Source organism: Miniopterus natalensis, chromosome 7 (genome assembly GCF_054644295.1).
Source record: "Miniopterus natalensis isolate mMinNat1 chromosome 7, mMinNat1.hap1, whole genome shotgun sequence".
In the NCBI taxonomy this organism is placed as follows: domain Eukaryota; kingdom Metazoa; phylum Chordata; class Mammalia; order Chiroptera; family Miniopteridae; genus Miniopterus; species Miniopterus natalensis.
The window spans coordinates 44,515,423-44,624,887 of record NC_142087.1 but is presented as its reverse complement, the minus strand read 5'-3'; the positions used below and the strand labels follow the sequence as shown (position 1 = coordinate 44,624,887).

General features: G+C 42.9%; 3 protein-coding genes across 5 annotated transcripts; 2 read left to right on the top strand and 1 right to left on the bottom strand.

The window, feature by feature from the left end:
- Positions 1 to 5,512: 5,512 nt before the first annotated feature.
- ANKRD29 (ankyrin repeat domain 29) lies at positions 5,513 to 35,559 on the top strand (the record flags this gene model as incomplete). Its single annotated transcript, XM_087819000.1, has 9 exons — positions 5,513 to 5,656; positions 9,819 to 9,917; positions 12,361 to 12,459; positions 15,308 to 15,406; positions 18,203 to 18,301; positions 24,506 to 24,604; positions 26,074 to 26,169; positions 27,784 to 27,882; positions 33,020 to 35,559. Coding segments are annotated over 9 exons (939 nt in total), but the record flags the coding sequence as incomplete, so codon positions are not given.
- A 16,125-nt stretch (positions 35,560 to 51,684) lies between these two features.
- On the top strand, positions 51,685 to 91,398 carry NPC1 (NPC intracellular cholesterol transporter 1). The gene is made up of 26 exons (XM_016211523.2): positions 51,685 to 51,821; positions 54,176 to 54,179; positions 55,892 to 56,014; positions 56,963 to 57,069; positions 59,510 to 59,685; positions 63,419 to 63,586; positions 64,161 to 64,410; positions 65,548 to 65,624; positions 66,201 to 66,571; positions 67,662 to 67,888; positions 70,329 to 70,429; positions 72,849 to 72,951; positions 75,838 to 76,027; positions 76,705 to 76,887; positions 77,638 to 77,752; positions 79,416 to 79,543; positions 79,641 to 79,781; positions 80,796 to 80,885; positions 81,318 to 81,508; positions 81,841 to 81,956; positions 82,766 to 82,895; positions 84,171 to 84,371; positions 85,350 to 85,581; positions 86,311 to 86,424; positions 87,392 to 87,554; positions 88,209 to 91,398. Exons 1-26 carry the CDS (start codon positions 51,694 to 51,696, stop codon positions 88,289 to 88,291), a joined length of 3,912 nt encoding a protein of 1,303 aa, XP_016067009.2. The 5' UTR covers positions 51,685 to 51,693; the 3' UTR covers positions 88,292 to 91,398.
- On the bottom strand, positions 88,718 to 108,298 carry RMC1 (regulator of MON1-CCZ1). Of its 3 annotated transcripts, none has more exons than XM_087818997.1 (20): positions 108,182 to 108,298; positions 107,464 to 107,540; positions 105,071 to 105,155; positions 104,192 to 104,248; positions 103,179 to 103,265; positions 100,017 to 100,157; positions 99,612 to 99,715; positions 98,290 to 98,379; positions 98,092 to 98,197; positions 97,234 to 97,345; positions 94,719 to 94,763; positions 94,436 to 94,489; positions 93,159 to 93,287; positions 92,539 to 92,645; positions 90,922 to 91,041; positions 90,514 to 90,591; positions 90,072 to 90,176; positions 89,911 to 89,979; positions 89,607 to 89,832; positions 88,718 to 88,877 (listed from the first exon to the last, which is right to left on the bottom strand). In XM_087818997.1, exons 1-20 carry the CDS (start codon positions 108,281 to 108,283, stop codon positions 88,798 to 88,800), a joined length of 1,974 nt encoding a protein of 657 aa, XP_087675123.1. In that variant the 5' UTR covers positions 108,284 to 108,298; the 3' UTR covers positions 88,718 to 88,797. The 3 variants fall into 3 exon arrangements, with proteins under 3 accessions (XP_087675123.1, XP_016067012.1, XP_087675124.1); XM_016211526.2 differs by lacking the exon at positions 108,182 to 108,298 and adding an exon at positions 107,709 to 107,726; XM_087818998.1 differs by lacking the exon at positions 88,718 to 88,877 and having other exon boundaries at positions 89,748 to 89,832; positions 89,911 to 89,999.
- Positions 108,299 to 109,465: the final 1,167 nt, after the last annotated feature.

The window sequence follows — 109,465 nt, the reverse complement described above, 5'->3', positions numbered from 1 at the left end:
GATAAATCACAGTTTCACCCCTGCTTGGTGACTCAGAGTCACCAAGTGCAGGGCTATTTGCCTCTGAGCCACATGGACCCTCTGCATCTATTATTTATCCTTTCTCCATTGTGCTGTCAGCAGGCACTTTTTCCTGCTATCAGTTTGCCTCTGGTAAACCTCCCCTTTCACCATTGGCAACTCCTAATTTGATCTGGTTGGGAAAACAGACACATGTTCTTCAGAATTATCCTTAAAGTAAAAACAGACACAGAATTCAGGCCTGTGCCTTTTTGTGGAATAAAGTTCATGGAGTTCAGTACATTTACTGCCTTTATAACAGCTGTTTCACCTACTCAGGACTTACTCTTCAGGGCTGAGGTTGCCAAAAATTGAACACAGGGGGGTTAGATGGACACAGTGAGGGAGGTTACCTTAATAGAGGTGACATCACTGGATAAAGAACAACACCCAGGTCTTTCTTGAGCATCTCAATACCATGTTTCATCTTGGTGATAGAAACTGCTCGTGCCTTGCCCAAAAGTACAGGAACTTGTATATTTCATCTTTGTTCCGAAAGTATGTAAATTATCTCATAATCAGCTCCAGTTCACCCATCAGCTAAATTATTTGGATGAACCACAGGAAAATAAATGAACAAAAGCCCTTATGTTTTTTAACAGCTTTATTGACATACAGATCACATACATATAATTCAGCCACTTAAAGCATTCATTTCAGTTTTAGTATACACACAGAGTTGCGCCACCATCGGCACAGTCAATTTTAGAATATTTTAATCACCCCAAAAAGAAGTCACATACCCATTAGCAGTCACTCTCTATTCCCCCAGAATCCCCAGCTTTAGATTCTGCTAATCTGCTTTCTATCTCTATAGATTTGCCTATTCTGGTCATAATATGTTTTCAACAGACTTTAAACATGGTCTTGAGTTCTGAGTTTGGAAATGCTGGTGTTATATAAATCCTACCTCTAAGGCAGAATGCCTGGGGCAAATCACTTTTTTCTCTTCAGTTTCCTATCACAGAAGTGTAACAATACTGATAATACAGGGTTTAGGCTTCTCTAAAGTTTATTAAACATTCTGAAATTTTCAAGTGCTTAGCGCAAAGTGGGACAATGGATTAGAATAGCCAGTAATACATCAAATACATCCTTCTGAACACAGCTTCTCCATCCTTCATTGTATCTTCATTTGAAGTGGCCTCTAACATCAAAGAATACATTATCGAACAAAGCTCATGTTCTCTTGATTGACTTAAAAGATACAACTGAAATCCACATTATTCTAAACCGTTTTTAAAACCAATAATAGTTTAAATCTCTACCCAATCTTGGCTTTTAATTGGAATTCCAGTTCTGTACAAATAACAATTTCCTGTCTATGTTTCCTCTTCCCTTCCTTCCTGTCCTTAATTTTGGTAGTGTGCTAATGAAGAGTGTAGGAGCCAAAATTCTGGCAGTAAATGGGGGGGGGGGGGGGAATATGACACAAGGGGAAGCTTATCTTCAGTTTTTCTCACAGGGTAATAAGATAGAAGACCTCGGACTCTGGACCCAAACAGACGTGGGTTAGAGTCCTGGCTCTGTTACTTCCCAACTGTATGACGTTGAGTAATTCACTTCTGGGCCTCAGTTTCCTCACCTTAAATGAGAGTAATGAGAGCACTTACCTGATGGGGTTATTCTGGGAATTAGATGCATCAGAGCAGTGAAAGTGCTGAGCACACAGGTTGACACACAGCAAGGCCTCCACGTTGGCTGTCATTGCTGTTCCTCGTAACATGGCAACAGCAAGCCTGAGAGGGGCTTACTGGCCGTGTAGAGATGAGAAAAATAAAAAAAGTTTGAGTAGTCATAGCGCAGCTGGTAAAGTGCTTTACAATTTGTGTGAAGCATTTCACATGCATCGTCTCCTTTAAAGACCAAAGGGCTTGCCCCGGTCCACTCCACAGCATTGATGATTTTGTGCATATTGTACCCGAGGAGGTTTGGAGTTGCCCAGGAATCGTAGTGTGTGCAGACCCCAAAGAGAAGGAAGGTCAGGGCCTTTGCACCTTGGCAGAAGAGGAGCTTGGAACAAGGAAAGGAAGGAGGCCGCTGGCCCGTGCTGCCTGTTCCTTGCTGTCTACAGGAGGAGAATTCCACAGGACGCGGAACCGTGTGGTGGCTAAAGGCAGCCGCAAGCACCAGCCCGCCCGCGGCTGACGTCTGCCGTGTCATTTCCCGCTTTCCTCATCTGTACATTGGGACGGTGACAGTACCCGCTTCACCGAGCTACGATGAGGCTCGAATGAGCTAGGATATGCAGACAGCGTTCCGAGTGGTACAGAACAGGCACTTAGTATTAGCGCAAGACTCCTGTCCTGCAATAATGTGTCAGCCCCAGTGTGATAGGAGAACTTACCCATTTCTTTGCTAGACTTTTCCACCTAGATGCCCCATAGGCACTAGAAACAGCATGTTCAAAGCTGAACTTACCATTTCCCGCCAGACCTGTCCCTTATGTGTTATTCCTGACTTTCATGAATGGCACCACATCACCCAGGCACTCGAACCAGAAACCTGGGAGTCAAGCCAGGCTCCTTTTACCTGCTCCCCTGCACATATAATCGCAGACCAAGACTAGTCAGTGTAGCTCCTTAAGATTCCTTCTGTCTCATCCTGCCATTCCACTGTTGTTGCCTCATCTCGGGCCCTTATCGTCTCCTGCCCTGTTTATGCAGCAGTCTCCTTACCCTTGTGGACACTGATCTCATCTGACTCCAGTCCTCAGTCCATTCTCCCTGAGGCTGCCACAGGGACCTTCCTGCAATGCAAAACAGATGCTCTCCCCCCCACCTTAAAACCCTTCCTCAGCTCCCCCTTGCCCACCAGGATAAAGTGCAAACTCTGTTAGCATGGCACAGCAGATCCTTCAGGATGTGCCCCTGGAGACCCTCTGTCCTCTGTCCCCTCACACCCTTCATTCCAGCCCTTCCCCGGTAGAGATGGTTCTCAGATACCATGGGGAGCCTCCACATCTTTGCCTCACCACCCTGTCTGCCTGGGACATTTGTCACCCAGGCCCCTTGCTCATAATTCAAAACTCTTTCCAAGAATTCCTTCTCTTTGGATTGACCATTCTCTGCTCTCACCACAAGTATCTGCATCCCTGCTCCTGCACCTATAATAACTGATGCCTCTTGGCATGACTTCTTTTCCTACTGGGCCAGAAAGCCATTTGTGAGCAGAGATCAGGTGACTCTTACCTCTAGTCCTAGCCCCTGGCCAGTGCCAGTGTCCGTAGCACATGCTAGTGCCCAAGTAAATTAGTCTGACAAGTATTTCAACTAGCTGTGAGGGCTGTGCATTTAGAGTTAGATTTCATGTGTGTTTACTATCAAAGTGCATTTATGTGTGTTGTCTCATTTAATCCTCCGACAACACATGAATGAGGTACTACTATTATTATTCCCATTATACTGGGCAGAGAAAAGTTAAATAACCTGCCCAAGGTGACAGAGCTGGGAAGTAGCAGGGCCAGGACTTGAACTCCACTCTTTCTTACCCCAAATTGACTACTCTGTCATGCCTCCATCTCCCAGTAAACCAACCCCTTGAGGAAAAATGAAATATTTACAGCTTTTCACAAAGCTTGCTTTCTAGAATATTGTGGGAAACTGGGATGTGTAGCCTGAGCAGGAGAGGAATCCCGGGGGCCACCCTAAAGGCAGGAGAGGCTCCTGGCTGGAGAGCTCTCAGTGAGAATAGAAGATTGTGGTTTGCTGATGGTTTTTGAAAGGTATTTAGGTTTAATGTGAAACAACAAAATCACTGAAAGCGATTTACAATTTATTACTCTCAAGTCTTCATGTTTCAAGAAAAGCCAGTGGATCTGTTCCATAGCACATTTTAAATTCTCTTCCTAACTTACCCTCCCAAACTTCTTTTTGGCCTTGTGCAATCTCTATATTAAAAGGGCATTGTTTCGTGATTTATTATACAAGTCAAACCTGCCTTGCTATTGCTTCACCCAGTTAATAACAACTATAATGTTAGACCCAGCCTTATGCAAAAGCCACAAATGCTGGGTGTGAACACCGTCATTGCAGTTTGGCTGAAATCTCATGGGACGGTAAAATTTACACCTTCAAGGAAAGCAAATTGTTCACCTGGAATTTAAGGTGATTTTTTCCCCTCCTAATTGAGCCAGGAAACTATTCAAAGTATGTTTGTAATCTGCTTATCACTCCCCACTTTGCCTGCTCTCATCCAAGAATGCACAAGAGCCCTTAGTTGGCTGTGTGTGGAAGGTTCTGGAATGAAGTACTCACACATCACTCGCTGTCACTGTGGTTTCATTTACACGGCTCCATGGAGTGACTTAAATTGTTAGTGTTTTCTCTTTAACTTGGTGTAGATAAGTTAGGAATTGTATTTAATATCTTATACTTAAAAGGCATTGCATAAAAGGCCCTTGGGGTCAGGTAGGTGTTTTAAGCCCACCCAAAAGAGTCTTTTTGTTAAATAATTTGAATACTAGAAAATTTTCCAAGACCAGTGAAATTCTTTATTTAGTACCAATACTCTGAATTTAATTTTGCCTGTTGATTCTAACTTTGTAAAGAAAAGGGGAGAGAAGGAAGGAAACTAGGGTTTGTAAGCATTTATGATGTGTTGGGCCCCGCAGTTAACCTACATCATTTAATCCTTAACTTAAACTACAGGGCAGGTAATGTGATGTCCTTCCAAGCGGGAGGAAACGGAGTCCATAGTGCAGGGCTGGGCTTGAGACCCAGAGCTGTGTGGCTCCAAGCCTGTCCTCTGCCTCCACCAGGACTGTACTCTCCAAATCCAAATCTCTCATTCTGGAGAACTGTTTTCCAGCTCTGCTCCTTCCATAGGTCTTGTTCCAACATTAACTTTGCAACTTTAAAATAACCTAGCATGAAGGATCCATATGAGGACACGTAACAGCGTTTTCTGCCCAGAGTTCTTGGTTCTCAACTGGAACCTCTGGCAGGTTCCAGCTGAAGCAAAGAAAATTAGGTGGAGAGAAAGGCCTTTATCCAGACAGCTGAAATTGGGTAGAAACTGTTGAGGGCATGGAAAAGGTGCTGGTAAACTCCTTTGGGAGGTCAGAGCTAGGAGTGGTTTTTCTCTGCTTAGAGGTGAGGAGAAATTTGGAACAATTCAGGGAGGAAATAGCATTTAAACAGAGCCTTGGCCTTGAAGGATGGGGGGAAACTCATTTCAGGCAAAAAGGAAACTGTGAACAAAGACACAGAGGCAGGAAAGTGAGTACATTGGTGGGAAATAGGGTATTAATAGTGCTCTATTAGCAACAACTTACTCTTCATAAACAGCACTGGGGCTCAGGTATCCACTACAAAACAGCGCATTTCCTGACCAAGTATATTACAGTTAGCTATTGGTGGAGAAGCAACCTGCAAATGATACGACACATCTGGAAATTCTGCCTTTTGCGCGGCATATATTTGCGTAGAAGTGGTCATGTTAACCGGTGTTGATTTTGAGATCCAGTTTCATTTTGCTTCTGCAGAAGGAAACTCCGCTTGCCAACGCTGCCTTCTGGGCCGCGAGGAGAGGAAACCTGGCGCTGCTGAGGCTGCTGCTGAACAGCGGGCGGGTGGATGTGGACTGCAGGGACAGTGTACGGAGGCCCTCGGGTATTCGCATGCCAAGAGCACGCCATGCCCCCCTTGGCATGAGCGCACGTCCCGAACGCGTTTCCCCGCGGCGCTCACCTACTCTTTCATGAGTTCGCTTGCTCTGTCCTTCGCAAAAAGCCCAAGGTCCCCTGCTGAGCTTTAAAATGTCCTGGGGAGACAATTACACGCATAAAACAGAAGGAGGCCACAGCAGGGAAAGAGATGCTTCACCAGGGATCAGAATCGGCAGATTCCAAGAAGAGATGGGTATTTAGTCAGAGAATTCAAACCAGCTGCTTCCATGAAAAGGTGGAGATAACTTAGAACAGTCGGGGGCTGCCGTGGAGGTGAGAGTTAGGATTTTTTTCTACAAGGCTGAGAGAATTGAGAAATGGGAGCCTGCCCCCCCAGCCCCTCATTCTCTCATTACCTTTGCAAACATCAATACACTAATTGTCAGTTAAGGGGAACTAAAAAGAGACACTGCTGCCCACTGGCAGGCGTCGCTAAGACTAAGCCCCTCCCTCCGCAGCTAGAGGTAATGATCTCTCTGTCCTCAGCAGGACTTCCCCACGTCTCTGGGGACAAGAAGGACCTCAAATGAGAGAGAGAGAACACAGAGATGTTTTGATTTTAGGATTTAAATAAAAATGTTTTTCAGAGGAGCCTTATTGTTTTTCTGAAAACAGGATGTGCTGTTTCCAGCTTTTATTGCACAAATTTGGTAATTGAGCTCAGCCACCAGCCGGAGGGAGATATCAGCATGTGCTCCAGTTCACCCCCCGGGGGCATCAGTACTGGGTATCTTGGGTTTGCACCTCCAGATCCACCCACACCCTTCTCCAGCTTCCCCTGTGTCCCAGGGTCTGAACTGTGTGCCCTGTCCCAGTGGAGTCACTTCCCTCTGGCCTCCAGTTGGGTTTGGCCAATGGGAGCATTGGCAGGAATCAGAGGTTGGAAGGATGGGGATGTTGGGGAACCCAGTGCCCCCTCCCCGACTGCTCTGTCTGGCAGTAGCACCCTGGGAGCCACTACCTTCCCCTCCTGCCTTCAGCCTGGGCTGGGGGTGGCGCCCCCTGTTACTAGCTCCCAGTGCTACACTGCTCCTTATAGTGTCCCTACACCCAGGCACGGCTTCATAAATAGCCTCTTTGTTAAACTTTCTCCCAATTATCCCAGTTTGAATGTACTGCCTGTTCCTCTCTAGGACCCAGACTGACAATGGGGTCTTGGGCATCTGTGTCCTGGCCGCCCTGGGAGATCTTGGGTCTTCGTGAGCAGTAGAGCCACACCGGGCAAAACTGGAGCAGGGACACTGGTTTTTATTGTGGCCTCATCTACTCACTCGTTGAGGACCACTTTTCCCCTTTTTCTTAAAGCCACTCCTTTTCAGACACCCCTAAAACTTTCTCCTGACTTTCAGCTTCCCAGGGTCGCCTCATAGCGCCACACATGTCCTATCCCCCAGACAGCTCCCCTCTCAGCTTCTTCAGTGCCCTTTCCCCATCCGAGGTCACCTCCTACCATCTCCTTTTTCCAGAGAGCCCACACTCCATCTCTTTCTGTCTGCTGGTGACCCAGCTATTTTGATTAAAAATGCTTCTATGAATAGATGCTAATATGTTTTTAGGTTACTCCCTGTTTAAAATAAGAAGTCATTTCATCAGGAGTTTTCAGGAGAGATGATTCTTTAACCCAAAGGAGCAAGCCTAAATGATGGTAATTTCAGGCGCTCTTTTATTCTGAAAGAGTTTCTAAGATTAGTGGCGACTGAGGGGCAGGGAGATGCTAGGGAAGGTGCAGGCCTTTGTTCCCTCCAGATTTCCCTGCGTGGGTTTCTGCCTCCTCCACATGTCACCTGAACATGGAGTCTGGGTGCCAGGATGGTTTCTTCTTATAGTGAGTGATCTCTAGGCTAGTATTGCCCTTGCCAATGGGGCCGGTCCTCAGGGTCACCTAGGACACCTGTGAGAGCCCATCAAATGCAAGGAGAGGCCCCAGGCCTTTGCTGGGAACTGCTCCTAACCTCAAGTATGACCACGTTCAAACTTCTCCAATAAACAGCTTTGTAAAGAACAAATATACGTTATCTCTGGGCCACCTGCAACAGGCAGCACTTTGGTTTGCTAACATTGATTCATCTTCAGTTTCTAGATTAATGCTGTCTTTAATGATGGTTACAGTTTTTGCTTTGCTCATCTCTCTGACACTTTTACCACAAAGATGTGCAGTGGTGAGGTTATTTTAGTCTTCTTAGACATATGAATGTGTATATGTCACCACCTTGTTGGTTGTGGTCTACACTACATTTATATCCACTATGTACTCTGTTCAGAATCCGTCTGTTTGAAAGATACATTTTAACATCAGGTAATGAAATGAAGTAACCTTAATCATTAGAGAATTAAAAGCAATCAAGCCAATAGGTTTTGAATAGAAAGTATTTCTGTGTAGCTTAAGTCATCAACAGATACGACTTCTTTATTTTCCCTTCTTCTCAACCTCTGACTTTTTCTCAATTGACAATCATGTAGAATTGAAATACAGTTTATAAAAAAAGCATTTTTGTTATTTGTTTCATTCATTTCTCCCCCCCCCCTTTAATACAGATGAGCCTAACATTTTTTATTTTCTTTTTTAAATATCCAAATTAAGTGCTCTCTGCTGCCTCTGGATCATGATTTTTATTTTGACGCCAGTGTGGCCCATGATAAAAACATTTTCTTGCCTCTCATGTAAAGAATATAGTCATAGCTTGTCTGTTTAGACTGGCTTTAAATCAAGGTTTCTTCTATCCACAATCTAAATAAAAATTGCTTGCATTCAAGAGGAAGTTAGTAATACCAAGCTTGCCACTCCAATCTTGGAAAATATGGAGGAAGGAGTTCAACTGAATAATGGATGGTACAGCCTACATGAAGGTCTTGCATTGAAATACCAAGTAGAGTCACATGGAGTACAGAAAGTATCGTAGAGCACTTCTATGAAGTCATTAGCTTTTCTTGACTACCTATACCTTCTACTTATAGCAAACAAGACTTCTAAAAGTAGCATTGTCATTCACAGAAGTCAACAAAAGCCAGATGATAACATTTACTGAACTGTCATAATATTTTAATATCTAACATTTGCTGAATTAATATCTAACATTAATATGATAAGCCTGTTGCCTAAATTATCTTTTTCCCATTTAGTTTAATCAGGCAGATACTTAAATTATTCCTCATTTTACAGATAAGGAAAATAAGCCTTTGAAATGTTAGATAACCCACCCAAGGTCATACTGTCAGGGACTACTGAACTCTACTGCCTTCCTATAAAATCCCACAGATGTAAATACCACGACACTCCTAAGAGTCACTTATCCCCCATCCTAGAGAGCCTTCCTCATGTGCAGAATTGCACATCTCTTATCACCCACTCCTGGAAGGCAGGTTGCTGAGTATGCAGAGGTGGTGGTTCAGATTACAATTTCAACCCTGGGAAAAACTATGAATTAACTACAAACATTCACTTGAATTGGAGGGTCTGTATCAGATACACCTCAAGTCCTTGAATCTGAAAGCTGAAAGAGACCTCGGTGATCACCTTGTCCAACCTCATATTAAAGATGAGATAAATGAGCCCCAGGAATTGGAAGCAACTTGTCTCAGTTACACTGTTGGCTAATGACAAAGGTCGACGTGGACCCAAGGGCTCCTGACTTGCTTCTGTAGTCTCTTATTTCATCACAGTGCCTTTCATCTCTACCTGAATCAGTTTGAAGATAAAGACTTCTAAACCCAGAAAGCCATTTAACCCATTTTTTGCATCAATAGCAGTATTTTGGCTCAAGAATCATTTAATATGAACCATAAAATGAGACCATTACATGACTGCTGCTTTAAAATGCAGTAACCATGGTTCTCTTGGACTGCATTCTGAAGGTAATGGAAGAAGTCAATTTTTAAATTGAAAATTCCAGCCTCAGCAATTGTAACTTTGCTTCTCCCCCCCCCCCCCATCTAGTCTGCATTATAAGATCATTCATAAAACACTTCTATCACTGCGGGAAATTTTGTGCGTGGATGTGCCCTGGGTGGAGCTGACATCTCTGCAGCCTCTTCTCCAGGACCCCCTCTGACATGCGATGGCCTAACCGCTCACCTGTCTCTCCCCCCCCAGTATGGCACCACGCTCCTCATGGTCGCCTCCTATGCCGGTCACATAGACTGTGTGAAGGAGCTCGTTCTCCAAGGAGCAGACATCAATCTCCAGAGAGAGGTAGGTCAGACGTTGCACTTGATTAAGAATGACCCAGGTGGCCGAGGCTTGAAGCTTTCACAATGGTGAATTGTTAAGAAGGGCAAGAGTAGTCATTGCTTTTCTCCTATAAGACACTAAAGCCTAGACTGCAGACTTTATTGTGCCTAAATCAAGGCCCAGGAACTGACCATTGGTTGTGCTTCAGTTGAACATATCTTCTTAGGCACGTGTTTTCCCTTCTTCCCTGGGATGATGTGTTATAGAATTCGTAGAATTTTCATAGAGATCATTGTATTTTTAGAAGGATTATATCACCAACCTGTTCTTAATGAGGCTCACTTGCTAGACTATCTCTACTATCCCTACCAAACCATGTTTTCAAAGAACTTCTCTGACTGGCTATGTATTAAATCTCTCCTCCCAAAATCCATGTGGTGAGCATTGGACTAAAATGTGAGCCTGTTCCCATACTTCATTCAGAGGCATTCTTGGGAGTTCCATCTGACCAGAGGATCCATTCTTGGTCCCATGGAGAGGAACAATGGGAGGCTAGGACATTTTAACATACTTTGGGATGCAGGTCTAAGAAGGGTTCATATATTTCCAAAAACAATATAGGGCCTGGGAAATTAACCTTCATGGAGACACATGTGTAGGTCAGTCCACACTGACTCAGACCGGAGATGGGCATTTTGGAGCAAGCTCCAAACCAGACTGGGGCACTTGGTTTTCCTTGATCCACTCTTAGCCGGAGGCCTGCCCTACAGTTGTTTCAGAAAGGACGATTCATTAACCAAACTTTCATCATGCAGAACAGCTCGTCTTACAAGCTGGACTGCCACCCTGTGTGGAGCCAATTAAGGGCTGGATGTTCCATGGGGCATCTAGAAGTCTCATCTGCACTCTGGGCATCACCATGGCCTTGGACCATGGGAGAGTGACACTTAATGGATGGAATCTGGAGTCTGGTTCTCTGTTGTCTGGACTAGCAAGCCTGGTCTGTTGAGAGGAGCAGTACTCAGAGACTACAGCAAATCCAACCAGCCTTCTTACAGATAATTCTGAGAATTTCCATAACACTGGATCATTGTTTTAGGTCATTTTCATTCCAGCTGCTAACTTTTTTCTTGGAAGAAAATGTTTGGACCCATTTAGAATTATAGTTTAAAATTACCCTATTCTTTTTTATTTTTCCTCTTGCTTTCCAGTCTTTATTTTAACTTTAAAGAAAAGACAGATTTTTCACTAATAAAAACAATGTGATTCAGCTCTGCTTACTCAAAAACTTTATCCTTAAAGGCAAGTTCAAATGCACAAAAATATCTTCAGGTCACCTGAGAAAGCTGAGAGAAGAAACATTTGTTTGATTTCTAGCCAATATATGGTTTTTATTGTTTTATATTTGTCTGTTTGGTTCTATTTGCTCAGCTAATGTTCTTGAAGAGGTAAACTATTGTACATTGAACACAGTGGAGCTTGAAGACTTCCCAGAGTGTGCCCCATCTGGAGGTAGCATGTGTGGCTTAAATGATGATATTATGTAAGTTCCTGGTGGTCCCCTGAGGCCATGGAACTCTGGGGCAATAGACCTGCTAAGCCAAAGAGAGGCCCCAAGCTTACCTTGCATGTTTTGGAATCTGAACGGGAGTGTTTAGTGGTGCTGTGGAACTTACTCATATAAGCAGACTTCTACCTTGGTTCATGTGTACTCCATTCTGCAATATCAGAGTATTTGTTTCCTGAAAAAGTACCTGCCACTGTTTTCTTAGGTTGGCCATCCAGACACACAGAGCTTGTGGGAGAGACAAACTAGGAGCTAATGGTCCTGGAAGACTGTTGCTCTAGAGAACAGCAATATTGTCTGAGTACAACTCTCAGGTACAGAAGCTGCACATGAAGTTTTCATGAGGCCCTGGGTTTTGGGAGTAAAGCCCATGCATTTCAGACCTTTATTCACATTCCAGACTGAAGTCTAGCTCCTGCTGTCTACAGAGTGCTGTGTTCCCATGCACGATGATTGATAGTATGTACATTCCAAAATTGCCTCAAACTGCTGTAAATATGATTTTGTAATTAATGTATCAAAAAACAAATCCTCTCTTTTAACGAAGAAACAACACCTATAAATGAATGTTGTCATTGGATTTAGGGCCCCCCCAGATAAGCACCTCCTCTCAAAATCCTTAACTTACATCTTTTTCCATGTAAGTAATATTCACAAGTTTCAGGAATTAGAACGAAGACATATCTTTTGGAAATCCACCGTTCCACTGCACCAAGAATAAAGTTATCCTTTTATTTTGTCACTCCTCTGGTCAAAAAATATAATCTGTTCCAATATAGCCCCTTCCTAGGCTAGAAGTTTCATATGCAAGGATATTGCTTTATTTTGCTTGCAGATGTATAAATCAAATGTAATGTAGCCAAATATCTTTTAAAACCAGCCTCTGTTCTCTCCCAGTCAGGCACAACTGCCCTGTTCTTCGCTGCCCAGCAAGGTCATAACGACGTCGTGAGATTTCTCTTTGAATTTGGAGCATCCACTGAATTTAGAACCAAAGTAAGAGAACTTTCTTGATTTCATACTTATTGAAGAATTTCAGCAATCTTGAGTATTCATTTCTTTTCATCTATAGTACAAATCTGCACTTCCTTTTTTACAAGACTCAAGCTTAGGAAGGTAGGTTTCCGTCACAAGGTGCCTTGTAATGGTTCAGGGGTCATCCTAGGGATTCAATTTAAAACATGACAATTTTTACTCTGGGCTCACAATTGGAGAATTTTATGAAGAATCACATAGATTCTTTTTTGCACTTGTAGCTTTCTACTCTAGGACACTAAATTCTGTTACCGGGATGGATACAGTAGCAGGTACTTTAAACTTTCCCTGTTTTCATGTGCTTTTTACTGCTTCAAGGTTAATCCCAGTGCTATGATAGGAAATGTTGAAGTATTAAGCTGATCCTAGTGAATCTCAGAGATTCTAAGGAGGGTGATTTGGCAGGTTGTTTACCTTCTGAGATACCCTCACTGAAATACATAATATATGATTACAGTTTATGTATTTGGGCAAGAGGAGCCATTGATTCTTCATATTGGACATGTTTGATAAGAAAGCTGAGACTGCAGCAAGATCAACTTGGTGTTCCCAAAATGTTTTAAGTGATAATGTGTTGTAGTAGGAGGATTTGAACTGCCATAATTTTTTTGTAATTGTCAACTTATTTCTGGCCTAATCATAGTAAAAAAAATCCTGAAAATCTGCCCCAGTTGGAAATTTTTAGGTTTTCTTAATTCATTGCATTTGATATTTCAATATCAAGGGAGTTTCCACTGGGTTTTTTTCTTATTAAAATGATAACTATTGCATATCAGTTTTCTGAATATCAGGTTTCTGTCTTTTCTGAAACCTGCTGTTGGACTATGTCCCTGCCTCCGAACGTGCTGAATATAATATACAAAATATATGTGTGTATATATTTTATATTAATTATCATTTTATTTTTCACCGAAAAAATGATACAACTTAAAACAGAGAGTAAAGTTTTACAAACCTAAATCTCAACTCTTTGAACTATGTCAAAATGATCATGTGTAGCCACATGGTTGCTTCAGTCTTCTTGGTTAGCAAATATGCTGGCTTAAAGCCTTTGTACATGAGCCAGTTTGTGTTGTCCCCGGAATTCCAGGGGGAGCCATTCCACAGGTTTCCATTAGGTCAACTGCAGGTGTCCAAGAGCTTCCCATGGGAAAAAGAGTGTTGGAAGGCTTTGAGTTTTAATACTATCCTGTCGTCAAAACTGACTTGTGTCAACAATTGTACTCATTGTTATTAAATCTATATCCCCAAAAATGTGTTTTAAAAATAGAAGTTATCGGCTCTTGTATGACAACCATCACATTTAATCTGTTCTCTAAACTCTTTAGGCAAAGAGCTGAGAAAATCAACAGAACAAAACTTGGAAACATGAGTGTTTCTATCTGCTATTAAGCAATTTTTTGATTCTCACCCAGCCCTCCAATACCCCACCACCACTACCACCTCAGCCTTTCAGTCTCTCTCCTCCATTTCTCACCCTTCAAAATTCAGCTCTCCCCCACCACACAGCCCATCCCTTGCTGAAGCCTTACTCAGCCACAAGTGTCCCCCAGGATCTCACCTGCCTGTGAGCGCAGGAGCTCTTGTAGCAGCGTCTGTCCAAGTGAGACCCACCTGCCACCTGCTCACCACAGTTCCCTGACATGACTGGACAAAAGGCCTATTTCTGGGCCTCACCCCAGACCTACTGAATCTGAGGACATTTTGAATAAACACTCTATGTCCAAATTTAGCAACCATACTATCTCATATTTATGATTTGTATTTTAGAACTAGGTTACATGTTCTTGCATTATTTATAATTAGCTCAAATGTCCACATGCCAATTCACAGAGCCAAACAAACAACAGCCCTAGATGGGAAGAGAGAATGCATTAGCTCTAGCACCTGAGAAAAACCATTAAGGGTTTCAGCTGACCACAAACTCAGTGAGTCAGTAGTGTGATGTGGTTGACATAAAAGCTAATTCTAATTTAGGCTGCAGAAATAAAAGGAGAGTAGATAGAACAGAGGAATGTCCCACTCCAGACCACATCCACTTTACAGCTCTGTTTAGTTCTGGGGCTCACATTTTAAAAGAGACCTGGACAGACTGGCACACGTTCAAAGGAAAATACTAAGTAGAATGGTGAGAGGCACATGGAATATGCTGTAATTATCCAATTTTTAAGGGATGCAGATCTTGTTTCATGAAGGCAATGGCCCCAGAGGGTTACCCTATAAAAGTACCTTAATCTCAGAGGCCTGCAACTGGGTGGAACCACAAGAAGACGCCAGTGTTTGTCAAGAGGGTCTCTGGCCAGAAGCCAAGGAGACTATTCTGTTAATTCCAAGACAGATCTGATTTGTACAGACTTTCTGTTTTTCGTTTCCTTTATTGAGAGGCAAATAGATGAGCCTGCATTTGACGTGGGAAATTTTTATTTATTTTTGTTTTTCAATTACAGCTGACATACAATATTATATTAGTTTCAGGTATACAGCATAGTGATCAGACCTTTGTATAACTTACAAAGTGATCACTCTGATAAGTCTAGTAGACATGGGACATTTCTAAATTAATCATAATATTTTAGTCAAACAACTGAAATAAATCTCAGGCAAATCATCCAAGTGTACATGATGAAGTCCTTAACACGAGCTCTGTCAGGGTTATAAAGAAAACGTAAAAGGGACAAAAGAGGAAATGTGAGTTTGTTATTATCTATGGAAATTTCTTTTCCAAAGTTCTCGCGGAATGAGGAGCATGTGTTTGGCATGATTTGTGCCTGCACTGTTTCTAAAGTGTTTACACTTTGCACGCCCGTAGGATGGAGGCACTGCCCTGTTGGCCGCCAGCCAGTACGGGCACATGAAGGTGGTGGATACCTTGCTGAAGCATGGAGCCAACATCCACGACCAGCTTTATGTGAGTGTTTCAAGGGAACCCTGCTCATTCCCTCATCACACACACCATTGCAGTCTCAATTTGGCTTCCAAAAATATTTTAATGAACAGTAAGACCTTAATCTGAGACATCAAGGGGAAAAAATAGTTAACCATATCGCCTTTTTCTATGTAGAAACCACACAATCTTATTTATCCATCTTAGTTTTGCCGTTTTAAATCTCTTACACATGCAGTATTTCCTGTACCTACGCAATTAGGATCTTCAAAAGTCATGTGATGCATATTCATTCATAACATGACAAGCCCAGCATATGGACTTGCTAAAAACCAAAATAAGTTCTGTTGTGGGTTTATCTGGGAGGAGGAGCACACAAAAGGAGAAATCATATTATTTGGAAGAGAAGTGAGGTTAGGTGAAGACCTGTGAAGTACATGTACTTTGAAAGGCATCCACGGCTAGTGTGGGACTGTTTGCAGCTAATTGGCAATTAGCACATTACCCAAGCACTCTTTTAATTCATTGTCATTGTAATTCCAAAGGATTTATGGCAAATGTGATTTTAGTTTTATAGGAAAAAAGAAAATACGGGGAGATGATGTGACTTAAGTATGATAGTGAGGCGTGGAAGAACTCCTGTTCCCAATCATCTAGGAGCCACATTTTAGGCTCTCCTACCTGTAGACAGTTAGCCCTTACGCCTAGGGCACTATATACTTAAACAGGCATGTAATGAGATGTGTAGGTGTGAACTTTTCCATTTGAACACCCTTTCTAGCCATTACACGGTTAACTGACAAATGACAGACCTCTTTGAAGTATGTGGCAAGTAGCTTTACCCTTTGTACTTCAAAATCCATAATACTTTGAGCCCAAGCATTCCCCGTTGAACGGCTGAACTACTTGAAAATGATCTAAAGGAGTCATTCTCAGCTCTGCTGCCCATTAGAATCACCTCCAGAGTTGTAAAAAATACCACTTCCCAGGCCCACCCCAGACCAACTAAGCTGGAGTCTCTGAGGGCACAGCTTGATTTGAGCAACAGGTGGTTCTGACCTGTGGCCAAGTCTAAGAAACACAGGTCTACAGCTACTTCTTTGGCTGTGTATAGGAGCAGCATATCTGAGAGTGTGTGTGAGTAAATGTATGTGTAGGCTGATTAGGAAGAGCCCAAGTCTTTGGAAAAAGAGAATGAGTTGTGATTTTCATAGCACCCCAAATTGATGGTGGGTATAGAATTTGTACTGTTAGATAATAATCTTCCATAAGGTTCATCAGGGTGGCACATAATTGTAGAAATGCTGAGTTTGGGAAGAGCCCATTTCCACAGTAAATTCATCTCTGTTATAAGGTGACTCACGAAGTTCATGCAGCGGAACTTGCATTTTCTGTTAAGACTTTTACCCTTACCCAAACAGTCCAGTGTAAATCTTTTCACAAAAGACAATTGAAATATGGGAAATCCCTGTCATTGATCCCTGAAACTTCTAGGAACAGAAGTTTGTAATGAACAGTAAAAAATCCAATGCATAGATATCCATTTTAGAAACTCCCTAAGAGTTATGAGCTGCTAAGGGCCTGGAAGACTTCCTGTGGCAACACAGTAAGGAGCAGCTGAAATTTTCATTCCCATATCAAACACCTGCTTAAAAATCTGTACAGGCTAATTAATTTTTTAATGATTACCTTGAGGGGAGTCTGGCAGCTCACTGACTCCTACTGGAAATCCGGCACCCTCCACTTGGTTGGACTTGCAGGGAAAAGTGCTTTGTATTTTAACCTGTGGTTGATGTTCCTATGGGAGGGTGGTAATTAGCTGGGTTTGCTGGGTGTTTTCCACTAGGATGTGCTCCGGTTTTCCACTTTGGTCTAAAAGTAATGAAGCTCACCGTGTTCTGTCTGTGTGAAGTGAGCAGCTAGGGAGGATGCATACCCTCAGTTGACCCATGTATTGCTGAAATTACCCAATGACACATCTTCAAGAAAAAATAAATGACCAGAAGACACAGACACCCAGTTAAAAAGAAAACGAAAGAAAACTGGAAACAAGCACTTGCTTTGGACTTTTATGCAAGATTGCTTAGTTGCATGTATAGGTGTTATGGGCGTCTCCTGAGCTGACAGGGCGCAAGATTATGGACAGTCTTACTAGGGCAGTTATTCTGAAAGGCTCTTATGCTTTAAAGCTTGGAGAAACTGCACATTGTGGAGATGTGGATAAGGGGACAAGAACACGAAAAGAGTAGGAGAGATCTAATTAAAAGGACATTTTTTTCTCCTGATTCACAAAATAGATTTGGCTAATTTTGTTGTTTGTTTTTTATTAATAGGGTACTTTTTGTTTGTTTTTAAAGGAAGACTTTGCTCTTAATTACAGAAGGATTGAAATGGAAAATTGTATTAAATGTATATATTTTTAAATGTAATTAAAAAGTGGACGAACTCAGATCATGCATCAAAAGCAGAAAGCAGCCAATGAAAGTCTATGCAGACAAGAGAAAAGTGGTGACTGGATATCTGAAAAACCTAGAGGCTACTACCAAGTAGATGTATCATAAGCTCTAGGATCAAGATTTTTGTGAATAGTCATTATATACATTATAACTTATCCTTATAAAACTATTTTACCTTTCAGTCTGACTCAGTGTGATCTTTTAAAATCATTCTTCAAAGACTAAAACACTAACTATGCATGTGAAATAAAGGGGGGGGGATGGAAATGGAAAATTATATTAAATGTATATATTTTAAAAGGTAATTTCTTTTAAAAGAAATGTGAAAGATGATTTTTAACACTTTCAATTTGCTGTCTATCAGGATGGAGCCACTGCACTCTTCCTAGCTGCCCAAGGTGGCTACTTGGATGTTACTCGATTATTGTTGTCTTCGGGAGCAAAAGTCAACCAGCCAAGGCAGGTAATGTCCCTGTGCACGGAGCAGTGGGCAGGGAGGGCCAGCTCTCCTGCAGCAGCATTCACCTGAGACATCCAGTCAGCTCTGGGCGTCTTTAAATCCTTTTACTTCTGTGACGTGAGTTAATCTTTGATTAGCGTTTCCCCTGTAATTTGCTTTGGGCTCACCCAAACTCAGGCTGACATCACCATTTACTATTTTTAAAACTTGGGCGTTTGGTGTCTGAGGTCACATACACACTCTGCCGCCTCCTGTTCCAATAAATTATGGCTGCTCTGAGGTGATGAGAGTTGGCTAGCCTGGGCCATAGGTAAACAGAGGTGTGTCAGGTAGCCTTGCCCCTGCCCGGTCCCTCCACTGATGTGCTGTCTTCTCTCTTCCCCCCACTCCTTTCACCAAGCCAGAGATGAGAAATGAAGGTGTGCAATGTCATTAGTAGGTTCCACACCTTCATCTCTCACAATTACAATACTACCGAGACTTCATTTTCCAACAGGAAGCTAACATCTAGTAAATCAACGAATTAATATTTAAAGGAATAGAACTGCAAGATAATACAGGGCCTCACTTAGAAATGGTGAAGAACCATTCCAATGTAAGGCATTATACTTAGCTTCTCTTGTGTAGGAGCTATTTCCTCACTAATTAATTTATTTTTAACAAAACATTTTAGGTTGCGGTAACTTTACTTTAAAGGTAGTTTTCTAGGGAAAAGTCAAGCTGATTTCTTACCAGTAAATGACTCCCAGCTCAATTCCCACTGTAATATGACCTGCTTTGATAATGCCTGTGTGGTCACGTAATGAATGGCGATGGGAACCTTAAGGTTGGTCCAAGTTTTGACCACAGGCTCCTTCAACCTTAAGAAGTCCAAGTGCATAAGGAGCCTAAGAATGGAAAGAACCTTTGGACAAAGTGGGTTTGAGGTCAAGAATACTGAGTTCTAGATCTAGTTCTGCCAATAACTAGCTGTGTGGTTTTGAGCAAGTGAATCAACCTCTCTGGACCTCTCTTCCTTCATCTGAAATTTGGAGGCTGGGCAGGATGATCCTGATGATCTCTTTGAGCTCCCAAATTTTTGATAATTGTTTTATTCAACATTCAGTCAGTATTTCTTGAGAACTTAATATGTGCCAGACACTGTTATGAATGTAAGATTATATTTTTAGAATTTTAAAGATATTCTTAGTTTAGGAATATTTCTGGGAAAGGAAACTTTTAGAAACAGTTATGCTTCCATTCCTTCCAGTCTTGTTGGTCCTTCTTATTTTGAAATTGTTTTTTGATTCTGACCCAGAGGCCTCATTTTACTAAATAAAAAGAATTGGTTATTTTTAGATTGCATAAGTTTTATTTGGAGGTCATTATAGAGGGTACCACTGTGAATTTAGAAATGAGAGATTATCAAGTCTCTCTTTCTTTCTGAACATTCTTCTAAAATAATTTCTGGCATTTTGACAAACCTATTTATAAAATAAATTGTATTATTCATATGCCTAAGGTACTGTTTGTAAAAAAACAAAAAGCCAAGTTGATATAAGATTATATTTCAAATGTTTGCATGGATTGTGTCCATTTGAACCTAAATTGAGTCATGTGATGATGACATTGAAACCCAGAAGTTATGAGTGAACCAGCACTGCAGCGGCGGCCACGACACACCACGGCGTTGCTCATTCCTCAGAAGTGAGGATAACCTGGTCAAAGTGGGTGACCTAGTCTGGGAGTGGGAGGGCCAGGGGCCCCCTCAGGTCAGGGAGCAAGTGACATGCCCTTCCAAAGACTGTATCTGATGTGATAGTTTGGAATTTCGAGAGTCCAGCTCTGAAAGGCTGTTATTGAGGAACGGGGTGCTTTATAACTTAAGAATCGCTCTTGGTGGGAGGGAAGCAGTAGAATTTTTCTAACCCCACCCCACAGGTAACCGCTGTGCCTGTAAAAACCATAATCTTCTTACTGCCTGCCCTGAGCTTATAAATAAAATGCTATCTAGCTATGCCAGACTGGTCCAAGTTCTGTCTTCTCTCAGAGGGTAAACTCCACATATTTAATTCCATTCCAGAAAAACAAGTCGTGTCATAAATATGGCAAAAGTGGTATCAGTCCTGGCTGACTTTGTCACAGATTATGAGATTTTAAAAAAAGCCTGGTTAAAAATTTTCATTAAAATATCCTGCACATGGTAGGGAATTTAGAAACCAGTGTTCGATTCTGAAATCTCAGCTGACACACTGTCAGAAAATTCTTGAATTTACAAAATAAGGATGAGGATATTTTTCTGGTTTAATTTCTTTATATTTTTTAGATAAATCCAATGTATAATTTTTGCATTGCCATCCTGTGGGGTCCTGACATTTTGTGGCACATATGACAGGATGTTAACAAAGTTGCTCTGAAATTATTCAGCTGACATTTGCTCTGAGCTGCAGGGAATCTGACCCGTAGTAAGAATGACTTTTCCTTGTAACTCTGTCACTGAGAAACTAACTGAAAACTGTTTTAGTACTTTCGTGAGAAGGAATCATAATTACAAAGCTAGCCACAGGCAGATTTTGGAAAGACTAAGTTTTTTTTTAATCTTCCCCTGAGAGTATTGTCCATTGCTTTTCAGAGAAAGTGGAAGGGGGAGAGAGAGAGAGAGATCTCAACGATATGAAAGAGCCACACTGATTGGTTGCCTCCCACACACACCCCAACTAGGCCGGGGATCGAGCCTGCAACCGAGGTCCGTGCCCTTGGCTGGAATCGAACCTGGGACCCTTCAGTCCGAGGGCCGACGCGCTAACCACTGAGCCAAACTGGCCAGGGCCCTCAGTCTTCTTTTTACTTGGTATGCAAAATCAATCTAACCCCTTTTCCACTTGGTTTTCACACAAATAGTAAATGACAGCTATTATAACCCCATGAATCTTATCTTCTTCAAGCTAAATATTCTGTTTCCTTTAAAAAAAAGGGGGGGGGAGGCTGTAGGTGTTAAAACTTTCACTTCATGGTGATTTATTCAATTTACTATACTTTAAAACCATATATTTTTATCAAGAAGTATTCAAAAACTTAAATATTTTAAATGCTTTTTTTCTGCTCCCAATTCTCTCTAAAACTCTACAAAAAGGAGCTAAGTTGACCTAATTTCCTTCATTTTCATTATGAAGTCATCTTCACAATGAAGATTCTGGTCATTGTAAAAGAAGGAAAAAGTAAAAGAAAACAGAACTTGAGGTATACAGAAGAGGAAAACCTCTCTTATTCATAAACTAGATAATCAACTGATAAATAATTTGATTTGATAATAATGCTCTAACTCAGATTCAACTGCCTGGGTTCAAAAACCAGATTTGGAAAAGTAATCACTAGTAATGAAAAACACAGTGTCCCCAAAATCTCATTTTACCAATCATTCCTACCTGCTAACCAGTTATCTCACGGGGAAACTGGGAGAATCGAATTAAATAAAGCACATGGAAGTGCTTTGCAAACCAGAAGCACAAATTAAGGTACTTTCTGTTTTTCATGATACATAATATTCAGATTCAGTTACCATATTCTAAGTGTCTGTGTGTCAGTAGTTGTGCTCAGCACCTTTCTATATGTTTCTTCATCCACAAATATCTCTGTAAGGCTAACATTTTTGTAGGAGGGGGCACTGAGAGTAGTTTGCCTAAGGTCTGAACCAAGAAATGGTGATGCCTTTTTCCACCTACCATGACTACTGCAATTAAGGTGATAACTGAGTGTTAGCATTACTGTTATGATATTAATAGCTGTTCCCAATATAGCACTTCTCAGCACTTTTCTACATATTAGCATCAATTAATAGAATTTTACTAAAAACAAACCCTTACAAGCATCAAACAGGCCACTGATCGCCTTCCCTTGGCTGCCCTCTGATGGTGATATCAACAAAGAACAAATGAGCCCAGAGCACATAAGGAGGGAGAAGTGCATTAGCATCTGAGCCCTGGAAAACCCTTTGTGGAATCCAGACACCCTCTCCTGCCTCCTGGGGCCCCACCCACACCCCTCTCAGGCGATGCCAGCTGGATTTCCCACCCTGCCTGAACCAGCCACTCCTGCCCAAGCCTCTGTGACTAAATGTCCTTCCATCTACATGGAATTCCCTTTCCACTCTCTCCTCCCTGGCAAAATCCTAGTTCTCACTCAGATACCACCTCCCCATCTGTGAAGCTGACCCCATAACTCCCGCACAGTAAGAGGGCCCATTTTCTGGTTTATCTGGGGCATTTCTGTCCATATTTGATTGTCTCTTCTCCACTAGACTTAGCTCCTTTGATGACAGGGATCATGTCTTATTTTTAGTGCTCTGCCTGAAACTAAGAAGATGCTTAATAATTGTTGGGTTGTTGAATGAATGAATGATCCTCCTGAATTGGGAGAATCAAATTAAATAATGAATGGAAACATGCTTTGTAAACTAAAAGTACAAATTAAGGATGTATTCACATAGCTAATGATAAATAATATCCAGATTGAAGGCTATTTCTCAAAGGCCCTCATAAAAGGATGAAGTAGGGCAAGGTGTTCTCAGACTTCTTCTGTCCCTTGTCTCCGTTCCTCTTCTCCACCTCTCTCCCCAGACACGGAGGTGCCAATGTCCTGCTGCATCCCCAGCACCCTCAGATCCTTCTAGGCTCCTGATGTGCCATCGTCCACCACCCCACTCAGATGTCTTTGCCCTCTGTCCCTTTGCTGGGACAGCAGTGGGCAGTAATCCTGTGCTCTCACTGGTAGGCTGGAGTTGAAATTACATTCTCCAGCAGAAAATGAAACTTTATATCCTGAAACTGAATCATCTTGCTCTTCAGCCGTATTCCCTGATGAGTAATTCAGTCTTACCTGACTGAAACAGTCTCTTCGGGCCATCCTATCTTAATTGCCTCAGAGGTTCAGCTTAGTCAGTTCTGGAGCCTCCTCCCTCCTCTTGCCCTTCTCTCCAAAGTGACCTAAGTTCCCGGGGGTCAGACTGTCACATGGCATTGGAAGGGGGTGGTGCTCATGTCTCCTCCAGGTGCTGGCTTGTCCAGCCCCTCTGGCCCCAGAGCATCCTGCCCTGGTACCCTGAGGTGCAGCTGGTGCCACTACACGCTGGCCCTGCCATCATCTCTGTTGATGAAATCGCGACGTTCGGTGGCCTTATCTTCCCAACTCCAGGCGTCTGTTCACCTGGCACTTCCAACTTCCCACATGCAGGCAGGGGCTCCTAGGTGGCCAGCTGCCCAGGAGATGTGGACTAGTGGTGTTGGGGCCCAGACAACCCCACAGTCACTTCTTTCTCTCTGGTACCAGCCAAAATGCAGAACTCCCATAAGGCACTTGTAGTTCTCCTGGGTTCCATCCCAACAACAGGAGAAAATCCTTCCCTATCTGGAATTAGCCATAATTTACCTGGGTGTTCCTACCTCCCCTAGCTTACCCAACCCAGATTCACCCCAGAGAGGGAGGAAAACGTGGACCTCCCTGGCCTCCTTCCCCCATCCCTCTCCAGCACTCCCCGCCCGCAGGAGAAGGGTTTTCTGTTTTCCTTTCTGTGCAGCAGGAACCACCCTACTGTCAAATCGGTCTCTGTCCCCTGGATGCTTTGCCTTTTCTCCCCTGAAGCGGTGTCTCCCCAGTTCACGGGAACAGGGTCATTGGGGGAATGACACACAGGAAGTTTTACCCAAAATGTCCTGCTGTAACGAGCTAGTGTGAAGCACCTTCCAGAAGACAGGACATCACACTCCGCAAAAAATTGAAGTTCCTAAAAACTTTAGGATGTAGCCGCGCGAGTTCTGGACACCAGAATAGAGGAGTGGGAGGGGCGTGTTTCGTTCCCTGACCCTCAGAGCCCACCCCAGAGGAAGCGGCCCCTCTCCTGCGGCACTGAAGGGGCGCACCGAGCACTCCTCAGGCTGTGCTGTGTGAACACCCAGGAAAGCAAACTGACAGTCTCAGGGGGAATAACACGGGCTGGCTTCTTCAGACGTGGTTCTGCCACACTCTGCGGTGTAAGATCCTGCCACCGACGGCCTGTTTTATCAGGATTAAGGGCAGCACTCAGGTGGGCCAGGCCCTGCCACATACCAGCCTCTGTAACTGCGCTGGAGTCTCGCTCTGCGTTTGGCCGCGGGGAGTTCTTTCCAGGTGTTAACTGGCTGCTGTGCGGGCGCCCCGCGGCCTGCCGGGGTGCACGCGTGTCCTCTCCCGCAGGACGGGACGGCGCCGCTGTGGATCGCGTCCCAGATGGGCCACAGCGAGGTGGTGCGGGTGATGCTGCTGCGGGGAGCCGAGCGCGACGCCGCCCGGGACGTGAGTCGGGGCAGGGCTGCGGGGCGCGGGGGGGCGCGGGGGGGCGCGGGGGCGCGGAAGCTCCAAAACTGGGCTCGGCTCCGGCGCGGAGCCGGCGCGCGTTACCCGGCCTGTATCCCCGCTGGGTTTTGTCCCGACCTCCGCCCGCTCTTTCGGGGCATAACAAAAAGCGTGAATCCGATGAAAGGTAGCAAGTGCTGCTCAGTCTCTCCAAAGGGGAAAAAAACTCTATGTGATTCCTTGGCGCTGCTGCTCCAGCTGAGCAGACTCCTGGGCGAAGCGGGGAAGCTGGGGGAGGTAGGGCCCCGCCTGGGGCTGTCCTGGGGGCATGTCCCTGGCGGCTGCTAGTCCTGCTGGCGCTGGGCCGCAGTGCGCGCCTGGCCCGGCGTGGAGATGGGGCGCCTGTGGTTTGGGGCCCTGCGGAGCTCCAGGCTGGCCCCACCCCGAGCTGCAGTCCACTGCTCCACATCCCCCGCCGGCCCCCACTTAGCCTCTGCCGGTGTCCCCTGACTCCCACAGCAGGCCTACGCCCCATAGGAACTAAGGGTGGCTTGCTATTCACTTTTTAAAAAAAAACAAAAACTGCCTCTTTGCCCTTGACACTACTCCTGCTTATGTGACCCACCTCCCCTTTCCAAGTCAGAGCCCCAAAAGGAAATGAGAAGGCGCCTTCCTGTGCGCTTCATGTCCCCTCTCCCACTCGCTCGTCTTCCCATAGGCTCTGAAGCCAGAAAAGAAAAATCCCCTTTTCTCCTCTGTCTTCCTGATCCCAGCTAAGCCTTGGGCGCTGGCTGGGCCCGGCCTTCCCTTTGCTACAGGAGGAGCTGGGAGCCAAATCCTCCAGCTACATACAGCACTTGACACGTTAACGCAGGAGAACAAAGAGTTGGGAAAATCTCTTCTCAGGCCAAAAAGTGATGGCAGAGGCAGAATGTTAATTTTTCAACTTTCCTTTTTTTTTTTAAACAGATTTCAATCTATTCTTTCCTCCTCTGCCCCCCCCCACACCCCCCCACACAGGCAAATAGATACCTAGGGCAGATTAGAGCAAGGTTATATACAAGAAAAGGCAAAATGAAAAGCACATTTAACATTTTAGAACCGTCAGTACAGTTCAAGAATTATTTAAATCATTGCAGACAGTTCAACAATTAATTTCTGCTGAGTCATGAACTGCCGAGAATGCCTCTTTAGTTCATTATGTCCTAAAAATATGCTCCTGAAATTCCCTTTGTCCCTTACCCAGTGTTCTCAGGGACTGGAAGAGTGTGACTTCCCAAATGGCAGGGTCCTAAGATCATATAAGAAGTCACCTATTTTGTCTGGTGTTCTTTTACTCAGAATTCATTCCTTAATATGTTCTAAAATGCTCCTAGATTAAGAGACATTGCCGGCCTGTGCATATTCCTAGTTCTCAACTCACGTTTAGTTCTCTGTTAATCTACTTTTGTTTTCCTCTGTCTTCAAAGGATGGTACAACAGCATTACTGAAAGCAGCCAACAAAGGGTACAGTGATGTTATAGAGGAGTTGCTGAAATTCTCACCCACCCTTGGTATTTTGAAGGTAAGAGCTAGAGAGAAATCTTGCCAATCTGTAAAAGAAAGAGGTTAGAAATTAAGAAGTCTGTACTTGGGGACTGTAGTAGAGTCTGGGTAAAATTAACACGGTTAGTTGTATCCTTGGGAGAACACACCTACAACTTCTTAATGTTGGAGATTCGTGGGCACTGGTAGAAATGAGAAGGTGGTGAAAAGAATGAACCAGAGTATGTCAGTACCTGGTTTTCCAGGAAGAAAAAAAAAATTAGACGGTAGTAATGAAATTGCTAAGATGGAAAGTCAACATATAGGTATGTGATTGCAAATCCTCCACAAATCTTAAAACATGATTTTTTTGTCCTACAAAAGATGGGGGACAGGTGTTCATGTTCCTTTCCTTCATTATCTGGAGCAAAGAACCACATTGTTACCTTAGGTGAAATAAAATAAGCCTCCAACATCTGGACACCTCAGAGAATGTTTCATTCTGGGGAGCTGGGTATTCCAGAGAACAGAGCCCCAAAACTCTTTTTAAAGTTTTAATTATTTGGGATTAAAGTATTTCTAAACTATAGTATAAACGAGGGTTGGCAATCTTTTTCAATAAAGAATCAGGTAATAAATATTTTAGGTCTTCCAGGCCGTAAAGTCTTTGTTGCAACTGCTGAACTCTGCCATTGTAGCACAAAATCAGGCATAGAAAATACAAAAAAAAAAAAAAAAAAGTTGCTGCACTCCAGTAAAACTTTATTGATGGACATTGTATTTCTGGAATTTAATATTCACACATGTTACTAAATATTTTTCTTCTTTTAATTTTTTTTTTTTTTTAATCTTAGCTTGCCAGGACGTAGAAAAGCAGGCAGCAGGTTAGATTTGGCCCACTGGCCGTAGTTTGCTGGCCCCTGGTATGCACTCTCCTGTTTTCTTAAATAGAGGACACTAAACCTGTTCTAAACTTGGGACAGTGGCTTAGCACTTTCTGGACAGCACCCTCAGAGTTTATTGATGTGTATAAAGTCTACTTGCCCTTGAGTGACCCCAGAGGCATTTTGGACACTCTGATTCTGATCCTTATGTCTTTAGGTTCCATTCTTGCTGTCAGCTGATACAGAGCTGCTGCTATCAGTGTGCTGGTCCCTCTCCCTGTCCCAATGAGCTACCTCTAATCTTCCATGAGCTTGGAAGCCAGGAAGCTGCACCTGTTAATAATGTATGCAAAGTAAGAATAGTCTGTGAAAGTGAACTTTCTATGAATAAAAGAAATGAGCTTCAGAAAGGGACTTTGCAATATCTAGTCTCCTTTCAAACAGGTCTTTTTTGTTTTGATTTTTGGTTTTTGGCCATGTTGCACGTAGGTGAAGCTGATGGGTTGGTTAAGATTTATGTAAGTGAAATGTTAACAAACTAGTGAACTACCATATATATTATAAAAGCAAACATGGGAAAATGCTACTTTGCTGGAATTTTTCTCTGTGCATGATATTTTGCTCTTTTACAAAACAAGAAAGTATTTTTTATTATAGGTAGTTAATTTGGAAACTAAGCTTGCATTTAGGTACTGTTCACAGATCTATGCACCTTCTGGAACAGATGTCATATGCGCTCACTTCTGACATACAGTGTCGTTTTCTCTTAGAATGGGACATCGGCGCTCCATGCCGCAGTGCTCAGCGGGAATATTAAAACAGTCGCTCTGCTCCTGGAAGCAGGGGCAGACCCAGCCCTAAGAAACAAGGTACTGGCCTTACCTTATGCATCTTTTAACTCCATTAGGCACCTATGGAAAGGGATAAGGCAGTGTCTACCTTAACCAAGGTAACATCTCTCTGACTCCCGTCACTATCTTCATATTTCAGCATAGTAATGGCATGCAGGGTTGTCAGTACATAGGGTGAGCAGCACCTTTGGACCCAGAGAATTATACTAAAAGCCTGTATCATCAGTGGATTTCAGCTAACAATGGTGCAGCCCCAGGGGCAGGGAGGCAGTTGTGGGAGTAGGGTTGTAAGTGTGCTATCATCAATGAAGTGTCCTAAAAATGTCAAAGTCTGGTAGTTTACCACCATTCCCCATAAGTTGGATGCTCATATGTGGAGAATTGCTGGTACTCTATTTGGTGTCTACATGGGGGAAAATGTTATTTTTATATTGTTAACAGGACTTCACACCACTGTTACAAAACCAACCCAAATTTATAGCTCAAAATCTCTAGTTTACATTAGGCCAAATTTGGAGGTGGAAGATGCATAGTAGCCACAGAAAAAAAATGATTATCATTGTATTTCCTCTTATTCAACATCTGCATAAGCAGTCAAATGTACGGGGGGGGGGGGGGACAGTAGCCTAGGAAAGGTCTTGAGAAAACACACTAAACTACTAACTTTTTTTCTTTAATCTTCACCTGAGGATATTTTTTCCATTGCTTCTCAGAGAGAGTGGAAGGGAGAGAGAGAGAGAAACATCAATATAAGAGAGACACATCAATTGGTTGCCTCCCGCACAAGCCCTGACCAGGGCCTGGGATCGAGCATGCAACCAAGGTACATGCCCTTGGCTGGAATCCAACCTGGGACCCTTCAGTCCTCAGGCCGATGCTCTAACCACTGAGCAAACTGGCTAGGACTAAACTACTAACTTTTGAAGGAGGAAGCGGGAGTGGTGCTTATTAATAGGGGAAGACATGAAAAGCAATTTTTATTTTATACTTATAAAATTTTTTATAAGCATCTACTACTGTGTTCAATTTTATTAATAAGAAAAACAGAAACATAGAGTATGTCATGATACTTTTTTTAAAAATGTACATCTTTATTGGTTTCAGAGAGAGGAAGGGAGAGGGAGAGAGAGAGAGAGCAACATCGATGATGAGAGAGTCCTCACTGCTCGGCTGCCTCCTGCAGGCCTGCCGCTGGGAATCGAGCCCGCAACCCAGGCATGTGCCCTGACGTCATGATATTTTGAAAAGAAACTATTAAGAAGTACAATGAAACAACATGCCAAGGGGCTTTTTCATTCCGTTTAAGATGTGGAATTATTTCCTCGTTCCTGCCATTGAACTGTGTGAAGATGTGGTTTCTGCTTGTCTCTTCCTGGGATACTTAGACTTGTTTTCCATTAGCTGGACTGGCTGAGTGATAAAGCAGCTGAAATCACAATGCTGTCTTATCTTTAGACCTTGGACACAGACATCCTAAAGGGAGTGGTCTTCATGGCTAAGCCACCCAGTACTGAATGAAGGCAAGGGGAACACGTTAGTACCTTTAGATAGAAACTGAAAAATGCAATTCCGGTGTGTCTCCTGGAATCTCAGCAATAATGGTTATGGGGAATTTCCAGTGACCACAATGCTGGCCTTTGGACCCTCCCTAGAGCTACCTGCATATATGTGTGGGCTGCTCCTGTTGGCGTTTCATACTGCAGGGCCCTTAGAGAGCTGAGAGTAGCTGCCAGGGGACCCACTCCCCCAACAGCCACCCCTAGAAGTCAGCCTCTTTAGAGGAAGCCAGGGTATTGGGATTCCAGCAGCCACCCAGGACTCCTGAGGGAGTATTCGTGACCTTTATTCACTCGTTCAGCAAGCAGATGGAGTGCCTGCTAGATACCATGCACCGGGCTGTGTACTGGGGGACAGTGATGAATGAGGTTCACGCAGTCTCTGCCTTTGTGGAGGGCTGAGTTTAATGGGAAATAAACACAATTAAGCCACTGCAGTACTGAATGACAAGGGATGTCAGCGGGGAAGTAGAGAATGCTGTGGGAGACTTCCCAGGGGAAGGACTTCTAAGCTAGTACAGAAGCACTCTTCTTCTGCAGGGCTTCCAGGACTTCTGCTCTGGGGCTTGGAGGCAGATGTCCCGGGAGAGGGTAACCAGTGGTCCTAATAGCCACTTGCCACACTATAGCCATCCCCCTGGGTTCAGGGGTCCTGTGTTCCCAGTACCCCCAACTGAGGACTCAGAACACATCTCCCAGGAGCAGTAGGGAAACAGAGTGGTCTGATGCTAGGCTATTGCGAACATGGACCCTGAGGGGGAGCCGAGGCACTAGGCATCGTAACAGTGCTCGCAACCTTAGCAACCTTAGCAACCTGAGAACTCGGTGGGGACCGACCGAGAGAGAGAGGAGGAACGAGGCCAGGTTTTTAAAACTATCTGGTTGACACGAAGAAAACTGATGTCATTGGCTGAAAATTGACTACACGGTTTGGAAGCATAAAGCTTATTTTAATGATAAAGGGTATGGACATTCATGGAGTTAGTCACACAACTTGCTGTCACACACACACTGTAACTCGACAGGCTTGTAGACAGAAGTACAGCCTCTTAGCTCTCCTCTTCTTCCCGCCTGTAGAGGCTCCTCTGACTACCCGCCAGCCTGCTCAGCAAGGACCAATAGCCGGTGCACAACAGTTAGGTATTCCTGAGTGGACTCTGAGACTGGGCTCTGCTCACCAGGAGCATTTTTCTGCAGGCCCAGGCTTTAGACCTGCTCAATGCCTGCTCCTGTAGGAACTAAGCTAATAGTAGAATTTGACCCCATAGAGGGACCTCTGGTTTATAGTAGCACAGCTTAGCAATTTCCTGTCTGATTCAGTCTTGCCTCAGCATCAAGGGTCCTTTGTGATGGGCTGAGCTACAGATACAGGACATGCTGCACAGCAGACTACTTGTGGTAAACTCATAATTCCCCACAAGTCTTTTCTCAATTCCCAACAAGTGAGGTCCTAGCCAGCGGGGGGGGGGGGGCAGTATCCAGCCCTAGAAGGTGGGGACTGGAGGAGCTTCACCTAAGATCAGGGTCCCAGGTAAAGCAGCTGGGGTTCCAGGCTCTGCAGCAGAAAAAAATATGTGAGACAGGTAACTTCTGTATTCAAGCCCCCTGCCCCATTCTGGGTGCCTTTCTACTCTTTAACTGCCTCCTCTGAAATCCCAAGAACACCCTTTTGATTCATCTATAATAACAACTCTCAAAGTGTGGTCTGTGGACCCCTGATGGTCTTCAAGGCCCTTTCACGAAGTCTAAGGTCAAAACAATATTCTTTTCTTTTTTTAAATTTATTGACCGGGTATTGAACCTGCAACCTTGGTGTATCGGGACGATGCTCTAACCAACTGAGCTACCTGATCAGGACAAAATAATATTCTTAATACAAGGATATTACTTGCCCTTTCCATTGTACTGATATTTGTTCCCATGTTGCAAAAGCAAGTGTAGATGAAACTATTGGCACCTTAGTACACATCAAAGCAGGGGCACCAAACTATACTGGAAATGATTTTACAAACATTTTTAAGCTCTTTTACAAAAATACCAGTTTGACTTAAGAGAGTCTTTGATGAAACAGTAAACAATTTTTAATTTTATAAAAACTTGACCCATGCTATATGCATTTTAATATTCTGAGTGACAAATGGGAAGTATAGGTAAAGCACTTCTGCTGCACACTGAATGCGATGGTTGCCTCAAAAAAAGGGGGGGGGCATTTGTACAATTGTTGGAATTACAAAGTGAACCAGCCACTTTTTTCATGGAATATTATTTTTACTTGAAAGAATGACGTGTATGACTTGTATCCACCACGTGAGCTTAGCAGCTTCCTAACACTTACCGGCTTTCTTTGACGAATCAGCGGTAGTTCCTAATGAATGTGATCTTTTGATATTATGTAATGAAATGTGCCAACATTTGGGACTGCGGAACTCAGTGAACTAATATTTTCTAAATGACTAGTACATGATGTTACAAATCATGAATGGGTAAAAAATCCACCGGTACCTAGACAGACCTATGGATTTTAATGTAACAGAGCATGAAAAGTTCATTGACATGGTTTCAAATTCCACATAGCGATTACCTGTAAGCAACTACCTCTTGTCCTGTGTTGGTGTTGCATCATATAAGAATATCTACAGTGATCTGAAAAGGCTGTTAAAATGCTCCTCTCTTTTTCAACTACCTACCTGTGAGAAGCTGAATTTTCTTCTTATGCTTCAGACCAAAGCAACATATCACAACAGATTGGATACAGAAACACATGGGAGAATTCAATCGTCTTCTATTAGGAATTGTAGAAATACTTAAAACTCTTAACGATGCTACTCTTCTCACTGACTTCTTTGTTTTTGAAAATTTGGTTACTTTCCCTAAATATGTTATTTAAGTTAACCTGTAATAGGTTTGTTATTTTAAATAAATTAATAAATATATCTTTTTCCCCCCAGTTTTTGTTTCTAATAAGTTAAAAACAAAAGCTCGTTGGGGTCTTCAATAATTTTGAAGAGTCTAAAAAGGTCCTGAGAACAAAAAGTTTGAGAACCACTACCCCATACACTTATTGCATATGGTAGGGACTCGCTCACTAAATAAATGCGTGAGGAGTGTGTCAGCAGTGCTATGAAAAGAAAGGACATACCGGCGTCATGTGGGAAGCGGGGGCCGCTGAAGCTGCTCTTCCCTAGGTATCTCTGAATGTTTCCTAACTTTGCCTTCTCATCAAACAATCTGCCTCATATAGTAAACTAATTAATTATAAGGTATCAAATGTAATGCTATTGAGCACTTACTAGATATGCTAAGCATTGTGCTGGAAATGAGAATACACGATTAATAAGACAGGGACCCTGACATCCAGGAGATTGCCGTCTAGGTTGCTATGTGGCTACATAGAAGAATAGCCCTAACAATAAGATAAGAAAATAACCGGTGATATTTTTGCATTTAATAGAAACCTTTAATGACTTAATACAAAACAGAGAGGCCAGTGGGGTTTTCCACCAGTGCAGAAGCAAGTTTGGGTCAGAGCCCCCTCTTTGGAGTCCCTAAAACCACACCAACTGTGGGAAGTCACTAATGCCTATCTTACCTTCTTTCAGGCCAATAAACTCCCAGCAGAACTAACCAAAAATGAACGTATATTGCGTCTCCTCCGAGGGAAAGAAGGCCACAGGAAGAGCTACCTTAGTTGCATATTTGACTGAGAGGTAGGAACCTTAACCACATTGTCCAACTAGAAATGGCTTTCAAATAGTGTTGGAAATTCTTCTAAGAAAGAAAATGCTCTGATTGCCCACCCTAGGTCCCTGACCAAGAAGATTTGTACTTCGTGCCCTGAAGCAAGAACAGGACAGCTCAGGGACCCCTTCCCCTCCTTTACCTGGGCTTCTCACACCGGCCTATAACCCTGCTCCCACAGGGGCTGGCAGTTTCGTGGATTCCACGGAAACTCATTTTAAACTATACTAACCTGAGTCTTTAGGTTCAACTCTAATTGTTAAACCCTCTAAGAGCTTTAAGTAAGAAGACAGAAGGACTGTAAGCCTTCAGAAGACTGAAAGTCTGACCTTCAATGAACCAATGCACTTTTGCTTTTGTGTTAAATGTATGTCTGCTAAAATATATAGCTCCATTATATTTTACACATATACATGTATGTCATCCCAGTGTAAAATCTTTTCTTCTACCCAAGGATCATAGCCATGTTTACTAGGACTCAATGATGCATAAAGCTGCACTATTAAAAAGCCACTCTGACGTTCCTCCGTGTGCTTTTCAAGGATGGACTGTTGAACTATAAAAAAGACAAAACCGTTCATTTGTGAGCTGTTCCTCATCTCATTCCTGACATGTAAATTCATTTTTTTACCTAGAGTCCGTATTGTAGGTATACTAGGATACAGTGGCAAATTTGAAAATTTGGAAAATTACAAGCCACAGGAAATTTAGGCCCTTTTCTTTGAGCATTTATTTTGGTTCAGTTATTGAGACTCTGTTTCCTGTGCCGTACTAAGTAGATTTAACATGCTCTGGAATCTTGAGCTTCCAACATCCCATTGCTTGATACAATGACTTTGATGTCGTTGTATAAAATGTGACATGTGCAAGTACAATATGTGGCTATTACTATTGCAGGAGTATAAGTAATAGAATACTGTTATTAGTATTTAGTAAGTGTTCCTCTCTGCATGTTCTTGAGCTAATTGATTCCAAGAAAGAAACCTGGGTTTTAATTCTTTTGAGAAGCGGTGTCAAAATTTATATTCGATGTACTTTATAATCAATGGTGTCTAAATGCCTCAGTCAGTGCCTAATTGCACAGACAGAAATGAAACCTTCTTTCTACAACCTGCCATAATGAACACTGATGGTATTTCTGTTGTTTAAAAACACACCTTTTGTTTTCTTGTTCATGTTCTGCTCTGGTTTCCAGCCAATGTTCTGTGTAAATACATGTTAACATGGAGGGAAATGTATTCCCAAAAGGTGTTTTTAACCAATTTGTAGTGTTACTAAAAGCATTTTCTTTAAGTCAGTAAACAATGGAATATAATTTTGAAATTAGAAGATATTCTCTTACAGTTTGTTATGATCAATAAAATAATCAACAAAAATTAGGTAATTTTGATCATTACACAAGCAAAGCCAGTAATGAGCAACCCACAGCCCCCAGAGATACCTGCAGCTTGACTAGCTATTTAACAGGTCTGCAATCTAATTTCAGGATAAAATTTAGAGATTTTTTAATTTCTGGATTGCTGGAACCCCCTTATATAAATATTTTAGTAGCTGCAAAGCAGTACCAGTTTCCTCATTGACTTTCTTTTATTCACCAAAGTTGTACAATTAATTACACATTTCCCCCCATGGGTATTTCATAAAGCTGTATTTATTTTGAAGAGGAAAATAATCTGGCCTTAAAAATTTAATATTTTTTCCCCCTTAGTTAGAGCCCTTAGGCCAAAAATGGTTGCTCATCACTGATGTAAATCAAAACAGTTTTATGGGAACTGATAACAAAGTTCCAAAAGACAAAACTGGGATGAAATCACAAAGTTAATGGTTTTTTCACTAAAACATGTTTTCCTTGGCCTATTCATTAGATCCTTTTATGCAGTAAATGTTCTTGATCAATATTAGGGCCATTAAAATGAATCCAGTAGCTTTAACAATATTCAGTGGGAGCCTTGTTACTGTAGGTAAGCGGTGTCAGTCAAGCTTATTAGAAGGCTGGAATTTGGTCTAGATGAGATTATGATATTATTTATAGCAGGGAATATGATTAGATAAATCACTCACCAAAGATTGAAAATAAGGTCTGTTATTTAAAGTTTAGTTGCATTTATTTTGCACACAGGTAGATGATTCTTATTTTATGTTAGTCTAATGCACAATTCATTGATCTCTGTATCCTAAGACTTAGAACTAGCAACTTCTATGCAAATTATTTCCTTAATTGAACCACAAAAGTTTTTTATTATGTCCATTTGTTTGGTGAAATATTCCAGGTTATAATTTAAAATAAAGCTAATATACTACCCAATTTGCCTTTGCTGTTTTTCCCTGTTTGTTTTGAATCAGAAGTTATTTCTGTGATTTTTAATAAAATGGACTTTCCGTCTCTGTACGTTTTATGTTACTTATGGACCTATGATTTCATAATTTCTACCATGGATAACTTTTGTAATGATCCCAAAAGGTTTTTTATTCAGACAAAAATTCCTGGGATAGTCACAGAAGATACTAAAAATAGAAGCTTTTAATTGTTTTGCTGTTTTTAGTGTGGGAAATTGGCAGAGAAAGGTGCCCAGATGGAGTCACAGTTATAGCATGAAGGCAGGAAGGGTGGAGAATATGGGACCTATTTTTCAAAACAGGTAGAGGCAGAGCTAATGAGAGTTGGTGATTAATTGAACATAGAGGGTAAAGAAAAGAAAGGAGAGTTAGGAATTATACTAAGGTATATCAGGGGACCCTATGACCACCCCCAGTGTCAGTGATTTGCTAAGACTCCCAGAGCTCATCATATGGTCATATTCATGGCTAAGATGCAAGAGAATATATAGGAAAATCAGCAAAGGGAAAGGGAAATGGGGTGACCATAGAGGAAATCAGATGCAAACTCCAAGAGTCCTCTCCTGTGGAGTCACAGGACGAGCTTACTTCCTCTAGCAACGAGTTGTGACAACATTGTGAAGTGTTGTCTACTGGGGAAGTTCATTAGAGACTCACCCAGACTTTTAATTAAGAACTGGTCACATAGGCACCCGCTGCCTCTAATTTGCCAAAATTCAGACTTCCAGGCATTCAGCATAAACCACATTGTTTGTGCAAACGATTTGGGCACGGTGAGCCATTCTCATTTAGGGAAAGTTTTATATCACTAAAGGGAACTGTTTGACAGCCAAGTCCCCAGTGCCAACCACCAGCCAACCTTGTAAGCAAGAATTTCTAAGTACTGCAGCCTCAGGTCTGCTATGTTAACTCTTTTCCACACTCAAGATTTACGTGGTGATGGTGCCAATAGGGAAGGACAATTAGGAAATAGGGAAGGACAGCAGAGTTCAGGGTGGGGCAGAGAGAGAGTTTTGGACAAGTTCAGTTTGAAGAATGTGTGAAATAGATTCCAGAAGGCAGTTGTAAACAGCAACTTATTTTTGAGACAAGACTGTTACTGATTTGGGGCCCCATCTATGTAGAAGTGATGGTCGAAGTCATGGGATGAAAGAGGGAGACTCTGGTGAGAGAAAAAGACTGAGAAGGAACTTTGAAGCAAAAAAAGTAAGTTAGCAAAAACGAGATTAAATGGACAGGAGTGGGAAGTGAAACGTATGAAGGAAGGAGAAAGTCCCGAGGAGAAGAGCGTGGGCAACAAGGCCCTTGAGGAAGTGCGGCCACGTACGCAAAGGCTGGTCATATAACACACGGTCCAGACTGACTTGCTCCACAGCTTTCGCCCTGTGTTGGAGCAGATAAGGATGGCCAGTCCTGGTAACTAGTCAGGACCCAGAGCTAACATTAAATTCAAATAAATGGTTGTCTTGAAATAAGTCTAGTGGTGATTGGCAGAACTGGATTTGTGAAGCCACTCCTAACGCTTGCTAGGAATCGTTGGCACCTCTCAGAATGCATTGCCTCTGTCTTGTCACCTATAAAGAAAGCACTTTGTGCCACCTATAAAGATGCAAGATCTATGTGGTGCAGTGTAGAGGGGCCTGCCTTACTGGTAACATGAGAAAAAATATGTTTATCTATGCTGGTTGGTTGGTTTCAGTTAGTGGCCTTAGTGTCTGCAGAAGCACGTTGAGGTGAGCAGAGCCACACGTTAGGGTTTTTCATGCCACTGTCCCACGTCAGCTCTTCCCCTTGTACTTACCTGTGCTTCAAAATATGGACAAAAACAATAAGCAAACAACAAATTATATGCTCTCTGAGCAAAATTAGAATAATTTATTTCACATTCCTCTAGCCAACAGCCAGAGGAAACCTCCTTACTCTACTTACCCTACCAAGCACAACGAGATAAACCAGTAATACAAACAGAGGTATTCTCTCCAGGCTCTCTGACTACTATTCCTAGTCCACAGTTAAATAATTTATGTATTAGTGGGTCTGGAAAGTCTTAGAATTTCTTCCTAGTGCTCTTACCCTTATTTTTAGCAATACTTTAAGATAATTTTAAACTACGAGTGAAGGCGTGTTTTAACAATTGAAGGAAGTTATTAAAGACCTTCTGTTCTCAGATACCTTGTCAGCTTCTTCAGAAAGAATTACTTCTTCCATCGCTGGTCTCTCCTTCCCTCCCTCACTTGGATTTAACCCTCTAATTTTTAATGAGCAAAATGCTGTTTTTCTTCCCACTTCCCGCCGTTGGACTTGTAAGAATAGCTTTAGAAAGGAAGTCTTCAGTTTACTGGAGTTGGGCTCCATGTTTTAGGAAAGATTAGACCCAAAACCACCCCAGGCAAAGGAAATTGTGTCATTGACTGAATCCCTCAAAGAAGGGAACACCGCTGTGAAACAGTGACTGCCAAGTTTCAAGTCATCCCCACACTGGTAGCGTCATCTCTGAGTGAAAGTTCCGCCACAACCCATGACTGGATTAATCACCAAATCAAGTGTCCTTAATAAGGGGAATAAGATTTTACTGTAAGTTTGGCCAACAAGGCCCCATTTCTGAGTCAGAACCACAATGCTGAGTAAAAGAAATCAGACACAGAAGAGCATTATTCTATTGACATGAAGTTCAAGGTCAGCCAAAGTCAATTCATGGGGACAGAAGTTGGAATCGTGGCTACCTCTTGGTTGGAGGAAAGTGATGATCTTGGGAAAAGGCATTAGGGAGTCTTTCGGAGTGCCAAAAATGTATTATGTGCTTCTCTGGGTGGTGGCTACATGGATCCGTGGTAAGTAGCCTCCAGGAAGGCCCTGAAGTTCCCCTCCTCTGGTATTCTTGTGCTTGGGTAGTCCCCCTCCTGCACCGTACCAGGCCTGGTCTGTGTGAGCAGTAGAATATGGAAAAAGTGGTGGCATTTCATTTATGAGGCTAGATCATAAAAGACGTTGTGATTTTGCCTATTCTCTCTTGGATTTCACTCTGGAGGAGGTCAACTGCCAAGTCTTGAGGACACTCAAGCAGCCCTGTGGAGATGCCCAAGTGGAGAGGAACTGAGACCTCCTGCCAGCAGCACTTTGGAGGCAGACCCTTCAGCCCGTCAAGATGATGGTAGCCTGGCTGACATCTTGACTGCAACCTTATGAGGGAACCTGAGACGGAATGACCCAAACCCCTGGCTAACAGAAACTGTGAAATAATAAATGTTTGTTCTTTTAATATACTACATTTTGGGGTAATTTGTAATGAAGTAGTAGATAACTAATATAAGTGTATGATATGTAAAAACCCATCAAACCGCTTACATATAAGCTTTTACACTTTATAAATGGGTTAAATATTAATAAAAAAGGAAGAAAGTCTATTACCAAAAAGATGTTCTCAAATATATGCAACCTGAAACTCCCTAGGGGTTTGGCAGAAGCATTAACTCAATGACTTCTATATTTTACCAAAATATGTTGGCAATGTGTTGCCTGACAAAGGAAGAGAGGTGTGAGCTGGTCACCTACTTCTGTTTCCTGTGTTCAACTGGTCATCCTTCCACTACCCACAGTTGTTTTTTTTAGGGCCAGCTCTAGCTGCCATTCCTGGACCTTTTTTTGGGCAATCTATGAGCAAAACGTGCAATGTCTGTGACTACTTTGGGAAGTCTATGGCATTAGCAGTAAAAACAGGTCCAACTTCTCCATTAGGAATAGTAGGCACAGTGCCTAGAGCGCCTGATACTTTTAAGGTCTCATTAAAATATTTTAATTTCAATTTTTTTAAAAACAAGAAAATAATATAATAATGAATATATAATAACAAAGCCAGTCTGGACCATATTTGTCTTCATACCAATGCAGTTATAAAATAGAATTTTAAGGGGTTTTTTTGAAGGAGGAAGGGGCCCCCCAAAGGCAAAGGTGTCTAGAACCCACAAAAGTCATAATGCTGCCATGAGAAAAAGGAGGGTGCTATGGACTGAATTGTGTGCCCCTAAATTCACTGTTTAAGCCCTAACTCTCAGTTTAACTGTATTTAGAGGTAGGGCTTTCAGGAGGTAGTTAAGGTTAAACGAGGTCATAAGGATGTGCCCTTAATCCAATAAAATTGATGACTTTATAGAAAGACAAAGACAGGTCTCTCTCTCTGCACACGCAGGCACCAAGGAAAAACCAAGTGAGTACATGGTGAGAAGACAGCCCTCTACAAGCCAAGAAGTGGGTCCTCACTAGAAACTGAACTGATGAACACCTTGATCTCGCACTTCTCAGCCTCCAGAAGCATGAGATATAAACACCTGTTGTTTAAGCAACCCAGTCTACGGTACAGTATTTTGTTATGGCAGCCCGAGCTGACCAATACAAGGGGGAAAGCAAAACACAGAACAAACAAAAACAAAAAGCACCAAGTAAGCAAAGTAAAGAAGTGTCGGGTTCATCAGCAACAGGCTCAGATATCACCAGGAGGAGTCAGTCACATCCCAGTACCCCACCCAAAGACCCACCTCTATCTTCATTTTCTATTATTGAACTTCAGCCTTCAAGTTAGAAACTAGGCAAGCTTGCAATCTGTGCAGTAGTGTTCATACATGCAGACCCAGGGAAAAGCCCTGAGGCTGAAAATCTACCTCTGTAAACAGAGGGCAGGGAAAGACTGAAGAAAGAAGTCACTCCAGTCTGGTAATTATAACTGAGTTTATTTTTTATATATGTTTTTCTTGATTTCAGAGAGGGGAAGGGAAAGCGAGAGATAGAAACATCAATGAGAGAGACACAGCAATCAGCTACCTCCTGCATGCCCCCTACTGGGGATCGAGCCCAAAACCCGGGCATGTGCCCTGACCTGGATCTAACCTTCGACCTCCTTGGACGTGGGATGGTGCTCAACCAACCGAGCCAGACCAGTCGGGCTATAATAGTTTATTAATGGAGACATATTTATGAGGCACGTCTTGGGTGACTGCAACATGAAATGGATCCTAGCCCCACTCGGCAGGTCCCAAAGAATTATATAAGGTAAAGAAGGTGGGGAGATAGCCATGGGTATTAGTACATAACTGCTACCAGGTACAGGAAATAACATGCTTGACCAGGTCAGAACAACACCCTGTTCCAGGATCCAGCACATACGGGCAGGGGAGGGGTACTGATCTATGTGAGAATAAACATCAATTACAATCAGACAGTGTCTGGCCGCAGAAAGCAGCCTCCGTTTGGCCCAGGCCCATCTTGCGTGACAGACAGCAGTCACGTCATGGAACAGCCTTTCCTACACACTAGTAGTTAGGCATTCTTTTTTCTTTGCCCACTTGGATCATTGTCTACTCTGAAGTTTCCAAGGCAGCAGAAGGGGGGAAAAAAAAGCTTCTATGTGAGAAGAAATCAAAGTTATTTTGTTGTAATGAAATTTTATTAACATGAATATACTGATCAAAGCACATCCCTAGTCTAGAAGATGAGATGTTATGGGTGCTTAGCCAGTGAGGTAACCCAGGAGAGGGAGGGTTAGAGAAGAATATGCTTTATGTTGGGCAGTGTGGTCATCTGTGTTGAATGCTACCAAGAGGTCAAGTGAGATGAGAATAAATGAGTTGTCCTTGGATTTGGCAACACAGAAACCAATGATAACCTTAAGAAGAGCAGATATCCATGTGACTGACCAGGCTCTGGGGGTAGGAGGGGAACTGGATCTTTACGTCACTCCTTAGAACAAAATCATCTCAGATGGATTATTACTTTCATGAAATCATTAAAGCTCTAAGAAAAACATGAACTAAATTTTATAACCCTGAAATCTAGCATATTAATGAAAATATCTGTACTACGTATGCTAGACTAACAGGTTAATTTTTTAATAAATAAGTGCTTTCACAGTCATGAAAAAAACTAATAAAAAATGAAGAACACAGAAAAAGAAATAAAATCATTTCTAAAGTCTGAAAAGATTCTTAATCTCGTAATTAATAAAACACAAATTAAAGCATCACAATATTTTATAAAGTAAAATCTAAGATGCCATTTTTCACTTAGCAGAATGGCAAAGATAAGTATTGGCAAGAAGGTGGAATCAGGTACTTCCATATGTTGTTAGCAAAGGTGTAAAATACAATCTCTTTGGAGGGCAATTTGGCAATAATCAAAACTGAAATGCGTATTTCCTTTGATTCAACAATATATACATTTTTCCAAAGTTCTATTTGTAAATAATTGCAAAGATTTAGGGGCAGCAATGTTGTTCATTGCATTGTTTCCAGTAACAAAAGTGACAAACCAAATGTCCAACAGGAGATCGATTAAATAAATTATGTAATGGATCAAAAACTATTAACATGAAAATATCTAGCCTTCCCCTCCATCTAAGTAAAAAGAATTTTGTCTTGGGTCAATGTTCTCATCTCTTTCCCTAAGGAAATGCTGAGTAGTGTTTAGGCGTCTATGGTGCAGTGTCATGAGGAACGCAGAGGCACAGAAAGGTGCAAAGCTTTGTGGAATCCAGACAAGCTCAGGAATGTGATGAAGCATATGGAACAGGAAAGGTAAATTTATGCAATATTACTGGAACCATACAAACCCTTCACTGTATACCAGAAATGCAATTTGAGATGTTATTTTGAAATACTTATTGGTTGTTCATTGACCTACGCTCTGTTCTGGCCTACGTCATTGGCTTCAGAAATGTCATATACATATAATGAAATCCAATAGAGCTCGTAAAAAAAGCATGTAAGTAATAAAGCATATTACTAAATGTAAAAAAAAACAAGTTGCAAAATGTATGCTGCATGCTCCCATCTGTTTAAAAAGTCCATATATTGTATTTACATATATGTTTACACAGAACTTTTCTGGAGGATGTTTTTGCACATTTATAAAGATGCATATGTCTAATAATTTCATTTTCTCTCTTATTGCCCTTTGTTATTATACAATCAATGTTTGAATGATATATATAATGATAGTAGTACTAAATATTTAAACAAGCAAAGTCTCTCTTAGGATCTCAACGATGTTAAAACAATTTTCATAGAAGGAGAAAATACACCACAGCATGACACAGATTATCCATAATGGTGGCATTATAAATGCTTTTTTTTGCGTGGCCAGGTGTTGCTCAGCAGTTGAGTATTGACCTAGGATCCAGGAGATCGAGGTTCAGTTCCTGGTCAGAGCACATGTCTGGGTTGAGGGCTCGATCCCCAATGACTCTCTCATCATGGGTGTTTCTCTCTCTCTCTCCCTCTCCTTTCCGCTCTCTGAAATCAATAAAGATATATATATATAAATTAATAAAAAGTAAATGCTTTTTTTATTCTTGTCTCTCAGTTTTTGTGTATTTTCAAAGTTTCTGCCATAAGCATGGATTACTTTGTTATCAGAAAACAAAAACAAAAACATGTCACTTAGGAATAGGAGAGTTTATTTAAAAATATACCCTAGGCTTATGGGCATTGTTGAAGTTGTACTAAAGAGACCATATATATGTGTACGTGTGTGTGTGTGTGTGTATCTATACATATGGTTAAAAGATCTTTGTGACTGTTTTGTGACTGGTGGACATAATTGTGGGACATCCAAATAATTTCTGTCCAGCCTAGAAATGTTTTTATATGGTGCTTGACATTTCCTTTACTCACATCAGTTATTTTGTAAAGGTTTTTTTGCTTTTTCCATAAGGACTTTGCTAAAATCGGAAGGCTAACTAACCCACCAGGATCTGGGAAATTCGTTATAGCTGTAGCTCTTGAATTTGAATGTGTGTTGGAACCACCTGGATGCCCTGTTAAAACAAATGTCTGGGCTCATCTCCGGAGTTACTGGTTCGGTGTATCCAGGGTGGAGCCCATAAATTTGCATTTCTAACAAGTTCCCAGATAATATGCTGATACTGCTGGCTCAGTGACAACAGGTTGAGAACTCTGCATAAAGCATACTACTTTATCAGCAGTGGGACCACCTGGAGCAGAACACACAGTTGGCTGAGGGCCAGGGAGTCATCCTGGGAGCTCTAGGGCTGAAAGTCCAGAGGAAATCCCCGCAGTTTGAGTGCCCAGCCTGTCAGGTGACATCACAGGGCTGGGGGAGGGGGGGAGCAAGGCAGAAACTGAATCAACTCCTGCGTGTAGTAGGTATGGGAATGTCACTCGCATCATGGCCTACCAGCATTGCTACAGATGGGTATTTAGTCTTTTCATTGTAAATTGGTGTCCACTATGGAGAGAAGAGATCACTACCTTCATTTCTTTAACTTCAAAATGGAAATGACTGATGCTTATGAATGGTCTCAATAATTGAAATGAGGGTAATGATACCAGAAACGCATAGAATAAAAAACAAGTGCAAGTCCAAGAAAGATAATAATAAGAGGTAAGGCAACACAAAACACACACTAATACGGAGACGCTGGTCCTTTATCATTGTGTTTCTTGATTTCCCCTAGAACTCAAAACTGGACTCTGGTCCCAGCCCGCAAGCGGGAGCTCAGGGTCTCCGCCACGCCAGGCGCCGCCAGCAGGTGGCGCGGTTCGTCCGCTTTTCCTCCGGACCAGGGCTGAGCGGACGGAGCCGAGACCGGCTGACTCAGCGGCACCCCCGCCGCGCTCCACCCCTCGCGCTCTGGGATCACGGCCCCGTCACGCCACCGGGCGGCACCAGTCGGTGCTCTAGAAGCGCCCAGGCACGGATTCCTTTCGGGTGACTGGGTTTGGGGAGCAGAACTTGCTCGAGTTAGCTACTCGGACCTAAAGTAAACACACATTCCGCTGAGGAATGGGGGTCTTACTATGAAAAACAGTCCCCAAGAACTCCCATTTGCTAAAACCCTCTCGCCCACCAGCTTCAGCCAAAGAAAAAGACAAAACGGGGAGAAATAAATGTAAAGCATGAAAACCACACACTGTTGAGACAACTCCAGAAATATTCTCCCAGCCCGGATTCCAGAGTTAAGCTGCCCAGCCCTGGCGGGATAGTTCAGTTGGTTAGAGCGTCCTCCCCATAGGTCAAGACTGTGAGTTCAATCCCGGGTCTGGGCACGCACAAGAAGCAACCAATGGATGCATAAATAAGTGGAACAACAAATCCATGTTTTCTCTCTCTCTCTCTCCCCCTCTCTTTCTCTCTCTCTCTCTCTCAAATCAATAAGTAAATAAATTAAAAATAAAAGCCCGTAAGTTAAGCTGCCCTCGCCTGGGAGTCCTTGGCCTCACGCCGGCCCCCGCTGAAGCAGGGCGGAAAAGTGCAGAGCTGGGGCCCCAGGAGGCTGCTGGGGCACGGACAGGCGGGTTCGCGCTCCCAGCGGCAGCCCGGCTCAGGCCGCAGCTAAGCCCCGCCCCTGTCCCCGCCCCCCGAGGGTCGCCCCGCCCCAGAAGGGCTCGCCGGCAGCTGCACCGCCCAGAAGGGGGAGGAGCTAACAACGCCTCTCTTCCTTCCTGACCTGCGCGCGCAGCCCGCCGGCGCGGGTCCTGCTCTCTCGGTCCCGGGTCCGGGGCGCGGAGCCTGCGGGGATGCCGAGCGCGGCCGAGCCTCCGCGGGGGTCCGCGGCCCCGCGCCGCGGCGGCGTGGGCGAGCGGAGCCTGGCGCTGGGCCTGCTCCTGGTGCTGCTGTGCCCGGTGCAGGTGAGCGGCTGCCGGGCACCGGGTGGGCTGCGGGGGCCGGGGCGGGGGGCGGGCCGTGCGGCGCCTCAGGCGCCCCAGCCCCCGCGAGGGGCACAGGTCCGGCCGCTGCTGGGGAAGTTGCTCTAAGGATGGGGCCCCTGGAGAACCTCATCTCTCCGGTGTCTTTCTCCGGCCACCTACTTTTCCCTGTGGTCTGGAAGAGGGTGGCAGCTGGGAGCTACTGGTTTGGCCTGTTCTGAGCTCATTTCAGACGCGGTCCCCTAATTTCTGGGTTGAGGATGTGGAATCAGAAGGGAGGAAAGTGGAAACAGGGGGATAGGGATCTTACGATTCTGCCACATACGTACGAACTCTTTATAGATTTGTGTAGGAGCTCCTACCACTTTATTTACCCTTCTCCCCTAAAGATGAAGGTGTAAGGTAAGGGAAAGAGAGGGAACTATGTACTTCACATAAGTCAGCTTGGTCTTCTAAAGGGTGCAAGTCGCTTCTTATCAGCTCCCTTTCCCATCTTTGGAATTTGAGGCCCACCTGGGGGTCATTGACTTTCTTCTTGTCACCGTACTAGCTAGCCACAGAATGGCACTGCGTCCCGGTGTCCTCATTTCCCTGGGTAAGCTTTGCCTTGGGCGTGAGTGCCTCACTGCTGTTTGTGTGGCTCGAGTTTTCTCATTTGAAAACTGGGGGGAAGGGGAAGTATGTCCCGGGATATAGTGCTGATTAAACCTGATCAGGATGAGAGTGACCTTTGGGAATCCTGTGCCCTTGTGCCCACTTACAGGGGTGTTGGCAGTGAGGGGGTAATGAATCACACAAGGAAGATTAAGGGTTTTCCTGAGACTAGAAAAACCTCTCCTTAAAACTGTGTATCTCAGAAGTGGATAGGAGATGCTGACTCAGAAGGTCCGAAGGGCCAGAAGAGCTGTGGCTCCCTACTGTATGTGTATGTGTATGTGTATGTGTATGTGTATGTGTATGTGTATGTGTATGTGTATGTGTATGTGTATGTATGTGGGGGATTCCCAGCAGTGTGGGCTTGTGGCCCCGGGTTGGGAGGAGAGACAGAGGAAAGCAGGTTTCAGGAAGGCGGTGAGCGGGTAGGCCACTCACTGGCACTGGCTTTGGGCACATTACCTTTTCAAACCTCAACCTTTTCTGAAGATAAACTACTTCATAGGATTATTAGTGTTATTAAGTAACATGATATAGAGAGAGACCTCATCACTTCAGTAAAAAGTCAAGAAATAGTAGCAGTTATGTGCCTTAAAGAAAATACAGCTGTTCAGTTTCCCTAGAGTTTTAGGTCAGGATCTCATTGGCAGGCTTCACGTTGTTAAGTAGCTTTCACTAAATTCTGAAATTCTTTTAACCTGGAGGTAGTATCCAGGCTGATGTTGCCAAAGAGTTCCTCTCCTAGGATTTTGGGGATGGGTCAGAGGTTCGTCACGAGCCTCTTGCAAAAGGCCTGAAAGCCTTTGGACAGGTCTGTAAAGCTTAACTGGAAAAACTCCTATTGTTATTTTATAAATTAACTCCCTCAAGTCTACAGAGGCTTTCAGAATACCTGAATAGATTGGGGGTGGGATGGGGGGATGGACTGTTCTCAGAATTCTTACCTATGATAGCAGCCCATCTGGGCTCAGTTTGAGCACTAATGAAGTTCTGTCACAGAATACTAACTGTCCTTTAAAGGTCTAAAATACATTTTGGAGGGATTTTTCCCTTTCTTTTTTAATTTTTACAGATGATGAAATAACATTACTAAACTGCATGGTTTTTTAAAATCCTTGTCATCCAAATAATGTGTGCAATTTTGACAAATATATATATATTTATCCTGACTGTATTTTTATAAGCTTTTTCTTGAGGAGCTTGGAACATAAGGAGGCCTGGCTAGGAATTAAGCCATTAAAATGGCTTTTCCTGAGATCAGGAATGGTTTACTTTTTTGGCCTGAGAGCATTGAAGAATAACCCCCTGAAAATGGAGTAAATGTGGATAATCATTTCCAGTGTCTCCTACTCCCTGATTGATGCTGTGATCAGATATTCTGCTAACATAAGTAATCAAGGGAAAATAGGTTTTTTATTTTAGCGAGTGGGCAGAAAGAAAACCACTTGCTGAATAGGTCTTTGTACTCCTTCAGTGTTTGTCGTGTTACCCAGAACAAAGAATCTCTCTGGTCATGAAGACAATATGATCTCTCTTTCCTGGTTAACCCAGCCTCCTAAAAGGGATGCTTTTCAGGGTGTTTTAAGGATGACACATTACTTACTGCAGAAGCTTGGATCAGACCCTCACTAATCTGATCTCAGGCGCTCCTCTCTGCTCTTCTACCCACAGCTCTGTGAAGGGCATCAGCTCTCCAGCCGCATAAACTACTTGCTATCAAAACTCTGCCTATCTTCCAAGGCCCAGTTCAAATGCTCCATCATTCATGACATTTGTTATTCTGTCCCGCAGCTAGAATGCTTTCCCTCTGAAGTTCTAAATCTTTGTTTAAACTTCTGCAGTAGCATTTACTGCCTGGCAAAACACTGAGTTGAAAGACCTGAGTTAAAAGAGGATCACTCTTCCTCTTACCAAGAGTGATATTGTGCAAGCCAGTGATCCCCTCAAGCCTCAGTTTCCTCCTCTGTAAAATCAGATTACCAACTGTGCCTACTTTTCAGGGTGCTTGTGGAAAGATAGAGAAATAGTGTTTGAATTGAACTACTAGATTGCAGGCTCCTTGAGGGCAAGAACTGTATTTTGCCATCTCCCAATGGCCAGGACACTTACTTTTCTGAATTACCAATCATTGGGCTTTCCTGGGTTCGAGTGAGAGGGTAGGATGGGGGAGAGATTCAGAGGCTAGTGGAGATCAGAATTGGATTTGCACTTGGTTTCTGGGTGATAATCAATGACCAGCTGTGGCCAAACAGATTTTCCTATGCTTGGACTGTGCCTCTTATTTTCAGTTTTTGGAGTATTTGCTTTGGCAAGGAAACTTTAAAAAGCAAGCAAACCAAAAAACCCTCGCTGATGCACATGTGCTGTTGGGGAATTTGAGAGTAATTCTTTAACTCGTGTTCTTTATCTTATGACTTCCCCACAGAGGAACTCAAATTATTGTCTTTCACTAATTTCATAAATAAAAAGTATTTGCTATGGACTCAGTGTAGGATACAAAAGTCTATCAAAAAGAGTAAACTATAGAGAAAGCAGTCTACAAACTGTAAAGTCCTATGTAAATGTTAGTAGTTCCTATCCCTGTCTTATTCATAATTTATGGGAAGAAGGGTAAATATATTTTAAAAAGTACAGTGCAAAGTGTGCTGTAGTAAAACCAAGGACAAAATGTTATAGAGTCCATTTTTTAGCTGACCTGTGGAAGATGAATTAATGTTTACCAGGTATACAAGAGGAAAACTGGAGAAAATAGGGGAAAAGTTACCTAATTGTTACTAAAAACCTGTACTTAAAAAGGGTGAATTTTATGGTCTCTAAGTGATCTCAATAAAGCTCTTTAAAAATGACATTCCAGTTTACAAGGAACAAAGAAAAAAGAAAAATTTTTGCACAGTGCTTCTATTGCTACGACACGTTCTGATCTTGTTTTGATCTCACAGAACACCCTTTAAGGTAAGTGTGATGCTGTTTTTCCAGTTTTACAGATGTGGATATTAGTGTTCACATTTATCCCAAGGTCACAGAGCTAGTAAACGGCAGGCTAGGGGCTTGAGCCACTGTCTTCTGACTTCTGTGCTGTATTCAAATTCAAAATATTGCTATCAGTTTATTCATATTTAGCAAGCTAGGTTGAATGTATTCAGCAAATGTTTCACTTGGCCAGTAAGGCACCTTATTATGTTATTAGCTTTACTGTGGTTTCTTCAAAAGCCAGTGATAAATCAGGGATGCATTTAGCCTGCTAGCCTGACCCATTGTTCAGTTGCCACACTGTGTGAATATCCTGTAGGAAAAAACCTGCAGACAATATACACTCCCAACCACTTTCATAGTTTTATTTTAGTTTTTTTACTTGGATTATTTTTCAAACTGCGTGCTGGAGCTCAGCAGTGTCTAATAATAGTAGTAGTAGTATGATCTTGGATGAGTCACTTAAAGAAACTGCAAACTGCTTTATAAAGTGAAGACTGGCTGAGCCCATCTGATTAAAAAATGTATGACCTAAACACCCATCTACAGGTGTGCCTGGTGCTCACACAAATTTGACTTTGTTATGTGGATATGTTCACCCCAAGTTGGCTATAAAACAGAGTCCCAGAGATTCCCATCAATAGAAGTCAGACCAGACCAGCCTCCACCCCAAACAAAAATGTCCTGTCATGTTTGCTTGGTCCCCAAGCTGGAGCTGGAGCTGGGTGTGTCTTTAGGTTTTGCCATGAGCTTTACCCATTCAGGACAGTGGCAGAGGTGAGGGGACCTCACCTGCAATGGGATGGCTGAGTGCAAGCCTGAAGTTGAGGACAGTCAGTTGTGCTGAGAAAGTAGTCATGATCTGACAGCTGCTTAGAGATGTACTTAAAAGATGTAAGTGGTACTCATTTCTACAAGTGGACAGGAAAGAGGGTCACTTGTGTAGGATTATAATGGATGGGACAGCCTATCTCTGGTGCCTTGTCAAAATCTGAGGAATACGTCTTGTGTACAGCAGCTGGGGGTGGGGGGATGGGGATGGGGGATAGGATGGAGAATGCCTAACCTGGCACTCAAAACCTCAGTTCTCATTACTGGTTTTGTCACTGATGAACCATGTGACCTCAGAGAATCCTCTGAGCCTTAATTTCCTTACCTGTAAAACTCTGCAGTACTACTCCATGGTGAGTGGGGGAGGGAGGTCTGAGAAATAAACGAGGCAGTGAGGAAGAAATCATGTAACTGTGCCTTACTGAAAGTGGTTGCTGTTCAGTCAGCATTTGAATATGAATTACTTAATACTTTATTCATCATAATTTTTTAAAGGCAGCCTGGAGTATAGGATCCTGTTGCTGATGTCAGAGCTCCTTCATATGATAAGCTTTCATACAGCTCCCTATTAGAGTCTATTTAGCAAGTTTGCTAGAGTTGCTGACATACAGCAGAAGGGGCTTTTTTTTTTAGCCTTTCCTAAACTACTCTTATTATTATTGAAAGAAACTTTCCTATCCTGTCAAATACCCAATAAGTAAACTCTGGACCATGTTGCGAAATATCCACATGATCTAACTTTTAAAAGTAGAGATGTTTAGCCTTGTAACTATTACATTTTGAGTTAAAGCTAAAACAACCAGCAGTTATCGTTTTTTAACTTCTTACACGATCCATTTGAACTTCCTCAACTCATGGTGAGTTTTGATGGCTTCTGAATCAGTGAAAATAGGATAAGATACTCTAGGGAATTTCTAAAGGAGTATAACATCTGGGCTCTGCCCTTTAGGATATGTGGTCTCATGAGGGAGTCAAGACAAAAGCAAGAAAATACTCTTGCAACTTCTCCCCACATACACAACTTTGTAATTCTCACAAACATAAATTCTTTTGATCCAAGGGCAGGAGCTAGTAAAGTATGGCCTGGCCAGAGGCTGTTGTGGACAAAGTTTGTGTGGGGCAAACCCATGCTCATCATTCACCATTTGTCTATGGTACCTTTTGAGCTACAACAGGCAGAGTGGAGTGTTTTCCCACAGAGACCACAAGCCAACGATATTTAATATTTGGCCCTCTAAAGAAAAGTTTATCCACTCCTAGGACAGGGATGACACTCACCGGAGCTCTGGGCACAGAACACCTGCTGGCTAGAGCAGTGAGGGTGGATTCCCAGAACACAGGCAAATGCTGCCTGGAGCTGACCTGCCTCTACCCCAGGACAGGTCACCTGGTCCAGGGAGCACATGGACTGGAACCAGATGAAAGGAGTCAAGAGTTAAATTTAGTGGAGGCAAGGAGTCTTAGGAGAGGCTTGTGAGAGGGAGGATGTTCCAAGATGGGTAGGACTGAAATCTGGAAAAAACAGTGGTGCTGGAGACCCAGATAGATACAGTTAAGGGCAGGGCAGGTGGAGCCAAAAGCCAACTGTGGAGGGTAATCAAGGTTTATTTGTGAAAAAGCTATTTAAAAGTCACCGCACTTTCTGTATATGTGTTTGTGGGTATACATCTCTACAGGTTTGCCTGTAGGAGGAATTAAAAGCCTAGAAGACCTAGATCTAATAAGTTAGTGCTGGTTAAATCTGAGAAATGGGATGGGGGATGGAGAAACGAGGAGGAGTTTTTTAATGTTATTTCGTGTACACCCTGTGCTGTTGGAATACAGGCATACCTTGGAGATATTTCGGGTTCAGTTTCAGACCACCACAATAAAGTGAGTCACAATCTTTTTGCTGGTGGAGGGTCTTGCCTTCAATTTGTAAAACACGCAACATCTGGGAAGCGCAATAAAGCGACACATAATAAAATGAGATGTGCTTGTATTTATGCTAAATGGGTATTGATTCTGTAATTAAAATGAACCACTCATTTACTTTTAACATTTTTGGAATTGGCAACATTTTCAAATACTTAAATAAGATAGTTCTTATGATTATGAATAGCTCTATAAGATGGGTCAGTGACCACGAGATGAACTGTGAAGAATTATTATCATTCTTTAGACTTGGACCCCGAAGAGGAGCTTTACCAAGACCTATTATTAGAGACCTGGGTATGTCGAGTGATACTCAGACCCATAGTCTTTGATCCTGTGTGAACTGTCACTCTTCTGTTTAACATCAGAATGATAACAGAACCATCTCTGCTGTTCATGCCACCAGGCTTTTCTCTTACATGGTGAAGGACATCTGAGCTCATGTTTTACTTTGTGGTAAAATACATGTAACGTAAAATTAACCATTTTTAAGTGTGCAATTCAGTGACATTATATACGTCACATTTTGGTACAACCATCACCTCCAGAACTGAGCTCACATTTGATCACATGCTGTTTTGGCTCTGGCAGACCTCAAACGTTGAGTAAATATTATTTATTGATATGAAATCTTCACCAGGTGTTCCTGTATCATAGTAAAGACAGCTTTCAGACGCCTTACTTTTGTTATCAGGTGCTTTGCTTAGAAAGGAAGTGAGTGGCCTGTGCGGAAGCCCTTGATTGCACAGCGTACCCTTGGTCTTGTCAGCATGTGCTGCCCTGACAGCCCAGGGATCTTAAGGTGCACCCTTCCTCTTTGTTGTAAAGTCTTGACTGCCTGCTGTGCTGTGATTTGGAGACCGGAAACTGAGTTGTTCAGATGCCAGCTGGTGGTCTACGGAAATGAGGATGGCCCAGCCACCCTCAGTGCGGTGCGAGGAGTAAGAGCTCCAGCTTGAATCAGCCAGGGTTTGGGTAGAGCCTGGCTCTGCCATTTCTTAGGTGTGGCCTCAGATGAGTCATTTTACCTGTGTAATTCTCAGCCTCTTCTGTAAAATGGTGTTATTTTAGTACCAGCTTCACAGATCTGAGGATTAAGGGAACTAATAAAGGCATACTTCGCAAGTATCTGGATGCTGGACTGTGCCTGGGTGGGTCAGGAAAGCACATGGGGAGGTGAAGGTTGTAGAGTGGCCTTGACAGGTAGCAAGGGCTGGACAGAGTGTAGGGGAGGGAGGCCGGACCGATGTGAACTGTGCAGAGACAGTCAAGTCACATTTCGGGTGGGACGGGAAAGGACAGGTGGGAGATGAGGGTGCAACAGAGCCAGGTGAGGCTCCTGGAGCTTGTCTCACAGGCCGTGAGAAGGGTGGATTGTGGGTTTCTTAGCATCAGGAAACCTTGCTGCTGTGGCTCAGGAAGAGCCAAGCGGCAGCTGTACCTGGGAGACACTGCCGAGGCCTGGATGGAAGGTGCCAAGATGGGCAAGGAATGGGTGTGGACTCAGTAGGGAAGGAGTTTGGGGAGGAAGAGGTGCAGGAAACTGCACCAGGAAGCCTCCTTGGGAGATTGGCGGGGAAGGTGCCCAGGCTTTAAGCCCTGAAGAACAGGGCTGGCACTGGTGGAGGCTTCAGGAGAAAGATTAGTTTCCTTTTGAGCACCTGGGGTTGTCGGACAGGTAGTTAGAAGAGGGAGAGAAGTTAGGGGTGGTTTGACTGAAAGGGAGAATGAAATTGGAGCAGCACTTATAGGCAGGAGCAGGTGAAAGGACCAACAGAGATGAGGTTGAAAATGTGGGAGAGAAGCAGGTCATGTGGTGGAGGGTCGTGGAGGAAGCTCAGGACACCACCAGCTGGGCCTGGGGGTCATAGAGGCAGCCTCTCATTTTTAGCTGGAGGTGAAAAGAGGGCAGTGAAAGTATAGAGAGAGATTTGAGATGGAAGAGTCCGCTCCCTGGCCAGGGCAGCTGTATGAGTGTGTGCACACGTGTATATGCTTTGCACAAGGTGGGGAATGAGAGAGGGTGTAATGTTAGAGTGAAGACCTCAATTCTGCAGTAGATTATATTTTACTAAGACTGTTTCCTGAAACTAGAGTGTCCTGGTTTGAATCCTGGTTCTGCCACTTTTGGGCAAATTACTTAGCTTCACTGTGTCTTATCTCTTCATCTGTAAAATGGGTATAATAATAGCACTTCTCTCATCAGCTCATTGTGAGGATTCATTAGGTTAATATATGAAGAGCAGTTCAAACCATGCCTAGCACACAGTAAGTGGCTTGCAAGTACTTTGGCCCCCACTGGCTTAGGGTTGCTGCTTTAGGCAGGATGGCTGGGGAAGCAAACCTAAGACCATTGAGCCATCTCTGGTATTTTATTTTCTTCAGGTCCCTGGAACTTCTTTGCTAAGGTCCCAAACAGTTGGAAGACGTTAATAGTTCCTTATGTTTGTATAGTGCTTTAAAGTTTACCAAGTACTTCCATGTATATTCCCTTGTTGAATCTTCACACCAAGCCTGTGAGATAAGTGGTGGTTATGAGTTACAGTTCACAGGCAGGAAAACTGCTCAGGAAGGTTCAGGCACCTTCTCCAGCTGCAGTTGGCTTTAACAAGCACATTTATTGAGAACCCTCCCCTCCCCCTTCTCTCCTACCAGATGGGTGAAAACTTTGCTTTGAAATAAATGATGTAGATTATAAAGGATGATCTTTGTGACTAGGAACCAAAGTGCATTGGGTCATCTTTATTTTCTTTTATAGTGTTGAGAAAGGGGAACTTAGACTCCAGACGCCCATCCTGCTAGTCATTCCAGAGTCATGACAGTCATTTGTTGACTGGATTTCTGCCACTCCAGTGGGTGATATGCCAGAGTGCTGCCCACCCCCACGCCCTAAGCCCAGTCTTCCTTTCCCTGATGGTCTGTTGAGATGTCTGTGAGGTCTCAGGAGAGGCTTCTTCTATTTAAATTACATGTCAATATCAGCATCCCTGTCTCTTTGGTTAGCTTTTTTGCCTTTCAAACTTCAGTAGATGGATAATGACCTTTTAGTTGGAAACCCAGAGTCTTGGAAAGAACAATACTTTCTCTAGAATTGGAAATAATTGTGATTCTTTTTGCATAAAAATGGTGATGGAATTTTACAACATCTTGCCAAAGGTTTGGTATGTGGTGTTGTTCAGTACTTGTCACTTCCTCATTTGTATAACTTTCCTCCCTTGTGGCCTAAACATATGACTTTTAATGAACCGAGATGGGGTAAGTTGTAATTTCTGTTTTTAAATATCTGAAGAATGAATTCAGAGACAAATCATATTGACCCCTTAGATTCCCCCCATGTATATACCCCAGCCTCCTTGTTTTTTCTTTCATGTTTTTAGGGTTTCAGGGCCTGTTGTGGGATTTGTATTCCAACACTGGGGACCAACAGTGACTGGCTGAGCTCCTTACATATGTGTGGATCATGTGCCACTGGCACTGGGGAGAGTTCACTCTGTTGCCTCTATTCAGATTTTTTTTAGATGGCTTTCCCATCAGGTGTCTTGGGAGCCTGATTACTTCTAGATACTCTGTTTGCCTAGGGGACAGGTGACTGTAAGATTGTGCAAGCCTGTGGCCCTGGCCAGCTTGGCAGAGCTTGGTGGCAGCTGACACGATGAATCACACTGCACCCTCCTCCCCCTCTGAATTTTCTCACAGCCCGGTGACTCTCACATGAGGGATATGAGTGGCTCTTGAGAAATCTTTATATAAGAGGTTTTAAATTTTTCTTTTAAAATTGATGAGGTGATTTTCCTTAAAATTAGCACATTCTTAACTGTCTACTTATCTTAAGGACAAGGTGTTCATTTTTGTTGCTGCTCTTGCTTAGGGTTTATTGATGTTTATGGTTTTGTTCTTTATGTTAGTCGTGATGTGCTATTAATTAACCTGAACACCTATGTAAATGTTCTTTCATTATTTAGAGCTCGTAGTTCCTTATTCAGGTGTGCAAAAGCAGTGCCTTAGTAATCGCAAACTCACTTGCTGTCTTGCTGTCTCTCCTCAGTGCGGATTCTTAGTGACTCTTATATGGAACTGTTTTTCTCTTATGTACCAGTAAACCGGCAGGAAGTAGAAGTCATGGAAATAAGTAGTTTCTGTTACCTACTTCACTGACTTACTTGACAAGTTTTTTGGGGGAAGGAGGCATTTGGTCTACTTTAATTAATATTTTTCAAAATGTTAAACTAACCATTGCTTCTTGCTCTTACCTCATTTTGCAGGTAGTATTGGAAGGTTCTGTAATGGTGCTTGAGTGGGTGATTTATGCTGTGGAAATTTGTTTTACTCTTCAGGCCCTTGTGAACTGAGTTTTGTGTTGACTTTCTGCAGGTGTTTTCACAGTCCTGTGTTTGGTATGGCGAGTGCGGAATTGCATCTGGAGATAAGAGGTATAATTGCAGATATTCTGGGTTACCAAGAGCACTGCCAAAGGACGGATATGACTTAGTGCAGGTAAGTCCATTATCTTGGACAATGGGAACATAAAATGCTAATCAGAGATCCTCTGTAATTATATCTTAAATATTATTGTGGGATGGGGGTTGAGGTGATACACTAATAGGCTTAAGTCTGATCCCAAACTTATATGTAGCACATGATGACAGAGAAGACAATACAACTCCAGAGGTTTAATTTCCTGGGGCTGCCTTTATGCCCTTCTCATGAAGTTTCTCATTAGCAGGTTACTATTTAGGGACTGACCTTGGTACCTCAGATATGCTTTTTGCAGCTTCTTCAAAATATATTAGAAGTCAGCCTTTTTTGGTTCCTACATTTCAGGACTTGAATGGAGTAGGTTGCCAAGTGGCTGTGACTCCTTTGTCCTCTGTTCATTTCAGTAATTCCTTTGTTTTCCCCCAAGAGCTTGTGAACTTTGGCTGCTACCAGTATTCTGTTTCCTGTTGTCTCTTTTACCATCCCTGATACACAGGGATATTAGAAAAGAATTGGGAAAATCAAGGTGAAAAGACTAGTTTAGAGGCTTAAGTAATCTAAAATCAAGTTGACAGAGTAGCAGGTCTCCTCCGAAATGTCATTGCTCCTTTCATTAGAATTAGTAAAGGTGTTGACTTTCCCTGAAGTGACTAATGGAAATGTGCAGTAGATAGTGTTCTGGTTGAACTTAAGCAGAAACACAAAAAAGGTAAAATGATTGGGTCAAGGGAGGAGAGTGAACTTCCAAATAAGAAAAAAAATAAATATGTCTCTACTTTTGTGAATCCCTAGTTTAGAAATAGTAAATTGATAGCCTTTTAAAAGAATTCTGCAATAATTTTGCAAATAGGTGTCTTATCCTTGTGTACTAAAAAGGATTATGTGAATAAAATAGTCTATTTCATTGAGTAATGTTTGTCCTTATTAACTATGCTACTGTGATATTCGTGCTTTTTCACCCAAAAGGAACTCTGTCCAGGATTCTTCTTCGACAACGTCAGCCTTTGCTGTGATGTTCAGCAGCTTCAGACACTGAAAGACAACCTGCAGCTGCCTCTGCAGTTTCTGTCCAGGTAGGCTGACTGCCAGGCAAACAGAAAAAATGGGTTTTAGGTATAGCATGTCCGTGAATAACATCATTTCATTCAACGTCGTTTTGTTATAACATTGCTGAGATGCTGTAGGAACTTAGCTGGTTTATATCAGTTATTCTATGGTAAAATTGGTTTCATTGTATGTGGTTTCAGTTAAAGTCATAGAGCCTAAAGATGACATTGAGTGAGGCCTTAGTATACTTACTAACCAGTAACATTCTGATTTCCTTTAAAATGTTTGTTTTATTTTAAGAAAGCAATCTTATGACTTCTCAGAAATAATGAATACTTACTGATAAAGTAATCATTATCAGATTTATTTTTCTTCCTAGTTACATTCAGAGTTGATACTTTGTTTTCCTCTGAGATGTCTTCACCTCAAAGGACTCTGCACTGTGGACTAGGTCCTTTCACACTTGAGCCTCTTTACGCCAAGGGTGGTTCTCAGGTCTCTGACTCAAGACCCTCATCTGTGGAATCCTCTGCGTCGCCTCCCTCTCTCCACCTCCCCTGGTTTGCACATGGTTCTCTCTTCCTGTGGCAACGTGATGTGCTAGAGTCCCACTCCTTAGTAGAGCTGGCCTTTGGTAACTGTTAACAAGATTGTTCTGGCAGAGTTGGCTGGTTTTGTCAAAATTAGTTTGCTGTTCAATCTGTTCTCTATGACCAGGGCAGTGAAAGGGTTATGTAACAGATGTTATTATCTAAACTTACGCGGCAATTCTCAAATGTGCAAAAGGACAGGCTGATGGTGGTCTTTAGAACAGCACATTGTGATTCCTTTCTAAATTTTTCACATTTAAGCCCCCTGATAAGGGCAGATGAAAAGGACCTATGACAAGGGGGAAATGCTTTTCTGTGCAGATATTACTACAGGTATCACTGCAGGTGACAGGGCCCAAGTTGGTGTCCACTGAGGAATATCTGCTTCTTCCTAGAAGTTTAAATTGCCAGTATAGTGTGGGAAACAATCCCTAAATTGTCCTTTCAGGATGACATGCAATATAATAATAGATCAAAAGTTAAGAATCTAATTGGGCCAGCATATCCTGTAGAAGGCTAGTGGATGTTGATGGAGCCAGATTGGAGCCATCATTCAGTCAAAATACATTTTTTTAGCAGCTGCTCTAGGTGAGGCATAACCAAGTTTTCTCCATGTTGTCAGAGGTACCAAAGCTTTATCCATTGTAGCAAATAATGAGAAGCTAATATATGGAATATCATGCAGCTGTCAAATTGATGATTGTGAAGATTAAATGTAGTAACATGGAAGGAGGTTTGTAACTCATGGATAGTGATAGAAAACTGTGCACTCCAAGAGTGATTTTTGTTGTAAATGGTGTCATTGTCATTCCTGTTATTGTCACAGGAAAGCACCAGATTCCTGAAAGAGAGTTAGTGTGTGTGTGTCTGCTCCTTTACTATACCAGAGGCTTTGAAGATTGGAACCACACCTTCCTCGTTCTATGTTCCAAGTGGTCACCTGGATGGGATCAGAGCAGTCTTGATCGGCTGTGTTGCAAAAACACAGGTCTAATGAAGCAATAGTTTTTGCAGATAGTTGTGAATGAAAGAGGAGAAAGTTCTTTTGCTTCATAACTAGTCAACATTCCGAGCTTAAACTTTGAGCCTGAAGGACAGCAGACAGCTTATGGTTCTCCTGAAAACCCAAGTGCTGCTGAAATGCATGCTGCCAGAGACCACCACTGCTGTTCTTTTTATCTCTTCGAGTCACAGGAAATCCTCTTGTGTTTAGAAAGGGCCCCAGGGATTATCTGAGGCTTGGAAGAGAGGCCTTAGTAGGTTATAAGATGAGCGTTCTATTGTGTAACTGTCATCCCCCCCACTTCTTTTCATAATCAGAGTTGTCACCGTAATGCTTCTAAGTTCCTTTAGCTTCAAGTCAAAGAAAACATTTCTCTAAATTATAAAGTGCAGCCCTGGCCAGTGTTTCTCAGTGGTTAGAGCATTGGCCTGCCCACCGAAGGGTGGTGGGTTCGATTCCTGGTCAAGGGCACGTACCTCAGTTGTAGGTTAGATCCCAGCTTCAGTCGGGGCTCATGTGGGAGGCAAGCAATTGATGTCCCTCTCTCACATCAATGTTTCTTTCTTCCTCCTTCCTCCCTTCCTCTCTCTTAAAAACAAAATAAATTAATAAATTATAAAGTGCAGAATACAAAGAAGCATTTTGCTCTTTTTGAAATTACATCTGGACAACATAAATGTAGTCATTAGGGAATTTTTAGAGAGGTGTCTTTATTTTGAGGCTGTAGGTTTAGAATTGCTGGGTTTAATGTGTCCTCATGGTAATTCATTTGTCATTTTACAAAAAATTTTAAATATGCTTTGTCTATTTTAAATCATTGTTTTGTTGGTCTTATCTGTGACATCATACAAAATATGGTTACTTTTTCTTTAGATGTCCATCCTGTTTTTATAACCTAATGAACCTATTTTGTGAGCTGACATGTAGCCCTCGACAAAGTCAGTTTCTGAATGTTACAGAAACTGAAGATTATGTTGATCCTGTTACAAACCTGACGAAAACAAACGTAAAAGAATTACAGTATTATGTTGGAGAGAGTTTTGCCAATGGTGAGTAAACTTTTAATTATTTCTCTTTTACAGTTGCTATCAGGGCAGTGGATCAAGTTGTTCCTTTTTGTTGTCCTGTCAACTCTGTGAAAGTGACAATTTTTAGTTCCATTGGCCATGAAATGCAAGTTGTTGTTTTGCTTCTATCCTACGACTTGAACTACAACCTATAAAACAGTCTCCTTAAAGAGGAGACTTGCTTTAACTCCTTCCTAGCTATAAGCTCCCACATGGGAATTTTTAGTACATGCAAGTCTATGTCTATACATTTTAGAAACCAGTGGAACTGGTTCTACTGAATTGTGTAACTTTATGAATTGCTACAATACTACCATAAGAGAAAAGATTTATAAATGATTCATATCTAGAGCAATCAGTGAAATGTAGATTAAAACAGTAAGCTACTATTTGATACATAAGATTGTCACAAATTATAAAATTAGTCAATTCCAAATATTGGTGAGGATGTAGAGCAATAGGAATGCCATTAACTTGGTGCAAGTGTTTGAAAACCATTTGAAAAACAGTTTTGCAATTCCTGGCAAAGTTGAAGATAAATGTACCCTCATTCCAAAATTCTACTTATAGATGGCTGCCTTAGGGCAACTCTTAGAGCATTTAAACAGGGAGAGCCATATAAGAACGTTTGTTGTAGCATTTCTGTGATCATGAAAAATTGAAGACATTAAGAGAATGAGAAGACAAGCCCAGATTGGGAAAAAATATTTGCAAAAGATGTATTTCATAAGGACTATTACCCAAAATATGTGAAGAACTTAAAACTCAACAGTAAGAAAGAGAACAACATGATTGAAAAATGGATGAAAGACCTGAACAGACACCTTACCAAAGAAGATATATGGGTAGCAAATGAGCATGTGAAAGGTTCAACATCATATGCCATTAGGGAATTCCAAATTAAAATCACAATAAGGTGTGACTACACACTTATTTAATGGCCCAAATCTACAACACTGATGATGCCAAATGCTGGTGAGCATGAGCCATGGGAGCCTCTTCTGCATCACTGGTGGGAATGCAGAATAGCACAGCCACATTGGAAAACAGTTGGGTAATTTCTTAGAAAACTAAAAATACCCTTACATACAAACCAGCATTTTTCTTGGTATTTACTCAGAAGAGTCGAAAACGTATATCCACACAAAAACCTGCACATGGGTGTTTAAAGAAGCTATATCCATAACTACCAAAACATGGAAGCAACCAAGATATTCTTCAGTAGATAAATGTTTTAAACTGTGGCATACCCAGACAATGGAATGTTATCACTAAAAAAGAAGAGCTATCAATCTATGAAGACATGGGAGAATCTTAGATTCATATTGCTAAGTGAAAGAAGCCAATCTGAAAAGGCTACATACTGTATGATTCCAATTGTAATGACACTGGAAAAGTCAAACTATGGAGACTATAAAAAGCTCAGTGGTTGCCAGAGGTTGGGGGAGAGAGAGATGAATAGGAAGGGCGTAGGGGATCCTTAAGGCACTGAAACTTTGATACTATAATGGTGGATATGTGTAATTACACCTTTGCCAAGACTCATAGAATTTACAACACCTAGAGTGAACACTCTGGACTTTGGGTGATAATGATGTGTCAGTGTGTAGATTCATCAGTTGTACCAAATGTTCCACTTTGGTGCTATTGATAGTAAGGAGGTTGTGCTTGTGTGGAGGCAGAGATTATATGGGAATTCTGTACTCTCTGCTTGATTTTACTGTGAACCTACAACTGCTCTAAGTAATAAAGCCCATTTTTTAGAAAAAGAAAACAAAAATCAGAGACACTAATGCTAATTAAGAAAATGAATAATATATTGGAGAATGGTTGTAGTTTATAATGAAATATTTAAAACTGTTCAAATCAATGAGAGTTATGGCAGGCACATGAATGACTTTAAAAATATTGACTGAAGCCTGGCAAGTGTGGCTCAGTTGGTTGAGCATCGCCCCATACACCAAGAGCTCAACCAGTTAGATTCTTGGTCAGGGCACATGCCTGGGTTGTGGGCTTGTCCCCCAATAGGGGGCGTGCAGGAGGCCACCAATAGATGTTTCCCTCTCATAAGTATTTCTGTCTCCCCCTCTCCATTTCTCTCTAGAGTGTAAAATGTCAATAAAAAACATTAAAAAAAATATTTACTGAAAATAAGTTATAGAATATATATGTAGTATGTTGTTTATATTAAACAGTACTACATATTTATGGATATAATATATCTTAAAAGTGCGCAAACATGCATGGGAAAGATAAACATCAAATTCAGGATTGTGGTCACCCTAAGGAAGGGAGGATGGTCATAGGGAGGGGTATTAGGGGGCTTCAATTGTATCTGTAGTCTATGGGGGTTTTTTTAATGTTGAGGTAAATGTTGTAAAATAGTAAGATTGATGTAGTGGGGTGGTGAGTAAATGGGAATTGTATTCTCCATATTTTTTGTATGCTTGAAATATTTAATAAAATAAAAACCTGAGAACAAAATGGTAAGCTGGAAGATGTGATGAAATTACCCAGAAAACAGCATAGAATTATAAAGGTCATTAAAGAGGTGACATGTGGGATATAGTGAGGAGCTCCAGAAAAAGACAAGAGAGAGAGTTGAGGACAGATACTAAGCAAAAGGATAATGCCTGAGGATTTTCCAGAATAGATGAGCATCAGCCCAAGGACCGAAGGGTCTCAGGTTCGATTTTCAGTCAAGGGCACATACCTAGGTTGCCATTCGAAGGCTCAGTCCCCGACCCTGGTCAGGGAGCGTGTGGGAGGCAACCAGTTGATGTTGTCTCTCACGTGCGTGTTTCTCTCTCTCTCCCTCTCTCCCTCTCTCTCTTGCTCTCGCTCTCTTCCTCTCCCCCTCCTCCCTCCCTTCCACTCTCTAAAAATCAATAGAAAAATATTCGCAGGTGAGGATTAAAAAAAAAAAAAAGCAAGTACAAAAAGTACTAATTACTTCAAAAGAATAACAATTGGAGATTTTTAATTTTTTTTACCAGCAATGATAGAGGCCAGAAGGCATTGGAATAATCACGGTTCTAAAGAAAATAACTATCACTCTAGCTAAACTGTTTCAAAAGTGAGGGTAAAACGCAATGACTTTATAGGTATCTCCTTAAAGTGTAGGAGAAGATCCTGGGAAGTTTCTCACAAGCAGGGGACCCAATAATAATATAGGACGCGTTATTTCTACTTCCTTATGTACAAAGTGCATGGACGTTGCCCTTATTTAGTGTGCTGTCTTTATGTGTACTAAAATAAAACCAAAACCAGCAGAAGTGTGTTCATTCCCCCATGAGTTCTGCCCTAAAACCAATTCCGTCTGTAAGTTCCCTTAATTCTCTAGCCGTATAGTTTCCTGCTGCAGGAGTTTCCTGGAACCAGCTTTATTGACTGAAGAGGCACTGAGGTTCTTAGCTTCTCCTCAGCCTTACTCTGCTCTTCCGTACCTTAGGGATAATACTTCTCCAAGATACTTTGAGCTAGATAGATGATGTGGCTTTTCCTGTCTATTTTTTGTTTGTTGTTTGGAATCTGGCCTCATAAGTGCGATAAGCTGGTTTCAGGGACCATCTCCATTTCCACCCTTGGTGCTTACCGTGGCCGGTCCCGTCCCTAACTTCTGATTGCGGTTCACATATGAGAAGGTTTTGTGCACTCTCGCCCAGTGAATTAAAGCAGCGTGGTGTTTCAGCCTTACCCCTTCTTCCTCTGCTAGCGATGTACAATGCCTGCAGGGATGTGGAGGCCCCCTCCAGTAATGACAAAGCCCTGGGGCTCCTGTGTGGGAAGGAGGCCGAAGCCTGCAATGCCACCAACTGGATCGAGTACATGTTCAACAAGGACAACGGCCAGGCACCATTCACCATCATACCCATTTTTTCAGGTAGGCTGAAAGACTCCCCAGGTGGGTGTATTTATGATGCTTCTTTAAAGCCAGGAACCTTAAACTGCAACAGGTAGCTAGCTCCTGGAATGTCCCTCCAATGAGAGTGGTAACTAGAGCATTTATCCTGCCCCTGATTAATTTAGGGTCTGGGAATGGGAATGGAGGAAGGAGAAGAACTGCCTTTGGGTATAGCTACATAATTGAAAGAGCGATCTGGTTTTTTATTTAAAAAATGAAAAGCCAAAAATCATTACAAAAGCCTTTTCAGGAGCTCTGCAGTAGTATTAGACTAGCTCCTCAATGGAAATGAGACACGAGTGAAGCTTTACCTTGGAAAAGGGTATACTTGCATTTCAGTGACAAAAATCTATGCTCAGAGTTATTGAGGCAACTTAATATTTTATAGGACTAAGCAGCAAAACATAATTTGATCAAGCAGAAATCTCCAGTCCTTCACATTCCAGGCACGTTAAATATTTCAGTGTGCTTACCATTGGATTTAAATGTAATTTAATACAGACTTTGTAGTGTTTTTTAATTGAGATATTCATCAACACAATCCTCGCTGCAGATCTCCCAGCCCATGGGATGGAGCCCATGAACAATGCCACGAAGGACTGTGCCGAGTCTGTGGATGAGGTCACTGGGCCCTGCAGCTGCCAAGACTGCTCCGCCGTTTGTGGCCCCAAGCCCCAGCCGCCACCCCCTCCTATTCCCTGGAGAATCTTTGGCTTGGACGCCATGTATGTCATCATGTGGACCACCTACATGGCCTTTTTGCTCCTGCTTTTTGGAGCATTTTTTGCCATGTGGTGCTATAGGTAAGCGCTTTTCTTTGTCCTTCAGAGTAAGAAAAGCAAAATTACCCACGTTGCACTTCCAGCTTTCACTTGGCAAACCTTGGTTAATTAGAACAGGATGCAGTTATCTGCATTAAAACCATTCCATGAGTTGCTTATGTCCTGCAACTAAACAATCAAGGCCTGTTCAGACATTGAAACCCTTGAAGCTGGTTTCATTGATTTATCCAAAATGACGTGTGAATTAAAGCACTGTGCAGTAACCACCCATTGTTGGACAGAAAGTCTTAGGAGACAAATATGATTCAAATCTATTTAAACACAATACTATAGTCCCTTTAGATATTTGCATCTTGATTTAGGACAGTTTATTTTATTTTAAAATAATTTCAGACTTAGCAAAAAGGCATAAAAATAGTAGAGTGTATATATATACACATATATGTATGTATATATATCTCCTTATCCAGCTTCCCCCAATGTTACAACTTATATAACCCATAGTATGTAATTATCAAGACCATGAAAATGATAGTGTATAATATTGTTAGCTAAACTACAGATAGTATTAAAATTTCACCAGTTTCCCCTCTAATGCCCTTTTCTTTATCAGGACCCCATACTGCATTCACTTTTTGTGTTTTTATTAGTCTCCTCTAATCTATGACAGGTAGTTCCTCAGTCTTTCCATTTCTTTTATGGCCTTGACCCTTTTGATGAGTACTGGTCAGTTATTTTGAAGAATGCCCCTTGATTCAGCTTTATCTGATATATCCTCATGATTAGGTTGAGGTTATGGGTTTTTGAGCAGGAATAGCACAGAAGTGATGTTGCATCTTTCTCAGTAGATCCTACCAGGGGGCACATGATGTCTGCATGTCTCATTGCTGGTCATGTTAACCTTAATCGCTTGGTTAAGATGGTGTCTTCAAGGTTTCTTGACTGTAAAGTTACTATTTCTCTTTGTAGTTGATGAATATCATAGGGGAGATACGTTGAGACTATGCAAACACTTTGTGAAGTTAGAGGAAAGAAGGTGACAGGGAAGAAGAAAATGGGATGAGGAAGGAAGCTTTTAAAGGTGTCATGGGGATGTCAGAAGAATAGCCTTGTTATGTTGAAACCCACTGATATTACTTAAATGCTTTTATTTTTCAGAAAATGGTATTTTGTCTCCGAGTACACCCCCATTGATAGCAGCAATATAGCTTTCCCTATAAATGCCAGTGACAAAGGTAGGCACTTTTGTACTCAAATAGAAGGGTTAGGATTATGTTGGCGTGGGTGTTCATTTCCTCAACAAATGTTTACATACCTATTCTGGGAGAGACACCGTGCTAGTGCTGAGGACACAGTTCTGATCAAGACAGACGGGTCCTTGCCCTTGTGCACTGACAACCGAATTGGGTGGCAGGTCGGAACCAAGTAATTAACAACAGCAATAGATAATGATGGACTGGGGTAGACTGTGGAGGCTCTAACCTAGCAGCCTGAGAGCAGGAGTAGCAGGAGAGGTTGACGGGAACTGCTTTGGACAGAGCACCCAGAGAGCTTTGCCTTTCAGGGGCTTATATGTGAGCATCAGTCCTGTGGGGTGGAGGTTGGCAGTCATTGTGGGCAGACAGGAGGGGTGGCTTCTAGAGCAGATAGGTAGCTGAGGGCTGGGGGTCAGGGGGTGGGGTAGAGGGGAGTCACATTCCCAGTGCAGACAGGATTCCCCCAGGTGAAGTAGCTAATGCTTTCCCTGTTCCAACTTTCAGGAATGGCTCGGCTCTTAACCTTCACCTTCTCTTCCTCTCCTGCTCTTCCAGGGGAGGCATCCTGCTGCGACCAGCTTGGTGCAGCATTCGAGGGCTGTTTGAGGCAGCTCTTCACACAGTGGGGCTCCTTCTGTGTCCGAAACCCCGGCTGTGTCATTTTCTTCTCCCTGGCCTTCATTGCTGCGTGTTCTTCAGGCCTGGTGTTTGTCCAAGTCACAACCAATCCAGTCGACCTCTGGTCAGCCCCCAGCAGCCAGGCGCGCCTGGAGAAAGAGTACTTTGATACCCACTTTGGGCCTTTCTTCCGCACGGAGCAGCTCATCATCCAGGCCCCCTACACCAGCACAAGCACTTACGAGCCGTACCCCTCAGGATCTGACGTGCCCTTTGGACCTCCTCTTGACATAGAGATTTTGCACCAGGTAATCTGCTCTTTGCAGAAATCAATTCCAGGGAGCACAGTGGTTGGCTGGCTTTTACATGTTCACCAGTTCTACTGGGTGTGAGTTTGGGGCTCAGTGTAGTGGTATATTTTTAAAAATCTTAATGGTAAAAGTAAAGTGAATTTTCAAGAAAGAATGACAGGTGTTGAACTTGAAAAATCTGCCATAAGCCACTTTTGTATTTACTGCCTCTGGTACCTCCAATACAGAGATGAGCATTTCTGTATTGGAGCAGAATGTATTTATAATTAGCTTTAGGAACCTGTGAGGTTTTTTCCTTGGTAATTGAAAAGTAACATTCTAGAACCCAAAGGACTGAATCCTCTTGTGCTGTCCTGGGGACTGAGGGAGGAGCTATGGGTCACTGCTGATCTACCTGCAGAAGTGAAGGATCATTGCCTGCATTTGGGACAAGATCCATCCTGTTCTCCCCATCACACTTGCCCTGGAGAAAAGTATCTGTGAATAAACTGCATCCCACTTCTTTTTTAATGAGTGGTTGCACAATAGCATGGTTTTTCCTTTAAATGTTGGAAAGTTGGATGTCTTAAAAAACATCAGAGTGGTTCCAAGACTTGAATAGAACCTTTTCCCTCCAGTGACTGCCAACTTGTTACAGAAGGTGCACAGCAGTTATTTACCTCCAGGAGTGTATTCTTTATTAGAAAATATGGGAACATACATAAATAATCATAGTATGGAGCCAGGCAGCAGGTGGTATGTTGTTGGTGCGGGGAATGTCAGGAAGATAAGGAAAATTGCCCCAGCCTCCCCTCTGGCCCTGCTGGTCACAGCTGGAGAAGGGTGCGAGGGGAGATGTTCACGCGTTCTGCGCTGAGATCAGGCCTGCTAATGGTGTCACCTCCCCATCTTTCTGGATGCCTCTAAATATGGTCACCATCCCAGTTTGTTGTCCTCTAAGACTAGGCCTTTTTGTCATCAGATACGTACCATAGTGTGCCTTACTCCTCTCCCTGTCTTAGGAAGGATTTTCCCCAAATACTCTGTATGTTCAGGGCAGTAATGGTGAGTCAGAATCTGAGCCAGTTTCTGGATTTGTATCTTTTAGGTTCTTGACTTACAAATAGCCATCGAAAACCTTACTGCGTCTTACAACAATGAGACCGTGACACTTCAAGACATCTGTTTGGCCCCTCTCTCGCCATATAACAAGAACTGCACCATTATGAGTGTGTTAAATTACTTCCAGAACAGCCACTCCGTGCTGGACCACAAAATAGGGGACGACTTCTATGTGTATGCGGATTACCACACGCACTTTCTGTACTGTGTACGGTACGTGGCTGGGCGGTTACTCATTCATCCCCCAGTATTTGAGCACTTGCTGTTGCTACACACTGTTGTAGGTACCAGAGACCCAGCAGTGAGCAAATAGAGCAAATGTTCTAGCGGAGGGAGACAGATGATGAACAGACAGCTATGTCCTCTAATGCCAGGTAGATATGGGTGCTATGGAGAACGTAAAACCAGGCTGGAAGATAGAGGGCAGCGCGGTTGCCTGCTTTGGGTGGAGTGGAGTCCTGCTCAAAGGGAAAGGAAAGGAGGGAGCCTGTGACTGTCAGAGGAAAAAGTGTTCCCAGTAGCCATCAGCAAGTACGAAGGCCCTGGTGTGGAGCTTTTGTGATGTATAATCGAGGAACAGAAGGTCCCTCTCAGCCTTTCCTTCATGCCTGGATTGATAACATAGTTTCATCTATCACACCACCCTGAGTTTCTTGAGCTGGTTTCTCACAAAAATAAATACCTACAGTGAGTTTTCTTGTCTTTTAAATACAAATTTATATTATGACATTGAAGTATTTTTAAAACGTGCATGTCCCCTTGTGGAGTGTGGGGCAGGATTGGTGTGCTGGTTTAGATTGGGAGCAGGGAGGCTGCTTCCTGAAGGAGACATGTCTAGCTGGGCAGAGTGTGTTTATAGTTCAGTTAGTCACAGAGAAGCTGTGCTTGGCTACCTGTGACGCCCTGCCCTTTGGCCTGACCTGGCCTGGAGACACCTGTTCAGTCAGTCAGACAGTCACCATGGCTATTTCTTCATCATTGGAAATTATTGTTTGTCACCTTTGAGTGCACTGCTTAACTAACCACATCTCGAGAATTGAGCACACTGACTCCTGGTCTGGTTTGTTGACCTTAAGTTCTATTTTTGGTGCTAGAATATGACATTTTAGGGGGTTGAGCTGTGTATACTCTATTTCAAGGAGGTCACCTCTAAAAACATCCCATAAAACAAAAAGCGTATGCCCCAATACCCTAAGCCAGTATTTTCCACAGGATAGATGGTATAAAGGAGCCATGGGCAGGTTGAAAAAAATTAATATTATATAATTTCTATATTTAAAGAAAAAACAACCACTTGCTGTTGTGCAAAATAGAAGTCAACAAAATTTTTTGGTTGGGGGGGATGCATGAGACATGTTTTATCTAAGTGGGGCAGGTTCAGCTGGGTGTCAGCAGCTCCTGTCCTGTGTGTCAGGGATCTGTGCTTGGTGTGTGGCTACACTTTGTGTTTCCAGCTCTCACCCCCTCCTCACCCTCCAACGTTTCCTGGGCTTTTCCCCCTGACTGCCCAGACCTACTTCTTTCCCTTGTATTATGTAACAGCATTAACATCTACCAGTTCGTTAACTCAAACTTGAGGCTCTTTCCCTGAATTCTTCCTCATGTAATTTTTGTGATTTTAATCTCTGGATGAGCTCTCAAATCCATGATGTGGAGGCAGTGTCAGGCTGTGGGATGAAGGGACTCAGCTTCTGGCTGCAACCCTGTAGCCTGTTTGCCCCAAGCAGGTGACCTGACCTCTGAGGCCTGATTCCATCATCCCTTGGCTCTCAAGGGTGGTGGTTCAGGTTGTATTCAAGAACTTCAAGTGCCCAGCACAGTTCTGGCTTATGATCTGTCCTGAAATGCTGGTTCCCTCTCCATGGCTCATCTGTCTTCACTGCACTCCAGGTTGTCCCTTGCCTGGGCCATTGCACAAACCTCCTGACCGGTCTCCCCGTTTCCTCTTTCTTCCCCACTTGCAGACCTTCTTCCACTTTGCCACGGGAGTTATCTTTGTAAAGCAGCCCATGGCCCCCTTTCCCCAGGTCCCTATTCCCCAGTGTCTACCGGATGAAAAATTCCAACTACTTAGCATGGCACGTAATCCTTTTTTCATCATCTGTCACTTTCTAGGCCCATCTCCTCTCTCAGAAGTCCCCCGTCAAGGGTACCCCATGCTCTAGACACAGGACTTTTTGTTTCTCAAACTGTCACCCTCTTGCTCTCTCCTCTCTCATATGCCTGTTCTCCCCCCCCCCCCCCCCATAGTTGCAGTTGCATGGAGCACCCTCACTTCTCCCTCCCAGGTGAATTCTCCCTTGGCCTTAGAGTCCTGGTTCTGTACATGTCTCCTCTTTTAGGTGACAGTTTTCCCCTGTATTAGCTGTTCCCTCTGTGTGCCAGGCACCGAGTGATGGGAGTTACATCGTGCTATATTTGCCTGCCTCTCACTCGGTGACTCCGAGCTTCCAAAGGCAAGTGCTGAACTATATTGTGTGATTCACCTAAGGAACCTCAGGACCCACGTTATGCTTAGAATATGTAAATATTTTGTTGAATAAATGAGTGAAAAATAGTATAGCCTGATTAACTGTTAGTTGTATAAACGTTTAGGTCTCTGATGTCTTGAGGCTGGTTCTAATTGGGAGCTGTCTTCTAAACTTCTTGGCAGGGCTCCTGCCTCTCTGAATGATACCAGCTTGCTCCACGATCCTTGTCTGGGGACGTTTGGTGGACCAGTGTTCCCGTGGCTTGTGTTAGGAGGCTATGATGGTAAGTGAGGGAACCTTTTGATTTTCCTATGAGATTAAGTAGTCTTGATTCTCTTATTAACAGTCAAGTGGTAATCATAAAGGTTTTATAAATTGAGCATTCTTATTTCCTATCTCTTAAATCCAAAATATAATATCTCCTGTGGGTTTGTTTGTTTTCTGGATTTAAAAAAAGTGGACAGTGTTAGCCGTTTTTTAGGTCACACTTTAGGAAGCTGTGAAAAGTTAAAGACATATCCCCAGAATAATGTAATTGTGAATATCACGTAATATATTGTGCAGCTTCAGGGAGTTCCCGAAACCCTAGAAGTTCGTCTGTAGATCCCCTACGGAATCTGTGGACCTCAGGTTAAGAACATCTGTATCGGGAAAGAGATACTGTGTAAGGTGGGGAAAAAGAAAGTTGATGGATTTTTTTTTTTTTCTTCTAAACCAGTTGGCTAAGAATTCTGACACTTTCATGGTAGAAGGAGCAGTTGGCTTGCTCTTTGCTGGTTCCTGTAACACCATGGGACAGATTGTACTAGGTACAATGGGCTCTGATTCACGTGGCCGCTTTGGCATCTGAAGCCTAATTACAGGCATCTCTGCAGGTCTTTCTCCACCCTAATGAGGAGGCCAAATAAATGTTTTCTTTAGAAGTTATGATCTGTATTTAAATTTTACTCTGCCTCGTATAATAAAATGCCATTTCTCATTGGTGGGGGAAAGATGGTGGCACCAACTTGCTAGTTGCAGCCATAAAAATTAAGTTTGATCTCTGCCTTATTCCTTCCACCAAAATAAATTCCAGATGGATCAAAGATTGAAATGTAAGAAGTGAAACTATTAAAGGACTAGGAGGAAATACAGGAGGAATTTTTTAAAATAATATTTATTTATTTATTTTTAAATATATCTTTATTGATTTCAGAGAGAGGAAAGGAGAGGGATAGAGAGATAGAAACATCAATGAGTCATTGATCAGCTGCCTCCTGCACGCCCCCGACTGGGGATTGAGCCTGCAACCTGGCCATGTGCCCTGACCGGGAATCGAACCCTGATCGCCTGGATCCTGGGTTGATGCTCAACCGCTGAGCCACGCCCGGCCAGGCTAAAAATAATTTTTAAATGGAGAAGGCATTTCTAGCAAGATAAAACTCAGAAGCCACAAAAGGAAAGACTGATGAATCTGACTACATGGGAATTTTAAATTCCTATGTGAAGAACAAACTTCATAAAGTTAAAAAAAAAAAAGAAACAAAGTGGAGAAAAAAAATAGTACACATAACAGCATTTCTTTAATACATAAAGAGCTCTTGTAAAGAAAAGAAAAGGTCAACCACCCAGAAGAAAAGTGGGTGAGCCATCTGAAAGTTAACAGAAGAAGAAATACAAGGAGCTTTTCATTATATAGGAAAAAATGCTTAACCTCTCCCCTGATTAGTGAAATCCACTTCACTTCAGTGTTTCTACCTAATAGATTAGCAAAGATCTAAGAGTTCAGTAAACCTGGGATGAGTGAAAGCATAGGGAAGCTACTACGTGGGTGGAACTGTAAATTGGTTACTAGAATATAAGCTCCAGGAAAAGGCAGGGATTTTTATCACTTTTGCTCAGTGATGTATCCATGGCACTTAAATACTGCCTGGCACAAAAGTGGTCTCAGTAAATATTTTGTTGAATGAAAAATAGGGTAGCCTTTTTGGTGGGCATTGTGGGAGAATCTATCAAAATTAGAAATGCCCAAACTTTTTGATACAGTGATTGTACTTATAAGAATTGATTCTACAAGTATGTATCTTACACATTAAAAATATAAGATTATTCCTTGTAGTGATATTTTTTCTAATTTTAAAAATTGTGAAAATATCCATCAATGGGAGCTAGGTTAAATTATACTAGAAAATATTATGCAGCAGAGAAAAGAATGAGGAAGCTCTTTATGTACTGGAATGAGTCACAAGACAAATTTAAAAGCGTAATGTGCAGAGCAGTACGCCACTCTTTGTATAAAAGGGAAGGAAAAGGGAAGAATACATGCATTTGCTTATGCGTCTGTGGAGCGTCTCCGGGAAGAGTCACGGGCAGTCACGGGGTGGCGAGGGCTAAGAGAATGGCAACGGTACTGAGAAAGGAGAGAAACTTTTCGCTGAACGCCTTTCTGCTCCGAAATTTTTACCATGCAAGTGCTGTGTAATTAAAAAAAAACTTTTCCTGATAACCTGAGCCTACTTCCGATAGAGAATCCTTTTTATTCATTAACTGAACTGTATAGACACTATTTAAGTGAACTCTTTTTCTGTTCTTAGAGCACAGGGATAGATAGTCTACAGCCCTAGTTAGAAATCAGAAACTAGCTGTCTTGTAATTTGCCTCTTGTATTTATCTAATTGTCTGTATGCTTATAATCTTTTTGATGTCGCTTTTTTTTTTCCTAGATCAAAACTACAATAACGCCACAGCCCTTGTGATTACCTTTCCTGTCAATAATTACTATAATGATACTGAGAAGCTCCAGAGGGCCCAGGCCTGGGAAAGAGAGTGAGTTGCTCACAGGGTCTGAACAACCTGTCCTTGTTTTGTGAGAAGCTGGACACTAGCAGAGAGTACCTAAACTTCATTTAGCCAAACTCACCCACATCAGATCTGAGTTATATCTTTTCACTTGGTACTTGGTACAGTGATGCTAAGAAAAAAATCTGTAAGTAAATTTGCCTATAAACATTGTTTGAACAGATCTCCCTACATAAGAAGCAAAAGTATATATGTGGAAATTTTTCTTGCAGTATTTTCTAACAGCAAAATCCAGCAGCTAACTGAATGTATATTATTAGTAATGGGTAAGTACAGTAGAAAACTTTGCAGTCATTACAGATAGGTAATAAATGGCTCAAGGTGTATTAAATAAAAATTACACACAGCATGTTTAAGTCAGTATATGCTATACATATTGTCCATGCCTAGAAAAATATCCAGGAAATTGTTAACTGTGTTTGCAGCCTCTAGAGAATGGGGTGAACACTTAGGAGGACAGGGGGCTGTGACTTTTTACTTTATAGTATACTTTAAGTATATATATTTTTTAAAAAACAGCTTTATTGAGATATAATCCATGTATCATACATTTCACTTATTTATTTAAAGTATATAGTTCAATAGCTTTTTGTATATTCACGGATAATGTCCAACCATCACCACAGCCAATTTTAGAATATTTTCTTTACCCCAGAAAGCAACCCCATATCCTTTAGCTATCGGCCCCCGTCCTCACATCTTCCCACCTCCCAGCCATATGCAACCACTGATCTACTTTCTATCTTCATATGTTTTCCTATTCTGGACTTTTTTTATATGAATGGAATCATATCTGTGAAATTTTGTATCTGGCATCTTTCACTTAGCATAATGTTTTCAAGGTTAATCCAAGTTGTAGCATGTGTGTGTCAGTCCTTCATTCCTTTTTATGGCTGAATAATGTTCCATCCTATGGATATACCACGTTTTGTTCATCCATTCGTTGATGCACAATTGGGTTGTTTCTGCCTTTTGACTATTATGAATAATGCTGCTATAGACATTTGTATACAAGTTTTTGTGTGAACGTATGTTTTTATTTCTCTTGGGTATATACCTAGGATTAGAATTGATGGGTCAATTGGTAATTCTTTGAGGAACCACCGGACTGTTTTCCAAAGTGATTACACCATTTTACATTCCCACCAGCAGTGTATAAAGATTTCAAATTCTCCATATCCTTGTCAACACTTGTTATTGTCTGACTTTTTATTTGTTATTGTCTGACTTTTTAATTCTGGTTATCTCCATGGACATTGAAGATATGAAGTGGTGTGGTACCTTATTGCAGTTTTGATTTGCATTTCCCTGATGACTAATGATTTCTAGCATCTTTTCATGCTCTTATTGGCCATTTGTATAACCTCCTCAGAGAAATGTTTATTTGTATCCTTTCTTCATTTTTTAGCTGGGTTATTTGTATATTTATTATTGAAGAATAAGGATTATTATATATTCTACAATCCCTTATCAGATACATGATTTCCAAGTATTCCTCCCTCCCTTTTTTTTGCTTTCTTGATGGTATCCTTTGAAACACAAAAGTTTTTAATTTTGATGAAATCCAGTTTATCTATTTTTTCTTTTGTTGCTTGTACTTTTTGTATCATAACTAAGAAATCTAATCCAAGGACGTGGAGATTTATACCTATGTTTTTCTAAGAGTTTTAGCTCTTATATCAGGTCTTTGATCCATTTGAGTTCATTTTTGTCTATGGTGTAAGGTAAAGGTTCATCACTCTTTTGCATGTGGCTATCCAGTTGTCCCAGGCCATTTGCTGAAAAGATCATTTTCCCCTTTTGTCACCCTGTTGAAAAATCCTGGCCATAGATACATGGTTCATTTCTGGACTCCGAGTTCTTTTCCTTTAATCTGAATGTTTATCATCGTGTGGGTATCACGCTGCCTTGATTACTGTTGTTTTGTAGTAAATTTGAAATCAAACTTTGTTCTTGAAAAAGAAGGTTTTGGCTATTCTGGGCCCCTTGCAATTCCATATGAATTTTAGAATCAATTTACCTTTCAACAAAGATCAGCTGGGATTCTGATAAGGTCTGCATTGAATCTGTAAATCAACATTTACATTTTTTATTTCATGAGCATATATCTTGTTTTTAAAAAGATGTTTTATTGATTTTAGAGAGTGAGGGAAAGGGAGAGAGAGAAAGAGAAACATCCATGCGAGAGAGAAACATCGATCAGCCGCCTCCTGCACACCCCCTGCTGGGGATCAAGCCCACAACCTGGGCATGTGCCCTGATCAGGAACCAAACAGGTGACCCCTCAGTGTAGGGGACTATGGGATGATGCTGAACAAACTGAGGCACACCAGCCAGGCCTCATGAGCATATCTTTATTATAATGTACAGTACTTCATTTAGAAATCTTTTTTAGTAAAAAAGAATGAGACCATGAACCAATTTTCAAACTTGTTCTAAACCTATTTAAATGGTAGAAAACTCAGCATGTCTGGAAATGACTCACCGTCTAGGCTCCAGTGAAGATCTAAATTCATATAAAGGTTAAGAGAGTGTGGCTTTTGTGCTATAGAAGTTGGGAAAGCCCTGGCCAGGTAGCTCAGTTGGTTGGAGCATCATCCCCATACGCCAAGGTTGCAGGTTCAATCGTCGGTCAGGGCACATGCAGGAATCAAGCAGTGAATGCGTATATAAGTGGCACAACACGTCAGCGTTTCTCTCTCTCCCCCTCTTCTTATCCCCCTCTTTTTTTCCCTTCCTCCCTCTCTAAAAAATTAATGAATTTAAAAAAACATTAAAAAAAGTTGGGAAGAAGTTCCTCACTTTGCTGTCACTAAGTTTTAACTAAAATATAAAATTCTTCTTACTCTTTAGGTTTATTAATTTAGTAAAAAACTACAAGAATCCAAATCTCACCATTTCTTTCATTGCTGAACGAAGCATCGAAGACGAACTGAATCGTGAAAGTAACAGTGATATCTTCACTGTTGTGATCAGCTATGCCGTCATGTTTCTCTATATTTCCATAGCCTTGGGGCACATCAAAAGCTGTAGCCGGCTTCTGGTAAGTGTGGCGCTGGGCATGTCTGCATAGTGTAGATAGTTTGTATATCTGTGTTGTTAGAAATGACAGTCACTGTACAGCATACATAGGTCATATTTTTGCCTCTACTTAATTTCTTATGTTCAAAAACTGCCTTAAATTCCCATTTTTTTTAGTTGTATGTAACATTTTTAATTCCCTGCATCTATTTTCTTCAGTTTTAATTTTCTGATTTATCTTCAACTTAAAATTTATTTCACATGGTCCAGCTTTTTCTAATTTGTCTACCTCATCACCTAAGAATAGAAGCTCCTAAAATATGTTCCTTGGGAAGACCTAGACAATTTTTTTTTTTTAAATATATCTTTATTGATTTCAGAGAGAGGAAAGGAGAGGGAGGGAGAGAGAGAGATAGAAACATCAATGATGAGAGAGTCATTGATCGAGCCCGCAACCCGGGCATGTGCCCTGACCGGGAATCGAACCCCCATCGCCTGGATCCCAGGTCGACGCTCAGCCGCCGAGCCACGCCCGGCTGGGCAGACTTAGACAATTTTTCATATTTTTTTCTCAAACTGGGAATTGTGCTTTTAGCTCCAGATTGGCTGTACCCATGCAACAAAGTAGAGGTGAGGACCTTTCAGTAACAGGAGAGAAGATGCTCTAACGGATGCTCATGTCTTTGTTGCATCTCTCAGGTGGATTCTAAAATCTCCCTCGGCATCGCAGGTATTCTCATCGTGTTGAGCTCGGTGGCTTGCTCGTTGGGCATCTTCAGCTACGTTGGGATCCCCCTCACCCTCATTGTGATTGAAGTCATCCCATTCCTGGTGCTGGCTGTTGGGGTGGACAACATCTTCATTCTGGTCCAGACCTACCAGGTACGTTTTCATCATCTCACTGAGCTTGGCAGCTGACCAGGGATCGAGCTCCATGAATGGCTGTTTGGTTCCATGCAGAGCATTTGCGAGTGTGGACAATGAGGACACTTTGTTTCCTTTCCTCTGTGTTGTTTACCAGTGTCTGTCACTTATTCTGGATATTTGGGGACCAAGAAGTTCACTCCTCTCTTTGGTTGGTGGAATAAAGTAAAAACTGATTTTAAATATGTGCAACATATGTACAAAAGGGGCTAACACGCTGTGTGTAAAATACTTCGGGTACGCCTGATATTAAAATGATTTTCCACATGGTGCAGAAGAATGAAAGATTGGTCAAAGGTGCCACTAAAAGGACCAAAGGTAAACACAGGATCTGCTGATGTAGAAAATGGTCTCAGTCATTTGTTCTCACGTGGTCCCCTCCCTTGTCCTGTAGCTCTTACCTGCATGGAGACCCAGTGGCATGTAAGTGGCATGTCATTTAATGGTCCAGCCACCTGCAGCTTGCATTCATATATTTTCCTCATAAAATGATCCAGCCTCTTCTTGCACCTGTTACCTAGCTCAGGAGGTCAGGAATACTTTGAATGAACGAACATGAGACGTTACGGGTCCCCCACCAAGGTTTACATACAATAAATAGATGCCACTAATCATTTTTCTTTACTGTTAACACAGAGAAGCAAAGAGGTGGTGGTGTTACTGAGAAATTTTTATGTTGTATGTTTAATTTTTTTTATTTTTTTAAAGAGAGACGAACGTCTTCAAGGGGAAACCCTGGACCAGCAGCTGGGCAGGGTCCTTGGAGAAGTGGCTCCTAGTATGTTCCTGTCATCCTTTTCAGAGACGGTAGCATTTTTCTTAGGTAATTGCTCTTTGAATTCTAACACTCTTATAGTTTGCTGAGCCTGGGAGTAGAAGGAGCCTGGGTTTCTGAATATGCTCCTTTGTGTTCTTCCATTTTAAAGCTTTATTCTGTAATTGGAAAGTGTCAGAATGGACTGCAAGAAGAATTGGTGGCAGCATCTTGGGTGTCATTTAGCAGGTGTTTTCTTTCTCACATTGTTTCAGGATAGCGTTGATGTTTGGGGTACAGATACCTAGGACTCCCCTTTTTGGCTCCCATGGCAAATGTTGATATTTGAAAATAGCATCCTTGCATAGCCACAGACGACTCCTGAAAATAACACTAAGCAGCAGCTCCAAAATCCACAGGCTTTAGCTTGCAAGGTGTTGGGCATAGTTCTCATGGGCAGGCTTCCTCCTCTGTGCACACAGCTCACCGGGGAAGCAGCCTCGCTGATGAGCAGAGGTTTTGGCTCTCCCCTCAGTACAGGAACCAGAATAAGCTAGAGCAAAGCCAGTTTCTGTATTTCCTTCACATGGAGAAGTCACCCGGCCTTACGAGCGGACTGTCTCTGCCCCCATCTCTGGCGTGTAGATGAGAAAACGGACTACATCCTCTGAGGAGGAGGCCGGGTTAGAACCGCCCAGCAAGTCCAGAGAAGACACACAGTCCAAACAGAAATGCCTCTGCGGGCCACCAGGTCATCACAGGGCCATTGGAGGAGCACAGACATGCTATTAGCATATTATTTTTTATTCCTGTAAAGCGGTGTGCTTTGAAACCTGTGTCCTTTTAGTTCCTTTTAATGGCTGTAGGTGCAAAAAAAGTTATTTCCACTTTTTACCTCTATTGTAAGAAAACCAGTGCAAATGTGATGATAATAGCAGCTGACACTGTACCTCAAGGGTGAAGTGACTTTGGGAGAACAGTAGGAGGTGTGGGGACTGCGGCAGCCAGAGTGCACAGGTCTTGTCCAAAAGACACAGTTCTGTGCCGCTAGCCCAGTGCTGCTAGGTCCAATTATTTTTTCTCAAGCAACACTGTGAATCAAAATCTCCTTGTTAAATATTGGCTTCTTATTTTATATTAAAAGTATTTTAAATTTTAGAATGGGTTTATAAAGTGTGGGCCAAACAGGCTACATCTGGCCCACGAGCTGCCAGTTTTCAGTTTGTGAGTCTGAGCCAGTGCTTTTGACTTGGAGCATCCTCATGTGATTGTAAATAAACTAGGAAACTGATATTGTTGATACAGTAACAGATGGAACATACTGTCCCTGTCTTAGAGTGATGCAGAGAAGGTACTGTAAGAAATGGCCTATATTAATGGTTCTCACATTTTAATGTGCATATATTTGCCCAGAGAGCCTATTAAATACACAAGAATTGGGGTTGAAGTCCCACTGTCTTGATTAAGTAGGATGGGTCCTGCGCCCAGGAACCTACATTTTTAACTCCCCAAGGGATTCTGATGCTGAAACCATTTTGAACAGCACCGGGCTCACAGACTCTTTTCTGTGTGACCTGCAGACTTTTGCAGCATCCTTTGTCGGGGAGGGGCGGCGGGGGTCTTCTCATGGGTTTGGCCTGCTCTGGCTCCCTTCTTAGGGACACAGGAGTTTAAGAGTCACCAGCGCCCTCTGCTCTAAGCGGAAGTGATGGCAGCTTTCCTCTCCCTGCAGGAGCCTTGTCAGTGATGCCCGCGGTCCACACTTTCTCTCTCTTTGCCGGGATGGCGGTCCTCATTGACTTCCTTCTTCAGATTACCTGTTTTGTGAGTCTCTTGGGGTTAGACATTAAGCGTCAAGAGGTAAGTTGTTATCAGGATTACAGCCTAGTTCATTTGAGTCTAGAGTCTAGCTGAAGCAGCTAGAGGACATCACCTCTGTTCGTCTTTGTCACCTCAGAAAAACCGGCTGGACATCCTTTGCTGTGTCAGAGGGACCGACGATGGAACGGACACCCAGGCCTCAGAGAGCTGCTTGTTTCGCTTCTTCAGAAACTCCTATTCTCCACTTCTGCTTAAGGACTGGATGCGACCGATTGTGGTATGAACTTAACTGTGGTTTTTCTTGTTTATCTCCCCAGCACAGTTTTGTCACCTGCCTTGTAAGAATCACATAACTTGGGGAGGAGATTCTAACAGCTGTTAGCAATATATACATAAAAGCAGAGGCGTACAAATATATAAAAGATTTTTAACTAGTTTTTTGCAGTCAATATAAACAAGAGTTTTTGTTTTTAAGTTTTTATTCTGAAATAATTACAGATTCATAGAAAGATGCAAAGTACAGAGAGGACCAAAGTACCTTAGCCCAGTTTCCTCCTGTAGTCCTACATAATTGTAGTTCGATATCAGAACTAGGCATTTGACATTGGCACAAGCGTGGGTCTAGTTCTCTGTCATTTTATCCCATGTGAAGATACACATATCCACCACTGCAAGGAAGATCCATCACCAGAGTGGTCTCCTTCATGCTGTCCCCTCATAGTGTCACCCACCTCCCTCCCCTGCACCAACCACGATCCCTAATCCTCAGCAACCAGGCCAGAGCTGTTTATAGTTTATATGCTAGATGTAGCTGACAGTGACCATCTATCACTTCTCTACTAAGAGAACATAAATTAGTTTCCAGTAATAGTAAAATAAGAGCAGTATGTAGCAGTTGAGCCCTTTAATATTAGGTATTGTGCTAAATACGGGGTAGGTACTGTGCTAAAATCTAGATTATTCCTAAATTTTTCTCATTTAATCCACAAAACTGATGTTATAAGTCTTTTTCCCGATTTATTGATGAGGAAATAGAAGCTAAGAGAGGTTAAGTGGCTTCCCCAGGGTCACTCAGCTTGTAAGGGGAGGAGCCAGCATTTGAACCCAGGTAGTTTGACTCTAGATACTCTGATCTCAGCCAGTACTCTGTACTCCTTGTTTAGGTGGCGTGTCACTTAAGCTTGCTTTTCAGTGTGGAAGAGTCCTGTTTTTTGTGTGCTTAGGTTTTAGTTATGCTCTTCTGTTCATTATAACTAAGCAATTGCTGTCTTATACCTCATTTTCATTCTAGATAGCAGTATTTGTGGGTGTTTTGTCATTCAGTATCGCCGTCCTGAACAAAGTAGAAATTGGATTGGATCAGTCTCTTTCAATGCCAGAAGTAAGATGCTTTTTTTAATTTTAACTTATTTAGCCAACGGTGAATCCATTTTTCAAAACATGCATATAGCTATTTCAAGTTAATGCCTGCTTGTGAATGCAAGTGCTGACGGGGTTTCCCATGTTATAAGAATTGCCACAGGGCTCTGCCAGTGTGGGCCTGGCATTCTGAACTCTCAGCACTCTGGGGCATGGCCACGGAATGTGAGCTCCCAGTCTTTACCTCGTGAGGTGCCCTCCTAATAGTGGGACCAGGTAGGGGAGCACCCTGTGCCCCGGGAGGACGGACACTGGCTTTGTAGGGAGTCCTGAATCTGGGCTAGTGGCGTCCTGGCCAGGGGTCTTCCGGTGCCTCCTGATTCTTAGTCACCCGCACCTCACTTAGAACCATCAGAACATTCACCCCTTGTCCTGTTGTTGGATCTTCTTTCAGGACTCCTACGTGATGGATTATTTCAAGTCCCTTAGTCAGTACCTGCACGCGGGCCCGCCTGTCTACTTCGTGCTGGAGGAAGGACACAACTATACTTCTCTGAAGGGGCAGAACATGGTGTGCGGGGGCATGGGCTGTAACAACGACTCCCTGGTGCAGCAGATATTCAACGCGGCTGAGCTGGACAAGTAGTCAGTACCCAGTCCTCCTATACTACAGCAGAAACGGCCAGGAGGGGCTCCCAGGAGACAGCTAGGCCTGAAACTGCTCACTGAAAATAGATTTTCTTGGAAAGTTTGTTTTTCAGAATGTATGATAACTCAAGCTTTACCTGAGCAAAACCTTTAAAGGACTAATTTACCACCTGATACTTTGAGGGTTTTTCCATGAGGTACGAATGTAATTTGACTATTGAGTGAGTGGCAGTATAAAATCTAGAAAGGAAGTTAGATTTTAAGAAAAAGGACTGGAACTAAATACTTGCTCCTGCGGGACAAGTCAGTAATTTTGTTTTCTCCTCTAGTACCCGAATAGGCTTTGCTCCCTCATCCTGGATCGACGATTACTTTGACTGGATTAAGCCGCAGTCTTCCTGCTGTAGAGTCCACAATAGCTCTGAGCTGTTCTGCAACGCTTCAGGTGCTTCACCCCCCCTTCCAGTGGGATGAGTCATCTGCAGTTCGTCTCCATTTGTATCTGTGGACGTGCCAAAACGGGACTCATTTCCTTTACCATCCTTTTCCTCACTCACTTTGAGAACTAAACGAGGCCTGAGTCAGGGAGCTCTGGTTTCCAGAGTTTTGGGGTTTCTCATCTTTTCCCAACGACACCCATTGCCTCTTGATTGGTACCTGGCTGTAGCTACTCATAGGAGTGCTGTCCTTTGTATATCACTGTTGCCCTATGGTTTTGTAAGAGTATTGAGGTTGTCCTAGAGTTTTCTTCTGTTTTTTGTTTTGTTTTTAAATGTGTTTTTATTGATTTGAGAGAGAGGGGAGAGGGAGGGAGAGCGATAGAAACATCAGTGATGAGAGTGTCCTCACTGGGGATCGAGCCCGCAATCCGGGCATGTGCCCTGACCGGGACTCGAACCGCGACTTCCTGGTTCATAGGTCGGTGCTCAACCACTGAGCCATGCCGGCCCGGCTGTCCTAGAGTTTTCTTGATAAAAACATCAAAGCCCTGGGCTCTGGTAATACTAATTGAGGTCGTCCTTCAAGCAGGAAACCTGCTTCGGGAAGAAAATATTACTATAGCCTGCCTAAGATGAAGGTGGTATGTTACATATGTTAGACTGTGAAAATCACACATGTTTGAGGCTTTTGGATAGGGTAAAAGATTCAGGAAAAGAACTCACCTCATTTCTTTAACAGTATTTTCAAATGTTTTAAAGTAAAATCTGGAGACCCATCTTTTCTCCTTGGCTCCTTCCCCCGTCTTTCTGCTAGTGGCTGACCCTGCCTGCGTCCGCTGCAGGCCTCTGACTCCAGAGGGCAAACAGAGGCCTCAGGGTGGAGACTTCATGAGATTCCTGCCCATGTTCCTTTCTGACAACCCAAACCCCAAGTGTGGCAAAGGGTAAGTGCCATAGAGCCCTTCACGTACGCCCCCACTTCTGTTTGCCCTGGAAAACCGGAGGCGGGCTGGTTGTAGAAATAGTTATGTGGGAAAGGTCCTCTTTTCTACCCTGTCTTCACCCTTTCGTGATTCTTCTGTGAAAGCAAAGAAACCTCTCAAACTCCTTCCAGGAAAACTCCTCATTCTTTCCAGCCGATTTCCGTCCTGCCTTGGGCATCGGCTCTTAGGCGTCTGTCTGTGCTCGCCCTCCTGGCTGGTGTCCGTGGGCGGAGGGGGAGGAGGGGCACGTGGCGTTTCAGAGTGTGAAGCAGCCTGTTGAGTTGTGTCTGAGCGCATGGGACAGCATCTCTGCTTCGGTGATGTCATCCTAGATTAAGGTGTAGATCATTTCACCCCACTTGCTTCTTACCAGCCTGTCCTTCCAGCCAGGCAGCCAGTTACCCATAAAAGCAGGATATCTGGCCCAGAGGTTAGGAATCACTAGGGTGGGGTGAAGATGAGTGTCCACATATACGTCAGGTAAACCCTGGACATCCTGCTTTTTCATAAGAATACATAATTTTACCTGAGTCCTGTCATACATTAGTCACATATATCATGTCTGTGTTTTGAGACCTATACTAGGCACTGTGGGAATAAAATAAAATAGAAATGAATCTCACATCTTGGTCTGTTTGCAGACTGATTGCTTTGGCCTACATAAAACAAGTCCAAGTAACTTCAGCATTTATGAAGCAATAGCCACCACTTTGGGGGAGCCTCCTAAGTGCCAGTATCATGCCAGGCACCTCGCAATATTAGTTCACTAACTTGTCACGTGGCCCTGTGAGTAGGTGGTGGTACACCTGTCTATAGAAGATGACACTGCAGCCCAAATGCAGTAACTTTGCTGAGGGCTCCAGGGCATATACGTGGCTGAGGCCACTGTGGAGGCTGATCTCATGGCTGTCTCACTCTAGGGCCTCGCCCCTCTCCAATTCCTGTTGCACAGCATTGCTGAGCAAACTTTATATGAAAACATTGAATTGTGAGCAGAACCAGTTACAGAAACAACAGCAGCTATGCACCAATGAAACCAAAGCACTAAAGCAAAACCATTGTGTGAGAGAGTAACTAGATCCTTCATCATTCCCTTTCAGAGGGCCTTCCCTGCGCCGACTTAGAGCTGGGTCTCTTCCCTGAGCCCAGGGTTGGATGATTTCTCTTAACCTTGACTGCTCAGATTCTGTAGGCTTTCACAAAGCGTGGTCTTTCTGACACCGAGTCTTCTCTCAGGGGACATGCTGCTTACGGGTCAGCAGTTAACATCCTTGGCAATGACACAGGAGTCGGAGCCACATACTTCATGACCTACCACACCGTGCTTCAAAACTCTGCTGACTTTATTGATGCCATGAGAAAGGCGCGCCTCATTGCTGATAACATCACCAAAACCATGAGCCAGGAAGGAAGTAATCACCGTGTGTTCCCGTACAGGTAAGCGTGAGTTGCACACGAGGGTGTCTTAGGGAAGGGCGCCCCGGGGCTCCCTTGGTGGGATGCAATGCTCGGCTTTCGTTCTGCCACCTTCTGCATTGTGAGCACCGACCACATATGTGCAGGAAGATGGCACCTGGGCAAAGGGAGCTGGAGCACCCACTGAGGTCTCGGTTCTGCAGAAATAAAACTTGGTCTCTGGGCTGGAGCTCACACTCTGAAAGAGACACACTGCAAAATAGCACCCAGAGGCAGGGAGTGGGGGTGCCTAGACCAGCTTCATGGAGGGGCCTCGTAGACGTTCCTGGGCAGTAACCAATGGGTATCCCTGAGTACTGATTATTTGGGACAGTGCCTTTATGGAGATATTTCTTTTTTGCTTATTGGGTGTTTTTTTAATGTAAAAAAAATTATGTATGGAATACTGAATTTTGAAAATACAAAGTAGAAGAAACAAATGGTTTTTTCGCCATCACCCCTGTAATCTAGCTTAAAGGAGTCCTGACCTGCTCTGGCAGGGGGACAGCCCGCTTTTCTGTGGGAGGAGTTCTCAGAGCAGGCGTCCTAATTCCCAGGAAGAGCTGGTTAACTCTGCAGACAAAAAATTCTCTTCCAGCCTTGCACAGACACCATGGGGCCTGAGGTAATTCTCACGTTAGATCAGGACTTGTTTTTTCAAAGTACTGTGGAATATTCTTGGTAAATGCCTGTAAAGTACCAGAGATCAGGATTATGAGTAAAAATCAAAAGCACACTTTGGATCATTATTCGGCCCTTCCTTGGGTGTCAGTGGTCATCCATTGGTCATCCATTGGTCCAGTAGAACTACTGTAGGTGAGTCTTGCATAAAGCAGGGAGACTTTCTGCACAGGATGCCTGTCCAAGTACTTTCTCAGTTTTGCAACAGTGGCAGGATGAACAGCAGAGCTTCTAGAAGTGAGAACGAGCTGTAACGGAACCTTCTCCCCTCCTCTGTAGTGTATTCTATGTCTTCTACGAACAGTACCTGACCATTATTGAGGACACGATCTTTAACCTCGGCGTGTCCCTGGGAGCCATCTTTTTGGTGACTGTGGTTCTCCTGGGCTGTGAGCTGTGGTCTGCAGTGATCATGTGTGTCACCATCGCCATGATCTTGGTCAACATGTTTGGTGTCATGTGGCTGTGGGGCATCAGTCTGAATGCAGTTTCCCTGGTCAACTTGGTTATGGTGAGTCCTGGTCCACTCAGTTTGCCTCTAACTCCTGTGTCAGTTAATGTGAGTTGTTTCTTGGGGTAAAAGACCGTAAGTCCAGCTCTTGGAGAGGTGGGACTGAGGGGTGGATGGAGTTGGGACTGGATGTTACATATAACAATGAAAATGTGATTTCATGATCTAACTTGGGTATTCTGCCTTTATTATTCTGTAGGGTTTACAAAAAAAACTTGGCCTAATGATAGCAAGATGGTCACTTTTTATTTAGAAAAATTGCCCCATCCCCGATGGAATTCTCTGAACAATACCTTTTGCTTCCCATGCAGTTGCCAGATGCTTTTTAGTAATTAGTCTTGAAGCTGTGAGCATTCAGGAAGGCATTAACGGAAAGTAGAGGCAGTGCATCTGTACTTCAGATACGAACTGCTTCAGGCGCAGTGGCCGTGAGGCTCCACTCAAGAAGTGATGGCAGTGTGCTGGGGGTACCGGTGGGGGGGCAGCCTTACGGGTTCCCCAGCTTCCCCTGAGAAAGGCAGTATGCTGTATAAACTGGAGCACTGGGCACTGCCCCCCGAGGCTTCCACAAGTTCCTTGTTGCATGTAAGTTGGCGTGATGTGGGCTTTACAGGATGTCAAAGAGCATTCCTAGGGCACCTCTCCCACCATGGGGTGCCCTGGGAAAGGGGTGGCTGCTTATGGTTTCAACTAGAAAAAGCCAGTCGTAAAGGCAGCACTTTCTTTCAGAGCTGCGGCATTTCCGTGGAGTTCTGTAGCCACATAACAAGGGCGTTCACCGTGAGTGCGAAGGGAAGCCGCGTGCAACGAGCAGAAGAGGCGCTCTCCCACATGGGCAGCTCGGTGAGTGACGGGCAGAAACTTCAGTGTAACGTGACCAGCTCAGCAAGCGGGCGTTTCTCGGAAGGAACTTTAAAATTTAGTAGGAAAAATAGAATTTGTATCCTTTGCTTAGCCGCAGCTCCTAAGGATGGCAAGATTTTAGGCAATTCATGAAATAGCTGTATCCTGAAATTCTTTAGAACTGTTCCTGTTGGTAAATCCTTTTGTGGGTGGTAGTGTGGCCGAATCAGAAGAGCAGAGAAGGTGGAGTTGAGCAAGCCAGAAGCCTTTTGCATTTAAAACAGGCCAGCCCTGGCCGGGTTGCGCAGTGGTTAGAGCGTCCGCCCGGACTGAGGGGTCCCAAGTTCGATACCTGCCAAGGGCACATACGTTGGTTGCAGGCTTGATCCCTGGCCCCAGGTCGGGGTGCGTGCAGGAGGCAACCATTCGGTGTCTCTCTCCCGTTGATGTTTCTCTCTCCCTTCCACTCTCTGAAAAGCAATGGAAAAATATCCTCGGGTGGGGATAAAAAAATAAAAAACAAAGGCCAGCTATGTGCTGAGAAAGCAAGAGCCCAGCGAGCAGTTCGTAGTTGATGTCTGCACAGTCTCCTTGGTTCAACTTCATATCCTGGTTTAGCCAGTCAACCAGTTACTTTACTACTGAAGAAAATACTGTTACAGAGTAACAAAAACCTTGTTTTATAATTAAAATAGTTTTCATCTGAGAATATAAAAAAATGTATGATCTCAGTTTAGACACAGAATAGTGTCTATGCAGAATACATAGCTTCTACCCTTAAACCAGTTTTTGTTGTTTCAGGCTCATAACAAACGAAACAATTTTAAGAACATAATTCTACTTAGCAGTATCTCTGAAAGCTGGGGTTCATTCCCCCTTTGACCTTGACTGTTAAGAGACCCCTGTATTAGGAAACGTTCAATTACAATAGGTTGATTAAAGCAGTTTCTAATACCATCTCTTTCAGGTATTCAGTGGAATCACACTTACAAAATTTGGAGGGATTGTGGTGTTGGCCTTTGCAAAATCTCAAATTTTTCAGATATTTTACTTCAGGATGTATTTAGCTATGGTCTTACTGGGAGCCGCTCATGGACTGATCTTCCTTCCTGTCTTACTCAGTTATATAGGTAAGCATTCTAATTTTTAAATAAGTGGGATGGAGGAAGCATGTAACTAAAGGAAAATTATATCTTGAAAGCACTCTTTCGAAGTATGTGAACTTGTACTAATTGTTCATTTAATAATACTGAGTGAAAAAAATTTCTGAGAAAAAATTCTACCCAGGGGCTTCATGATTATCCAAACCGTTTCATTAGTAAACTGCTAACACTTTTTCTGGACGGCTGAGTTGGCTACTAAACAAGGCCCTGAAGTCCAACCGTGAATGAGTTTGAATGTCACGGGCCCAGGCACCGTCCTTGCTGAGATGAATGACCTTGAGTGACTGGACAGCTGGGTCGCAGCCCAACAATGCCATAGAACAGTTCACATGTCCCCAGTTCACTGTTCTAGCAAAACACTGCCTCTGCTTGTCATCTCTGTTTCAAGCTATCCTTAGGACCCTTTTTGGCTTCCATATTGACTTCTGTTTGAAAGAACAGTACTAATTTGCTTGATTTATAGCTTTGTAACTAACTTGAAGCATTGAAATAGACTGAGAAAATGAGGGCTTTGGTGTGTTTTTTTAAATGTCTGGGGGATGGAAAGGGTAACTATTATACAAACTATCCCCCTTTCTCTTGAAGAAATGATACAAAAGTTATTCTTTTTATGCTTCACAGGACCATCAATAAATAAAGCCAAAAGTTTGGCCACTCAAGAGCGATACAGAGGCACAGAGAGAGAACAGCTCCTAAATTTCTAACCCTTTACAGGGTTTGGGGACTTTGAACTGTGTCTGCGGGTCAGTCAGTTGACTTATGGACAGTAGCTGCATTGTCAGGCGAAGGTGAACACTGGATGTTTCCAGATGTCAGGTGATCTAACAGCAACCGCTGTGGCCCATAGCGCTTGTAAACTCAGGAATGCAAATCTGCCTTCTAGAGCAGTATTACTAAACCTGAAGGCCACCAGGACACGGCATCTTCCAGTTCTCCAGGAATGAAAGCTGATTGATTCTTCAGCAAGCGGCAGGTTGACACAGGATGGTTGTGGATGTGATCAGCTCACTGACACTTCTGAAGGCTGATCAATGCAATGCTGCTCCTTTTTTTAGGAGTGAGCCACCACAGATTCTAAACGGTATTTTTAGTAACATTTGAGGATGTTGCAGATACACTTTATTATAACATTTTGTAGTTTAAAGAGCTTTATTAATGCAATAAATTAACTTTATACATTTTATATATATAAAAAAACTAGCGAGTGATCTCAGAATGTTGTAGGCCTCCTCAGAGCTTGGTCTCCAAAAACCTGTTTGAAAAAAGCAACATGTTCTTCACAGTGTTCTCCTAAAGGGGCACAAAGAGAGGAAAATGAGAGAACGGACATGCAGCTCATAGATGTGTATACTGGGTTTTAACTTATTTTCTTTCATAAAATGCTTTGTTTTCCTAAGCTTTTGAATTGTCCTATTTTCACAGCTCATGCCATTGCAAAACTGGTCAGGGACCTTCACAACCCCTGGCAAACCCCCACCTGCCCCTAGACACAAGGAGAGAAGCTAACCTGTCATGGTACTAATTACCTGACACTACACTGAGCTAGAAAAAGTCGGTAGACCTGGAATGAAGTTATATGTTCCTTCCCCATCCTTAGATTTCAGAACTCTGGACCTAAGAGTGATTTGCCAATGTTTCCTGCCTAACCCTGAAACATTAATAAGCCCCAGGCCATTTTAAACCCTTAGCCACCAGTTCCTGTCCTGTTCTCAGTTCCTCATAAAGGGATATTCCCACAGCAGCTGTCAGACATATGAGCTATGTTCAGACCGCCTGACTCTGGCCCTCAGGATGTTTCTCTTCCCCAAGCTTCAAGTTCCAAGCCTAATTCAGACCCATTAGCACACTGAGTTCACTTGGACTACAAGTAACGGGCTAAGAGTTAGGCAGCTGTCATGACTCTTTTTAAAAAACTGAACTCAGTTCTAACTGAAAGGCTTTCGCCCACCAGCTGCCAGTGTCTTCTTGCTACTGAGTCTGTGGTTGCCCCAGGTCTTTTCACTGCTGCCACCTTCTCACCTGGTGTGAAATCAGGGTTCCCTCGCAAACGCTGGTTTCGCTGTTCAAAAAACCGGAATATAGTATAGAAAAGCATGTTGTCTTCAGTCTGCTTTGCAGCGTCTAAAAATTTTCGTGCAGAAATGTTGTCGTGGCCACCTATGCCCCGGATAAACCTCAAGGCAGCTAATACTTGGTGTTTGGAAAGAAGAACTTCTACTATTTCATCATTTGCTGTCGAAAGCCGCTAGAGAGAGGAAAGTCCAAGTAAATGCGAGTCACAGGAATAGAAATTTGTGCAACTGGAAACTTGGATGCCTCTTACCTTCAACATATCCAGAGACAGCTGATGAGCAGGAGGGTAAAAACTTTCCAGGGATAACAGCAGACAAGCCTGAAACACAGATGTTCGGACTACTCAGCGTAAGATGTCGGAAGGCTAAACTAAGTTTTTAATCACAGAAGTACAAATCTGGTGGCACGTACCAAAGGCTTTGAGTCACTGAGGACGTGGTACTGCAAGAACTGGTGCAGCATATAAAAGAGGTTGTGCTGGACAAGTGTCTTGATGACAAGTTCATGCAAGTAATGCTGAGGACAAAGAAGGAAAGACGTTTCCAAACTGCTCAACTGCAAGACTGGAGTTAGGTTTGTCAAGGACGGCAGCTATTCTAACTGATGCATATACGTTTCCATGATTAAGAGAAGTGGATCAGTGTACAGGTGAAAGACCCCAACTTGATAGGATGACTTATTCTAACTAGCAACAACATGGGATGTCAAGAATTGCTCAGAACTCTGAGTCGGGAAGGCAGGCCCTTGTGGCAGATAAAGACAGTCATCTTAGTTAAGATACTGACAGTGCTGTTATTTAAAAAAATATTCCCTCCTCCTCTAACTTGGGACCACAGTGCTGGTTGGAAGGTACCTGTACTGGAATCTGAAACTGGTTAAGAGAGCGAATGTACTCCATCAGTACGGCTATCACAAATTTATGAGGCATCTCCTATGGAGGAAACAAAGGTGGTCTTAGAAACAACAGAGTTGCAGAGGAACCTGCACACAATTCCTCTTTTATCCCCCCTTCCTTTTTTTCCCATATTAAACTGGCCCAGTGCTGTTTAGCTGGTTTTGCGCAAATCCCTCCTCCAGAAACTCTCCCATCAATGATCATGTTTAGGCCTGAGTATTAGAAGCCAAACTACCAGCACTAGGTCCTCACCCAAAATAATCCAGTTATTCGAATCACATTGTGAGTTCTAGTTTTCCTCAGTTCCCTTCAAATGATCTGTTTAAGAATTCTTTGTCCAGAAGCAGCTGACGAGCCGTCACTTACCTTCTTTTCTGTGAACACCGACAGGACGTGGGTGTACATGTCAGACTGGTCAATCACGGCCTGGGTGCGCACCGGCCTTCTGAGAAGTGGACTGCTCCGGCTTGGCCCTGCTTCTACCGCCTAAGCAATAAATTACAAATGTGATCATCATCGTCATCTAGGTGACGTGTTTGCAGTTCATCTAAAAAGACTGAATTCCTAGATGCTGTGAACCTCAAATCTGAGCAGGGGTAACACTTATTTCACAGCTTGGACAAAACTATTTTTCCTGTGCTCTCTGGGAAAAGTCTAAAAATAGAAAGTCAGAGTTGGTCATCTTGAAAATAACCACTGTTCATGGTGGATGGAACTACAAAGCATGTCAGTTTTCTCTTAGACGTCACCCTGTTTTTAACCCCTTAAAAACAACTCCCTGGTTTTCTCTATCACAGACTACCTGGCCTTTGTTATTTAATAAAAACAAAATGGCTTGCTGCATCTGTTTTATGAAGCTCTGATCTTAAAATAAGTGAACACTTGTGTAATGAGTCTGTACTAGGTTTTTAAATGGTAAGTAAGGCTCCCCAAATATTACTGAATAGGAAAGCTCCGAGAAGATCTTGACTTCACCTAACTTCTAAAGCAGTTGAGATCAATGCAGACTCTGCAGGAGCAGTGGCGGTGGCCTGAGAACCCATTTCTAAGACGCGCCACCAGGCGCTCCATGTTGCAGATGGATCACACCCTTCACTAGCCAGGGCTTAGGAAGCCACACAGCAGGGATGCACAGAAACTGCCATCTGGGATCAGACTACTGATGCCCACGGCCCAGTACGCTAGCAGCAGAACCAAGAGAAGGATCTAGAAGAGCTCAGCCTCCCCACCTCCCTGAACCATGTCTGACACTGGACAGGGACCCACGTCACTTGACCATCTTCAGCAGCCTGCATCATCCTGTTAGCCTTGAGTAGCTAAGGGTGGGTGAGTGGAGTTCTGGATTTTTTGTTATTGTTTAAAGCCACTTCCATTTTCAGCTTTAGGACTAATTAGATCCTTTAAGTGAAATCATCCATTACACTTGTCCTGAGCTTTGTTCTTTCTAACCTCAGAAGATGATGCACTAACATTACCGCACAACCTGTGAATAAGTTTTCCCCAGCCCTTAACCACAAACCCCGAGCCCACCACGTGAAAAGCAGAGTGCTAACATTTAATCATCACTTACAGGATACTGACTAAATTGCACGACAAGAATTATTTTTATAGCCATTACACCCTAAAAGGAAAGAAAAAAAGGGCAAATGATGCTATTTCTAATTAACTAAGACTAGGTTCTGACTTGGCAGAAACATGTATAAAAAAATAATGCAAAGATGAGACCAATTTTGTCCATAAAGCAGAGGTAAGACCAAGGATCTATCTACATGTAAGATCAAACAGACTTTAAAAAAAAAAAAAAAAAAAGGTGAAGGCATTGAGGTGAAGGCATTGAGATACAGCCTCAAGCTAATGGGATGCAGGGACTCTGAATTTAGGGCTCCCCCACTGCAGCCATATTCTATCAGAATCTGTATTACGGTTACTCAGAACTATACAGGTGGGGGCGGAAGAGCCTTCAACATAGTACATGTAACTTACCATTGTATAGCTCTGCTCAGCGTCCAGGTACCTTTTGTACTCATGATTGAGCTTGTCAAATACAGTGGCTATCACAGGCAGGGCTGCTCTGTCTGACTCACTCAGCACTGGGAAGAATCAATGTTTGCACAGGTCAACCAACTCTTGTCAACTTCAGAACATGCTGCTACGACAGCAAAACTAATCTCAAAGGTCAGCAGTACAAACATTCCTTTAAACGGCATCCAGAGAAATGGTCTAGTTTAGAGACCTGAAGCCTAGAACTCATAGGCCCTTTCTGTTTACTTGAAAAAGCTATGGCAGATATTATGGAGTCAGTGACTGGGATTCTGAAAAATGGTTTTTTTTTAAATGAGGGATGGGAACCCCCGACCCTCATGTGCACCCAGCTTCAGGTTTGCTTTCACCTGGAACCATCCTATTTAGTCTTTTCTACCAAAGTCCCTACAAGTCATTTTATGTTTAGCAGCCTTTCCGAAGGCTTCAATAACCCATCCTTCAAGTGAAGAATGGGGCTAGGGGCCAGAGACAAGGCATAAAATGGTGGCCCAGCTCCCAGTAAAAGGTGTTGGGTAGCACAGGCTAGAATCACACCAATAGGGAAGGAGTTATCCACTTACTCTGTGAACAGACAGTCAGGATGACCATCTTGCATTCCTTTCTCTGGAGGAGAAAGTCCATCAGTCTTCCTTTATCTGGCAAGAGGTTTACTATGGGCTGAAGTTTCACTTGGAGGTTCCAGAGGTAACCTGGATTTGAGAGGCAACAAACTTAATCATATGACACAAACCAGAACAAAAGCCCAAGTATTACAAAGCAGTCAATGGCTTCTTACAAACCACAGTACAGTCTAGGACATTCAGGACACCCCTGACAACAGAAGGACTGACAGTCAAACTGCGAGCCTGGTTGATTCCTTGCAACAAAGTAACCCTCTACATTCTGAGGCTCATCAATGGTGTATCTCCCTAAGTATGGGGGCAACAAGCTCTTTAATCAACTCGGAGCAGCTCCGGCCCCACACCTAGCCCCCTTTTAACCTTGAAGGTGGAAAAGACCTTAACATGTGGCACTGACTTCAATCCTGTACTCTTGTTTCTCCTGTAGTGGCTCATTAGTCAAAGGGAAATCCAGAGGACTTTCATAATTCATCCACTCATCAACCCAGGAACTTCCTGAATATGCACACTGCCAGGTGGGCAGGCACAGCCTTTCTCAACTGGGGATCCAAGAGAGAATTAAACACTATGTTAAGAATGATCTGAGTGATCCTTTCTCAATTCTCCCATGATTGGTACAGAAGTCAAACCATTCTGGGTAGACAGAAGAGAAGTGAATTCATTATATACAGTGGATGCTGCCTAGGGCACTAGGGCTAATTCTCTCCTTAAGAATCCCAGTGGGCAAGACAGGAAAATACTGCAGTGACTAAAGACTAATGTAGAAAGTACTCTAATAGAGAAAGGTGCAAGGTGTTACAGGATTATCAAGGAAGAAGAACCTAACACCGCAAGGGAGTCTTCCCCAGCAGGGTAAAAACAAGCGCACCCCGAGGGACACGGAGCAGAGGGCCCAGGCACAGGTGGGCGTGATGGCGGGAGATGAGAGGGAGGGCCCTGCACACCAACCTGGGGGGTCTGGCTTTTCAGAGTAGGCAGACATGAAAAGATTTAAAGCAGGGGAATGGCCATTCTTAGTTGTTTTAATTATAAAAATAGTGTCTGTTCATGATATGCACACATAGTAGAGAACAGAGTATGAAGTGAAAATCCCACTCCCAGGTTGAAGGGAGAGGTCATTCCTCAGAGATTCGCCTTGACAATGTCCCTGGCTACTACTGTCATCCAAAGTCAACAAGCCCTCTTTTCAAACATGACAGTCGTCCCCTCGGACCTACCTTGGCTTGCGCTGATGATGATGTCAGGCTGAAAGACAATCCACGATGAGGAATCTACATGTTATAGGAAATTTGAAACCAGAAGACATGGCAACAAAAGGCAAACCCATTTGCTGAGGCTACTCTAAGTGCCTGCCCCTCGATGTAAGAACCCTCCCCACCACTTCAGTTCTTAAAACATCATTCCCGGCTGATGAGGGCAGGGCTTCCGGACCCTCTTAGACTCCTGAGTAAGAGGGCAACGCTTCCCCCGCACACAGCGCCAAGCCTTTGTCAAGGATACAGAGTTTACATGGGACAGGAGACTGGCTGGTCACAGGAGCAGGACCTACAAGAGAAAACATACGTGTGCAAGGACTGATGAGGCAACCAGAAAATGCTGCCAATACCAGTACCTACGATGTAAAACGTAATATTTTTAAAGCCTTCAGTAAATGTTTATTTGACTGTAGTTAAACAAGAAAGAACTGAACTGTCATGTCCCACTGATAACAGGGAGGAAGGGGAAAGTCAAGAACTAGCCAAGAAAACGCCCTCCCGAGAAGGGGAAAGCATGTCATTCAGTGTTGTTCTAAGTAACCAAAGATCACTCATTACCATTTACACATGCACATTAAAGATGAGAAGTGGACCTGGATGATTCCAAATCAAATAGATAATTCACTTAAAGTATTTCAAATACAAGTGTTTAGGTTTAATTGGCTCAATCAAATAATTTAAATAATTAAATTCAATAATTAGCTCAATTCTCCACTGCACATAGCAGCAGGTTGAGGCACAGAGACCTGGTCTGGGAAGCAGACCCCAAAACACCTCATTACAGGGACTCATAACCCCTGGTTATACACATGTATCAGGCAGCCCACAGTGAACTTAGAAATGCAGCCCTAGAAACGAAACGTGATTCTCAGTTCTGTTCCAATTACCCAAGTACAATCAGAAAAACACTTTTAATCAGCTGACTAGAAAAGGCAGTAATTCTGAACAGACCCCCCTCCTCCCCAAAAGAGGAAAGGACCCCATCAGGCAAGCTAGAACAAAGAACACTGCATTTGGAAGCTAAAAGTTTTAAAGGTCTTACGTGTGGGCCTCAACGCTGGTTGCCCATCATGTTGTTTTAAGTGCTCTCAGGTGAGAGCCACATGGCTCCGGTTTTTAAGCCCCCCAGGTGATCCTAATGTGGAGCCAGTGAGAACCACTGATCAAAGAGACCAAAACAGAAGAAGAAATGAGGGCAACTGGCACTCCCCAAAGTTGCTGGTTTCAGCTTTCAAAATAGCCCAATAAGTTCTTCCTGAAGGCACACCCTGCCACCACACAGGGCAGGCAAGATACAAAGATGCTACAAGCCTGCAAGGGGCTTAGAATCCAGCAGGGAAAAAGAACAAAAAGGCATTAACCTTAAAAATGCTTTACCAACCCACACTGTAGAAGCCCCAAGATTCAGTGGACTCCTGACTTCTTGTTACTCTTAAGTCTTGGCTATTGCTTTGACCACACTTGGCATTAGATTTATTATAACTAACCAATTAGAACCTGATAGCCTTCTAACTAGTTCTAAACAACTGAAACAGTTGAGTTTTAAATATTTAGAGTTGTTTCCCACCAATTCACCAGCAGTTACCTTCATGACAAGTGAGCAGCAGATACAAGATAAATCATTCGATACAATCTATTCTTTTACAGGCATACCTCCAAGATATTACAGGTTTGGCTACCAAGTCTCCTGGGGGTAGGGGTAGGAGGGAGGGAACAAGTCTGGGGGCGGAAAGCAATTGGTAATCTTTCTGCTGGTGGAGGGCCTTGCCTTCAATTTGAAAAACAACATGCAACATACATGAAGTGCAATAAAGCCCAGTGCAATATAGAGGTATGTCTATAGAGGTATGTGCAATATAGAAGTATGCCTATAATGCTAACATTATCCAGGAAAAAAGAACACAAAAGGCCAAAAAAACAATTCAAAAGTGAGAAATAGCTCCTTCTTTACAAACTCAGCCGGAGAGGTAGTAAGCTTCTGGCTGACCCAGCAACACTAGAAGGGCAGGCCAGTGGCAGCGCTCTTGTTGATTTTGATGGACACAAGGGCATCCTGCCTACAGGCGGGCTGACCCACCAATGCCATCCGAGTATTCCTTTCAAGAACACACTGCTACCAGAGTTCCAAACCTCAACTAGCTTATTCTACTGCATTCTCCTTTAAGAGAGAGCTGGATATTACTTGAAATCGATTAGGCAAAGGCAAAAGGAACCAATGGTGTCTTTCCCTTTCCTGAAACCCTGACCTCCCTCCTTCTCAAACTCCCTGCTTCCACCTCTTCAGGGAGGAGGGCTGACCTAGAGTAACCTGAGAACCACAGCCTTAAGCACTTACTGTGAGCATCAGGCAGGAGAGAGTGCACTAGTTATCATAACTGTGACAGAATGTACAAAGACAAGGAAAAGTGACCCCAGGTTCAAATATCCATAGCTGCCAAATTTAATCTCAGGGTTACAGAGCGCAGGCAATCCGAAAACCTCAAGGGCTTATTCCACATTTAAAAATCTTTCAGCTTCAATGAGTAATCACAACTCTCCACTTTAAAGCTCAGAGAAGAGAAATCATTCTATTTTCTTAAGAGGAAGATCCATTTATCTTATAAAATATGTCTCACAACAATACAATTTTAGCTGATAGATTAAAAAAAAAAAAAAAAGCCACTCACAAAAGCAAACAGATCTGGGACCCTCTGCACATACTCCTCTACTCCTCACTCCATCTTGAACGTGACCCCCACCTACAGGGCGGCTCCCTTTACCTGCCACGGGGATCTGATAGGGCTGAATCGATCGAGCAGGAAGCACTGGGTGATGAAAGGTAATGGTGCCATCAAACTCTCCCCTTAACTTGATATCAAATATTACCGATGTCTAAAGCAGAAGAAAAGACAGGCTGTGATGCCAAAACAGATCACAGGTTGGCTTAACCCTTTCATTACCTCCTATCTTGCTAGTTCAGATTCGTTTCTTAAAGAGTCTGTGTTTGCATCCCATCCCTAGTTTTTTCAGAAAGAATTTGCTATGACATTACAGTTTTCTTTTACATTTTTATCTACTCTCACAAATATTCCTGACAAATTGAAGAGCTCTAAGTGATTTAAGCTATTCTTTTTCAGTCGCAACATCTTCATTAGTCAGAGACATGGGCGTCACCATCCTCCAGGAAGCATGGGAGAGAAGTGGTTTATCTACCGCCAGACACCCAGCAAATGGCACGGAAAAAGCAGGACCTATTCCAGTTGTTTCTCGTGGGCCATCCAGCCTCAAAACCATTATCATCTCCACTCACAAAGGAAGTTCAGAGCTCATGTAACATGGTGGTTCTGGAGTGAATCCCCAGCTTAGTTGATTCAACCAAATAATTGTTCCAAGGTCAAATCTCAAGTGCTGCTTTCTGAAATAGTTTTTAATTACCCTTAATCAACTGATATGGAATCACTGTTTTTTCTAAACTAAATATCTAGAATATCAAACCCATTTCTATCTTGAATTGCCAAACTTTTAGCATAAAAAGCACTTTCTAGTCTGTGTTCAGAATATTTTGTCAATTTTCACAAGTCTTTTAAGCAGCCCTAACTTGTACCAACATAGACCAGACACCCACACACAACTCATACCTCTGTATCCTGATGATGAACGACCACCAGGTTATCCACCACATTTAGGGCAAACTTCCCCGTCCGACTTAACTTCAGTATGTGCATCTTTTTACAGGCACCTTCTCTGTAAGATAAGAAAGGTCAAAAAAATAGATCAACAAGCTTTAGTTCATATTTTAAAATCGGAGAAAGAGGGGAAAAGTATGAAGCATATACCGTGGCAGGTGATACAGGACTACCTCCGCTCCTGTGCTGTTGCAGGTCCGAGAATGATGCCGCAGGAAGAGAACATAAAGCTGTCCGTAGCTGATCAGAGAACAGGGAGACATAAGTCACATTTATTTGGCCGTTTAAAATTCCTCCATTCTCAATGCTGAATTATACGGCCACAGTTAAGTAAATCATGAAATAGTCACTTAATAGGATATTTAGCAGCCAACAAAAATGTTTGCAAAGCAAGTACAGTTAGTAAGAAAAAAATAAAGCCTAATATAAAGTGAAGTGAAAAGGGGGATGCAAAACTAATTATAGCCTGATCATATTACTTTAAAAGAAAAACAAACACTTATATGTAATATCAAAAAAACTGGAAATACATGTTGTTAATAATTATCCTTTAGTAAGAAGCGAGGTCCATTTTCTTTTCCTCTAACTTTCCGTATTTTCCAAGTTTTGTACAATGAGTAAATTCCTTAATCACAGGAAAATATAATCACTCTTCGTTTTAAAGCCTCATGAATGCACATTTTTATTCCTGTGGTTAACAGTGTACTGTTAACCTGCCACAGGCATGAGGAGGGGACCCAAGGGCAGGGAATGGCTCCCCACCTCCGCTGTGGTCAGGAGAGCTCTCATTTTGCCCTCTAAACCAGAATGCCACAGATTTCCCTGGAAAAAAGGGAGGGGGGGCATTCTAACTGCTAAAAACTTTTAAAGTTTGGAAACCACTGTTTTAGGCCACAGAAAAATCAGAAGTAATTTAAAAGCAAAATTTTGTTATTTGTTGAGCAGGGTTATAGGTGGTTCTTTGTCTTAGTTTCTATTTGTGTGTGTTTGTGTTTGACCTTTTCATAATAAAGTTTAAAAATTAAGATATTGGCATTTCCAAGTGAAAATACTCTCTTCTACATCAGTAACTCAGTTTCATGTTTGTTAGATAAAACACTTAAACTATGTTCTTATTTAGAACAATTTTTGTTTAAAAAATAGTTTCTAAGCTTCAACTCACAAAATGAAAGAAAAATTTAAACACTAAGATACCCAAGAAATAAACTGGTTCAATGTCATTTTATCAGATTAGAATGGTGAAAACTTTCCTAAGACCATGAAGCTAGTAGAATCAAAAAGGAATGCCAAGAAAATGGCATTCATAAAATCTGTGTTCACAAGATCCAGTTACCAAACAAGAGAGGGAAGCCCTTAATGTGTGGTCCAAGGCTACCTAAGGAAAGGGCGCCCCGGAGTGTTTATAACGCACTTCTATTAGTTGTATCACTAAAAGCAATTACAAAAGAAAGGCTCTCAAAAGACAAACATACATCGTTGCCATCGCAATATCTCTCTCAGAAAGATTCAGTTTAGTGGACTTAGGCGCAGCTGGTAATTCAATCTCAAACTTGGGCAGTTTTGACATAGTGCCAGCCTGTTGGGGGGAAAGAAAGTTTTAGGAAAAGTTTATTACATCCCTTTGATGTTTTGCATTCCCTAAATAAAATCACCGCGGATACACACACTGTCCCTTACTCACTCACGGGTCTCTCCCCATAGAATTAGTCATTCTTGGAGGTGCTGGGATGGCACAGTGTGCCCTCTAGTGGTCAGATGCGGCAAGGTAACTGTTAAAGGAACTTGTCCCTTCGAAGTACTTGGCACTTTAGGATGTTAAAGGAACAGAGTAGGAGGGGGGGAAAATAAATTTTTTAAAAAGGGAGGCTTACTCTTACCCTGAAATAAAAGGGCTGCAGCACATTTCCAAGGACTGTGGTAGACAGCAGAATCACAGCACTCTCGGGACAGTACATGTACCAATTCACATTGATATTCTGGCTCTTTAAGAGTTTCAGATTTCGTTTCTCTGGTAATACCTGAAGCAAAGGTCAAGAAACAGTCTTCACTAAAGAACAGCAAAATGTCAGAAGACTATATATTAAAAAAATAATAAAAAGCAGAAAAAACTAAGTTAAATTCAAAATCATTATTTTTTATTTCAGCTACCACTTATGACTCCCAAAGCTCAGTGCTTTACACACCTTGGCTCACTTACTCTTGGCACAACCCTGAGAGGTGGGCATCACTAATATCTGACAGAGGAGAAAATAAGGCTCAGAGACGTGAGGGAACCTGCCTTACCAGGTACACTCTGGCCAGGCCATTTCTCTGCAAGACCCAGGTCTGAACCTGCACATTCTCAGGCACCATGCACCGGAGCAAACAGCAACGACATTCTCACTCACTGTGGAAACGATCCAAACAAGCCCACACCCTGGAGCCCCACATGCTACATCAGCCACAGGGGCCTGTGGCATCGGCCTTCAGCCTGGTCTCCACCTCGACTCCGCTTACCAGGGAGTCTGGGAGCAGCTCCCTTTTTCTAATAGATTTGTTCATGAGACTCAGCATGCAAACTCAGTATTTTAAAATCAAGGCAAAATTTAACATCCTTTAAATGTTCTGATACATTAAGGAACACACTATAGAGCTCATAGAACACAAAACTGATGGACTGATGGAAGTCAGGGTGGGGAGGCATGAGTCAGCTATAATAACAAGGATGTCTGAGAGTCCTCTTTCTAACATTTCTGTTTTGCTTATCTGGGGGTGGGCTGTTTTTTATTTTTTTCTAACTTATTTCTTGAAGTTCTGAAGGTCATCTAGATGATCTGATATCCACTTTTCTACTATAGAGAACAGAAATACATACTTTTAAATGATTCCCCCAGGGGACCCTTCTGTAAAGAAACCAATCCTCTCCCTTTCCATGCTATCATATATCAAACTCTATTTCTGTGAGTATGGGATTAGTGTAAAGTTTGTTTTCTTTCTGCCAGTCATTACAAAGGCTTCTGTGACAGCTCTACAGCAAAGCACCATGGTATTAACATGAGAATGTTTGCCTACACGGGTGTATTTTCTCCATCCATAGATTCTAAATTATACTGCTTCCAATAGGTCAACAAAATTAAAACCTGAAAGAATCCTAACACCCCCTACATTAGCTCCACTTAGAGATCTCAGAAGCATTCCCAATAGGTCAGGCAGTCGGAACATTAAAAAGATGAAGAGAGAGGTGCATCAAAGTAAACCTACAGAATGGGAGAAAATATCTGTCAGTTATCTACCTGATAAAGAACTCTGACAACACAACAACAAAAATAAAATAACCAATTAAAAAATGGGCAAATGACTTGATTAGACACTTCTCCAGAGCATATGCAAATGGCGAAGAAGCCATGAAAAGATGTTCAATATCACTAATCATCAGAAAAATGCAAGCAAAGCCATAGAGATAACATCTCATACACAGAAAGACTATTATGGATAAAACAGAGAACAACTAGTGTTGGTGAGGATGTGAAGAAACTGGAACCCCGTGCACTGCCGGTGGGAATGTAAAATGCACTGCTATGGAAAGCAGTACAACAATTCATAAAACAAAAAAAATTTTAAATAGAATTACTATATGATCCAGCAAGCTCATTTCTGGGTATACACCCAAAAGACCTGAAGATGGGTCTTGAAGAGATACTTATGGCCACATTCAAGGCTGCATTATTCACAAGAGCCCAAAGGTGAAAGCAACCCAAGTGTCCATCAATGTATAAATGGAAAAAATAAAATGTGGTATATACATACAATGGAATACTATTCAGCCTTGAAAAGGAAATCCTGACATATACTGCATAAATGAAACTTGAGGATGTAAACTAAGTGAAATAAATCAGTCACAAAGTACAATTACTGTGTGAGTCCACTTATGTGAAGTACTTAATCAAATTAATAGAAATGGTGGTTACCAGGGGCTGGGAGAGGGGGGAAAGGAGAGTTTTTTAATGGGGAGGGAGTTGTAGTTTTGCAAAATGAAAAAGTTTTAGAGATCTGTTTCACAGCAATGTGAATATACGTAACACTACTGAACTATACACTTAAAAATAGTTAGGATGGTAAATTTTGTTACATTCCACAATAAAAAAATTTTCTTTTTTTATTGCAAACATGCTTACCTCCCTACCGATGAAAACATGCAAACATGCTTACCTCCCTACCAATGAAAAACATAAATAAAAATGCCTTTCTGTCTCTTAGATTGGCAAATGTTATAGACTGACAATATCCAGTTCTGGCAAAGGTGTGGAAATGGAGATTCCTATATGCTCATAAAAGTGCAAACTTCTGGCCCTGGCCAGGTAGCTCACTTGGTTAGAGCATTGTCCCAATACACCAAGGTTGTGGGTTCAATCCCTGGTCAGGGCACATACAACAATCAACCAATGAATACATAAGCGGAACAACAACTAAAGTATAAACTTCTGGAAGAAACTTAGCAATATCTGTACAGCTTCACTCAAGAATATAAAGAAATGTTTATAAACATGTTCACTGGAGATTGTTTATAATCACAAAAAACTGAAAATAAGCCAAATGTTCATCAACAAGGAATTGGTTAAATAAACTAGTACATCCACACAGCATACAACTCAGTCACAATAAAAAGGGTAAAGATGTCCAAGACATACTGCTAGGCAAAAAAAAAACTCCAAAAACCAAAAAAACAGTCGCAAAAGTTTCTATACAATAGTCCCATCTTTAAAAAAAAAAAAGTTTGTATGTGTGTAGGAAAAAAATGGAAGAATATGCACCAAATTATTCATAATAGTATTTCTAGGGACTATGGGAACTTTTATTTTCCAGGTAATAAATCTTGGTAATGTTTGAATGTTTTATAAAAAAACATGTATTACTTTTAATTAGAAAAAAGGAATTAAATTCCAACAGAGACTAACGTTGTAGAATCTATCTCAAAATATCTATTTAGTGCTGAATTCACAAAGCTGCCAAACTACTATTACAGACTTGCCTCCAGCAAACATAAGTGACAAATATAATACCTGGTAAAATTCTATTCCTTGATCTGTAATGAAGACAATTTCAGTGGAACTGGTCCAGCAGAATCCTAGTAGGTTGGCATTCTTGGTCTGAAAAGAATTATAGAAAGTTTTTTTTCTTAATAAGAAAAATGTATATACCAGTCTCTTCAAAAGCTTAAAATACTCTGTTTGTATTACTCTTTAATAAAAGTTACATATTAACAAATCAAACTTCCTTTTAAATAGTGTTCCGGGATTTTCACCTGTAACACCTCACTGAAGCACCTGAATCTAACTCCATCTAGTCAACAGAACAAAAGGAAAAGCAGAGATAACTGACCAACACTCACAGATATCAACTTCTATCTTTAGGAACAAAAGGACAGCTGACATCTCTTAGTCAAACATGTTATAAAAACTGGGGTTATAAAAGTATAAAGGCCTAAAGGTTCTCAGTGAGTGTTGACCAAAATGGGGTTGGGGACCTGGAGCCCACATATCTGACTCACTTGGTGAACAGCAGTGCCCTCGGCCTGAGGGCAGACAGGGCTATGGCAACGGCCTCTGCTGCACACAGAGGAACTGGAGGCCTATGAAGGATTCAGTTTTCGCCTCATGTGCCTTTCCTTGTTGAGGAGCCCACCCTGAACTCATTTAGGAAAACCATTACAAAGATGCCAAAAGCCACCCCCTATCCACTAGCAACTTCTGCTAGTTTCTGGTGCCACATTGCCACTTTTAGCTGAGCCTTCTCTAGCCGTTTATTATACCCAGCAAATCTAATTAACATGGATTAGAATCTACACCTAGGGAAAGAAACGGGAAGGACATGATGAGGGCAAGTCTTTAGATGAAGAAACAGGCTTGCAATTTTTAAAACTTGCCCAAAGTCACAGAGCCCATATGCAGCATCTCGGCACAAAGCACAGTTGGCCTTATAGTCTGTACTCTCCGTCACCACGCTACCCAGCGTCTTCACAATGTAACCCACGCAGCTGAACACAAACCAACTAGGAAAGGATACGGGCCCATACCTTGCACTCTTGAGTGTATTCCATCTGAGAACTATCCGGGATAAAATTAGAAAACTCCTGAAAGAAAAAAAAAAACACAAGGAAAAATCTGGATTAGGCAGCAACCTACTTTGGTACACAACAGACCAAAAAAAAGGGCAAATAAATTTAAAAAGTGATTAGAACAAAACTGACAAAAACTTAAAGATGGGAAAAATAAAAAGATCACTTTGGACAATCTGCCTCCTTAACAGCAGCAGGTTGACCATTCAATTTTTAAAAAAGAGTTAATCCAAATATTCAGTTAGGTTTTAGAAACTGATTTTGAAAATTCATCCTTCAAATGGTTTTCAGAGAAATGTGCTGTTCTACAATTTACAAGAGGCTTTCCAAAAATTTTCACAATTCACAATGATGGAAGGGAAAAGGATTCTGCCTCTTTATCAACAGTTTCTTCTCTGCTTTACAAATGTAATGATGAATATTTGTAAAGGCTAAAATGCCCACAAGCTGCTCCAACTTTGAATATCTGTTTCTATTAGGTCAAGCATTCAAAGATAAGAGAAGTGAATACGTGAATTACTCTGGTAAGGGTAACTCAAGACGTAGCCAAAAACACATCTCACATAATCTATGATGCTAGCTATTAATGGATACAAAAGATGCCTGAAGTTCCAAATTCGTGTTTTTTTAATTTAAGTCAAAAATTATAAACTAAGGTCACAAGTATTTATCCATTCAAATGTCTTTCTTCAAGAATTCCAAAGGCTCAAATACAATGAAACATAATTATAGTTTCCATGACATTAAAATAATAAATGTTTCCTTTAACACTGGAAGTTTGCAATTCATTCTCTTCCAAAAGTACTTCTTTATACTGTATTTAAATATATGTCTTACCACAGTCTTTGAGGTCCTCTGAACAGCTAATATTTTATTTTCTAAGGAAAACTTAATGCACTTCACTTCTCCTTTGTCTTCCATTCTTTAAGAAAAGAGTGTGTTAAGAGTTAAATTTAATAACTGAACTCTAACGTCTATCATTTTGTGAGAAGAAAAAAAGACAAGTTAAATATTCAGGAAGTGGCAAATCTTAGTTTAAAATTAAACTTATGCTTCTGAAGCTAGCAGAACCTCTTTTCATAAAACAAAATCCAACTAGCAATAAGCTGCTGAAGAAACTTATGGTATTGCAGTTAACAAGAAAAACTGAGATCACCTGCACTTTCACCTGAGAATTAGACAAATACGTACATACAGGCACACCTTGTTTCATTGGACTTCGCTTTACTGCGCTTCACAGATGTTGCACTTTTGACAAATTAAAGGCAAGACCCTCCACCAGCAAAAAGATTACAACTCACTTTATTCTGATACTCTATTGCGGTGGTGTGGAACCGTATTCCAATACCCACACAGTAACCTCCACAAATTACCGCCTTCTCTCTCCATCACTCTCACAGCGAAGCTTTTGAAACATTAGTGTCCTCTTTCCCATCAAAATGGCCCCACCTAGAAGTCTCAGAACCACCTCAAACAAAGGAAAATCAAGATATGGACTGCAGAGGGGATACGGGATGTTCATCATCTTGATTATGGTGATGGTTTCACGGATATACACCTATGTCCAAACCCATCAATTACATATGTTAAATACGTTCAGTTAATAATAATTACACAACAGTAAGGCTATTAACAATAAATAAAATGTTTTTAAAAGAGGGTAAATTCAGCCCTTGCCGATGTGGCACAGTTGGTTGGGGTGTCATCTCATACTGAAAGGTCTCGGGTTCGATTCTCGGTCAGGGCACATACCCAGGATTCGGCTTTGATCCCTCACAGAAGGCAACCAATGTTTCTCTCCCTCTCTCCTTCCCTCTCTCTCTAAAATCAATAAAAAAAAAACAGATCTTTGGGTGAAGATTAAAAACATAAATAAAAAATGAGAGGGTAAATTCAGTATCTTCCCCCTCAAACCCTACCGAGCCCCCAAATCTGGACAATCATGGGCTCACTCTCATTTTGACTACCAAATGCCTTTGTGATACCAGTCTATACTGCCTTCAGTCTGGTCTTCACCCCGCCTGGCTCAGACTATTGCAATCATCTCTCAGTGGTGTCCCCGACTCTGACATGCTCCCAACTAATCCAGCCTCAAGGCTATGACCAGCCTGATCTTTTTAAACACCGATTTGAGCATGCCATGCCCCACCTCACAAATTTTCAGTAACAAAATAAAGCCCTAATTCCACAGCAGAATATATAAGGTTCAAGCTGACTCCTGCCAGTGGCCATACCACCACCTCCCCTTTCTGCATGGACACCTGATCTTCCATTTCCCAAACACCATGCGTGCTCGCCTTTGCACTTGGTGTCCTCTCCACTGGGGAGGCCTCCTAGAATCATCCCATTCAAGCGCTCAGGTTTTGCTCAAAGGTTACCTCCTTTCTGAGGCTTTCTCCCTCCTATTCCCAACGTAAATGTCACATCTCCTCTGTATGTCCACATTCTTGTCTCCCACACTAAAGTTATGCATTCTCCAAGAGAGCGCCAGGCTAATTCAAAGCCTTCACATGCCTGATGCCTAGCACAGGCACTGCAATCAGAGTTTGCCCAACAAATGATGTCGTGATTCATTTCCACTTCATAAACTTCCCATCAGAACAGGCCAACATTTTTTAAAGTCACCACTGAAATGAGGGCCTACATTGTATTCTCCCCTTCTGTAATCACAGGAGTTCAGGTGACCAGAGTTTATCACCCAAATTGTGATACTTCTAAAAGTGAAAGCAGCTGCTACTCATAATTATACACATTCAACTTGCATAAGTTGGGATAGCCAGTCAAAGCTGGGATTTTCTTAATATACACTATTACCTGAAAAATACTGACTCAGGAATCCCCTCCACCTTCCAAACACTCTGGAAAGACCTGGACCTAATGAGAAAATGAAGGTCCTCCTCCATCAAGAAACGGGAAATGGGCACATCAATAATGCACTGACTTGCTAATTTCAAGTACCAGGAAGTAGGTGCCCTACTTGGGAGTATTTGGTTCCCAAATCAACTTACAAAAAATACTAGTATTGCCAGCAAGACTGCACAGCAGGTGTCTGCTTCCCTCTCCCTACTGACAGGGATCTGTGTGTGGGCTTGCGCGCACACGCGAACACACGCACACTTTCGACCTCTTAAGGGAGGCAAAGGACAACATTTTAAAACCACCTCCTGAATGAGAAACAGAAAAACGCCATTTACATGCTTAACTTGCTCTGAAAACATTAATACTGTTACCTAAATGAGATGGGATTCCTATCATCTGGGCCTTTAACTACCACCCCAGTAGCTCCACCAGATCGAACAGCAAAAACCTGAAAGGGAAAAGCAGCAATGTTAACGGTCTGGACAATATACCAACCTACGAGTGAATATTTCTGCTGCACCCAACCCTTGGTTCAGCTAAACCAACGTGACACGGATCATTCTGTGATGCTTGGTGTTCACATGAATTTTAAGAAACGAGACACCAAAAAGGTTACCATTCCAAACTGTGCAAGACGGGGTCGGAGGTCACCGGGGCTCCAAGTTTTAATCCAGTTTGGCAAAGGTGCAGCGCGCTCAAACACACCCAGCCAGACTCTCCGCACCTGCCCCACCTTCCAAAATTCCGAGAATAATGAAATTCTCAACGTCTAAGTCCAACAAAAGGCGCCGGGAAAAGGCTGGTCTGCTCACAGCGGCCCACACGGCCAAAGGGCGCTGGGTGTGCGGCGCCGGCGCGCGGCGCACCCCGCTGTCACCACGGGGACGCCGGCCCCGGCCGCGGAGGAGCCTGGTCCCGCGGCCCACCCAGCAGGAAGGCGCCGGCGCGCTGGGCGCCGGGGCGGAGGGGAGGCCCCAGGCCTGGGCCCCGGCACCCGGTCTGAGCGCGCGGAGCGACCTTCGGGCGCCGGGGTCGGCGGGCAGGGCGCGCCCGGCCGCGCGGGGGAGGAGGGTGCGGGCTGGCCCGGACCTGCTTGTTGGCCTCATCGAAGAAGACGCAGTTGACCGGGTTCGCCTTCTCGAAGTGCACCGGCCGCTCGCACAGCTCCAGGTAGTAGTCCTCCTCCTCCATGGCGGGCGCCGCGGCGGCGGGGCCGGGGGGCCCGAGGGTGGCAGCCAGCGTGGAGCAGGGCGAGCGGCACCCGGCGCGGGGGCGCGAGGAGTCCGGGCGGGCTGCGGCGGCGGGGATCCGGCGGGCGCGGGAGCCACTTCCTGGTGCCACGCCCCCACGCCCTCCCGCACGTGACCCGCGGCCCTCTGGGCTTAAGCCGGCGACGGCCGCCGGGCCGCGGTGGGGCCCAGCCGCGCAAGAGGCTCCTCCCCTTTCCGCGAGGGCGGGGTCCCAGGGCGCTCCGGGGCTGCGAGGAGAGGCGGGGCCCGGGAGAGCGGAAGCCAGAGCGGCGCGGGGGGCCGGCGGCGGTGCCCCCAGTCCCGGCCGCGCCTTCCCGGTTTTGTTCGGGCCCCGGCTCCTGTCCGGCCCGGGAGGTTTGCGCAGGGCCGGCTACCCGCGTACCCGGCAGGGCTGCTGTGGCTCTAGGGAAGGCTCGTCGTTGCCCGCGGGAGGGTTTACTGAGTCTGCCCCGGGAGCTTAGCGGAGGAGGTGAGTCCTGTGGTCAGCACCTGGACGCTGCGAGCAAGCAGCGGAAACCGAGTGTAGACTGCAGGTCAAAAAGCCTTTTTTGAATGGCTTTGATATTTGAGGGGCTGGAGGGAAGCTCTTCAACCCAGAAATAGAAGGGAAAGAGGCGGAAGGGAGCCCTGTGTCCGTTCTCAACCAACAGAGGGATTTTGGAGACTTGAGAAGTTTGGCAGCGAAGTGGGGAAGATCACGATGCGTTTTGGACAGGTGACTCCAAGGAGAAGGCCGCCTAGACAATGGACGGGTCTGAGGCTCACCAGAAGAGTGACAAAACTTGAGGTGGAAATTAGGACTTATTGTAATATAGATGGTCATTGAAGCCGTGGAATTGGATGGGATGGCCTAAGATAGGGGTGTAAAGTGGAAAAGGCACGCAAAACCAACCTTTGGAGGCCAGGAAGGGGAGTCAGTAAAAAGCAGAGGTAGAAAGAGAAAGGACAGGGGGCTGTGTCTGAAGCTAAATGCAGAGACTCTTTCAGGCAGGTGGGGAAATCACTGTAGTGTTCTGCCTTATGTCCCAGGGAAGACACTGGCGCTTCCTCTGGAAGACCGTGTCTGCAGGGATGGGGGCAGATCCGCACTGCAGCAGGTTGGAAGTGAGACTAGGCAGTGAGA

Excerpts from the sequence above, each read along its gene's own strand:
- NPC1 (XM_016211523.2), top strand. The coding sequence starts at position 51,694 with ATGATTATGAATAGCTCTATAAGATGGGTCAGTGACCACGAGATGAAC. Across the intron at positions 56,015-56,962 it reads ACGGATATGACTTAGTGCAG|GAACTCTGTCCAGGATTCTT; the intron begins GTAAGTCCATTA and ends TTCACCCAAAAG. Across the intron at positions 66,572-67,661 it reads ACATAGAGATTTTGCACCAG|GTTCTTGACTTACAAATAGC; the intron begins GTAATCTGCTCT and ends TGTATCTTTTAG.
- RMC1 (XM_087818997.1), bottom strand. The coding sequence starts at position 108,283 with ATGGAGGAGGAGGACTACTACCTGGAGCTGTGCGAGCGGCCGGTGCAC. Across the intron at positions 93,288-94,435 it reads CATCATCAGCGCAAGCCAAG|GTTACCTCTGGAACCTCCAA; the intron begins GTAGGTCCGAGG and ends TCTCAAATCCAG. Across the intron at positions 88,878-89,606 it reads GAACCCTGATTTCACACCAG|GAGAACACTGTGAAGAACAT; the intron begins GTGAGAAGGTGG and ends GTGCCCCTTTAG.